Below are 144,179 nucleotides of genomic sequence, written 5' to 3'. Positions count from 1 at the left end.
AGTCGCCCGGATCCACTATGACTTCATTTATTTGTACGCAATTGTATTTGAACGAATATATTCTCATTGTTACAGCAGCGGCACATGCCTACACAGCAGTGAATTAATGATGCAATCCCTGACCGTGTAATATCTAGAGATCTGCAAGACTTGCCACCCTGCCTGGCATCGCGATCGGGTTGGAAACGAGTGGTCGACTCAGAGTCTGTGAGGTGCAATTATGTTTAAATGCTGCCAAGTATTGCGATGATTTAGCGCTACAGAGCCGGCTTTAGTCCCAATTAGGACACGAACGAACGCACGAACGCACTCGTCGCTGTACAAGTAAGACGTGTTTCTGTACGTGACGTCAAACCCCATGTTACCTCACCTTTTCCGGTATGGAAGGCAATCACGAAAGGTTTTCAGAACGTCTGCACAGGTTACTCCTTGCAGGAATCATGGCGATTCTTAGATTCTAAACAAAACCTGATGGGCGAGGTTACAGGAGCCAGACTAGCGGCAGCAGTGCCAGATGGATGCCTGCAGGATGAGACACTCAACCATCCCGGAATTCTGGTTAACGTCACATGAGGGCCACATGATCGGTTTCACCTCTGGAAATGCTTTTATGAACATCTTAAAATATGGAGCAATTAGCTAGAGCGTTGGTTCGTCCCCAATCTAAAGATTATCTCCTCAAGGTGGAACGACCGTCAATATGCCGCTGGTAATCGTTTTACAAAAAACACCAAATGAGCCTTTAATCTGTGACCAGCAAAGACTCCATAGCACTGCCGCCATGTGTTCTTCTTACAGCCGTAGGGGCTGCTTTCAAGCATGGGGTCGCTATTGTCACCACCAGGAATCCTGGCTGTCGTTTTTACCAAAGAGATGTTTTACCACCCACCACGAATCGTTCAATCTGCTTTTCAAACCCAATTTGGATGATGGAGCCGAATGGCCAGAAGCAATGGTGTCCTTTGAAGCTACGTTTGTAAGCCTTACACCCGTATCCGTTACACTGACCATGACGCCTGTGATAGAAGCAAGGAAACTGTGCCATGTTGATAGCCTCGATACGTAACTGTGTCAGGTCAAGTAATCATCGTTTCAGTCTTGACGAATATAGACTAACAAACAATTAATAATTGATCCCAAAGGTTTTTCAAAATGATTTGAGACAGGTTCATTATTTGCTGAACTATCAGCTCGGAAATCGGTTCCACAATGGCACCGGGTTGCGTGTCCAGGGAGTCATGCAGATACCGGAATTAATAAACTGGATTAATAGATGGGTATCAATTCCGTAACGTGGCTTGAAGACGATTCAGAAATTTGATTTGTTTTGGCAGACAGATTTTCTATTTATTTTGTTTTATCTAAAAAAGTTAATTCAACGCAAATGATGAGGCTGTATATATTTGTTTTTATTGAAATAGATTGTTTGACACGCATCATTAGATAAAGGAAGAATAATGGCAGTCACTTTGATGAAAAAAAATTCCGAGACTATGCAAATTGTTGGGTGAAAATATAATGTTAGGTTTAGATGCGATTTTAATGTTGTTTTAAGCGACGAAAGCCATTCCAAGAAAGCGTTACCGTAAGAAGTTGAACAAGAGTCTCCAGTAACACTAAGAGCTGGGGTTTGGGGGTTGTGGATTGTGCTCTTTGGAACTCTTGGCGACAGTGGACCGACATGATGCGCCAGTGATTTGTCTTAAAAGGGCAACGGTGGATGATGCGTACGTAAAATGCAATATCTTAGCTTGAATACTTACAGGCGAGTGCAAATGGAAATCATACACGAGACAAAATCAGTGAGGTGAGGTGAGGTGAAATTTGGTTTAACGTCGTGCTTGAGAATATTTCGCTCATATGACGACGTGCATGCGTGTGTATGTGTATGTGCGGCTGCTTGTACTAGCCCAGACTTAAGCTGGTTTTATAGTGCTAGCCCACTGAGATACTTTGCCGCAGTGAAGCATGAATACCCCACTCAGACACATTATACTGACTCCGAGCCGACCAGTCCTTGTTGTACCCATTAATGCTGAGCGCCAGGCAGGGACCAACAAGTACCATATTTTAACGTCTTTTGGTATGACGCGGTCGGGGATCGAACCGCGACCTTCCGCTCTCCAGGCGGACGCTCTAACCACTACACCACGGAGGCGGTCTCAAAATCAGTGACTCTAAGCATGAGCTATAATGTAAGTCATACAGGTAGATAAGACGCAATCACCCCATCTGAAGGAACTGATCAACCCATCTACTTAGGTGGACCAACGTAAGGTACTGGTATCCGACCGTTCACCAAAACCAGCCACACTGGGATTATGGTTATGACAAAGTGTTGATGTAGTTAAACATTAAAGCGACGCTGTTGCATTGAAGTAGCATAATTCAACCTGTAACGTGAAAACAATCCTGTCACTACATGACAGGTCGACATGATTCACATGATCGGCTTGTTAGACCGATAGTTGATAGACTTACCACTGTATACTGGCCCTCATGTCGTTGATAGACTTACCACTGTATACTGGCCCTTATGTCGTTGATAGACTTACCACTGTATACTGGCCCTTATGTCGTTGATAGACTTACCACTGTATACTGGCCCTTATGTCGTTGATAGACTTACCACTGTATACTGGCCCTTATTCCGTTGATAGACTTACCACTGTATACTGGCCCTTATGTCGTTGATAGACCTACCACTGTATACTGGCCCTTATGTCGTTGATAGACTTACTACTGTATACTGGCCCTTATGCCGTTGATAGACTTACCACTGTATACTGACCATTATGTCGTTGATAGACTTACCACTGTATACTGGCCCTTATGTCGTTGATAGACTTACGACTGTATAGTGACCCTTATGTCGTTGATAGACTTACCACTGTACACTGGCCATTATGTCGTTGATAGACTTACCACTGTATACTGGCCCTTATGTCGTTGATAGACTTACCACTGTATACTGACCCTTATGTGGTTGATAGACTTACCACTGTACACTAGCCCTTATGTCGTTGATAGACTTACCACTGTATACTGGCCATTATGTCGTTGATAGACCTACCACTGTATACTGGCCCTTATTTCGTTGATAGACTTACCACTGTATACTGTCCCTTATGTCGTTGATAGACTTACTACTGTATACTGACCCTTATGTCGTTGATAGACTTACCACTGTATACTCGCCCTTATGTCGTTGATAGACTTACCACTGTAAACTGGCCCTTATGTCGTTAATAGACTTACCACTGTATACTGACCCTTTTGTCGTTGATAGACTTACCACTGTATACTGGCCCTTATGTCGTTGATAGACTTACCACTGTATACTGGCCCTTTTGTCGTTGATAGACTTACCACTGTATACTGGCCCTTATGTCGTTGATAGACTTACCACTGTATACTGGCCCTTATGTCGTTGATAGACTTACCACTGTATACTGACCCTTATGTCGTTGATAGACTTACCACTGTATACTGGCCCTTATGTCGTTGATAGACTTACCACTGTATACTGGGCCCTTATGTCGTTGATAGACTTACCACTGTATACTGGCCCTTATGTCGTTGATAGACTTACCACTGTATACTGGCCCTTATGTCGTTGATAGACTTACCACTGTATACTGGCCCTTATGTCGTTGATAGACTTACCACTGTATACTGGCCCTTATGTCGTTGATAGACTTACCACTGTATACTGGCCCTTATGTCGTTGATAGACTTACCACTGTATACTCGGCCCTTATGTCGTTGACAGACTTACCACTGTATACTGACCCTTATGTCGTTGATAGGCTTACCACTGTATACTGGCCCTTATGTCGTTGATAGACTTACCACTGTATACTGGCCCTTATGTCGTTGATAGACTTACCACTGTATACTCGGCCCTTATGTCGTTGATAGACTTACCACTGTATACTGGCCCTTATGTCGTTGATAGACTTACCACTGTATACTGGCCCTTATGTCGTTGATAGACTTACCACTGTATACTGGCCCTTATGTCGTTGATAGACTTACCACTGTATACTGACCCTTATGTCGTTGATAGGCTTACCACTGTATACTGGCCCTTATGTCGTTGATAGACTTACCACTGTATACTGGCCCTTATGTCGTTGATAGACTTACTACTGTATACTGACCCTTATGTCGTTGATAGACTTACCACTGTATACTGGCCATTATGTCGTTGATAGGCTTACCACTGTACACTGGCCCTTATGTCGTTGATAGACTTACCACTGTATACTGGCCCTTATGTCGTTGATAGACTTACTACTGTATACTGACCCTTATGTCGTTGATAGACTTACCACTGTATACTGGCCCTTATGTCGTTGATAGACCTACCACTGTACACTGACCATTATGTCGTTGATAGACTTACCACTGTATACTGACCCTTATGTCGTTGATAGACTTACCACTGTATACTGGCCCTTATGTCGTTGATAGACTTACCACTGTATACTGGCCCTTATGTCGTTGATAGACTTACCACTGTATACTGGCCCTTATGTCGTTGATAGACTTACCACTGTATACTGGCCCTTATGTCGTTGATAGACTTACCACTGTATACTGACCCTTATGTCGTTGATAGACTTACCACTGTATACTGGCCCTTATGTCGTTGATAGACTTACCACTGTATACTGGCCCTTATGTCGTTGATAGACTTACCACTGTATACTCGGCCCTTATGTCGTTGATAGACTTACCACTGTATACTGGCCCTTATGTCGTTGATAGACTTACCACTGTATACTGGCCCTTATGTCGTTGATAGACTTACCACTGTATACTGGCCCTTATGTCGTTGATAGACTTACCACTGTATACTCGGCCCTTATGTCGTTGATAGACTTACCACTGTATACTGGCCCTTATGTCGTTGATAGACTTACCACTGTATACTGGCCCTTATGTCGTTGATAGACTTACCACTGTATACTGGCCCTTATGTCGTTGATAGACTTACCACTGTATACTGGCCCTTATGTCGTTGATAGACTTACCACTGTATACTGGCCCTTATGTCGTTGATAGACTTACCACTGTATACTGGCCCTTATGTCGTTGATAGACTTACCACTGTATACTGGCCCTTATGTCGTTGATAGACTTACCACTGTATACTGGCCCTTATGTCGTTGATAGACTTACCACTGTATACTGGCCCTTATGTCGTTGATAGACTTACCACTGTATACTGGCCCTTATGTCGTTGATAGACTTACCACTGTATACTGACCCTTATGTCGTTGATAGACTTACCACTGTATACTGGCCCTTATGTCGTTGATAGACTTACCACTGTATACTGGCCCTTATGTCGTTGATAGACTTACCACTGTATACTGGCCCTTATGTCGTTGATAGACTTACCACTGTATACTGGCCCTTATGTCGTTGATAGACTTACCACCTGTATACTGGCCCTTATGTCGTTGATAGACTTACCACTGTATACTGGCCCTTATGTCGTTGATAGACTTACCACTGTATACTGGCCCTTATGTCGTTGATAGACTTACCACTGTATACTGGCCCTTATGTCGTTGATAGACTTACCACTGTATACTGGCCCTTATGTCGTTGATAGACTTACCACTGTATACTGGCCCTTATGTCGTTGATAGACTTACCACTGTATACTGGCCCCTTATGTCGTTGATAGACTTACCACTGTATACCGACCCTTATGTCGTTGATAGACTTACCACTGTATACTGGCCCTTATGTCGTTGATAGACTTACCACTGTATACCGGCCCTTATGTCGTTGATGATAGACTTACCACTGTATACTGGCCCTTATGTCGTTGATAGACTTACCACTGTATACTGGCCCTTATGTCGTTGATAGACTTACCACTGTATACTGGCCCTTATGTCGTTGATAGACTTACCACTGTATACTGACCCTTATGTCGTTGATAGACTTACCACTGTATACTGGCCCTTATGTCGTTGATAGACTTACCACTGTATACTGGCCCTTATGTCGTTGATAGACTTACCACTGTATACTGGCCCTTATGTCGTTGATAGACTTACCACTGTATACTCGGCCCTTATGTCGTTGATAGACTTACCACTGTATACTGGCCCTTATGTCGTTGATAGACTTACCACTGTATACTCGGCCCTTATGTCGTTGATAGACTTACCACTGTATACTGGCCCTTATGTCGTTGATAGACTTACCACTGTATACTGGCCCTTATGTCGTTGATAGACTTACCACTGTATACTGGCCCTTATGTCGTTGATAGACTTACCACTGTATATACTGGCCCTTATGTCGTTGATAGACTTACCACTGTATACTGGCCCTTATGTCGTTGATAGACTTACCACTGTATACTGGCCCTTATGTCGTTGATAGACTTACCACTGTACACTGGCCCTTATGTCGTTGATAGACTTACCACTGTATACTGACCCTTATGTCGTTGATAGACTTACCACTGTATACTGGCCATTATGTCGTTGATAGGCTTACCACTGTATACTGGCCCTTATGTCGTTGATAGACTTACCACTGTATACTGGCCCTTATGTCGTTGATAGACTTACCACTGTATACTGACCCTTATGTCGTTGATAGACTTACCACTGTATCATGGCCCTTATGTCGTTGATAGACTTACCACTGTATACTGACCCTTATGTCGTTGATAGACTTACCACTGTATACTGACACTTATGTCGTTGATAGACTTACCACTGTAACCTGGCCCAAATGTCGTTGATAGACTTACCACTGTATACTCGGCCCTTATGTCGTTGATAGACTTACTACTGTATACTGGCCCTTATGTCGTTGATAGACTTACCACTGTATAATGGCCCTTATGTCGTTGATAGACTTATCACTGTATACTGGGCCCTCATGTCGTTGATAGACTTACCACTGTATACTGGCCCTTATGTCGTTGATAGACTTACCACTGTATACTGGCCCTTATGTCGTTGATAGACTTATCACTGTATACTGGGCCCTCATGTCGTTGATAGACTTACCACTGTATACTCGGCCCTTATGTCGTTGATAGACTTACCACTGTATACTGGCCCTTATGTCGTTGATAGACTGTATACCACTGACTTACCACTATACTCGGCCCTTATGTCGTTGATAGACTTACCACTGTATACTGGCCCTTATGTCGTTGATAGACTTACCACTGTATACTGGCCCTTATGTCGTTGATAGACTTACCACTGTATACTGGCCCTTATGTCGTTGATAGACTTACCACTGTATACTGGCCCTTATGTCGTTGATAGACTTACCACTGTATACTGGCCCTTATGTCGTTGATAGACTTACCACTGTATACTGGCCCCTTATGTCGTTGATAGACTTACCACTGTATACTGGCCCTTATGTCGTTGATAGACTTACCACTGTATACCGGCCCTTATGTCGTGATTGATAGACTTACCACTGTATACTGGTATACTGGCCCTTATGTCGTTGATAGACTTACCACTGTATACTGGCCCTTATGTCGTTGATAGACTTACCACTATATACTGGCCCTTATGTCGTTGATAGACTTACCACTGTATACTGGCCCTTATGTCGTTGATAGACTTACCACTGTATACTGGCCCTTATGTCGTTGATAGACTTACCACTGTATACTGGCCCTTATGTCGTTGATAGACTTACCACTGTATACTGGCCCTTATGTCGTTGATAGACTTACCACTGTATACTGGCCCTTATGTCGTTGATAGACTTACCACTGTATACTGGCCCTTATGTCGTTGATAGACTTACCACTGTATACTGGCCCTTATGTCGTTGATAGACTTACCACTGTATACTGGCCCTTATGTCGTTGATAGACTTACCACTGTATACTGGCCCTTATGTCGTTGATAGACTTACCACTGTATACTGGCCCTTATGTCGTTGATAGACTTACCACTGTATACTGGCCCTTATGTCGTTGATAGACTTACCACTGTATACTGGCCCTTATGTCGTTGATAGACTTACCACTGTATACTGGCCCTTATGTCGTTGATAGACTTACCACTGTATACTGGCCCTTATGTCGTTGATAGACTTACCACTGTATACTGGCCCTTATGTCGTTGATAGACTTACCACTGTATACTGGCCCTTATGTCGTTGATAGACTTACCACTGTATACTGGCCCTTATGTCGTTGATAGACTTACCACTGTATACTGGCCCTTATGTCGTTGATAGACTTACCACTGTATACTGGCCCTTATGTCGTTGATAGACTTACCACTGTATACTGGCCCTTATGTCGTTGATAGACTTACCACTGTATACTGGCCCTTATGTCGTTGATAGACTTACCACTGTATACTGGCCCTTATGTCGTTGATAGACTTACCACCTGTATACTGGCCCTTATGTCGTTGATAGACTTACCACTGTATACTGGCCCTTATGTCGTTGATAGACTTACCACTGTATACTCGGCCCTTATGTCGTTGATAGACTTACCACTGTATACTGGCCCTTATGTCGTTGATAGACTTACCACTGTATACTGGCCCTTATGTCGTTGATAGACTTACCACTGTATACTGGCCCTTATGTCGTTGATAGACTTACCACTGTATACTGGCCCTTATGTCGTTGATAGACTTACCACTGTATACTGGCCCTTATGTCGTTGATAGACTTACCACTGTATACTGGCCCTTATGTCGTTGATAGACTTACCACTGTATACTGGCCCTTATGTCGTTGATAGACTTACCACTGTATACTGGCCCTTATGTCGTTGATAGACTTACCACTGTATACTGGCCCTTATGTCGTTGATAGACTTACCACTGTATACTGGCCCTTATGTCGTTGATAGACTTACCACTGTATACTGGCCCTTATGTCGTTGATAGACTTACCACTGTATACTGGCCCTTATGTCGTTGATAGACTTACCACTGTATACTGGCCCTTATGTCGTTGATAGACTTACCACTGTATACTGGCCCTTATGTCGTTGATAGACTTACCACTGTATACTGGCCCTTATGTCGTTGATAGACTTACCACTGTATACTGGCCCTTATGTCGTTGATAGACTTACCACTGTATACCGGCCCTTATGTCGTTGATAGACTTACCACTGTATACTCGGCCCTTATGTCGTTGATAGACTTACCACTGTATACTGGCCCTTATGTCGTTGATAGACTTACCACTGTATACTGGCCCTTATGTCGTTGATAGACTTACCACTGTATACTGGCCCTTATGTCGTTGATAGACTTACCACTGTATACTGGCCCTTATGTCGTTGATAGACTTACCACTGTATACTGGCCCTTATGTCGTTGATAGACTTACCACTGTATACTGGCCCTTATGTCGTTGATAGACTTACCACTGTATACTGGCCCTTATGTCGTTGATAGACTTACCACTGTATACTGGCCCTTATGTCGTTGATAGACTTACCACTGTATACTGGCCCTTATGTCGTTGATAGACTTACCACTGTATACTGGCCCTTATGTCGTTGATAGACTTACCACTGTATACTGGCCCTTATGTCGTTGATAGACTTACCACTGTATACTGGCCCTTATGTCGTTGATAGACTTACCACTGTATACTCGGCCCTTATGTCGTTGATAGACTTACCACCGTATACTGGCCCTTATGTCGTTGATAGACTTACCACTGTATACTGGCCCTTATGTCGTTGATAGACTTACCACTGTATACTCGGCCCTTATGTCGTTGATAGACTTACCACTGTATACTGGCCCTTATGTCGTTGATAGACTTACCACTGTATACTGGCCCTTATGTCGTTGATAGACTTACCACTGTATACTGGCCCTTATGTCGTTGATAGACTTACCACTGTATACTGACCCTTATGTCGTTGATAGACTTACCACTGTATACTGGCCCTTATGTCGTTGATAGGCTTACCACTGTATACTGGCCCTTATGTCGTTGATAGACTTACCACTGTATACTGGCCCTTATGTCGTTGATAGACTTACCACTGTATACTGGCCCTTATGTCGTTGATAGACTTACCACTGTATCACTGGCCCTTATGTCGTTGATAGACTTACCACTGTATACTGACCCTTATGTCGTTGATAGACTTACCACTGTATACTGGCCCTTATGTCGTTGATAGACTTACCACTGTATACTGGCCTTATGTCGTTGATAGACTTACCACTGTATACTCGGCCCTTATGTCGTTGATAGACTTACCACTGTATACTGGCCCTTATGTCGTTGATAGACTTACCACTGTATATGGCCCTTATGTCGTTGATAGACTTACCACTGTATACTGGCCCTTATGTCGTTGATAGACTTACCACTGTATACTGGCCCTTATGTCGTTGATAGACTTACCACTGTATACTGGCCCTTATGTCGTTGATAGACTTACCACTGTATACTCGGCCCTTATGTCGTTGATAGACTTACCACTGTATACTGGCCCTTATGTCGTTGATAGACTTACCACTGTATACTGGCCCTTATGTCGTTGATAGACTTACCACTGTATACTGGCCCTTATGTCGTTGATAGACTTACCACTGTATACTGGCCCTTATGTCGTTGATAGACTTACCACTGTATACTGGCCTGGCCCTTATGTCGTTGATAGACTTACCACTGTATACTGGCCCTTATGTCGTTGATAGACTTACCACTGTATACTGGCCCTTATGTCGTTGATAGACTTACCACTGTATACTGGCCCTTATGTCGTTGATAGACTTACCACTGTATACTGGCCCTTATGTCGTTGATAGACTTACCACTGTATACTGGCCCTTATGTCGTTGATAGACTTACCACTGTATACTGACCCTTATGTCGTTGATAGACTTACCACTGTATACTGGCCCTTATGTCGTTGATAGACTTACCACTGTATACTGGCCCTTATGTCGTTGATAGACTTACCACTGTATACTGGCCCTTATGTCGTTGATAGACTTACCACTGTATACTGGCCCTTATGTCGTTGATAGACTTACCACTGTATACTCGGCCCTTATGTCGTTGATAGACTTACCACTGTATACTGGCCCTTATGTCGTTGATAGACTTACCACTGTATACTGGCCCTTATGTCGTTGATAGACTTACCACTGTATACTCGGCCCTTATGTCGTTGATAGACTTACCACTGTATACTGGCCCTTATGTCGTTGATAGACTTACCACTGTATACTGGCCCTTATGTCGTTGATAGACTTACCACTGTATACTGGCCCTTATGTCGTTGATAGACTTACCACTGTATACTGGCCCTTATGTCGTTGATAGACTTACCACTGTATACTGGCCCTTATGTCGTTGATAGACTTACCACTGTATACTCGGCCCTTATGTCGTTGATAGACTTACCACTGTATACTGGCCCTTATGTCGTTGATAGACTTACCACTGTATACTGGCCCTTATGTCGTTGATAGACTTACCACTGTATACTGGCCCTTATGTCGTTGATAGACTTACCACTGTATACTGGCCCTTATGTCGTTGATAGACTTACCACTGTATACTGGCCCTTATGTCGTTGATAGACTTACCACTGTATACTGGCCCTTATGTCGTTGATAGACTTACCACTGTATACTGGCCCTTATGTCGTTGATAGACTTACCACTGTATACTGGCCCTTATGTCGTTGATAGACTTACCACTGTATACTGGCCCTTATGTCGTTGATAGACTTTACCACTGTATACTGGCCCTTATGTCGTTGATAGACTTACCACTGTATACTGGCCCTTATGTCGTTGATAGACTTACCACTGTATACTGGCCCTTATGTCGTTGATAGACTTACCACTGTATACTGACCATTATGTCGTTGATAGACTTACCACTGTATACTGACCCTTATGTCGTTGATAGACTTACCACTGTATACTGGCCCTTATGTCGTTGATAGACTTACCACTGTATACTGGCCCTTATGTCGTTGATAGACTTACCACTGTATACTGACCCTTATGTCGTTGATAGACTTACCACTGTAACCTGGCCCAAATGTCGTTGATAGACTTACCACTGTATACTCGGCCCTTATGTCGTTGATAGACTTACTACTGTATACTGGCCCTTATGTCGTTGATAGACTTACCACTGTATAATGGCCCTTATGTCGTTGATAGACTTATCACTGTATACTGGGCCCTCATGTCGTTGATAGACTTACCACTGTATACTCGGCCCTTATGTCGTTGATAGACTTACCACTGTATACTGGCCCTTATGTCGTTGATAGACTTATCACTGTATACTCGGCCCTCATGTCGTTGATAGACTTACCACTGTATACTCGGCCCTTATGTCGTTGATAGACTTACCACTGTATACTGGCCCTTATGTCGTTGATAGACTTACCACTGTATACTCGGCCCTTATGTCGTTGACAGACTTACCACTGTATACTGGCCCTTATGTCGTTGATAGACATACCACTGTATACTGGCCCTTATGTCGTTGATAGACTTACCACTGTATACTGGCCCTTATGTCGTTGATAGACTTACCACTGTATACTGGCCCTTATGTCGTTGATAGACTTACCACTGTATACTGGCCCTTATGTCGTTGATAGACTTACCACTGTATACTGGCCCTTATGTCGTTGATAGACTTACCACTGTATACTGGCCCTTATGTCGTTGATAGACTTACCACTGTATACTGGCCCTTATGTCGTTGATAGACTTACCACTGTATACTGGCCCTTTATGTCGTTGATGTCGTTGATAGCCCTTATGTCACTGATAGACTTACCACTGTGGCCCTTATGTCGTTGATAGACTTACCACTGTATACTGGCCCTTATGTCGTTGATAGACTTACCACTGTATACTGGCCCTTATGTCGTTGATAGACTTACCATTGCATACTCTGGCCCTTATGTCGTTGATAGACTTACCACTGTATACTGACCCTTATGTCGTTGATAGGCTTACCACTGTATACTGGCCCTTATGTCGTTGATAGACTTACCACTGTATACTGGCCCTTATGTCGTTGATAGACTTACCACTGTATACTCGGCCCTTATGTCGTTGATAGACTTACCACTGTATACTGGCCCTTATGTCGTTGATAGACTTACCACTGTATACACTGGCCCTTATGTCGTTGATAGACTTACCACTGTATACTGACCCTTATGTCGTTGATAGACTTACCACTGTATACTGGCCATTATGTCGTTGATAGACTTACCACTGTATACTGGCCCTTATGTCGTTGATAGACTTACCACTGTATACTGGCCCTTATGTCGTTGATAGACTTACCACTGTATACTGACCCTTATGTCGTTGATAGACTTACCACTGTATACTGGCCCTTATGTCGTTGATAGACCTTACCACTGTATACTGACCCTTATGTCGTTGATAGACTTACCACTGTATACTGACCCTTATGTCGTTGATAGACTTACCACTGTATACTGGCCCTTATGTCGTTGATAGACTTACCACTGTATACTGGCCCTTATGTCGTTGATAGACTTACCACTTATACTGTATACTGGCCCTTATGTCGTTGATAGACTTACCACTGTATACTGGCCCTTATGTCGTTGATAGACTTACCACTGTATACTGGGCCCTTATGTCGTTGATAGACTTACCACTGTATATACTCGGCCCTTATGTCGTTGATAGACTTACCACTGTATACTGGCCCTTATGTCGTTGATAGACTTACCACTGTATACTGGCCCTTATGTCGTTGATAGACTTACCACTGTATACTGACCCTTATGTCGTTGATAGACTTACCACTGTATACTGGCCCTTATGTCGTTGATAGACTTACCACTGTATACTGGCCCTTATGTCGTTGATAGACTTACCACTGTATACTCGGCCCTTATGTCGTTGATAGACTTACCACTGTATACTGGCCCTTATGTCGTTGATAGACTTACCACTGTACACTGGCCCTTATGTCGTTGATAGACTTACCACTGTATACTGGCCCTTATGTCGTTGATAGACTTACCACTGTATACTCGGCCCTTATGTCGTTGATAGACTTACCACTGTATACTGGCCCTTATGTCGTTGATAGACTTACCACTGTACACTGGCCCTTATGTCGTTGATAGACTTACCACTGTATACTGGCCCTTATGTCGTTGATAGACTTACTACCACTGTATACTGGCCATTATGTCGTTGATAGGCTTACCACTGTATACTGGCCCTTATGTCGTTGATAGACTTACCACTGTATCACTGGCCCTTATGTCGTTGATAGACTTACCACTGTATACTGACCCTTATGTCGTTGATAGACTTACCACTGTATCATGGCCCTTATGTCGTTGATAGACTTACCACTGTATACTGTTGATGACCCTTATGTCGTTGATAGACTTACCACTGTATACTGACACTTATGTCGTTGATAGACTTACCACTGTAACCTGGCCCAAATGTCGTTGATAGACTTACCACTGTATACTCGGCCCTTATGTCGTTGATAGACTTACTACTGTATACTGGCCCTTATGTCGTTGATAGACTTACCACTGTATAATGGCCCTTATGTCGTTGATAGACTTATCACTGTATACTGGGCCCTCATGTCGTTGATAGACTTACCACTGTATACTCGGCCCTTATGTCGTTGATAGACTTACCACTGTATACTGGCCCTTATGTCGTTGATAGACTTATCACTGTATACTCGACCCCTCATGTCGTTGATAGACTTACCACTGTATACTCGGCCCTTATGTCGTTGATAGACTTACCACTGGCCCTTATGTCGTTGATAGACTTACCACTGTATACTGGCCCTTATGTCGTTGATAGACTTACCACTGTATACTGGCCCTTATGTCGTTGATAGACTTACCACTGTATACTGGCCCTTATGTCGTTGATAGACTTACCACTGTATACTGGCCCTTATGTCGTTGATAGACTTACCACTGTATACTCGGCCCTTATGTCGTTGATAGACTTACCACTGTATACTGGCCCTTATGTCGTTGATAGACTTACCACTGTATACTGGCCCTTATGTCGTTGATAGACTTACCACTGTATACTGGCCCTTATGTCGTTGATAGACTTACCACTGTATACTGGCCCTTATGTCGTTGATAGACTTACCACTGTATACTGGCCCTTATGTCGTTGATAGACTTACCACTGTATACTGGCCCTTATGTCGTTGATAGACTTACCACTGTATACTGGCCCTTATGTCGTTGATAGACTTACCACTGTATACTGGCCCTTATGTCGTTGATAGACTTACCACTGTATACTGGCCCTTATGTCGTTGATAGACTTACCACTGTATACTGGCCCTTATGTCGTTGATAGACTTACCACTGTATACTGGCCCTTATGTCGTTGATAGACTTACCACTGTATACTCGGCCCTTATGTCGTTGACAGACTTACCACTGTATACTGGCCCTTATGTCGTTGATAGACTTACCACTGTATACTGGCCCTTATGTCGTTGATAGACTTACCACTGTATACTGGCCCTTATGTCGTTGATAGACTTACCACTGTATACTGGCCCTTATGTCGTTGATAGACTTACCACTGTATACTGGCCCTTATGTCGTTGATAGACTTACCACTGTATACTGGCCCTTATGTCGTTGATAGACTTACCACTGTATACTGACCCTTATGTCGTTGATAGACTTACCACTGTATACTGGCCCATTATGTCGTTGATAGACTTACCACTGTATACTGACCCTTATGTCGTTGATAGACTTACCACTGTATCATGGCCCTTATGTCGTTGATAGACTTACCACTGTATACTGACCCTTATGTCGTTGATAGACTTACCACTGTATACTGACCCTTATGTCGTTGATAGACTTACCACTGTATACCTGGCCCAAATGTCGTTGATAGACTTTACCACTGTATACTCGGCCCTTATGTCGTTGATAGACTTACTACTGTATACTGGGCCCTTATGTCGTTGATAGACTTACCACTGTATAATGGCCCTTATGTCGTTGATAGACTTATCACTGTATACTGGGCCCTCATGTCGTTGATAGACTTACCACTGTATACTGGCCCTTATGTCGTTGATAGACTTACCACTGTATACTGGCCCTTATGTCGTTGATAGACTTATCACTGTATACTCGGCCCTCATGTCGTTGATAGACTTACCACTGTATACTCGGCCCTTATGTCGTTGATAGACTTACCACTGTATACTGGCCCTTATGTCGTTGATAGACTTACCACTGTATACTCGGCCCTTATGTCGTTGATAGACTTACCACTGTATACTGGCCCTTATGTCGTTGATAGACTTACCACTGTATACTGGCCCTTATGTCGTTGATAGACTTACCACTGTATACTGGCCCTTATGTCGTTGATAGACTTACCACTGTATACTGGCCCTTATGTCGTTGATAGACTTACCACTGTATACTGGCCCTTATGTCGTTGATAGACTTACCACTGTATACTGGCCCTTATGTCGTTGATAGACTTACCACTGTATACTGGCCCTTATGTCGTTGATAGACTTACCACTGTATACTGACCCTTATGTCGTTGATAGACTTACCACTGTATACTGGCCCTTATGTCGTTGATAGACTTACCACTGTATACTGACCCTTATGTCGTTGATAGACTTACCACTGTATACTGGCCCCTTATGTCGTTGATAGACTTACCACTGTATACTGGCCCTTATGTCGTTGATAGACTTACCACTGTATACTGGCCCTTATGTCGTTGATAGACTTACCACTGTATACTGGCCCTTATGTCGGTTGATAGACTTACCACTGTATACTGGCCCTTATGTCGTTGATAGACTTACCACTGTATACTGGCCCTTATGTCGTTGATAGACTTACCACTGTATACTCGGCCCTTATGTCGTTGATAGACTTACCACTGTATACTGGCCCTTATGTCGTTGATAGACTTACCACTGTATACTGGCCCTTATGTCGTTGATAGACTTACCACTGTATACTGGCCCTTTATGTCGTTGATAGACTTACCACTGTATACTGGCCCTTATGTCGTTGATAAACTTACCACTGTATACTGGCCCTTATGTCGTTGATAGACTTACCACTGTACACTCGCCCCTATCGGATGTCTTGATATAAGCGTTGTTGCATACTCGACTTTATTGACATGAAACAGTACATTCGCCTCAGTATTATATTGTAATTTGTGCTGATAAATTCCATAGTTACTTACTGGTGTTGTTTCTTGTTAAACGCAGTGGCGGTCTGTAAAAAATCGAGCCTGGACCAGACAATCAAGTGATTGACATATGACCATCGATCATCAATTGGGATACGATGACATGTGTCAACTAAGTCAGCGAGCCTGACCACTCAATCCTGTTAGTGACCTCGTACGACAAGCATGGGTTGCTGACCCGGATCGTCACGGGCATTTTGACTGGTAGTCTGAAGTCGTTGCGCGTCCGTATCATCATGGTTCCAGTGGTAAACGTTATCTCCGGAATCTCGGCGTCCTTGGAAATAAACAGTTCATCGCGGTATTGATTCCCCCTGGCCATGCCGACAGCGATAGGGACGAGTGACCGGACATGAAGTGAATGTGCAGAGTTACTAAGCAGACAACGATCATATTTATGAGGAAATCATGATGGGTAAAACACCGCGATTATCAGGAGACGCCAAGGGCTTGTCCAGGGGCTTCAGGGAAATATGAAAGCTGATGTTCGGGGATATATGAACTGCTGTTGCAGGCTCGTTGTCGGTGAAAAAACGCAATAGGTAATGAGAGAATAATGAAGTAGTTCAACTAGAAATATAGGCTATTTATCAGAGAAAATTTATAGTACATAATTCGAAACATGGTGTAAGAGAGACGTGAAGAACCTCGTACTTGTACAGTCAAGGGATATTAACGGTTTTTGTAAGAGAGTCGTCCTGTTGATAGAAACTTAGTTGTTTATCACCCACCCACGGACGGTTCCAAGAACCTGAACCCCTTTGAAGATCCGGCTTCCATGCTTGTTCCAAGAGAAGACGGATGGGATCGGGTGCTTGACTGGTTCATATCCCACAATCGTAGCTCGAAGCTTATAATGTCAACCAGGGGATTGTGTGGTCAGACACGATAATGTGCAGACCGCCGTCTCGTAGCTAGAATGTTCCTGAGTTTTGCGTTCAACCAACGACCGATCGTATGACGAATGAACAAACCCCCGGAAAAGATGCCAGAACCAACTTCATCACCCACCACAATTCAGTGCCAAAACCTTTATTTCAGATTGCAGCAAGTTGCAGTTTCTGACTAACTACTGACTGGGCAGATTTATCCCATGTGCACCGCTGACATATAAGGTTATTTCATGCTTCCCCTCTGGGAAATGTCGAGGTTTTTACCTTTGTGTAAACAATGTTATGATCTAGTTATGAAACTACACACCTATGACATGCATGCTAGCGAACTTAACTGAGCATGTCCGATTGTAATGCACGGATGAAAACTCTTGCTGTGCTGTCATCGTCTGTTAGTCGCCAACATGTCAATAACGAAACGGGCCATTCTAATGAAGCCATTTTATATAAACAGGAGCTAGTTACGGCGGTAAGAAAAATTCATCGTCAAACAAATGTGTTGTGATGTTTGCGAGCATTAACCCGAGTAGGCACACAGTATCATGCTATTAACCGGATCTTGGTACAGGGGCCAGTAACCAGGGTACATGACATCTTATCTAACCTTGCACAACATTCACATTCTGACTGGCAGCGACTTATTCAAACAATGTACAGTGCTTACACGTGAGATGTTTCTTATACTGCCCCGAAGAATTGCATTGTTGCGCATCAACCACAGTGTGTCGAGTTAATCATGTAAGACCCCATTCTCCGGCTATTTACAGTATTTTCAGGTAAAGATGAATTCATTGCCTGTCGGTCCCTTGATCCATCTGTGTTAGTTTATGTTCCCCTGGCAAGAGGGAAAATCAAATAACATAGAGGATGCATCACCCCATGAGACCGCTGGACAAGTTAATATATATTCCGAGGGACGGCTAAGCCCTCAAGCTTCGAAAGTAAACAAAGGAGTTTTCAAACCATTCCTCGAAATACTCAAAAGGAGAAACCAATTTATTGTTTTGATCCCGCCTAGATCGAATCAACACGACGATGCTAGAATATGATACTTTGTTCGATCTTGTAGTTTGGGTTGATTATCACAAAGCCGGGAGTGTTTCTTGACGGAGACACTACTTAACCAATTCTGGTGGAACTGTTTCTGTCACAGACTGTAGTGTCATCTTGAAGGGCAGTGGCGTTCTTCATGAGACATGAGTTTTAGGACAAAAGGATTCTATTTGCTCCGGGGACAACAGTAACATTGATGGTCCATCAATCCATGTCACAGGAGGGACCTGTGCACAGCTTATAGTAGACCCGAGGGACAGTGGTCAACTGAGAACATTTCTCTACTCCGTCCACGGTACAAACCATAATCACTATTACAGGACAACACGCATTCGCCAGTATTTTTTGATAGTATATAATGGGACTGGCAGTGGGACCTTTTTTGTCAAACACCGAACGCGGTTTTACATTTACTTTGTGAAAAACTTCACTTTTTGCTTCTAAGAAAATTGCTGTTAATGACCAGACACCAAGAGCAAATTACTTCGAAATAGTTACGCCACAATGTGACTGGCCATTATCCTGGTGTTCAAAAGTGCTGTCAGTGGTTTACGCTCAGGTCAGACACTTGCCACATCAAAGGACTGCGAATATTTGGAGAACAATTTCAGTTGTAATTCACTTTCAACGTTCGTTTCTAGTGTGGTCCAACTTTAGCAGCGGTTGTCTTTTTATAGAGAGAATTTGTGAAGAATAAAAACTAATTCAAAAGCAAATAGCCTAAACATTCCATATTTACTGCAGATGTTAAACTTAATATTATCGATAACAGAATTAGGATTGCATGTAGGACAGCTGTAACATATACACTATTTAGTAAAAGCTGCATAAAGAAAGAGAATCATGTTATTTCCTTTTGAAGCATAATCAATTTCATATTCAGTTACAACGTTACTGCAAGACGACTAGCGCCATTTGGAGAAGCAACTCCATGCATATTACTACAATCGATCTTCACGACATTTAAAAGAATCTAACTTCAAGTTCAATTCAATACAAGATCATAAAAACACTTTACGATTTTAGAAAATAATATGTTCTTTTCCCGAAAACGCTGGAAAAATAATTTCAAGAACCTACCATGACAATGTAAGCATTTATTAAGGCAAGCATAACCACTTGTGGTCGTTTTACTTTGACACAAGTTTGGTTGCCATGACAATGGAGTCTCGATGAGGAAGACACATCACATCCGTTCTCGGGTTTTCACAGAAATGAGTCAATTAAGTATATTTACTACACGGTCTGGTCCTTTAGTTCAAATGTTTTAGAAAAGTCACAGAAATGGACTATTTACTGTCTAGAAACTAAAACAATACTCTTACAGTCGATCCACAAAGGTATCCTTGTGAAAATGTTCCGCCCTATACGCTCTACGCTCTACGAATGGCGTCGTTTACTGTCTCCCTTTTCCCTCATTGAATGTCGTCAATATATTTTCATTTCTTCACAAGGGATCAAGTCAAAACACTCTTGTAAAGCTTCCAAGCTCCAATCAAATCAAACAAGTCTTCAGACCATCCCACACGATACTGTAGAAAAAGAATCCAATTCAATATTTTGATCCTGACTAGATTGAATCAACAAGCCTGATGCAAGAATATGATGCTGTGTTCGATCCTTTAGTTTAGTTTGATTACCACAAAGCCGGGAGTGTTTCTTGATGGCAACACTATTTAACAGATGGCTTGTAGAATTGGTTCTCACTGTGACTGTTGCCCCTCCTGATGGTTGGAATGCGGTGATGTCCTTTCATGAAACATGAGGACAAACGATACTGTTTACGTATCACCAGCTGTCCCAGTATACATATTTAATTCAGCATCCCTATCCCTCATGTGGTGAAATCTGAAGTAAAACAATGACAATCGTGTAGATAATGGAAGCGTTATGTATGCAGATGTTCAAGGAATATATGTTTAGCATGACCACGTGATACATAGTGCGGTTATAAGCGTGTTATCTACTTTCGCAGGTCATTGCCTGTCATATAAACCGCCCTTGTATACAGCCATGTTTGATGGTGTTTAAAAAAAAAGAAAGAAGCTATGATGGGGTACGTATTTAACACGGGTATCCTGTATATTTTCTGACATCGCTAACATCGACAGTGACATAACTGACCGACTTTCCAAAACACCTTTTTTAAACCACTCACTCACTCAAATATTGTGTGTGCAGTGGGAGGCTAGTGGAAAGACGTAGTTCGTATTAGTTGTGAAGGTGGGTGACATTGAAACTAATAACAAAGGGTTTTCGAAGGTTATGTATTTGACGAGGGTATAACAGTTGTGTTTTCGACCTAAATTTAAAGTGTTTCGACTAGTCACGTTTTGATGACTTTTGTTATTGTTCAATAATAGCCAATTTTCGAGTACACTGTATACACATTTGTTTTGCCTGTTTGATTTCCTTTGCTTAAAATAGCTACAGTATGTTTTTATTGTGCAGTGACTGTTAGGCTTCCACACACACTCTGTACCACATACTGCTCACTAATGCCTTCAGTGTTACAGCAGGTTCGCTGTATTTGATTTGACAAGAGCATTTGCAGTGTTTTCACAACAAATATGGGTGGAGTTTGAAAAGGAGATGGAACGGAAGCCTACAAATATTGTTCTATATCTTCGCTTCTCTTCTTTTGCTTCTCCAGTCATTTCATTGAAATTAAGAATCAAGTGGCATGAAGTTTGGTCAGAAATTTTGTTTCTTTTACTCAAAGCGGAGGAGGTAATGTAAAGTTATGTTTGTTCTGGAGCTCTTGGTTTAAAGCAAACAAAGTGGAACTCATGACGTCGTATGTTGTCAGCCAGTCTTCTTACCGATTCCTCAACCGGCGACTGACTCTGGAAATGTATACAGGAAGACTGCTGGAGCAAGTGTACCATAGCTTGTATAGGACCAGTCTCCGCACATCCACCCACCAGAACAAAAGGTTGCATTGAAGATAGACAGTGGTGACAAGATCCAGTAACAGAAATAACCATTCATATAATCCCGCCCTCTCCGCCCACTATTTTACAATTTTCGTCCAATGGATTCTGTTTCTACAGTATTCGAGACTGGTCATTCCCCGCCGTAAGATAATATATTCAATATCACATCCCCTTCAATAGCCATGTCAATATGCGGACCATGGTGTATGGTTGACTTTATGTTTTATACGATATTGTCACTGTGAATCATGAGGCAGTGTAGATTACGCTCTGGGACTGATACTGTGTTATATGTTGCCTTGTTTCAATCACCGTGTGTACATCTAACTGCGCTTCGTAACGTTTCGACCAACGGATGACAGGCCACGCAAAATCCAAACAAACCTGACGTCTCATAGATTAGGGTTGGAGAAAGGTCTCTCTGATAAAGGACAGCTACTCTGACGGGCGGATGGATAGATTGCCGCGAAAGGCAAATAAAACAGAGTTTTTCAAGAACAAACATTGCATAACTTTACATTACCTTCTCCGCTTTGGGTAAAACAAACAAAATTTCTGACCAAACTTCATATATATGTTTCCAGGACAACGTGCCGTGCAAAGTGTCATGACATTCGACGTTTGTCCTCGACAGAATTTAAGAAGCACAGTATATACCTAAATGCTAGCGAAGGCCCGATAAATAGCGTGTTTATTGTTATTACAAAACATTTGCCATGCAAAACACCCTCACTTTCAGACTAAGAAGAACAGAAAAATATTGACATGCACATACGACCTTGGCATTTGTGTCGCTTGACGGCAAGAGCATGATTCGTGTATAAACAGAAAAATCAGTGTCAAATAAGTGATAAAATGTTAAGCTTAGCAAATACAATGAGGATTTCAGGTTAATGTTTTGCCTCCTACACGCGGACAAACCAGCCACATCAAGGACGGCTTCTGTCTAGCTGGTGAGGGGGCAGGGGATTGGTGAGACACCCATGCTCAGCTGCATGTGTTCGTAAGTGGCTTCTTTGATCAGCTGGCACTGTCAACAGTTCGGGGACAAGTTCCTTCACCAAATAGATCCTCGTGCTTGTTGGTGCACTGTTCAGCTAATGACAGCGATCTCATACAAATGTACGGCCAGATCCACTGGTGTGATCTTTTCAAATGTTTAAATGGATATTTTGATACGCAATGGCGTTAACTACGTGCCTGTATTCCATGTCTAATTTGGAGAAAGACGGATGCATAGTAGACAGTTTCATTCTTCAAACGGTTAAGTAATCTGATACCGGAAGTAACAACAGTTTGAAAGCTGTTTTAGTCGTATCGCTGTATGATGACTCATGAATAATTAATCTATCATAAAGTTATTGGCTCGATTGTCCCGCATTTCCATAAATGTAGAAATGAGCAGAAGAACGGTCAGAAAATGATAAGAGATGTCACTGAACAACTATCAACAACAGAAAAAACTACGACTGCTTGACAATCATCATCCAAGACATTCATCGGGTAGAAGGCAAAGATGGCGACCAGATGGTTCACAGAAATGACGCGAGATCTCATTCTTAGTAACAATGTTTGTTTGTTGTTAAGCCCCAGCTCAGCAATGTTCCAGCTATATGGCAGTGGTCTGTAAATAATGGAGTCTGGACCAGACAATCAACTGATTCACATCATCAGCATCGATCTACGCAATTGGGAATACGATGACATTATTTATGACATTTATTGCTATCATTTTCCATGATGTCCTCTCGGTATAACATGATGGACCTCTGAGTCAAAACCACAAGCATTGTGAAGACAGTCAAAAATGATCTTGCCTCGCCATCATGTTGCTGTGTTTGTGCCAACTCTGGGAATCATGTAACGAGGTGTTGGATAGACTCATGAAATTCATTGCATAATGTATATATTACATTTTGATGCAAAATCCCACTGTGACGGTTTACGAGTCGGAAGTGACATATCCCGAGCAGGAAACAGAAAGCATTCTGTTTGAATTTTCAAACCAGTATTTTTATTGGACAGATTGTAAAGAAGTACATTCATCAAAGACGATTCGGGCGATCCTGACGCAGTCAGATTTGTAAGGCTTATTATTATTACTACGCATGTTTATATATGTTCTAGATATTTTCACCATCAGATTGTTGATAACCCGTGAAGCTCCGGGTTTGAATACTGGCCTTCAGTAACCCATGGTTGTAAGAGGCGACTAACCGGATCGGGTGATCAGGCTCGCTGGCTTGGTTGACACATGTCATCGGTTCCTAATTGCGCAGATCGATGCTCATGTTGTTGATCACTGGATTGTCTGGTCCAGACTCGATTATATACACACCGCCGCCATATAGCTGGAATATTGCTGAGTGCGGCGTACAACTAAACTCACTCACTCACTCAGATTGTTGATTTGCTGACAGATGAATCAAACACCACAAATTCACATATGAACAATGAAAGAAGAATCTCTGACAAACAATTCTACAAGCCATCGGTTCAGTTGCCATCACGAAACACTCCCGGTTTTGTGGTAATCAAACTAAACGAAAGGATCGAACACAGCATCATATTCTTGCATCAGGCTTGTTGATTTAATCTAGGCAGGATCAAAATATTGAATTGGATTCTTCTTCTACAGTATCGTGTGGGATGGTCTGAAGACTTGTTTGATTTGATTGGTGCTTGGAAGCTTTACAAGAGTGTTTTGACTTGATCCCTTGTGAAGAAATGAAAATATATTGACGACATTCGATGAGGGAAAAGGGAGACAGTAAACGACGCCATTCGTAGAGCGTAGAGCGTATAGGGCGGAACATTTTCACAAGGATACCTTTGTGGATCGACTGTAAGAGTGTTGTTTTAGTTTCTAGACAGTAAATAGTCCATTTCTGTGACTTTACTAAAACATTTGAACTAAAGGACCAGACCGTGTAGTAAATATACTTAATTGACTCATTTCTGTGAAAACCTGAAGACGGACGTGATGTGTCTGTCTCATCGACACTCCATTGTCATGAAAACCATGACTAGTTGTGTTTAAGTGAGACCGTCTCAAGGAAAAGTAGAAGTGATATCAGTTTCCGGAACAGGTATCCCAGGAACATTGTTGGAGGGAATCTGGTATTCAAATTTAAGAACGTTTATGTTTTGTTGTTCGATTTGGGATTACAGTATGGAAGTCGCGGTAGCTGTGCGGGTTTGGCGGCTGACTTTGTGTGCTGGCAATTAGGTGCCTGACTCCGAGGGTGTGGGTTCGAATCCCGGATGGGACTCAACCAAAGAAAAGTATTGGAATCTGTACTTTACTAAGAAAGTGTAATCCCAAATATAACATATGTTTTATGCAGACGTGTCTTTACAAATCGCGGTTGTTGTATTGTAATATGTTTTTCTTTCCTGAATCATTGGTTATTTTATAGTTTTGTACAAATGTCACATGGATGTGTCTATTATTGATTCAGCCTGTGCTAAATACAAGAGGTGTTAGACCTGGACCTTTGTTTTGAAGACTGATTATTTCCTTATGAACATTAAGAATAAAATTGTTGTCATTTATATTCATGTATCATGGTCTCAGATAACCCTCCCTATACTACTGACTGTCCAAACACATTGTGTACTGTTCTGTGAGTGTTGTGTGAAGAGTGGGTACCACTGTCTCCAAAGATATGATAATAATATGTCCATTTATATAGCGTCAAACTCCACACCAGGTATGCTCATAGAGTTAATAATGAACAGCACAGCACATTATTACCTCGGATAACCCAAGCAGTCTTAGGCGCTTGAAGGTTATAGTCGCATGATTTATGCCACCGGGTATCCATTTTCTGCTGGGCGAACAGAGGTAATTTTGAACAAACTCACTTGCCTAAGGCGAGACCACATGTATCGCATGTGCTTCGTTGTGTAAGCAGGACTGAGAGTACGAAAACTCTCAGCTGTCAAGCTGTCACCCATCCAAGAACTTTCCGCGCCCAACTTTGCTTAACTTCACCTGATTTGTGACCTGAGCTTCATGCACAGGACCACACAGCACCACATATAGATCTAGCTCAAGAAGTGGCATCAACGTTTGATTGGAGCTTTGTTGTTGACTAGAGCTTGTTCGTATGATCGATTAAAACGGGATTGAAGGCAAGCGGTATCGACAATGATATCTCCCATGGTCTATTGGTTATAAGCTATTATATCCACTTTCACCACTATGATCCACGAGGGATCTCTCTGTCTATAGATCCACCTATAATGCTGCAATGATCAGCAAAATAATCTGTAGCGATGGCATGCTAAAGGTTCCCGTGGGCTCTTGACCACCCACCGATATGACGTCTCTCGGAAAATAGTCGACTGTCCAGCTGGAACCTAATTAAACACCGCTTACACTATCTGTGTATGTGGCAATTTTCAACATCTGAAGTTTTATGCCTTAACTTCGGTTTACTACAGTCAAATTCATTTTGACTTCCATTGTCCACCAACATGTATCATTGTATTTCCTGTTGTATTGCTATTGTATGAATCATCCAAGCAACAGTTTACATTTGTCAGTATATACATCTGTATCTGCTTTGACCGTGGACAGATATATATATATATATATATATATATATATATATATATACACACAGACACACACACATATATATATATATATATATATATATATATATATATATATATATACACATATATATGCTTTAAGACTGAAGCAACTGAAGTTACTTCCGATGCATCAACAAACATTGACAAGAAAACAAAATTTAGAAAATTATAATCAAGAAGATTTTTTGCTCGAACTTTTCGTCTATCCAATTTGATATCGTTCATGTATCCATATATATATATATATATATATATATATATATATTACCAGTTTCGTTGGATATTCAGATAATGTTTTGCTCGAACTTTTCTTCCATCCAATTTGATATCGTTCATGTATCCATATATATATATTACCAGTTTCGTTGGATATTCAGATAATGTTTTGCTCGAACTTTTCGTCCATCCAATTTGATATCGTTCATGTATCCATCTTGCAGAGGGATTTCACTAGTTCTAAAGGTCATCATATTTGTTATCTCATTAGTTGTGACTGGGCTCACCAAAACGAACTCTTCTTGATTATAATTTTCTAAATTTTGTTTTCTTGTCAATGTTCGTTGATGCAGCGGAAGTAACTTCAGTTGCTTCAGTCTTAAAGCATTGACATTTGTAATGCTTTTAGGTGTTGCTGTAGCTTTGCTAGTGTCGCTCAGAGTGGTAATGTAACTGGTTCTCCTCTTGAGAAGTTTGACAGTTATGGAGAAGAAGTAAGTGTCTACGTCTGCGCTCACCCATTTGTTTTCTGTGTTTTGCTTCCTATCGTCGCTTTCTCCACCGAAATGTTCCCTTCAATGTCCTGTAGTCACGACAACTACTTGACTGAATGCAACAAATACATGTTTCTTAATCCCTCTCACAACCTTTCGTCGTTGTTTTGTATACAACTGGCTTCCCTCTACTGCAGCGTATAGCTACGACCCCCTACCCCCATCTCCCTCCAATATTGGTTCTGCATGACTATGTTGAGAAGCTTCACTCCCTCTCTTTGTAGAATACCGTATTACCTGAAAAGGAGGCATTTGGATTGCAAATGTGGCATTTTCTGACCAACTGAGTTGATTGCTACCGTGACGAATGTTTCTCATGCTTCAATGTCATGATGTAACAACTATTTCACACAAAAAGCTTTTGTTGTTTCATGTCTTAAATTGAAAGGAAATTGTTTCCTTTGGAAAATAGCTAAAGTAAATTTCTTGCAAACGTTTTGCTTCAAATCTATGTCTTCTTTGATGTCGTAAGATGTAGACAAGAACCATCACCGGCATCAGACAAAGCCACCATATAAAGTGTACTCAGTATGTCGTGCAACTGTTACAGGATGTACAACTCCATGTGTCAGGGGCATGTAATGAAGATTTACTTGACAAATGAAGAAGGAGTGTGTTATAGTGTCATGGAAGTATGTATGCCATTGGGCTGTATCAGATAATATATATATTTATTACCTACGAGGGCGAACATATCGGGGTTCATATTTTTCATACGATGCCCTAGGGCAAAATATCACTTTGTCAATATGGTGACGTGACGTCATGAACAATGCTATGACGTTACGTTTCTTCTGTGACGTTGCGTTCTACGGCGACGGCGGGTAGCCAGCCTTTGTTTGAAAGTAGATTTGGGTTCATTTTCCTCAATTTGACGACTTCGGTAATAAATAACATTTAGGCACTCGTGTCGCAAACATAGTATGACATGGGCACTCATATAATATCCTCTATATATCTGATAATACGGTATCGAGCAACAGTGAATTGTGATGACTGTGTGATGTTGTGTATAGTCAGTGATGTAGGGCACAGTTACATCATGCTGTGACAATGGTGTGTGACTGACTTCGTTGTTTGTTACTGGATGTTGGTATACTCGATTCAATCTGAGTTGACAGAAAGCACTATCGACAATGTTTTCTCTTAGGATGCATGGGTTGCCGAAAAGATGGAAAACCCCAGTGATCCCAAAAGATTTATTGTTTCCGTGCCCTTTTCCTGGACGTCGTTGTACGAACGCCTTAGTTGCTAAGATGATTGTAGCTGCCTTACATTAGCATAGACTTATGACAGTAGCAAAAGGGACTTACGACAGACGTAGTGCTAAGGTTATTTTCTTTAACGTTCGTTACGTGGCTGAAAACAGTCGCCGAGATACTGCTTTGATCACCGTATAAAATACATCGTCAGTGAATAACAATTTCTTTTCCCCTTTTGCTACTGTGAAACAAAGGCGGATACTTTCTTTTGTACGGCTGTACTGTAATCATTTACGTGAGGGTGGCAGAACATTTCTGGTGAATGGAGACCTTACGTTTTATGATATACATCTATTACGTTAAATCAGCTTCTGAATTTAAAAGGGGCGGTGGGGTAGCCTAGTGGTTAAAGCGTTGGCTCGTCACGCCGAAGACCCGGGTTCGATTCCCCACATGGGCACAATGTGTTAAGCCCATTTCTGGTGTCCCCTGCCGTGATAGACACATGAAACATATCAAACACGGGATTTTATGGTACTACGTATGACAAAACAAGACATCGCATCGAACATCATTTTGGTAATTTTACATTAAATTTTGAAATGACATCCACGTTCACCATAAAACTTAGTTTAGTTTTACGCCCCTTTTAGCAATATTCCAGCAATATCACGTCGGGAGACACCAGAAATGGGCTTCACACATTGTGCTCATGTGGGGAATAGAACCCGGCTCACCCTGAGTTAATGACTCTCGTCAGACAACCAAAGACTCTTGCCCACAAGTAGTTTGACCATAGTTAAGCGTCCGCGGCCTCAGTGCAGAGTTTCATGGTGAACGTGGATGTCATTTCAAAATTTAATGCAAAATTACCAAATTGATGTTCGATGCGATGTCTTGTTTTGACATATGTAGTACCATAAAATCCCGTGTTTGATATGTTTCATGTGTCTGTGACGGTACCACCGATTGGGTAGAATACATCACCATGCACCTGGTATCATTACTATTTGATAGTATTTCATAAACACATGCTTAAGTGAGAACAGATCAAAAGCGTAACTTCAGTTTAGGCTTCTAATCAATTAATATTGTGTCCTACCACGCAGTCTTTCATTGAGGTCAGAGTTGAGTTCTTTATTGACGACTGTTTTAGTCACGTGCTTCTTTGAGGACGGTCGTTAGGATTGATTACAATCTCTTGACATCTTCAGATCTGTCGTCGATTGGAAGCATATCCTCTCGTGGCCATTCTGTGGACCATTAAATTTCCGAAATGGGAAACACCATACATGGCCATTACAGAAACCGAAGGCCCTGAAGACAGGAAGTTACTATGCTCAGTAAAGCGTTAATGTTCAATACTGTACAAAGTTATTCATATACGTTTTTCAGTATGTCAAATAAGTCACTTCTGTTAGTGGCATTTAGACTGACTGACTGACAGAATTTGGTTTTACGCCGCTTTTAGCAATATTCCAGCAACATCACGGCGGGGGACACCAGAAATGGGCTTCACAAATTGTACCCATGTGGGGATTCGAACCCGGATCTTCGGCGTGACGATCCAACGCTTTAACCACTAGGCTACCCCACCGGCCCAGTGGCATTTAGAAGCTGGTATGATGAAGAGGAACACTTTTTATGGATTGACAACTTCTTTATTGCAATATATGCGACATTTCGGTGTAGATCCTAACACCGTTATCAAGCACATGATAGGTGTTTGTTAGTTTGACGCCGCGCTCTGAAATATTCGTATGACGACGACCGGTAAATGAATGAGTCTGGACAGAACAATCCAGTGACACGCCATCAACCCATTCACCAGTCTTGACGAACCGACCCATTAAATATCCTGTTACGACCATCCCAGGATGCTTGGGACCAACTCTAACCCAGAATCACTTCAGCAAATAATTTCAGAAACATTTAATTTCTTTGCACAAACCTGAAGGATCAAAATCAGAGCGTTTAGAAATTAGAACCAACTCACAACAAACTTCCAGTGAGAGATAAGCAAAAAAGTCGAAATGTGCTTCTAGAAATATTAAACTGACCAATATCATCGTAAACAGGCATGACATAACGTTAAGGTTGATGGCCAGATTACGACAACCATGGCATCTCACTACGAACACACAGTCCAATAATCATGTACAGTCGACATTGGTGGAGGACATGCAGACATATTCACATTATCAACGTAATCATATAGGGATAGCAACTTATTACAATCGACCGGGGGTAAAACAATACCCTTGGCTGATCACCTCGTGTCAGATGGAGACAGTGTAGATGGATTAATCCGCTCTCTTCTGACATGCTCATCACTGGCGCAAGCCAATTATAGCTGTGACTGACGCTCTTCTAGACGAGTCTTCAACAAATCCGGTTCAGATTGACTTGGTTAGATAATGGTTCTGACTAGCGGAGCTGGGTGTAGATAATCTGTACACGTATTGTGGACGCCGAAAATGTGTTGTGGTCAGTTCTATTCATGATTGTTCTTCTTAATTTGTTAAGGACTCATTTTAGACACTGTAACCAGCGCGATGATAGACTGATTTTGATCAATGCCCGTACGAAGGTTAAATGGGGTTTATTTAAGATTATTGCGCTTACCTTGAAATGTGCGAGCACGTGTGATTTGTCGCTCGTGTTTAATTTGATAATACTGGGTTCAAACCCGATATTCTAATGCTTCTTGCTTCTTGAACAGACCTACCCAACAAGCGGTCTTCACAAAGTAGTAAAGATATAGCCTTCCAGCAGTTTACTGTGCCCGACTGAAAGACATTCCCTTGCGTCCCTAGATAACAACTCGATGGATTACCTTGGTACCATTAAACATTCACGTCAAAAGTGAAAAAAAAAAAATTGTTGGTTGAAAAAAAGAATACTTTAGAAAATGGAATAAAATTTCGGTTTAGTGTTTAGTTTTTAAGACTTGATTGCAACGTGACGTCAAAATGCTGATAGCATTAATGGGTTGAAATGATTACGTATTGTGGGATCAATGGCCACTTAGCATGAAATCCTCCTTAGCCCTCCATCTGGCAGAAACTGGTGGTCCTCCCAGATATAAATCCTACTCCTGTTAGGACATTTCTACTATTCATATCTCCCAGTGCCTCGTTCCGGCAGGCATCGCTAGATGGCAGTGTTTGGGAGAGTAATTCTAGAACAAATATGGCGGGAAGACGAGACCCTTACACGGCGCGAAAATGAGCCTGGCTTTTAGCAAAATTTGAAAATGACAATAAATCTACCAGAAGGAACACTGAGTGTATTTTCAGGAAAACAAATGAGTTTTTCATTGATATGATGAGACGTTTTGACACGGATATTGTGAAATATGTTGACTGAGGAACTCATCGATGGGTTAATTATGCCATTGACACGAAAAACGTTTTACTACTACTTAGGTCAGCAATGGCCGGTTCACATTAATGGTCTGATGGAGTCTGGGAACAATCTGCTTTAGAATAAAGAAAACACGAAGCCACGCGATGTGTCAATATCCTGCTTCAGGGTCAGAATGATAATGGTTTTGTAAAATCTCTTTTGAAATAAAAATGTAATATCGAAACCGTGGTGACCTTTACGGAATATATTATTGTCGGCGTACTCTTGGCTCTAATTGGTGTCTCATGCTTGTGAGATGTAGCCCGGCATGGTAGCTCTTAAAGAGGAAAATGTTTGGTGAAAAAGGAAAGCAAGAAAATATATGCACAGGTCACTCTTAATAGAAACAGAGTCTGACTAAATTCACTCTGTCATGACGCACAGCAACCCAGAATTAACTACATTAAACACAGTCACACAGGATTAACAGACAGTACGTAAAACACAGTCACACAGGATTAACAGACAGTACGTAAAACACAGTCACAAAGGATTAACAGTACGTAAAACACAGTCACACAGGGTTAACTGTACGTAAAACACAGTCACACAGGGTTAACTGTACGTAAAACAGAGCAGAATTCACTGTACGGGAAAGACAATTACGCGGAAGTAACTATATTGCGAAACACAGTCACACCGAATTCACTCTATGATGAAACACAATCACACCGAATTCACTCTATGGCGAAACACAATCACAGTGAATTCACTCTATGATGAAACACAATCACACCGAATTCACTCTATGGCGAAACACAATCACAATGAATTCACTCTGTGATGAAACACAGTCACACCGAATTGACTCTGTGATGAAACACAGTCACACCGAATTCACTCTGTGATGAAACACAATCACACCGAATTGACTCTGTGATGAAACACAATCACACCGAATTCACTCTACGATGAAACACAGTCACATCGAATTCACTCTACGATGAAACACAATCACATCGAATTCACTCTATGATGAAACACAGTCACAACGAATTGACTCTGTGATGAAACACAGTCACACCGAATTGACTCTGTGATGAAACACAGTTCACTCTGTGATGAAACACACCACCGAATTGACTCTGTGATGAAACACAGTCACACCGAATTCACTCTGTGATGAAACACAATCAAACCGAATTGACACAAACACAAACACACCGAATTCACTCTATGAAATGAAACACAAACACACCGAAACACACTCTATGATGAAACACAGTCACACCGAATTGACACTGTGATGAAACACAATCACACCGAATTCACTCTATGATGAAACACAATTCACTCTGTGACAACACACACCGAATTTACTCTGTGATGAAACACAGTCACATAATTCACTCTATGATGAAACACAATCACACCGAATTGACTCTGTGATGAAACACAGTCACATAATTCACTCTATGATGAAACACAAACACACCGAATTGACTCTATGATGAAACACAATCACACCGAATTGACTCTGTGATGAAACACAGTCACATAATTCACTCTCTGTGAAACACAAACACACCGATGATGAAACACAAACACACCGAATTCACTCTATGATGAAACACAAACACACCGATTTGACTCTATGATGAAACACAGTCACACCGAATTGACACTGTGATGAAACACAATCACACCGAATTCACTCTATGATGAAACACAGTCACACCGAATTTACTCTGTGATGAAACACAGTCACATAATTCACTCTATGATGAAACACAGTCACACCGAACTGACTCTATGATGAAACACAGTCACACCGAATTGACTCTATGATGAAACACAGTCACACCGAATTGACTCTGTGATGAAACACAATCACACCGAATTGACTCTGTGATGAAACACAATCACATCGAATTTACTCTATGATGAAACACAGTCACACCGAATTGACTCTGTGATGAAACACAGTCACACCGAACTGACTCTGTGATGAAACACAAACACATAATTCACTCTATGATGAAACACAGTCACATAATTCACTCTATGATGAAACACAGTCACATAATTCACTCTGTGATGAAACACAGTCACACCGATTTCACTCTATGATGAAACACAGTCACACCGAACTGACTCTGTGATGAAACACAAACACACCGAATTGACTCTGTGATGAAACACAATCACACCGAATTCACTCTATGGCGAAACACAATCACAATGAATGCACTCTGTGATGAAACACAATCACACCGAATTTACTCTGCGATGAAACACAGTCACATAATTCACTCTATGATGAAACACAGTCACATAATTCACTCTGTGATGAAACACAGTCACACCGAATTCACTCTATGATGAAACACAATCACACCGAATTGACTCTGTGATGAAACACAGTCACACCGAATTCACTCTATGATGAAACACAGTCACACCGAATTGACTCTGTGATGAAACACAGTCACACCGAATTGACTCTGTGATGAAACACAGTCACACCGAATTGACTCTGTGATGAAACACAAACACACCGAACTGACTCTGTGATGAAACACAATCACACCGAATTCACTCTATGATGAAACACAATCACATCGAATTCCCTCTGTAGTGAATTAGATCGAAACAGAATTCATTCGCTACAATATTATTCGCTACAATATTATGAATTCTTGTCAGAGTGTAACACAAATATTACCATCACTGAGGCTTCACTAACACCATACAAATAAAGAATCTATGTAATTTTAAAGATTAATGTCAGCAGTCAATGAAGTTAGTTTTCTTGACTAATGAGGTACATTCATAAAACCCCATGTGCATCTTCTATACACACGGTACTCTAACATATTTGTAAATATTACAATAAATTATACGGTATAATTTAAGAAAAATATATGATACCATATAACCAGTCATATATTGCCTTCAATTGATTGAAATCTTGATTGGTTGACCGCCCGATAGGAAAGGCCAAGTGCCTATTACCGACTGGTCAGTGTTAATGAAGGCTCTAATAAGAGTTTCATTACCTTAGCGCTAACATCATGCATGGGCACTGATGAGGGCAGCGGCACCTGTATTCAATAACAGCTCTAATTTATGCATATGAGAGAGTGTTTATTTCGCAAAATGGCCTCATGGCCCAGAGTACAAACAATTCATGTTTGTTTGTTTGTGCGCATACAATACATATACATAAATATAATGCATCAATATATAGCAGTCAGACAGGTAGGTTTCTCTTCAGATAGATTGCTAGGCTTTCAGTAACATTCTTACGTTTATGCTTAAACTTAAATACAGATGGATTTATATGATAATACCCAGGAATAAGCTGCATCCTACTTGTATGGTAGTAAGGACATACTAATAGAAAGTGGTATTCATCTTCTACGACATCTAAATGACACTTGATACATATTGCTATAGTATCGTCTACATTGTCTTTATTGAAACGCAACTGTTGGACACTCAGTTTGTGCGATAAGCAACGAAATTTACATAAAATGCGCTTCATGTCTCTATCAGTGTACAACGCAGTTATATACACTTCTGTTTCCAAAACTGACTTGTACGATGAATAAACTTAAATAAGGAACTACTCCAAGTTTGGAAACAGATATCCTTGCAGCGTTGCTTAAACGTTGCCATAAACACATCTACGTCGCCAAAGTCTTGTGTAATCCACACAAAAGAGAATTTAAATTTAAACAATAGTGAACGAACATGAGAGACCAAGATGACATTTCCATTTTCATCAAGGACTTTAAGCATTTCATAACAAGCTCGATGATACCTATGGCTACTCATTCTGACTAGTCTACACCAGTACCTGATACAACGACTAAAATAATTAACAGACATTTGATATCTGCCCAACTCCCCTAAAACAGCTTTTGTAGACACCAATTTTCCTAAACCTAAATACTTCTTGAAGAACAAGCCCTGAAGCCTTCCAGTATCTGCTCTGTATGTATATGTATAGGGACTCAGAGAAAGGAGTTTGGGACACTGAAACAACCCGTCCTACTGTATCCCAGAAACGCATGTGCTGAGTGAGTGAGTGGAACTTCACGGCATGAGATTGCAGGGATTGCGTAATGTAGATGGATCGCTCTAATTTAAAGTTACCACATACCTCTTGCTGTCAAATAATCTCTTCGTGAGCAAACAAATGTGTCTGGAAATGAAATAAAACACAATTGAGGTCAAATTCAGACGGAACATGTTCCTGGAATAAACAAATGCAACATGTTGCATAAACACCGACAACTTAACTAATCATTGTCATAACATATATCGTCTATTACAAATCGATTTGAATAAACCAGTCAAAAATTAATGCACAATTTCAAAATGCAATTATCATCATGAGGAAAGACACTGCGTCATACAGCCCGGGTTATGAAGCACTGAACAACTTCACGGCTTGTGTACAATAATTCCCCTTCCTGATCAGACTCCAGAGTGCAAGCAGCAACCAAATTAGGAATCGTGTTGAGCCCTCTCAATAAGACAGGTCGTAGAATTAATGAGACTTAAATGAAGTGTAATTATTGGAGGGGGCTGTATTAATGCTATATTAGTCCAACCATGATCACACTTTCAGTTGGTTATTGCGGACACCCCATATATTGGCATATTGATTGGAAGGAATATATCTATATTCCATTACCCACTGTGATGGTTCCTGCAACGAAAATGTGTAATTTGGATGTGTTCAGTGCCTTCGTATGTATAAGTACTTAGCCTCTTGTGGGTAATAGCGAGGGGAAGATGATTGGTAGGTTCCTTTACAAGCCGAGGGCTTGATCGCTTCCCAACACTGCTGAAATTGAACAAAAGCGTTTCTTAAAAGATTATTTGGTGCTTCAACATTCCTTACTTTGTTAACTTGAGCATCCATTGTTTTCAATTGTGGTGGGATATTTACATAGCATTTCAGTTTGGTAGTGAATAAACTGTTTTCACTTGTTGTTTGATGGTTGAGGTCCTCAGTCTTCTGGCAAAACACATAACAATTATGGGATGCATGATGAAAAATGTATGTTATCCTGAAAGGATACAGGCCACGTGGAGGTCGTTCTGTAATGAACAGTTCAAGGAGAGGTCTGTTGTTGTGAACAGATCTAGGAGCGACCTGCTGGTGTGAACAGATCTAGGAGAGTCAGCTTGGAGGGTGACCATGTGGCCCTTGATTATGAACAGTTCTAGATGAGGCCTGCTGTTGTGACCAGATCTAGGAGATGTCTGCTGTTGTGAACAGATCAAGGGAAGCCAGCTTGGAGGGTGATCCTTGTGCCCCTGGATATGAACAGTTCTAGACGAGGCCTGCTTTTGTGAACAGGTCTAAGAGAGCTGTTGTGAACAGTTCTAGACGAGGCCTGCTGTTGTGAATAGGTTTGAGAGAGACCTGGTGTTGTGAACAGTTCTAGACGAGGCCTGCTGTTGTGAACAGGTCTGAGAGAGACCTGCTGTTGTAAACAGTTCTAGACGAGGCCTGCTGTTGTGAACAGGTGTAAGGGAGACCTGCTGTTGTGAACAGTTCTACATGAGGCCTACTGTTGTGAACAGGTGTAAGAGCGACCTGCTATTGTGAACAGTTCTAGACGAGGCCTGCTGTTGTGAACAGGTGTAAGAGAGACCTGCTGGTGTGAACAAATCAGTGCTGTGAGTGGCAACATCTACATCCCGGTTCATCTGGGCATTCCTGCAAAGATATCCTGATATACCATATATTTGGTGATATAACTGACATATTGCTCAGTGCGGCCTAATCTCACCCCATCCCTTTACAGAGTATGAACAACCGGACCATGATCGCCAACACGTTAGTAATAACCAAAACAGGCACAATTCAATTCACGGTGCTTCAATAATAGAATGCTTCCCAAAACCAATGTAACAAAGATACAGTTATCCACGTTAATATTTTTCTCTTGGGTATACTAAGCTTTCTCTCCTCTAGAAGGTCGGATGGTCAGCCCACGACTCTTACCGCGTACTGAAATATACCATTGTCCCCCATCGTCATTTAGTCAGATTTCATTTCGAGAAACTAGTTTAGGTTACACTAGCAACGGTCAAGTGAGGCATCCTGTATGAAAGTACCAGGAAAGGATGACAGAATCACATTACCAAAGATCTGTTTCTTTACACTGAGATTCCCTCAGTAGGTTTTGCTGTCACTAAGTGAATCCGAATAGGATTTCTTTTCAAATGATGCAGAACCCTTTCATCTGCGAGGCATATTCTTCATCACTTTTTATTCCGTAATAGGAGTGTCAACACGGTGTCTCTGTTACACTTCACTCCATGTGAGATTGTATCAGCTTTCTTCTGTTGTAAAGGGTATTGATGAATAACAGAAAGCTCATGCTATGGCATTGACGTTTCCACATGACGAAATTTCATTTGATTTACAGATAACTTTGTATTGGAAGACTCCTAAAGCTGTCCGTACGCTCAAACAACACTCTGCAATTAAATGAAAATCGATTTTAAATTAATACAGGAGAAAATAATCAGCAATGTGTTTTGATTTAAAAAGAGTTGGAACCTAAAATGTTTGAAATTTACCGTTTTGTGGGTTGAGTAAATTCCATTTAGTGTTAGAACTGAAAAATGGTACATTTGATGACATTGTATTGTACCAAAAGAACAAGCAAGGATATGTCACACACAACTGTTAAGAAGCAGCACATTTCACAGGAATAACCTCAATTATTTTCGTTCAGCTTTGTCCGACGAAATACGCTTTGATACTGTTTTCTCCATTAGATCACCCGACAAAAGTAAGAAACAGCATGGAATTCTCATTAAGTTAATCTTAGTTACTCGGAAACAAGCCTTCCAAAAATGTTTCCAGTTTATGACATTAATATGATGAAGAGGAATATTTCAGGACACATTATTTATGATCATAGTATTAATGTTTGTCGGTCCTTCTTTAATGTTGCTTTATAACTGGAATAAAACAGTCGCTGCATTGAGTTCTGTCTCATGAAACGATGCCCATGTCCAACTTACATCTGTTTTAAAACCATGAAACCAAGGAAGTTTTGTTTTTGTATCCTTAAACTGACACGCGGTTAAACACTCTAAACGCATTTTCGTTTCCGTGTAACCTGAATCTTGAGAATTTTTCATTAACGCAGATTGTAATCTTGTTGATACAATAATAATATGTACAATACTTTTCAAAGATTCTAATGTCACGACCTTAAATTTGTTCTGATAGTTTACAACTAAAACACTAAAAAGCAATGTCAGTTAATTGAAAATCTCCTGACCTTTTATTTATTGCTACTTTTATGAGATTGGCAGAAACATCTTTTAACCCACATATATAGCCATATATAGGCGGTAATAACCGACTCACACTCTCAAATAGTGTTGCCATATACGACTTCCCCTTAAACGCGATATTTATTTAAAGTGTAATCAAAATATTGTGCCCCTAAAAAATCAAAGCGTAAAAATATTGATATTTTGAAAGAAAATTATTTATATGTTCTGGTTATTGTCCCTTTATCCTTACCATAACTTGATTGCGGGCATAAAAGAACATATTGTGCTTTCATGTGTAAATACACAGTAAAATGTGCTGTATGAAAATACAATGGATGGTGATAATATCATAAAAATATAACATTGTAACTAGCGATGAGAAATTGAAACTGTACATAAAGTGTGAGCAGACGTCCAAGCTGAATTGTACTGACTATAAACATTATGCTATAAACATTTGGACCAGTAAAGGACAGTCAGATGGATTATCTCTGACCAATTGACCAGTACAGCTCAGTACTTCAGCAAGGAAGACGTAAACAGTTCACTGAAATCATTTATTTATTAAAGTTGCTATTCCACAAGGAGTAAGTGTTAATGGAACACCCTGACCGTGGAAGTGATCTGCGGTGGGTTCATTTGGTACAATTATGTAAATGAGTAGACGCTATTATTGGGTAGGTGAACGTCAACCGTGTCCAACGAAGAGGCAATGTGGGCACAATGGCGCATAGTCATCCAAATCCCCACCATCAGATGACTATTATATATTTTCTAACGAGTATAACCTACCTTGGTAAGGGCCCCCTTCTGCTGGGGTTGTATTGTACATGAATAATATAATATAGAACATCAAGACCAGAAAATAACCAGTCTCAATTATCCACCTACACAGACTAGTGGCTTCATTAGGAAAATAGTTTGAATGGACCACAAAAATAGGGAGTAAATGGAAAGTTCTTTTCATATATACTAACGGGCCTGCGGAAAGTCGTGTGACTTTATCTGAGAAGGGTCAAACATGCATTATTCTACTTTGATGGGAGTTCCATTATTCAATTAATTGTATCAACTATGACCCCTTTTTGAGAATACAGACAAATTCGCAAAAATGGAAATATTTATGTCCACTTTTAGATACAGAAAGGATGAGAAGATACATGTGATTATATATTAAGATACGCAAACATTGAAAGTCGTTTAGCGGCACCTCTGCATTAACGGAGTTAATACATCTATTCTCAATTAGCCTAATATTAGGATTATTCAATATTTCCAATGTTTTTAAAAAGAAATGCTGCATATTATCTGCTTCCTTTCATTGTGTGCGCTAGGTGGAGCTTACAAAATAGTGCTAACTTTCTACAAGTAACATGACAGGCACGTCTACTGGACACCTTTGGCGTCCTCTGGTTCCCAAAATGTCTCACGTTTTACTCATAAGAACCTTGGACATCATGGGTAGGAATGTAGGTTCCCACCAACCAATGTTTGTTGTGACAGGCAATTAAATGGATCGATTGGTCAGGTTTGATGACTTGGTTGACTGCAAGTCGTCGTATCCAGCTTGCTGGGGTCAGGTGTGATGACGTCAGATGGAGTCAGGCGTCATGACGTCAGATGGAGTCAGGCCAGACTGACTGACTGTGACATGACGCCAGAAATATTCCAGCAATCAAGGCGGGGGACACAGAATGACGTCAGATGGAATCAGGCGTCATTTAACCACGACTACCCCACCGCCCCCAGGCGTCATGACGTCAGGTGGGGGTCAGGTGTCATGACGTCAGATGGAGTCAGTGTTCATGACGTCAACCTCAATCTGTCAATATCAGCTCATAGATTATACTATCCAAGATTAGAGCTACACCTTGTGATTGTTGCGGTTGAAGAGAACAATGTGTAATTCAAGGTGTGCTAGTGAGTTATATATGATATTTGATTTGCAAGGTTATATAGTCGTTTATGCTACATATCAGTGTTGTGCCTATGGAACAGCTAACTCCACGCTCGTCTCAAGAATAATCTGTTATTAACAAGGCTGAAGGATTCATATTTGTTGAGCTTTAAGTGTTGTGTAATTTTAAAACATCGTCAGCTTCAACATTCTTGAATTTGGAAATGGTTAATCCCTAGGTGACTCCAAACACAACAGCGCTTATGAAACTCTCAACCGATTTAATGTTTGAACATCACAAAACAACCATTATAGCACGTCTAGGAAAACTCTTGTGAAAGGTTCATCCGATTAAAATATCAGAACATGATAACACAACCGTTATCGCACGCTTAGAAGACACACAAATCATTCATTATTTGTCCATATATACAGATTACACTTGACGTCCTGCCATCACCGAGCAATTGTGAAGGGTTCCTCCTATGAGGCATATCTTGCACGCATCCTTTAATGTTAAGTGGAACTGTCAACAAGCAGCTTAGAGACCAATCAGGACAACGTGTGGCTGATTATTGAGATGTCGTGCCGTACAGCATCATACAACCAACAAATGTCCCTTGATAACCATATGATGGATGAGTCTCAACAATGGAGCATGGCACCAATCAATTCTATCAGCTGTGACAAACTTTAACCTGTCAACACCCCTAAGTATTGTTCCACCTTGTTGTCAGAGTTACAAGAATAATGGTAAATAAGAACACCAAGACGAGAGAAACAGTTATTGTATCTGACGAGATGCTTGCTCGACTCCATTTGAAACGCATTTGTTCTGAAACATGTCACAGACAAGTACAAAAATTCATAGATTGACATATTCAAGTAAACAGTTTTGAGATGCAAATTCAGTGAGTGAGTGAGTTTTCGTTTTACGTCGCTTTTAGCAATATTCCAGCAATATCACGGCGGGAGACTGCAAATACAGTACGTCTATACGTCACTGGTGTTTTATGAAAAATAGCAGTGATTATCGACTGTAGAGTAGACATTGCAGAGTGCAGTTGGCCAGTGCCACCGAATCTATAATAATATAAACATTACGCCAGATCGAAATGCCAATACACCCATAGGCTTTGCATTTATGTATTGGTTTAAACGAAGTTATATCTATTCTTTGAATAACTATATTTACTTCTTATACAGAACCCTTTTACATTTTCTTGACTATCGTAAATAATATCAAATATAGGCATGAAACCATCATTGTCCGCCCGATAAGAATACCAACATTTCTGTCTGACAAATGACTCCTCTCTCTATTACGGAGAGACAGATTACGTCTGTAATCGAATGTACTGAATGTTCTTTGTTTGATGTAACGGCCGTTCAAGTCATGTATCACAGGATCTTAAAATGGATAAAACATTACCCAGAGGTGTGGTATATGAGTTAGTACTGGTGATATAAGAGGTTGTTTGGAGACGTGTATTGCCACAGCGAGCCCCACAGGACACCATACAGTCTGTTCTTGGTCAGTTTATTTAGCTGTTATTTTGTTGTAAATGTTGTGCATAAGCATTCTTTTATATCTTGTAGGTTATCATTTTCTTACCATGGTAAATTAAATGCAATACTTGCAATTTGCCTTGTGTTCAGATATGACAATACACTATCTTTACAATCAATTGACTTGATTGTCTTTAAAATTTTCATTCTTTCGTGAGGCAGAAATGTAGCCTTGCGGTTAAAGAGGTTACTCGTCCCATCGAGGTCCGGGTTCGGTGCACCACACGGGCACCATGAGCGAAAACCACATCTGGTGTTTCAAGAACTTGTATTTAGAATAAAGCAGATTGTTTGAGAAACTTGACAAAATATGATGTACTGACTTAAAAGTTTAACATACCGAGATAGGTAAGATAAGAGATATCAGGTTCTGTGCCTAATAATAATCATTTTCGTGACCGTAACAAGTGCTCACTGTGGCCACTGACAGGTGGTTTCCACCCGTTACATCTCAATGCTAAATAATTGAGTTGGCCTGAAAAACGTTTAGAGATGGGTTATAGTTCTTGGACAGTGGCTGGGATTCCGTGTGAGTGAGTTTAGTTTTACGCCGCTTTTAGCAATATTCCAGCAATATCACGGCGGGGGACACCAGAAATGGGCTTCACACATTGTACCCATGTGGGGAATCGAACCCGGGTCTTCGGCGTGACGAGCGAATGCTTTAACCAGTAGGCTACCCCACCAACCCGGTAGGGATTCCGGGTTACAGTGGGTTACAGCCAGCAATACTAGAGGCCAGAAAAGACCAGGTGTTCAGGCTCGGCGCCTCGGCTGATTGTGTTGTCGTACACTCCATGGCGTGTATCGGTGCTCGGAATATCAACCATTGGGTCGTCCATTTCAGACCTGTCATGCAGCTGGAATATTTCCTAATAAAAAACTATCAACCAAATAATCATCCAATCAACGAAAATCCCCAAATCGACTGACACTAGAAATAGTTCCAACCCTGATACAAAACTATAAACATAAAAAATAGAACAATCTCCTTAACTCACGCCACGTATCAAGGTGACAGACATATTGACGACACACGTACTCTGACAAATCTAACATGGACGGGTACCTCGCGTCTGTGAACATGTCCAAAAGACCGTTCGTATTTCTAAAAAATGACAGAATTATTGATTTGAATGAAATCTTCAGTAACCAATTTATGACTGAAGCCAACCTTGATGGCAGATTTACGTCACAATGACAGATTTGGACATGGAATTCGGCAGCTCAGGAGATAATGCTAGTTGAACTGACGAGGCGTGGCCACCAAACACATTTCAATGTAATTGACTGTTTCAGCTTGTGCTGGGTGGTGTAATTGGAAGTCCATATATTGACAAATTAGTGTATATCACCTCGGAATCATGTTTATACCTACCGAAATCTTCTTGTTAACAGGGCGAGTTAATATGCTCAAATTTAGACATTATGTATGTGTCAAGCTCAAAGGTGGCGACAATCTGGTAATTCGATTTGTGCGGCTTAAGAAACCTTACTTGTCCTTAATGACCGCTGTATCTGGGAACAGTTGAAACGCTTCAAAATGAAACTGACATTGGTATTGATTTGTTTAAATTTCTTACATGAAAAGACAAAAATCCAACAGTGATGTAGTTTCGATGTGATTGAAGGATGGTGTGAAACATTGCTAAATCACTTTAATGACTTTTTAGGCCGCAATCTCTGTAAATGTCTTCAGATGAAAATAACGCATGTGAAATATCCGAATTTCATTAAACTAAATTGATTAACACAGAAAACGAAGTCAACTGCATTACGGATCTTAAGTTTGAAAGATTCCTTCCTTCAAACACGGGGTGTAAAGTGTAAAGACCCGTTGTTGATAGTGTGATATAATACAGCTTTAGTCTGACGTTAACATAAAGCAGAAACTGGGAAAAGGGTGTATGGAAGTTTGGGAAAACCTTATGGCACGTATATTAGTGGATTGGATTGGATTAGATGGGAAAGCAGTGTGTTGAACTGGATTGGAGTTGAATTGATTTGAGTAGATTTGAGCAGCTTGGGTTTTAGTGAAGCGGGGCGGATGTTGAATAGGTTGAACTGGAGCGGAATGAAGTGGAGCGGAGCGGAGCGGAGGAGTGCGGAGTGGAGTGGAGCGGAGGAGTGCGGAGCGGAGAGAAGCGGTACACAGCTGGGCCGAGCTTAGCAGAGTTAAATGGAGTATATACCCCCAAATAAAACAACCAAAACAAAACAAAACAACAACAAAATAAAACAAAACCAAAAACAAAACAATCAAAAACAAACCCCAACAACAACAAAACAAAGAATCCAAACAGGACCAAAAACCCAATAAAACAGACAAACAAAAAACCCAAAGAAAAATCCGCAAAGAGGTCTTCAGATTCTGCTTTGTGTGATACATTGTTTACATTTGACACAAGTCATTGTTCCTGACCGAGGTTCATGATGGCACGCATGAAACAATCGAATATCAAGGTGAAGGTCATCTGTTTCCAATATCTCGTAGTCCCCATGCGAGTCCAGAACTTCCTTACATCGTCGCCCCAGCTAACTAGTCAGACTATGAATTGTGGCCTGTGGAATGTTCACCCACTCTTCCCGCAGTGCTTGTGCCAACTGTTGGCGGTCTTGTGGTTTTGCTGGCATGATCGCAGACGTTCATCAATAGCATCCCATATATGTTCGGTGGGGTTTAAACCTAGAGACCATGGTAGTACTTGGATGCTCCTCAAAATGGCCGTAGTCAATCTCACCATGAGAGGTCGGCCGTTGTGTTGAAAAATGACGTTTTCTTGTTGCATTATGAGAAGGACGTGTGGCCGAAGGAGTTGTTGCGTTGTGCTTGTGTCATGTCATGGCATGTCATGTTTTGTTTTAACTTTCCACTTGCTGTGCAATTGTGATGACGTCATGTTGGTGATTTTGGCCGCTGCGCTCCCACATGGTTGCGTTTTAGCGTTTCCCCTAGTTTTTCGATATCGTTTTTTTTACTGTGCTTTATTCTCCCGATCTACACAGACATGAGAAATTCACATTTAGTATGAATTTTGCATCAGCAAAACTCGAGATATTTCCATTGTTCTACTTTTGCGTGTATTTTTTGCAGAGTATATAATGACTACAGCAATAACATTATGTATAGAAGACGCTGACCACCTTTGAGAACAGTATTGAAGCGCACTAGTGCCACAGTCTGAAAAGGTAATATCTCAACTGATGTTACTGTGATCTATGTATACAGGATATTTCAAGTGTATAGTGAAATATGATGTATTTCTCACCGAGTGACTGACGAACGTGATATTTTCATGAGTAGTATAGATGACAGATACATCATATTTCAATAATTACCGATACATCATATTTCAATAAGTACAAAGTGTGGATGTTATTCTATTTTCCGCGATTCTGATTGTCTAACATTGAATCAAAATTGAATGTTATTTTTCAATAACTGCAGGAAATCGGACAGGGACGGGACCACTTATCCTAGGTGTGTTTCCTTGTGACCTTGACAAGAGTTTATATATAAAATCTAAAACTACAACATTATACGGAACTCCTCACGGTTTGCCACATAACATTTTCTGTGTTGCCACATAACATTTTCTGTGGCAACACATTTGTGTTTCTTGTTGTATTTCCCATTAACAAAGGAAACATCTTACCTAGCTGAACCAGATATTGCTGAAGCCCTTATGGTGGAAAATGTGGTTTCACTTGGCCATTCATTATACGAGCAGGAACCCTGAATTTCACTATAATCTGTGTGTGAATTCCTTTGAATTTTTTACACATGATGACGAATATACACATTTATCCCGTGCGTGTGTGCGTGAGTGAGTGCGTGGGCATATGCCAGGAGTTACACAAGAGGTACATCAGAGATTGCCCCAAAAATCAGAAAGCTACGTAAGCGACGCGTTAGCTGCACATCAAGACACTAACACTATTGGACAAGACTCCTGCCTGCGCATCTGTTATTGTCAAGCCGTTACCTGGTTCCCCGTGATAACATCCAGATTCCTAAACTGAATATTACATTAAGCACTCCCTTCTCTGCCTCCCAGGGAAGTTTCGAAAAATTCAAACATTGACAACTGTTTCCTGTCAACATTGCCTGCGAATAAGCTATGAGTGGCGCTGGCCCTCTTAGTCGTTCAAAATTGAATACGATACCTATAAGGTGAAGGTTATGTGACGTGATAAAAATAGTTCCAAACAATCTATCAAGTCATTAGATAATATGTGTACAGGTGAACTTATCTGATGTACAGAGTTTGCGTCGTGTCTGTTAGGTAATCAGATAAATTGAATTGCTAAATAACATCAGAGGGTTTGTCTTTGTCATTTGTAAACATCCGGTGGAGTTACACATGATATATATGCACATGTGTAAATGGATTCGTTACGATAAGTTTAACAACAATAACCAAATTAGGATTATTACTCGTTAATTGGTAATTATAAGGATTGTTTTACGTGCATTTATCAAAGGGTAACAGTCACAAATTTCTTATAAGTGAAGAAGACACTCGCGGAGAAGGTACTATTCACATCAACACAGAAGATACTACCTACATCTACGTAGAAGGTACCACTCTCGTCACCAAGAAGATACTTTCGTGTACATGTGTTATAATTTACGTAAAAGAAAATATCCTTTCCTGTAGAATTATAGACTTTGACGGCTATACTTTCTCGAGTTATTAGTGTTTGGGGTAAATCTTAGGGCTAACTTAATAGCTTAATCAATAATGACCGTTGTTTTTGTCTTTCAACCCTGACATGTCTTCTGTTAAAACATTGAATAAACTTACATTTATATTGATTAACAGTACGCATTGATCAGCTTTATTTAATATGTACAAATTATACCCACCTGTGGCCGCAGCTTTCCAGACCACATTACTGTCTGAGTGACGATATGATTGATTACAATATCATCTGTTAGGATTACAGTGCCACTTGAATGATTCTTGTTAGAATATGGCACTAATACGCTTCTATAGAAACCTACGAGTATGGTAGACAATGAATTTGAAATTACTGGACGTGGAAAGCAAAAATAATTTTAAAGCTTTATAATATTTTTATCTCCGCTGAAGTCATATTGCAGCACGTCAGTAAACCATTAAGGGACAATTCCACCTCTATTATTGCTTAAACTAACATCTTGTTCGTTGTTACATAAGGGCGCGGACTCGGATGACCTGTCGATCAATCACGTACGACTACAGATTAATGCACTGTTTCCGGAAGTGCCAACCTGTTATACCGCAGTCTGAAACCTTTCTGTCCACGCGCTGGAGTTGCGGCAGTTGTCCATGTTCAGGACTAATAGTTTGAGGACAAGAAAAGAGATACATGTAATTCCTTTGTTGAATTATTACTAAATGTGCAGCAGTGTTTTGCCATCGGTTTTCCAATCGGTTTCGCCATTCCGCTCTTAAAGTAAAATTGGATATCAGAACTACTGGCATGGTTCCCTTCAAATGAACATTTCATCATTTCGTGCGGAAGCTGATCTATTTTCTGCTTGGGTTGTTCCTGGGGTAATGCATCTAAATTTCAATCTGGCCGTCCAACGAAGTAAATGTTATATACAGAGATCACCATTATGTTTAATCAGAGGAATAATTTGCAGCTGTTATGCCCGAAACAAACATATACCCAACAAAACATGTTAGGGATCATGTGATATTTATATATACAACATACATTGAAAGGCAGTCAGTCTTCTTTACCGAAACAACCCGTAAAGATCCGGGTTAGAATTGATCTTCAGTAACCCATGCTTGTCGTAAGAGACGACTAACGGGATTGGGTGGTCAGACTCGCTGACTTGGTTGACACCTCATATTCCAATTGCGTAGATCGATACGCATGCTGTTGACCACTTGTCTAGACTAGATTATTTACAGACCACTGTCATAGAGATGGAATATTGGTGAGTGTAATACAAACAAACAGACAGACAGACAGACAGACAAAAATGTTTACCGAAGCATATCCCCCAAAGTATTTATGATCCATAACCGTTTTGTTCAATGTACAAACCAGAACGGTTTAGTGAAGTATATTCAAGTCGTCACATCGATATTGGTTTTCTACATGATCACAGATATAGCACCGACATGTTTGTGAACGACATGCCATGACACTTCTCTACAGATATACGAGTGACGATCTCCCTACCAATAGTATGATAGGTTGCATATAAGTGGTTGTAGCACTTCATTCAAGTGATTTCAATTATAACTAGCATATGCTTGTCAGCACTGCTACACAGAATTATCATCAATTTCTTTCTTATCGACTTTGAATACAGTCTTCCATGACGCTTACATCAATGGATTTGATAGTGGATGAGTGAGTTGTCTTTAACGAATCTTTGGTAACTATTTCAGTTAATCAGTTACGGTAAAGCAAGCTTGATTTCAATAGATTCCTTCTTGTGGCACCATTTTTGATTGTGTCGAACAATGGATAACTGGAAGTCCCTTCAACTTCGACAAAACAGTGTTTGACTGTATACTGATATGGTGGTGGGGGGGGCACAATGATTCAGATCTTAACCGTTTACTATTTAGGGACACTAACGCCACCTGCATAGTGCTGACTATACGAATATGACATTCGAACCCACGATTACCTGTAAAAAATGCAACAGGGGGGTTGGTAGCTTCGTTCGATATGGAGTTTGATATCCCAAACAATCTCTGAAGCTGTTGGAAGCTTCACTTTATGACGATTATTCCAAAGGTGTCACAGAGGAAGTACGCTATGTTTACATTTGATCAGATTTAAGCCACTGTGTCAATATATCATATGCCGTTCACGTACCATTTTAGGAAGAATGTTTAACTTTTGAGAATTTAGCGGATATTGAAGAAATATTGATTCCATACCGCCAGGCACCCACTGTAGAAATCAAACAAAGGGATAAGGAAGTACTTGATTCATTTAACCACAACTAAGTGAACCGGGAGGTCATTCAGTCTCGAATTATTATAATTTGTTAAAAGGGTATTATTTAATATTTTCCAGCATGTGATTTACCTTTTATTCGTCTGTGTTGTGAAACACTGTTAAAACGCCACGGGAGTTGGTATGACAAATCCAGCCTGTACCCCACCCCCTGCCATCATGGAAAGTACATTCTCTATAGACTACCACAAACCACTGGATAAGGCGTAGACATCACAAACACCTATGTAACATATGTTATATTTCGGTCTAATTTTCTCAGTAAAGTAGAGTCTAGCACACTGAGGGTTGACTCCTATCCGGGACTCGAATCCGCACCTTCAGAGTGAGGCAGCAAATCGCCATCACACAAATTCAACGATCTAGCCCACTCAGCCATCACCCACATCAGCTGCTGTTATCAATAATCCAGTAATTTGCAGAGAAACGGGGTTCACATATATACCCATCTCAGGAAAGGAATAGGGATAGCACCAATATATTAGAGATAGTACCTTGATATGGGAGATAATGAAGACAAACAACCATTCTACTTCTCCGCTGTCGCCGATCATTGTTTTATGTACTGTTTCAAAACGTTTTTGTTTCTGTGTTGTCTATTTAGTAATTGCACTGCACAGCGCAACACATTACAATATCATAGCCAAGCTGAGTTCGAGCCCAGCCTAGCATGACAAATAGTATTTGGTGTAATGGAGAAAGCTGAGTTGAAGAAACTGGCATTCAAATTGTTTTTCAAGAATTTATAAATGTTATTTAGAATAAGTTTTCAAACTTTTTCACATGTAGAATTCTGTTCAGGTTCTTGTCTTTGCACACGCTACAAGGTGCTATAGTAACACTTCAGTAGATTCCCTGGAGCTAGCTATGTAATACGTTGGATTATGTCTCATTAGAAATACCAAGATTAAAAAGGCCATAGATCCCATTTTATAAGTGTGTATTAAATTATTAAGCAAAAACGCCATTGTCAGTTTGGTTATTTCTATTCTGTTCAATTAGTTATATTCGTCTTTTGTAATTGTTTTAAAGTTAACATTAAAAGTTAAACAACTAAAAATGAAAGAAAATGTTTCTTTATAAATATCTTGAACTGCATGGTAAGATAATGTCTTGAGTTGAAATGAAGTCCCGATACCAATGGCAGATCGTGCATGCATATTCATTCAGCAAAAGAAACTTTCCAAAAAAGTTTCCCAAAAGCAATTTCAACATACGTAAAATTCCCCCTGGACATTTGGAAGCACGGCTCTATCTTGCACAGACATGAAAGGCTACAGTTGCTGTATGACTTAATAACAACATTTCAAACACAAAAACAAAATAACTGTCAGTTGAAATAGCTATCTGACTACAGTTCTATTTCTTCCTCTGTTTGTAGTTTCTGGTAAAGAAAGAAAGCAATGGGCTACGCAAGGTTATGTTGTCATGATTAATGCAATAGATTATGCAGACAAAGGTTAGATCTGTAGATGGAAAAACTGATATTCAATGTGGTAGATGATAACATGTAAAAACTATCAGAGGAAATCATTCTCGCTTCAGGAAAAACGTTATCTCCAGATCTCGGTCTGTCCAAATCCTGCTCAGAAACGACATGTTGGTGACGCGCGTGTTGCACTGAATCTAATGTGGGCATGAGAAAATATCTCGTGCCATCCAAGCTCGCAAAAACCCACAGCTTTGATTTTGAAGAAGTGATGGAATTATTGATTTAAGTGAAATACTCAGTAGCCAATTTAAGATCAAGTCCGTCCATGATTGCAGATTTACCTTTCAATGACAGATTTTGAAATGGAATTTGACCCAACGGGATATAATTCCCGTAGAAGCTCGGTCATTCATTTACATTTCAATCTTATTGAGTAGCGGAATTCTGTTGATCGGGGATGTATTTGTCTTGAACCGTGTTTTGCTCATACCTTGTGATGTAGATTGCTCCCAACAAAGATGTGATTAATGGACAGGGAGATGGGCACGTAATGGGTGGAAGAGGGGAACCTTTGGTTATAGATACAGACAAATTGATACTGAATGTGAGATAAGAACAACCACCAGTTTCTGAAGATTTATTACATTGCTACGTCTGAACGGTGACGCTTGCCTAAACGATACAGGGTTACGAGTGAGTTTGGTTTAACGCCCCTTTCAGCAATATTCCAGCAATATCACGGCGGGGAACGCAAGAAATGGGCTTAACACATTGTAGCCATGTGGGGAAACGAATCCAGGTCTTCGGCGTGACGAGCGAACGCTTTAACCACTAGGCAAACTAGCAAATTTAGCCACTGCGGCTTCCACATAAACATTTAAGTCCAGCAACAATAGTCCAGATCACGTACTTTGTGTAGCCCTCTAACAAGCGTAACTTGGCACGGCTCCCATGGCTGTAGAAAGTCTCGATGGCTAATCAAGTCAGCTCGCTTACTCCGTGTGCTGGCGATTTGAACTCAGGACTTAAAACGTTCCAAACATTTACTTTACTATGACAGTGTGATCCCGAATATAACATGTTACATTTGACCAGTTTCTAAACAACACTATTCACGATATTACCATACTACGTCAAACAGAAGGCCCTTGCCGCATGTAACGTAATGATCGTCACGGTATGGCTGAAATATTGACGCTAAATATTATCTCACTCACTCACTAAAACTAAATGTCAACAATTGAACATGACCAAAATGCCACAGCAAACTGTGGTCCCCATATATTTGGGGGTATACTTGGTACACAGGACATTGTTGTTACGATAAGTCTGCCTGGAAATCAATCATGGCTGTGAGAAAGTGTGGCATGGTTGTCAAGAGTAAATCGATAACTCTGCCCAATTCTGTCAATCATCGATATTTTATTAGTTATACCAACCTGTATCGATAAAAGTCAATTTATATTCACATTTCAGCCACGGCATGGAATATTGGATCATATAAGGTTTCCGTTGTGTCAGTAATCCCCTACAGAGGAGGCATGTTCTCTTAATTCCCTAGACAACCTGGCAGTGCACAAATTGCATAAAAAAGTCAATGAAGAATAAAGCGCCATTTAACTGCTGAACAAGACGTGTCTTCTAAAAAACAGATACCATAATTGACATCAGGTCAGATTTGTGGAGCATAGCAGTGGAAGAACTGTCATTCACATACATCAATAATCCATAGAACATGATATCTGACAACTGCTGGAGAATTTTTCCCTTCACCTCAGCGCCAAATGAAATTGACATTTTCATTGATTTTGCTGTTTAATTTGAAGGAATGAAAAACTAACAAGTGTGATTTCGTTAGAAAACGATTGTAGGACGTGTTAACGAAAAAAGTGTTTCCACTTCATTTTAATAGTTTTTAAGTCTGTTATCTCTCTAAATGTCTTCAGGTTGAAAATGAAACATTGAAAATATCTGCGATTCTATCAAACTAAGATAATTAACGAGGTGTTATCCCGAAACAAGGAGCAGGCAGTTCTTGTGGATACAAAACAATTATTTCAATAGCTCCTCCTGGTTCCATGGTATGATTTAGGGAAGGTCGAAGACAAGAAATATCCAGTGTTAAAGCTTGATGCACCTGCATAAACAATCTTGAAAGCCAAGAATAAGCAAAATGATAAACGGTTTGTCTTTGATCGAAGCTGCTTGGTTTTGGTTCCTAAATTACGTCATGTCTCTGTTGGGTCGATATCAGTATTTGGTACAGTTAATACCTGGTCCTCTCACAAGTATCGTAACTGAACACACAGTCCTCTCACAAGTACTGTTATACAGAGATGTTAATGCAGCACCTAGTCCTCTCACAAGTCCTGTTACAGAAATGTTAATGCAGCACCAAGTCCTCTCACAAGTAATGTTACAGAGATGTTAATGCAGCACCAAGTCCTCTCACGGGTACTGATGCAGAGATGTTAGCAGCAAAGTGATACAGACAGCACCAAGTCCTCTCACAAGTACTGTTACAGAGATGTTAATGCAGCACCAAGTCCTCTCACAAGTACTGTTACAGAGATGTTAATGCAGCACCAAGTCCTCTCACAAGTACTGTTACAGAGATGTTAATGCAGCACCAAGTCCTCCTGTTAAGAGATGTTAATGCAGCACCAAGTCCTCTCACAAGTACTGTCTGTTAATGCTCCTCACAAGTACTGTTACAGAGATGTTAATGCAGATAGTCCTCTCACAAGTACTGTTACAGAGATGTTAATGCAGCACCAAGTCCTCTCACAGTTGTTACAGAGATGTTACCAGCACCAAGTCCTCTACTGTTACAGAGTCCTCTCCTCTCACAAGTAGAGATGTTAATGCAGCACCAAGTCCTCTCACAAGTACTGTTACAGAGATGTTAATGCAGCACCAAGTCCTCTCACAAGTACTGTTACAGAGATGTTAATGCAGCACCAAGTCCTCTCACAGGTACTGTTACAGAGATGTTAATGCAGCACCAAGTCCTCTCACAAGTACTGTTACAGAGAAGTTAATGCAGCACCTAGTCCTCTCACAAGTACTGCTGTTACAGTTTGGGTCACTATAGCACCTTTAGCGTGTAACAAGGACAATAACATGAACAGAATGGTAGATATGAAAAACGCTTAATCACATTTCAAATACCAGTTTCTTCAACTTGTGGAAACTGCCATCTGCTTTAATTTAGCTTTCTAATTTCATCACGCCAAATACTATATTACATGCTAGGCTAGGCAAGACTATGCTTGGCTATGTTGTTGTTTGTGATACGGAAAAAATTATAAACTGTTCAATCATCGGTGTCAGCGAAGAGATACACTTACTGTTTCTCTTCATTATCTGCAATATCAAGGTACAATCTTTCTTATCTGGGTACTGTCGAGTAGCTGAATGATGAGGTCGTTTTGTCCGTCAGTTGAAATACCATTATTCCTTAGATGGGTACATAGGTGAACCCAAGTCCTGATTATTGGATTATTGCTAGTAGCTGGTTTTTGTGGGAGCTGCGTTGGCTGATAGGGATAGATGGCTGACTTTGTGTGTTGGGGGTCTGAGACTGTGAGTAGCCATCGCGAGCAATGGGTAGTGAGGGCCACTACGCCCCACAGTCTCGTTCCCTCTGCCAGTTCTTATAGTTTCAGTTCGAAGGTGTACTCTGTGAGTACCTAGGGATTCGCCTGTAAGACTGCTAAGATTGTTGAGTAAGTAACTTGAACAGGAACTTGATCTCGACATTTTAACATAGACACATACAACTCTCTATGGCATTTATAGTTTAAATCATAATTCCTAGATGATTTCTTTGAGAAACATTTTAGAAGTTGTAAAGATGAAGGAAAACTAAGCTATTTGGACAGTCAAAATCTTTATTGCAAAAAAATGCAATACAGAAGTTGACTTTCCACAGAACTTGGTTTTCCTTCATTCCAAGATGATAAAAATAATAACATGTTTCAATGAAAGACTGTCGTCTCGCTAATCCAGATGTGTCTCTCATAAGGATAACATTGCTACCCAGTCATTGACTTATTTTTCAGCACAGCCTTGAAGAAAGGCGAACATGTTTTACACAATGTCAGTTGTTAAACATGGATAACAGTGTCTGCTAGTTTTCTTGTCTGTAAAAATGGAGTGATTTAAACTGACGTGTTGATGCCCTCAAAGCAGACCTTTTAGACTAATGCAATTTGAATCAGCAGACAGAATGAGGTTGGAGTGCAAACTGGCTGGATCCAAGGATCCCTTAACTGTTAGAAGACAAGGCTTCATCATTCTGTTGTGCTACAACTGGCGTAGTTGACACATGCAAATGTCTCGTGGGTTGGAATTGACCCTATAAATGTGAAAAGTAAGTGAGTGTGAATACCTTTGACGTTTCAGTCTCTCTCAGACACATTCACAACCCACAGATGTGAATATTGATTTCATCATTAAATAAATCATTGTTTCAAACCTCGAACAACTAAGATGTATGTTCCAAATATCTGCTCATCCTTAGTATTCATAATAACACGTTTTCCTGAAATCAATGACAGAATTCAGGCAATTTTTTCCCTTTTTCATCTGTTGATCTGTGCACTCATCTGTAAGGCATGGCGAATTGACTTGCCCACAAATTGAATAAGAGCTATTGACATGACGAAGGACTTATTCATACAGCGTGGAGACGTGACTCGCTGAACAGCTCACTACCACGCAGTCAGCAGCAAAAAATGATGTCCGATTATGTTTTTATCCCTGATGATTTCATATCGTATTACACCGTAAACAAATTAGGGCTTATTTTACACGCCATATTGATATTTTTCATTGATTGCTCGGCCTTCGTTATGTAATAATGCCGGGACTTATGGGCCCTCGTGATCAATCACAAGGATCATCATCAGATTTAATGCATTTGGCCTCCGGAATCAATACTTCATTGTTACCAGTATTGTACTCTATGAAAGATGCTTCTGTTATGTCTAGAGTTTCGGCGGTTGTGTTTTCTCATGAAGGAAATGAAAGCAATGGACGGAGAAAGAAATTTCTTTTTGTGTTGGAAATGTTTCTCCGTCTGATGGAGGATAGAAGCTCGGCTTCAGAAAAGGCGATATCGTGTTTCTCTTTAGCATCAAAATGACGCTAGTGTTGCGTTGAGCATATTATCTTGCATGCTTAAAATGCCATTTATGTCTCTCAAAAACGCCATTTAAAATAGATGAACCGTTGGAGCTGAGGCATCGCCTTTCCTGATTCTGTCTTGTGGCTCTCCATGCAGGAGCTGATGTGATGTTCTTGTTGTCAGCTGTCTTTTCTTTGACAAAGAAATATTCGTGAATAATACATTTTAAGATATAAGTCTAATTTCCTCACGCTGATATTTGATGTGTGAACTACTACAGGCATGAACAAGATGTGTACACTGGTAAAACGTTTGAATGAATATGGCAGAATGCATAAATAGAATTATGCTAAATGCATTGGTGACATTCATATGACACCGTTTATGTTCAGATGTGCAAATAATGCATACACCATAACACTATAACTGAACTAAAACGCTTACTTTGTTAGTAGATCATTTATCAAACCTTGTATATAAACAATTGTTTTCTCAGACATAGCATTATTCGGGAGGGCATACAGTTTGGTCTGGGTCTAACACTAGTAACATAATGGATTATTATGCGTCATATTATCTTGCTTCTTGGTGCACACACACACATATGCCCAAACTGCTTCATACGTACATCTACAGATATGCCTGAATGTAAGAGTGACCCCAAAACGCTACCTCAACTGTTTCATACGTAGATCCACATAAATGCATAAATAGTGTAATAGAATCTAAATAAATGTAGTAAAAGTATTAATAACATCATGTAAACTTTGTCAATCATAAGTGTCACCTATTTTCGTTATATCACGATCTATCTGCAAATGTCCATCCATATTTTAACATTAAAGTAAATAATAACCTAACAACATCATAGACAGTTACCTGGTTCTGAAGTTCACAGATCTGAGTCATCTTTAAGGGGGCATATTCACTGTTGATAGCTATGTTTTATCAAGCACTGAACGTTCGCGGTAGCAGCACTTGTCAGACATGACTTAATTACGACTGTGTGTCACTACGCTATTTACATCCATGAAGTATTCTACTACTGATGTCATTGTGTACTATTATTGTACAGACTTATGTATTTCATGTCTCCAAATGATGTATTTATTCACTGTCTTGAATCATTGTGTATTTTGAGTGATAACACCGATGTTTTCAGGGACTATTTCTTGTGTACACTCCTGCTTCGTGGCTTTTTATAGAAAGTAAGTGTGAATTTTGACCCAGATAAACAATGGCTTATTACACTTGTTAATGACGATTTTCTGATAACTTTCTTGCTCAGAAGTGCTTTAAAGTGTATTCCATGAAGAAAACTAATGGAAATTACACTTGATTACACGAATAACGAATTTGATCTGTTTGACATTTCTCAGGTTACGGTGACCTGTCAACAACATTTACGTTTGGCTGAGTGACTAATTATAAACTGGATGTCCGTTTTTATATCAAAGCCACATATTCATTATCTGGTATTTTCCTGCGTTCTATGGTAGAAATGCATTATTTCAAAACATAAAGGGCAATATATAACTTCCTGTATTTCCTACATTTGTACCTGCAATATGACAGTCGTTCCGTGTTTTGACATTTGTTGCCGACAGTCATTCAAGGCACTAACTGACAGTCTGCTGTCCGTTTTCTCTGTTTGCATTTACCAATTATTTTAGCAATCTTGTGAATTATTAAAGGACACATAGGACAACATCAATTCCTGGATACAGGGCAAATTGATGCTACACTGGGCCAAAGTTGTTAATGGTCTTAGCATACATTTGACGTCTGTCAAAATGTCGCCCCGTCGCTTGGCCTGAATATATCGTTGTCCTTATTCTTGTTATATCACATGTTAGCACAAATCTCACTTGTCCATCATGTTCGATCTTTTCGGACACTTTATGTCACATAAGGACAATACCATATGATAAAGGAAAGTGATGCTTTTGTAAATTTCACTTGTCATAGAGCCGACCACCAACCAAGATGGCGGCCACTGACGCTACGTTGACGGAAAGATATTGTCCGTTTAATTATAACAAATTGTCTCGATGTCCTGATTATTTCTACTGTGTCCTAATTGTATTCGGACAAAAAGGACAACATAAGGACAATTAGTAATCACTTACTTGTGTTAGAAATAACACTGCCTATGCAGTGTTTCTTGTATGAAAGCCATCAAACCTGTGTTCTGATTGGTTGGGAAAGGTCACATGACCTCCTGATGATGCCAATAAATACGATCACTGGTCAAGGCCTAGGAATTCGATTCGGATTCTGACTCGATTCCGATTCATTCGATTCACTCGGGTCACTCGATTTAGATACAATAAGACATTCAGTCTGACTAAAGGCTCCTGCTCTTATTTTTACCTGGCACCGATACTGACTTAGATTTATCATCATAACTGCTTCTAGGTATATATTTTAAGTCAAATTACAATCAATTTGATAACTATATTACATACACAGTATCATTTCTGCAAGATATTCAAGTTGAAATAAACAAATAACTATTTCCTTGGAGACTGAGCCTTGTCATTAGATCTATATATATAGGCCGAGTAGTGTTTGATATTTATTGGCATCATTTATTTTATTGCATTGCTATCAAAGTCCCATCTACATTCTTGCCATTGAAACAAAATTAAACAAGTTTGCATACATCACGGCAAACCTTGCTTCTCTACTTCATCATCTCCTTGTGTCATTTGTTTTCCCACGTGCACCCCAAGGGTGTTACAATATTCAGACGGACAACAGATGGGTGACTTCAGTTTTCAAAAGTGCACTTTCCCTTCATGTCAAGCAGTATTTCCCCTGCCCCAGCCTTGTATGTGTTTGTGACAGGTGCCCCGGTGGGCAGGATACTCACCTATTCGCGAACACGTGATATCGTTTACTTAGTATTTGCGATTATGTTTTAGCTGGTGCAATGGACGTTTCGTAGAGATTTCGTTTGAAGCTTGAAACAGTTTTGTCACAATGAAGTTAAAGGTAAAAAAACCCCGACTGACTGACTGAAAGAATAAAAAATGTTTTAATACAATCAGAGTTAGGATGTTAGCGTGGTGATAAGTGCCGACTCGTACTTAAATGCCAGGCGCTAGGTCATCTGTTGGAACTATCTACCTATAACGTCTCTCGTTGCAAGACCATAATCATATTACAACACACGAAAACCCTTTCTCACTTACTTCTTATTTGAGGAGGTTAAGCTACAATTCCCCCCTTATCCTTTATACGTACATACTCGGCATACAGTAGATATCTATTGGACACGCCACAAACCTACCGATGCTTTAGAAACTTGATGGCATGTGGGCCGTAACTATTCTAAGCGTTGATTAATCTATCACTCCATGTGAGTGGTCATGAAAATAACATAACCCATAGATTGCGGGGTAGTTGACGTGACTTGCCATATCACTGTTCGTATGTAAAGTAGGCTCGATCGATGAAAGTGCGAAGAATTAGCAGCTGCGTTATTTTCAGCTCAAGTATCTTTCTGCTTCACAAATGTGTATGATTTCTGAGACAACATGTCGTTGCAATGTTTGCAAAGTGCTAAATGGGTTGTCTCTGTTGGAATCAATGCTGTAAAGCTCAACCAATAAATCATCCAACGACATGCTCTCCGATAAATGTGCGTACCTGAAATATTGACTGGTTGTTTACTTGCGCTGCGCTGATCCCACCGTGTTACCTAATGACGTATTCATTAGCGGAACGAGGCTGAAGGGCTGATTGGGATAATCACTGAAATGCATGCTCGGAACTTGATATAACTTACATGTTAACGCTTTGAGCATGCGGAATGCGATAACATTTTATGTTCATGTTGGAATAGTTTTGTGATATTTCTGTACTTACGATATAATAGCGTGACATATTCGTCACCCGTGGGGATCCGGATTCAAAAAGGTCCCCACCCATCTTTGACTGCAGTAGCGACCACATGAAGTGAGTGGTCAAACTCGGTGACTTGGTTGATTGAGTGGCGTCATACAATTGGTATATTGTTGAGTCGTTACAGACCAAAACAAACAAACAAACAAACAAACAAAACAAGAACAAACCCCAAACACTTACGGTAACTAAGGGAGAAAGCTCGGTTTGCCCACGTGGCTGTAATACCTCTAATACCTGTATGTTTTCCACCGTGAAATAATTTGACTACAGCTAAAACCGGCCCAAAACACAACCGGACAACGTTGAATGTAACTGTGAGAGACAAGTTGAGGTGAACAGCGTTTGACGCAGCGTTCAATATTCGTCATGTGTTTTCACGTGAGTGGGCGTTTGTTCCAGGTTTGTAGGGCCAGCCAAATGAGTTGCCATACCGCGATTTAACATGGACACCCCCCAACCCTACTATAATGAACCCAGCTCTTGTTTTCCCAGTTTATGCTGAGCGTCAGGCAGGGGAAGAACAAGAACCATCTTTTAATGTCTTTTGGTATTACGTGTGGGAGCGAACCAACCATCGCTCCTCGGGAAGATGGTCCATCCACTTTACCACGTTGTGAGATGTATGAATGAGTGAGTTTAGTTTTACGCCGCACTCAGCAATATTCCAGCTATATGGCGGCGGTTTGTAAATAATCGAGTCTGGACCAGACAATCTTGTGACAAAACAGCTTGAGCATCGATGTGTGTAATTTGGAACCGATGACATGTGTTAGTTAAGTCAGCGAGCCTGGTCACCCGATCCCCTTTAGTCGCCCTTTACGACAAGCATGGGTTACTGAAGATCAATATTCTAACCCGGATCTTCATGGTATTAGATGTATGAGGGTACACCTTGCTCCTGTATTCGCCGTGTTCGCTGTGTTCGCTGTTAATAATGTGTTCCCTATATTGAATCTGGGTCAAACAAAACAACCTAGTTTTAACAACGTTGCATCTTCCATGAAGCACACACCATTGGCCTGCGCACATACGAGTTCATCATACTGGTTTTGTATGTTGTAACATTTATACAATACAGGAGATGCTAAGCAATTGTTTTAAGTTGCCTTTATTATTTATGGCCAGAGTACAAAGTTACTTTTTTGTGGGTATATATTGTGTATATTTTATGAAAGAAACGCATGTGTAGTTATCTTCTTCCAATGAACAGATGAAGGTCAAGAGGCTCAACGTCGGATTCCGCCTCAGCGAAGAACTATATCCACGCCACAAACAGAGATACTCCCCTTTACTGTTCTTGTGAACATTATTTACTCAAGTCATGAACAGAGGCTTATGCGTCTTTGAGCTCTAAGTAAGGACATGGATGCCTCAGTGTGCGTTTGAAATCCCAAATATCCTTCTTTCAAACAGATTTAGTGCGATATTATTCTGCGTTTCAACCGCAGAAAAACGGTCTCCTTTAATTCAGTTCTCGTTTACATAACCGACGGCGCTTAAAAATCGTCCATTTGAAAACACCTTGGCCAATTACCGGAACGTAACGATTTACCGGAACGGTGTTAAAAACAACGCCAGCTAGCGTTGGTTAATTTGAGCAGCTCGGCTAGATCTGAAGTAGCAAATTAAACCAATTTCGTCGACCCCGAAATAATGCCAAGTGCAATAATCCATTAGTCTGAGAAACTGAACTGCTTGCTCCCCTAATCTATAGCTCTTGTAAGTGGCACTCCGGCACTCATCAAGTGATGCTGTCGTGTGATGCTGGCCTGAAATTGTACCTAAACCAAAACGTAAGCAGTGCAGACAAGGTAGAGTATTACAGCTCGATGTGGCGGTTATATAAGCCTTGTCCAGAAGATTTAGCAACGTCTGTGGATACCAAGCAGAGATTATGTCTAGCAATGTAATTCTGTCAATGAGATATTTTCTTACTGTTTCGACCAAAACAAGGTTCGTGCGGTTGAAATGCACTTTGGACCAAACATCAATGTATGGATGACTTACTAATTCCGCTAAGGCACAGACGAAGTAAATAATGACATGATATTGCTAGTGCTACGTCTTGAGGTTCTAGTGCAGTTTATATGTCTGACTGAAGGTGATGTATTGATAAACACCTTTTTATGCTCTCAGATATGCCAAAATGGTTTTATTAGGATTTGATCAAGAAACTTTCTGCATTTTTAATATGCGCGGGTTTACGTTTGAATCTATGAAACGTTTTTTTCCACATCAATCTGATTGGTATTGATTGTCTCGTGAAATTAAACTGAATTATTTGAAGATAAAGTGGTACACTGTGTCTGTAGAGGTTTTAGGACAGACATCTCAAATCGTTAAAAATATCACATAATTGTACGGTCGGTGAGGTGGTCTAATTGTTAAAGGGTTCGGTGGTCACGTCGAAGGTGTGGGTTTGATTCTCATAATGTGTGAAACCAGTATAATGTGTGAAGCCCATATCTTGTCACCCTTGCCGATATATTGTTGATATATGTCTAAAAACTGCGGGAAAGACTTTCATTCACCGAGACCATTTTACCACCATTATCTCAGGTGATCAATACGATGGCACACTCCAGTTCCGACAAAATCGCATTTCACGTCGACGTGAAGATCTTCAAGGCCGTCCTTATCAGTGTTAATTTACAAACACGCGGCCAACTGTTTCGTTCATTCTACGCCCTGTGATCTGGCGATCCGTTGAAATTGATATCAAATTAACAGGAAACGGTTAAACATTCTTCTCGATTCTTGCTGATTTTATGTCGTTAGTCGGTACAGCGCATTACATTTACTTACCACACTAACACTTTCAGTGATAGATAAAAGTCACAAAACATTTTTGTAATCAAGAATTCAAAATCAATGTTCACGGTAAGATTGCGACGACAGCATGCATACCCACCCTTCCCCCTCTCAAACAGTGATCATATAAAGTGTTCGCAATAACATGATTTGATAATAATAACCAGATTATCATCAACATCAATATCAGTATGGAGCGCTAGAACTACAATATTCTGATAAGCTAAGTTCAACTCCTTTCGATATCTCCTCACGTAAAGCGATGCCCCAGTTAGGTATACGGGCCAGTTTGTGTTACATATTATCATGTCCTTAATTTGAAAGAATGTTTCTATATTGATCAGAGTTGTTAGATCGAGACTAAAATCGGGATGTTGAATTTCATTGGCTGAATAACTGTCGCAGGCCTATCAGAAGTGACATTAAGCTAATCCGGTTGTAAGTGCAAAACAAACAGATCGATCAAGCAGTAACATGATGTCCGTTGTATTCCATTTGTAGCATTAACGCCTAACAAACGAGGCGAGACACCCAAAGAGTGATGGTAGATTTGAAACACTGAAGACATAGTTCATTAAGATGGATTTCTAAGGAATAGGTTTAAATTAATGTATTTCCTACTTTCATACTTCTCTAATCCGACCGACATGGCAAAGACGAACAATCCGAAGACAAAGCAAGGATATTGCAGGCACGGCAACAGATAAATGATTGTCTATGACAGCACGTGACGAAACCAATAACCGGCACGTGCAGGGTCGGGATGTGGCTGATTAACCTCAGTGCCAAGAGACAGCAACAAGTCATGGAGCTCCGTCCATAGCCCTCTATTGACTGACTACACAATGCTGTAGACCCCGTGCTGCCAAACATTTCTACAATTCTTCCAACTTCCCAACTGACTTCTCTATGGCGCAAACCTCTTGAAAACACGGAGGAGCAACGTTCCTGTTCTTACAATGGCCACTAATTGGCAGTAAACTCCACTAATTAATTCTCTGACCACATAAACATTCTAACAACCCTCCAAAGCGTTTCATGCGACGATTTCCGAGCCTCTTCATACCACAGAGGACTTTATCGATCTTCCACCAGTCGAAGGAAAGGTTCGCTTGCATTGCCAGTGTTCCCATACAAGTCATCGAAAATGTGACGAGCCCTTTCACAGGAATAAATGAACTTTCTGCCGCCCCTACCTTCTCTTGAAGTAAAACCAGGAATGGTTCCGTACTTCTTGTTGTGGTGAGCACGGTAATGCTTCACGCTCAAGGGACATCTTTTAAGGAATGGACGGCCTTCTAAGACATTTAACAGTGAGTAATGTTTTGTTTCGATAGATTGTTACAACTTTACTTTAATCACTTGCATTTTACGAGCCATAGGGTTCAAATGTTGCATGTAAACCTCTCAAGCTAAATAGATCATGTTTTATGGTGTTTTCCGTTTAGTTCTTTTGCTTGTTGGGATGTCTACTATTGTTTTGTGAAATGTAGAATATTATGTTGTGGCATATCAACTCCGTTAATATTGTCTTTGATGATGCCCATATCATCTCTGGCATATTTTACACATTTCGATATAGAGAATTATAAATCAGCCGTGACTAATGCTTACGGGATAATAGAAGACATCAAGGTTGGAGAGTGGATATTATGTCATAAATATTGAACTAAAGATCGGGTGTGATGAAAAATATTTCCTTTGGTTCTGGTAATTGATTTAGATTCCCTTTAGCCCGTCAAATACCTAGTCATGCGCTACAATCTGTCTTGAAATGAAGCATGTTCAATCTTCTCGGCACTCAGTGTTTCCCTGATCATCGACTTCAGAGACACTGTGTAAATTTGATAGAGTTATCATGTCAGCAGTGTTCCCTGACAATTTCCCGTTTCTGGAGAGTGTCAAGGACCAGTTTCGATATTTATTTTCACCCCCTACGAGTAAGTGATTTTTTATAGCTTCAGGAACCGGACTTTCTGCAATGCATGTTATATTAATAGAATATGACTGACATTGCCTGTGAAAGTAGGGCTTCGCCTTGTGTTACTTTTAGGCTTTAGTGATTTAAACGGATAGGTATTAGTTTAGGGAAGATATGCATAAACTTTTAATATTGGATATCAACGTCGAACGTATTGTAGTTTAGTAGTTTTAGTACGTATTGTAGTATGATCAGCAACTTGATGACACGTAGTATTTATGAGTACAACCGTATGACCAACATTTACAGAAATGGGTCGTAAATCCTAAATTACACCTAAATTTTTAGTGGAAATATAACGTAAAGGCTTGCGAATAACAAGTCTGCCGAAACTGTTTTCATAGCGAATGCTAATACAAATGTTGAATAGTGATACAATATACATAAATGAGTCACAGAAAATAAGCACCGACATCAGGTGTCTTTGAAATGAGCGAGCATGTCCTGCTTCACAGGTAGCACTGTTCAATCACACAACCACTAAACTATAGCACAAATAATGCTCGCTTTTAGCCTAACGCTTCACCCAGTTATCTTCCTGCCATATAACGGCCAGAATGAACAATCGAACCAATGACATCCAGTGATAGGTGTTCTGGACCAGATAATTTTGTGACACGAGAGAGCGTTCACTTATAAATTGCATTCTTGCAGCGTACAGGTGCAGAATTTCTGTGTTTTCTGATAATCATTTAAAAACTATGTTCGGTTTGCTACAGCAGTTTTACGTTTTCGCCCACATATTTTATTTGTTAATGCAAAATGCCATAAAATGTGAAAGGTCAGCGCCTGAGAATGGCAAATTATGGCAAATACTGAAGTCACTGTTGACATCAGATGATATAGGCAGAACAGTAGGAATCATAACAATGTGACCAGGTGGAGCGATGTGCTGGTTTGGTGTGAACGCTAAATATTCATACAACCTTATGTATTGATGGAATGATTATTTTGGGTGTGTTCGTTGTTCACAAAGAGATCACCAGCTTAACGAAATACATGAGTCACATGTCGGTATAGCCATTTACTGTGTACTTAACCTGTACAAATAAACCGATCAGCATGTGTGATGGGCTCTGCTATTTGCTCAGAAAACTTCCACACAACATAACTCATATCTTGCCAGTTTATCCTGTCAATATAATCGTCATACGTTCATTTTTGTGAAGGAAACGCCGCTATTCCTGACTGTAATGTCTCTTGTGGAGCTGTCCATATTAACTGTTCGGGTTTACCAACAAAGGATGCATAGTAATTACCCTTAACATATTTCCCTACATTCGACTGTATTTGTTGTTGAGTCCAATGTTTGGTAGTTAAAGCTTGTGTCTCTTTATCTCAACATGATACCCGTACCCGTTGAAGTTGCGTCTGCCTTTGTACAAAATAACCTTATCGCTAAACTGTCGTACGACTGTCGTAAGTCTATGCTAAGGTATGTGAGTTACGATTACCGTAGCGCTAAGATCACATTATACAACTACACCCTGTTCTATAAAGTAGAACTGCGACTGTCGTAAGTCTATGCTAAGGTATGTGAGTTACGATTACCGTAGCGCTAAGATCACATTATACAACCCACCCTGTTCTATAAAGTAGAACTGCGACTGTCGTACGTCTATGCTAAGGTATGAAGGTTACGATTACCGTAGCGCTACGATCACATTATACAAATGCACCCTGTTCTATAAAGTAGAACTGCGACTGTCGTACGTCTATGCTAAGGTATGAAGGTTACGATTACCGTAGCGCTACGATCACATTATACAACTGCACCCTGTTCTACAAAGTGATGTGACTGTCGTACGTCTATGCTAAGGTATGAAGGTTACGATTACCGTAGACGCTAAGATCACATTATACAACTACACCCTGTTCTATAAAGTAGAACTGCGACTGTCGTAAGTCTATGTTAAGGTATGTGAGTTACGATTACCGTAGCGCTAAGATCACATTATACAACTGCACCCTGTTCTATAAAGTAGAACTTCGACTGTCGTAAGTCTATGTTAAGGTATGTTAGTTACTATTACGGTAGCGCTAAGATCACATTATACAACCTACCCTGTTCTATAAAGTAGAACTGCGATTGTCGTGCGTATATGTTAAGGTATGTGAGTTACGATTACCGTAACGCTTAGATCACATTATACAACTACACCCTGTTCTATAAAGTAGAACTGCCACTGTCGTAAGTCTATGTTAAGGTATGTGAGTTACGATTACCGTAGCGCTTAGATCACATTATACAACTACACCCTGTTCTATAAAGTGATGTGACTGTCATAAGTCTACGTTAGAGTATAGGAGTCGTATCGCTGAGGTCACAAGACCCTACGTGCCGTTGTTCAAAGCAATCTCAGCGCTAAAGTGATCGCAACTTCGACAGCTTAACATAGACTTACGACAGTCTTAGTTGTACACTAGGCAACATTCCACAAAGCAATCTTAGTGCAACGACTACCTTAAGCCAAATTGAATGTTAAAGTATGGTAGTTAAGATCACCTTAGCTCTTAGATCGCTCTGTCGGACGGGGCATTTTAAAGCACCATTAAGAAGTGATACACATTAAGGAGAGAATTTTTAGGATGGCAACTTTTAGATTTCACCTATTCTAAGGGAAAAACACCACAACAAGTATATGATTTCTCCTGCTTCGCCACCTGATGAAGTCTCCATGGCAATGGACGCTGAAAATATGCTTACTTATTCATCGGGTAATGTAGCTGTCCTTTGTCAGTATACGGTGAATATACGCTGATTCCCCACTCGACTGATGAAGGAGTCAAGATGTACTCCGAAACGTTGTGCTCCTCGTAATATAGTAATTGATATCAATAAATCTCTCCCACATGGAACACTAGGTTCCGCCATCACTTGTAGTGACTACCGGGGGCCTACAGCGCTACGCTCTAACAGGGAACCCGGAACATTCTCCAGAGCCGTGAGCGTTCCTCTACAACATTGATCTTGCAGAACAAATGAATATTGTACTTGCCCGACCGGCGGACGTTTTTGTACTGTTTCATTAACCGTACGTTCATTCCTGTAATGTTGTAGAGGTACATTGACTATATTCACATAAGTTAGACGCTTTTACACTAATGGGAATGGGTATATTTTACACTGTGTTGTAAGTACAATTGGGAACATTTTGGGAGGATTTGTTTAACAGTGGCAAAACGAAAGACATCTCCAACATAGTTATAAAAAGGAGTTGGGAGAAAACACAAAATCGAAATGTCTACCACGGCGCCAACTAAATCTATAATTGCTAAGTAGGTTTAACATGACAAAAACTCTCTTTGACGAGGTCAACATTTTCACAATTCAGTTGAAAACGTAAGGAGTTCACCTACATTGAACCTCTTCCACTGACAGAAGATTAAGGTTAAGGTCATGTGAAGGTTCGCGGCTAATGCAATATGCATATCTTACACATCATAAACCACTTCAGGTATGATATATTGTCGGAATGCCTTTTCAGCGTGAAAGTACACGTTTTTGTCTTCACCCACTCTAAAATGAACTAACATTGATATGCATCAGACAGTGCAGGCTTGGGCTGGTTGGTTTGTTGTTTAACACCACACTCAGCAATATTCCAGCTATATGGCGGCGGTCTGTAAATAATCGAGTCTGGACCAGACAATCCAGTGATCAGCAGCATGAGCATCAAAGTATGCATTTGGGAACCGATGACATGTGTCAACCAAATCAACAAGCCTGACCACTCGATCCTGTTAGTCGCCTCTTACGACAAGCATGGGTTACTGAGGATACGTTTTAAACCCAATCTTCACGGGTAAACAGTGCAGGAGCACACCACACATCGTGTGGTTCCAATCACCGCAACGACTCTAAACATCAGACTTTAGAAAACAGTGGAGCACACTCAAGTGTCCAAAACATTGTCACAGTGCGAATGTCTTATAGCGAGATAATTCTACCATGAAGACGTGTTTGATGGGGGGATTTATCACGGATTCATAACTAAGTGCTCCTGGCAGGGAAAATGAGAATGAACTAATTTTTGGCATAATCTTAAGCTCTTATGTTCTCTGCCATTAGGGAGTATTTAAACAAACTAAGTATAATAGTCTTTTTGATAAATTTTGTTGAGACATTAGCTGCAAACTTTGGCATATGCCTCAGAGGAGTTCCAGATAAATCCACTGCTGTGTTTTCTACTGAAACCTACAAGAGGCTTATGGATATTTTCAGTTTAACCGATTCATGTTTGATGAATGCTCCCGATTGATATCCAGATATCCCTTTTGATGGAACACGCTTGCTAAGTCGTAACTATGAAATGGGGGAGGGGGGCGATTTCGACGTTACAGACGCCGCAGTTCGATGTTCAGTATTACAGTAGTTGCGTGCCTTGATGACATGGTTTCACCGTGGTGATACACGTGCTAGATCTGCCTCACTTCGTGATTGCCACCACAGACCATCCCGACACGTCGTGATGTAGCTCAAATACTGTGTGGGTTACACATAAGGCAGCCTCTCATTAATTAGTATGGCATTCCTTTAATAATGATACATCCGTGGAGAAAAGGGTTAGATTTGGTCATCAGGAACTAACGGGATCGGGTGAGAAGACTCGCTGACTTGGTTGACACATGTCATCGTATCGCAATTGCGTAGATCGATGCTCATGCTGTCGATCACTGGATTGTCTGGTCCAGACTCCATTATATACAGACCGCCGCCATAGAGCTGGAATATTGATAGTCCGGCATTAAACACAAAAAAACCCAACAAAACAGCCCCAAACATTTCAAACACTGTATCGTGTATCATGTCCTGACTCTCAGTAAGACATATATGGGCTCGGTTGTTCTTTTCGTCCCTGGCCTCGCAGTTCGCACGCCAGAAACTTACATTCACGTGGTTCGAATGTTTCGTATGTTTCTAGGCTTGTCAGAAGAATACCCGTGCTCATGGCTTTAACGAGAGTATCACTTCGGATTTTCTTCCACCTTTGGACATACATTGATATACATGGATAATGTTCAAAGAGGCGTTAAACAAGCTGACAAAGATATGTACCGTTATCACCCTACAAATCACGGCCCATTATAAACATTGATTAAGACCGTTCGGACACCGTTACATTGTAGAACAGTAGCTCACACAGAACTACACATGAAAGACCTTCTTTCGTGGTTGTACACACTTCATCCAGCAGGCTTACTGAGACGTCAACCTTAAGGTATTGACTCACACCCCAGACGTGTCTATTGCAGTTAAAACGTTTCAGACTAATCTGGTTCTGAGGCCAGGGATGAGTGAAACACACAGATGTTTAATAATGCATATAAGCGGGCGATAACACCCACTCCTCAAGGGCAGAGGGAGCACGGGGGAAACAAGCTACTTACTCAAGAGCGTTGCGTGCTGGGATTTTATGACGGAGAACATTAGTACAACGGTGATGATACGATTGGGGTCAGACAGGGTCGGAAGACTACACTATTACCGCCTTTATTAGAAATATTTGCTGACACGTACTATCAACTGGCAGTTTATCTACACACTGCCGAAACAGACTAGCGCTTAACACATCGTTGACTTTAAAGACTATGGTTAATTGCACACAGTAAATCTGACATCCCCTATGCAAGATATTTTTAAGGTTGCAATCGGAATGTAATAGGTATATATCTGATTTGGTGGATCATATTAACTGTACCCTAGGGAGGATGCAAGCAGAGTGTTTTTTATGCTCTGGTGTATTTGAGACAGGGTATTATCAGTGTTATTTGAAGACGTTGGCAAAACGTAATTTGGATCGGAATGTAATTCTCCTTTTAGGACATGGTAAGGTAATTTACGTAGGAATCGTGTTGCTATAAGAACAGAAGAACAGTCAGTCATGTGATATATTTATGTAAGCCGACAGGGCACAATCGTATATGGCGTTGTAATTAGCTGTACAGAGTTACGTCCCTTATGCATACCAGGAAACAATGATCGTGGTTGCGGCTTCCAGATTCATCGAGATTATGATTATAGGTTTTCAAACAACATACCCATGATTGTAGGTATTCCCAACGTCAAAGTTCTCCATCTCATTCTCACACATGAAACAGATAAGGTCTGATATTACTGAAAATCTTCTAAAGCGGCCTTTGAAACCTCACTCACTCACTCAAATTAGGTATTATAGATGTGTTTTGACCTTTTCACTACTATTCGGGTTTTCAGCAAAGTAACGTTTTATTAACGTTTTCAATTTTCAATTTTTTAATCATCAGATTTTCTTGGATATAGTTTCTATTGCTAGCCAGTTCATGATATATCTTCTCAAACATTCAAATACAAGGACATTATTTGCTTATCAGTTTCAATATCAATGCATTCCCCTCTTTCAAGTGAGCCCGAAGAAAGTGTTATGCCCTTGTTTGAAAACAAATCAAATACATTTATACGAATATGTTAAAATAGACTACTGCGTGTACAGCAGACGTGATCAACACTACTTCTCCACTCCCTTTACAATATCTGAATATACCTGTTAGTACACTCAAGTGGAGGAAAAAGTAAGTCCACCCCGTCCTTGAAAATAGCCTCTTTTGTCTGACAGCTGAGTTTGAAAACCACACAACAAATACCACAGTTTATGCTTTAAAAACTGAGACATAGTCTAAAAAGGGTTTGTTTGATAACTTAAAATATACTTACCCAAGACTGTCGTGGTAAGGACACCGGGTGTTGGAGACTACATATCAACTAAGTTAACACTAATACGGTAAGGACACCAGTTGTTATGGAATTTGTAGCTTTATATTAAGGACACCAGGTGCTAGAGAATATTTTAATAAGAGGGACATTGTGGTTGTGTTGTTTTCCAGTGCATACATAACATGTATGAATCATTTAACGAAGTCTTCAGCGCCGTGCGCCCTAAGGGAATTGGCCTATTATTATTATCATTTTTATTATAGGATATTTATATAGCGCACGTATCCACGCAACTAGTGCATGCTCAAGGCGCTATTATTTTTCCCTTCGATCATTGGATGTCAATCTCAACGGCACATCGTATTATCGATCTCAACTCCCTGGGGAGTATACAACTCTTGCTGCCACTAGGCGCACCGAGTTATTGTGACTTTCTCATCCTAACGAGGTCTACAAAACAATGTACCCAAATCAGTCAAATCATTGCATAATACAGCGAGATAAAGTAATTATTTGTATAATGCAAGTGATCATTTAATTTCAGTTAGTTTTGACGTACAATTAAGATGAATTATTTTCATAACGCGTTCTTCACTGGCACTGACACGGTAAAGAACAAGATTCACATAATAATTAAGATATGTGACTTAAAACTAGCACAGACCTAACGTGTCACAGAGGCAGCCTCTACGTTGCTGGCACGTGGTCCTAGTACCGTGTTAGTGGTCAACGTGGTGGTGTTGGATGTCCAATGTGTACTGGTTCGGGTCCAGCTCCCTGGGGAATCCTTCTCCTGCCGGATTGTTCACGTCACCTCGTCATCAGCCACTAAAGTATTCAGTTGTTCTCACGGTGTAGGACGGAATAATCGTATTTTGTATTTATGACACATTTCGTTCACAAGTCGATATTCTATGTGGGCGTGTTGTAAATCGATTCTCAAGTACCACGTTTTTGTTGGATAAACGAAATAAACGATGATTTTGCTCATGGAGTCAGAAGGTATTATTACACATAACGTAAGTTTTTGTTTAACGTGGCTCTCGGGAATACTTCAGCTGTGTAGTTTATACATGAACAGGTAGGACAACCCAGTGACAGATCTGAGCAACAATACACAACGAAGTACGAGCGCACATATAAAGACACGCAAATGTTGACACCAGGTGTTCAAGTTATGGAAGACGATCTTCCATATTCGTAACTCACATGTTCAACCCATCAAGGTTGTTCGGGTACGTCATGTTGACGTGTGTGCCGTGTACTGCAGAAAGACGTCGTCAGCGACAACTCCACAGCATCTGTGCCTAACATAATCTGGGACAGTAAGGGGATACGGTCGGTCAAAACGCTACTGTACCACGGGAATGTATCATGCCTGCGTTATGGTCACTTCGGTGCCGACTGTATAACACCTAGTTCTGGTTTGGTTAATATGGAAAGGATTGTATTTCAGTGATACGTTTGGTTTATTCAATCCAACTGTCGGCATACCACACGCTTTTACAACTGTTGTTATTTTCTTACGGTGTCGAACATTTTAAGATATTTAAGAACTTTGAGCCCTCGCAATAATGTCACGACGTATATTAGGCTGGCTGGGGACACTCGCGTTAATTAGGCAACTCATGACTTACAGTACAAATGTTAAGCCTTGGTGTAATATATTTTTTCTCTCCCTTTCCCCGTCTCTCTCTCCCTACCTCCGTCTCTCTCTCTCTTTCTCTCTTCAACCAGATATCTCTGTGTTTCAGATGCAGTTTTTCTCGATGCATATAGTTTGTGCGTTAGTGTGAACGGATCCTTGTCAATTGAGTCAATGTGTCATCACGCTTTCCTAACGTGTTTGTAAATACGTATCTTGCTTTTGAATATTTGTAATACTTGAAACATTATACTTCACATACCACAAGCTGAGAAGGTTTTGGTTCCTCTACAGTTTCAATTAATGTATCTGCACCATTCACGTGAACAATTCATCACATTTACATGTAACTAGGGAGATGATGACACTTTAGCATTACACACAGGGAAATATCACACCGACATTATATGGCATACGCAACAACGACTGAAGGGATATTGAACGAATGCACTAACTATAATAATCACTATGTCAAAGTTGAGTACAAACCGGGGCGGTGGGGTAGCCTAGTGGTTAAAGCGTTCGCTCGTCACGCCGAAGACCCGGTTTCGAATACCCACATGGGTACATTGTGTGAAGCTCATTTCTGGTGTCCCCCGCCGTGATATTGCCGGAATATTGCTAAAAGCAGCGTAAAACCAAACTCACTCACTCACTCACTGAGTACAAACCATTTCAGTTTCCTTGAAACAGAGCCTTGTATTTGATAGGAGTGGGTGAGTCAGTATGGTTTTACGCCGCTTTTATCAATATTCCAGCTATGTCAAGGCGGGGTACAAAGGAAATGGGCTTCACACATTGTACCCATGTGTGGAATCGAACCCGGGTCTTCAGAGTTAGGAGCAGAAGCTTTAACCATTATTTTAACCCCTTTATTTGATAGGAAAAGGTTGCGGAAGACTTTCTTTGATTTACGACAAGAAACGTCCAGGTTGGTAGGTCGAACGAAATACGTATGCATGTAAAATGTCTGATATTTCTACAATTTCCGTACGATAAAGTTTCAATCGTTTCTAATTATGTTGTTACAATAATTTATTTCTATTGAAAGCGAAAATAAATGTGTTTTTCGATACGGCAGAATACAGACTACGTTTAAATATACTGAAGTGAGCGTATTTGTAAACCAAGTTTAGACAAAATCTGGCCTGACGACACAGTACATCCACAGCAAAATCAACAACCAGAATTAATTTATTGTCCACGAAATGTATACATAGAGCTGTTTCTTCAAAGCCTCGTGACTGACAGAGAAATCTCCCTGACAACAACACACAATCACTCTGGAAGCAACTGGGATTGCTGATTGTGAAAAAACAAACATTTCCCAATCTTTGAAAAAATACATACGTTTTTTTCTTCAGCATGTTAGTTTGTTTCTAACTCATATTTCATCTTCTAAAGAAAACTTATGAGTTATGATTGTATTTTGTTTGTTGAACCTTATGACATGATATTTTTCTTTGCAGCTTGCCATGGCAAGACGACATGGAGCTATAGTGACCTATTTTGTATTGAGGTGAGTGCTGTTGTGGAGTAGAGCATGATTATGTATACACCGACTGCTAAATTCTAAGGTGTGTTTTATTCTCAAGCGAGGCTTGTATTTCTTCGTATTTGGCTCACGTTTCTGGTAGTTATGTCATTGGACACTGGTTTTTCCATAACGGGAAAACACGCGTGACCTCTTAAGTCACGTATTTTTTTTGTCTGCAAGCCATTGGGTGTCGATCGATGGTATTCTTTACTTGTTAAACGTCAACTTTTACTGCTTCCACATGTGGGAGATATGGAATTTTTTACTACGTGTCTTCCTCAAACAGCGTTCTATTCGGGAAATTCCTGCTGTCAAAACTAAAAAATTAATGCGGACTGCGCGAGCTGTAGATGTCTTCAAAGTAGATGGAGGGGAGGACGTCCCTGGGAGGAGGTCATTTCCTGTTTCCCCATGTCTTTCTTTTATTGACAATGCGTGACAAAGCAGTGTACCTTAGATCCTGGAATTAGCTCCGGAAATTTATTTATTTCAGAAGGTCCGCAAATCGAGGCAAACGTTTGTTTTATTTCAGAGTGGTGTTGCATCACGTGTTTTATTATTATTATTATATTATTTCACAGTATTTCGAATGTCAACATTTACTTACGAAATTTTTGGCGATACGATATCTCTGCGGAATTACCGACGGCGTCTATTTTGTAAGGTATACACAAATGAGATATGTAACATCAAGAAGGTTTAGATGCATACAGTTTGGGAAGTAGAGTCAAGCTTTCCAAGGTGTTGTTACCGCGTTATCGCAGCCGTTTGGGAAGGGAACCGCGAATAGGTAGTCTGGTAAAGGTTTGGTTGTTACATCCGTGAGTATTGCACTGACAATCCAAGGATCATAATCACTACAGATGTAACCCTGGCTAGAGGATGGAGCATGTTTGACTATACATGGTCAGGGGACTAGTACGCGCCTTCAACGTCCTCTTGCGGTTTTCTGTTTTGTCGTATGGAGGCTCTCACGTACGGGCAGCACCGTTCTGTCGAACCTACGATTGTCTCGAAGTAAAAGGTAATTCTATATTTAATCCCTTTTTGTGCGATTATGTCGAACATCGGATAACTCGAAGTATATAAGTAGATCCCGTTAACGTCTGCGCAACGGTGTCGAACATCGGATAACTCGAAGTATATAAGTAGATCCCGTTAACGTCTACATAATGGTGTCGAACATCGGATAACTTGAAGTATATAAGTTGGCCCGTTTACGTCTACATAATGGTGTCGAACATCGGATAACTCGAAGTATATAAGTAGGCCCGTTAACTTGTACATAATGGTGTCGAACATCGGATAACTCGAAGCATAATAAGTAGGCACGTTAACTTCTACACAACGGTGTCGACTTTCGGATACCTCGAAGTATATAAGTAGGCACGTTAACAACTTCACAACGATGTGGAACCTCAGATAACTCGAAGTATGGAAGTAGATCTCGTTAACTTCTACACATCGGTGTTTGACTTAATATGTCTATAAGTATTCATATGATATCGAAGATACTCCATACAACCGTTACCACTATAAATCGTTTAATGCAATTATGTAAGAAAATGAAAACGTGTGTATGTTTTTAGCGATATGAAATATCTTTTATTGAGAAACGTTCATCTTGTTTTTGATAACCAAATGCTTTGACACAACGCAGCCCTGCTTTTTAATACGAAACACGTTAATAAATAACGGCATAACACTCAGCAGATGGCTATCTCGGGGGGACTCCGGGAAATTAATTCGTTATTCTGTTATACCATTGTCGCCGAAAACAATTTCCAAGCTGAATTCTTACGTAAACAAATATTTTAGAATTTTAAAATAGGTTTATTATTCAACGGTTTATAACATCTGAAGAATATTGCATCTAAAAATTACACCCGAACTCGTTAATAACTGATGCCTGTGTTACAAACATACTTCCTCCTTGCCTCAGATGGCTTTCTGCTGGGTCGAGTTGCTGCTGATGTATGGAGCGTTCTTCTGTCATGCATTATGTTTTAATGAAGAATGACACTTAAGGAATACTTGCGTCGGTCATTGCACACCGGGTCTGTCCATCGGGGTTCTTGATTCCGTTTTGCTTTCTGCCTTCATGCTAATACGGACACTCCTATTATCAATACTTAACACTTCATTAAATCATTGCAGATGTTCCTGGAATGTTTAATTATCTACAGTTCGTGACATGTTCTCTATTTAAGTAAGAGAAACTCAACACGGCTATCAAATTAAAGCTCTATCGATTTGGACATCTATCTCAGGCAATAGGTTATGTCACAGAAAATTGGCAACATTTGGTCTAAATATCGTCAATTTGGGAAGACCTTATGAGATAGCCGATGACATATAGTGAAGTCTGAGTGTTGCTGAATGATGCCGAGAGTTCTAGATAGATTCCAGCCATGTTTCAAGAGGGAGGGGGCCTCACGTTATAAACCACTTGAGTGTACCGGGGGAATATTCAGACATGTTTACAGGAGCGGCTCCAACTAGTCAGTCACGTTATCTGAACACGAACCATGTTTTTTTAAACATGCATGTACACTATTAATTTGTTTTGTCTCTTAAATACGAACATGAAACGTCTTTCGGAACCGTTTGAATGAATGGGAAATGAGGTGATTTTAGTACAAATATGTTCTTTTGAAGGTTGAATTTGTTTAGTTCCTGTGGTATATTAGAACACAACAATGTTCTTGTATCTGTCTGGACGATTGTTCATGTAAGGGGGATAGAGTAATCGATACCAGAACACCAAACCGATAAATTCGGTATCACGATCCGATAAATACCAAACGAGGTCATATACGAAATACGTTCAAGCTCTATACGTCGATGCAATGCCTGCTTGTTGAACAAACTATTGACTAACGTTGAGATAGGGTTCCTGAGCTGTCGGTGATGCTGTAGACAAACATTGCTACAAATTATTTTTCACGACACGCTATAGTATATGATAAATGGAACGGTTCACTAGACGTACGTCGTACACGTTATGTTGCTGCTGTTTAACACCGCTCTCGGCAATATTCCAGCTATATTGTGGCGGTCTGTAATTAATCGAGTCTGGACCAGACATTCCAGTGATCAACAGCATGAGCATCGAGCTACGCAAATGGGATAACATGACATGCAGTCAGCGAGCCTGACCACCCGATCCCGTTAGTCGCCTCTTACAACATGCATGGGATACCAGTTCAAACCCGGATTTTCAGGGGTAGAACATTGTGTGATGTTGAACGGGTTTAAGTATAGTAAATGTTATACATAAGGTATGCGCACTTTGCTAGGATCAAATCATGGATTCAACAGAAAACTATGATGTGGGGTTAAATTGGATTGAAATATCTAAGCTTAGTGTAAGCATGGATCCTAGGTTTCAGTGTGTTATTTCATCTTGTGGATCCCATACCTACTATTTACAGGCGTTGTGTACTTGTCAATGAATCGTTCCATGATTTGTAAAATGGTTGATTGGTGCCATGAAAACCGTTAGTGTTTTTATGGTTACTCATGTAACAAGTGCATAAGGTTAGACTGAAGTGGCTGTTTGCCTAAAGAGGGGTTGCCATATTATTATTTATCCAGTTTAAATGGATACAATTTCAATTTATGAATCTACGTTTAAGTAAAGCTGTGAATTTTTGTGATCCTTAGCAAAGTGTGAGTAGTATATATATGATGTCAAAGTCTCGTTTGATGTTATTATATAATATTCATGATACTGAAAAACACTCACCTAAAAATAATTATACACGTAACGTAGTATGTGTAAACAAATGCAGACGAAATTAAAGCAACATGTTGAAAATAAGAATATCGTAAATTGTATTTTAGTAGACCAAATAAGTTTATGTTTACGGAACACCGGATGGTTAATGGGGTATCTGTGTGATACAACGCGCAGATTCACCTGAATTGCAAATAGAGACTCTGTCCCACAATGAGACGTCAGCGGCACGACTGTCAACGTTTATGTACAACGATACGACAACCGTGACGCTACCATCGCCTTACCAAACCTGATCGGAAACAGAGCGGTGGCTGAACCCATTGAAATGATGGTGAGGTTGGGGATTTAATGTCACTTAAGGGAGCATTTCAGTCATGTAATGTTATATTGTCCATACAACGATCATGTGCATTACTAGAACAAGGTCACGTCTCCCGAGATGTATGTAGGTTGGTTTCCTTGGAGGAGATCCGGGGCAAGACTAGACGTTACAGCCTGGGACATAGATCAAGGAGGGTATGGATGGCGTTGATGACATATAAAGTTTAGGGACCAGTGGAATGAACAAATTGTTCCCCAGTAGATATTTGCTGTAGCTGAAATGACATGACATATGCAAGACAACCGCATTTTATGAACGTATTGTTGTTAAAATTCAGTGAGTTGTTTGGGTTGTTTTAATCAGAATTCATGTATTTCACAACGTGACATTTTCTTATGGTAACAAACCTCAAGTAATGCAGCTCGTACGTGCTGAGGGGCGGTGGGGTAGCCTAGTGGTTAAAGCGTTGGCTCGTCACGCCGAAGACCCAGGTTCGATTCCCCACATGGGCACAATGTGTTAAGCCCATTTCTGGTGTCCCCCGTCGTGATATTGCTGGAATATTGCTAAAAGCGGCGTAAAACTAAACTCAGTCAGTCAGTCAGTCGTACGTGCTGACCATTTTGGTGAAACCCATGAGTGGTAGGTGTGGTGCTGGCACTCCTGGAAACAAATCAAGGTCTATGCAGGATACGTACTGACGGTCTTATCATTCTTGGATTCGTAAGAGACCAAACTCTGCACAGCAAAGTGTGGCACCTTAGACTACGGAAATGCGGGGGCAGTCTTCATTTCTTCATAAAAATGCAAGCTAAGCATGTAACTTTGAAACTGTTTTTATGGGTGACTTTCAGGCTGAAATTAATTTTCAGATGGAAATTTATTCCCCTCACAATTATGTGTTCATTTACATATATTTATATCAATTCATCTACGTGCAAAACTGGATTCCCCCCTCAACAAGGAGATCAATGCATAAGACATAATCTTCCCCTGAGAACTGTACTCTTTGGTTCACGATGACAGAAAGTTCACCACCTCACATTTGACGAGCTGACTGTTATTGAGATTAGTGTTGAATCCGTGACGACAGCCTTTCATTTTGTGCCCCTCACATACCCTACCACACACGTCCTCAGACACCACCCCATCTACCCATCCATCTGACCACCCACCTATTAACTCCTTCATTCACTGTCTCTTTCATCCACACACGCATCCATCCATCCATCCATCCATCATCTATTCTCTCACTCATGCTCCAACCAAATCACTAACCCATATAAAAACCAGTCAGCGATTTAGATCTATATCTCGTTATGATGTTTCACGTGACTTTCAGAATTTCAATGAAGAGGCACATATCGAGTATTAGTATTAGTGGCAGAGTCGAGAGTCGATGGTTTTGAATTAGAAGATAAAGCTACTCTGTTTTCAATTTTGCGGTCCTTTATCGTTGATTTAAGACCGCTAAATGTAATTTAAAAAACCGAACGCTGCCGAGATAGAAATTGCCGATGTGCGACATGCTTGTTTACAAACAATAGGGTCAACGAGTTCGTTGTATTCATACGCGGTGAATCGGTCACTTTAATTAGCGGTCCTTAAACTGTCATTTAAGTACGGTTTTGATGAGCTTTCAGCCAATCAGAATCGAGTATCACACATTGTCGTGCTAGAATTCAGAAATTCAAAAGGATAACGTAATAAATATCGTCACTATCTCCACTACAGGTTATCAGATGCAATGATACAGCATCGTTGCACGAATGCAATGAGGGGCCATCAGATCAGCTGATCTGTAAATATATGTTACATTTAGTTGATAAGAGCCAGAGTTGACAGGCAGCAACACTTGATCTATCCATTTACATGTGTCATAAGAATTCCCCGTGTTTTCTGCTGCGTGGGGATACAACTTGGGGGGCTAGAAATCTCAAAGGTGTTCAGTGATGGGAATAAGATTTGATTATGGATGAGAAAGAGAACAACCAACCCGAAATGCTTGATCTTTTTACTTGGGTAAATAATGTAACAGATGAATCGTCAGTTACGGTTATTCGAGCAACATGACGTTAATTCGCTCGGGAAACTATACCGTAATTCCTCGTAGCTCGTCAGTTGTTCCCCTGGCTATATCAGTTGACATACACACTGTAGTCGCTTTGTCACTATTACTGGTGTGGACACTCACTCACTGTGCGGTTCTACAACACACAGACACACACACGAACACACGGGCAACATGACTATGTAAGTGTTAACAACACACGCAGTGCCAGTTTCTGGACACAATGTATTGTAAGCATAAAGTAATTTCTTGACGAGAGATAGAGCGATATAATTGTTAACAACACGTGTATATAAGTATATTTACACATTTAGGGTATACAGTAAATGCTTGACGAGCACAAGAACGATATAATTGTTAACAACACGTGTATGTCAGTATGTCTACACACTGTATGTATACAATAAATACTTGACGAGCGAAAGAACGATAGATATGTTGACTACACACACATTGTGTCTGTACGTCTGCATGTGTAGTCTATATGCTTGACGAACGAAAGAACAAAGTAAGACTTTACAACACACCCCTATTTCAGAATGTATATACAGTGCATGAATATAGTCAATGTCACAGAATGGCAAAACGTGTTCAAAACACATAGTGTCAGTAGGTCAGTATATATACATTATTTGCTTGACAAGCAAAATGACGATGTGTTCCCAACATATACTTTGGGATAATATGAATAAATGCAACCATGAAATATACATGAATGTTTTTTTTGTGGTTTTGAAAGTTTAGGAACTGTTTCTACGAACTCATGTTACAGGCATTTTGCATATTTGCGTAACAAAAATGTTTTCTCCTTAATCCAGTACAGCCAGTGCAACAACTTTTGTGATAAATGAGGATAACATTTTATCACATACTCAAAAGAGATGACATAATTTCGATATCAAAATTACCCTTGCTCCAGCCATAGTAACAACTCGCATATCGATAAGTGAGCTAATATTCAAGCGGATTTGTGTATATGACGCTCATTAATCAGCTGTTTGTCTTCCTTAGAGGAAGGATAATTCTTATTGATGCTTCATAAGCACGGAACAAGAGATTATGTTCTCTGAAAGGTTCGTGTCTCCTATTTGTCATCGATAACGAGGACGTCATTGTCAGCACGATTGTTTTGTCGCCATTTTATTACCAGTACATGTTATTTGTGACGAAATGATCTGACGTGTTTTTGTTCGAGAATACTGCTGCATTTAGCCATGTCTAAACATTTGTGACACATGCCATGGTGATTATTTATCCAATTTGACACATCAGCGCTATTTTGTATCGGTAGCTTTGTCAAGTTGTTAATTTCCTTTCAGATTCTTGCTGATTTTTATGATAAAATGTCAACATCCATTCTTTGAGTACAGAACAGACATTTGTTGGTGTGACCCAACCCTATTTAGGTTTTGGAAAAAAATAAAACGTTAAACCAAAACAGCCGTAAAAGTATGTGAATGGATCAAGGAAAATCAGTGATGACACCATCACCAGGTGTTCCTGAAAGGATAAACGTGCTCTGTTCTGCCTGTAGCACATGGTACTCCAACATGTTTATTTATTCATTAAAGGACAAGTGTTTGGTTGTTGCCTGACGTGACTCTGCAGAGCTCATGTCATGCGACAACACGCCAGTCTTGAGATGATGGGCGAAGCAATCGAGTGAAACGATATGTTGCTTTGAACCACATTTACTGTGTGCAAGTGAAAAGAACAATACTTTTGCAACCTTTGCTTAAAGGCAAGCTGTCCTAGCATTGCCCAATATCTGACAGTTAACGTATATCAGCTGAAACAGAAAAGTAAAGTACTTGCATCCTGACGGTTACTCAGGGTATCTTTTTCAGTTTCAACAACACATTCACAAGTGCATTCTGGCTGTTTGGTGCTAACCATTGGTGTTTCGCAAGACACAGTATCGGAGAAAGAGCTGCGCCAAGCACATATATGAATAGCCAACATTCCCCGCCGTTTTAGCATTTGCACTAACAGAAGCACAACTATCTCGAATATATATGCATATGGCCACATCATTCCTGCTTTCTCATGTCTGTGTTGGAGCAATTATCACCAGTTGTCGATGATTTGTTATTTAAATCTTATACCATTCCCCGCTATATGTACTGAAAGCCACACGTTAATTGTGAGAGTTTTTCATTACGCCAACAAGGCATTCAGCCAGTGTAGAGGCCAGTCTATTAAAAAGAGTTACAAGCACTCATAATTTTTTACAAGCCCATAACACTGCCGATTAACTACGAAAGGAAAACAAAATGAAAACAGACTTTATCTGAAGCATAACCTGACTTTGTGATTGGTAGAAACATATATTTATTGACATGAGTTTTCAGCAAGACAGTCAGGTAGTTTTTACGGAAATGTTACTATCTCAATCTAAAAGTCACTGGCATTTGGCCAGCGGGCAGGCAGCTATTTCGCACACCGCGTGCAGGTAATAGACTACTCAACTCTAATGAACTAGCCCACTTTTTAATATGTCTTTTGCCTCTTCAACTCAGCACACCAACTTTTTGTTCAAGTTATTGATGGAATAGAGTTAATTCCTTATCTTCTGGAAATCTCCAAAAAAGGTTTGACTCCTTTATATCTATCTAATTGGCACGCTACAGCCTGGCGTTTTCTTCATGTCTACTCCTGAAATGATTGATCCTAGGTACTGGAGGAGTCAGGTCAAAGACAGTAGTATCAGCTACAGTTATGTGTTGTATTGTAAAGCAAGCAGAGAGTGTAATTAATCAGGGTTGTTTGAAGATTGACCATCACGGGAGGACCAAGTAGCACCATGTTATCAGGGTTTCCGCATCAGTCCCAGCATCGCGTGTCGTGCCACATGCCTGACGCTGCGGCACAACAGGTTTAAGCTAAATGTCTGAATAATTTAGTATGATACTCCCGAGAGAGTTCAAAGCATCAGCATTGTCTGTTTTTTACAATCTGATACCACTACTGTGAATAGAATTTGTTAGTTTGTTAACTCCAAAGAATATTAAATGTGCCTTCATTTCCCATGTGTATATTCCATGTGGTATGCGCGTCATTGGCCGTAGCTTCGCTTTTTGAGTGGGTTGGGTGAGTAAGTGAGTGAGTGAGTGAGTGAGTGGGTGAATGCGTGAATGAGTGAGTGAGTGATTGAGTTAAAGAACGAACCTTGAAATTCCAATTTCCCAATATTCTAAAGACTGAAACATAAAATGTATTTATGATATGCAAGTAATGAACAACTTGAGATCATAATTTCTAGATCATATTTCATAAAGCATTTGCAAATTATCTTGATGTTTATCATACATTCATCGTGTTAAACGAAGCACGAACAGATCAATGGCTGTGTCCGTATTAAATGCTAATATGTTTCAAGCGCAGAGCCGGACGGGATCTTCCGACCTTTAACGATTGTCTGTCAGTCAATTCATATCCTGCAGAATACGTGTTTGTGTGAAAAAAGAACCATCACATTTTCACATCAATACTGGGAACCATGATGATTTCAATTGTCGTGTATCGACTTCACGCAGAGGAGTGGAGACCGAATAATTAACATACACGCCGGATCCTGACAGGAATCGAACTCAACAAACTCCGAATGGGCAGCTTGTTATTTCAGACTTTGACCTCTCACTGAAACTATCTAGGTGACACCTCACATTGGAATCGTTGTGGGTCTCAATAATCTTTAAGAATATGGTGTTGCGTCCTTTGTAGCATTTCTCCAGCAATATTCAGGCTGAGAACACCAGAAATGAGCTTCATACGTTGTGACGTTTGTGTGACTGGCAAACGCCTCTCGAAAGAAGAACGAGAACGAAATCATCGCAGCAAATAGAGGAATCTAAGTAATACTGTCTTTCACATTTTCTGGAAAATATATGCCAGGAGGCATTACGTCATGAATATGGAAGATGTTGAAACTTGACTTGATATGAATAATAAACCTTCAAATTGCCTACAATTTTTTAATGTTTAATTCAGGTTATATATATATAGTTCAAGACAGATAATAATACTTGCCTAAATGACCTTTATAGTTTATTTCAGTAATTAATTAAATAGGACAAGACACAAACATACACCTATGCTAAAGAACCACGATGGATGAGCTACTGTATTAATTAAGATAAAACTTAACGTGGCTTCGTGATTATTCAGCCATGTAGGGACTCAGCTACCATAAATATAAATAGATAATGATGAACACGGAAGGACATGAATACTGTATGCTGTTGGAGACAACCATATTGACAATATTTGCCCGAGAGCATGGCATATTGACCTTTGACGTTCTTTATGAATACCCCTTTGGCTTTGGCGTTTTCAATTACCACATGACATAAAACTTACAGAATAATTCCCAAGATGTCTTCTGAACTGTAGATTCCAAAGTCTGGTGTACTCTCAACTTCAAGCCGATCATTTTCTTATTCCATTAGACACTTCTATTGCATAGCAAATCCGTGTAATGGATAGTTTCTCACTCTAGATGGATAGTCGAAACCAGAGAAGGAATTAACGGTATTGGGAAACATGGCGATGGTGGAAACGGCTGGTGTTATCAAATGGACGACACTTCTGTCAATAACACTATTACCGCCGTGAAAAAATAATAAATCAATGCACTGACCAAGAAATTAAATAACTTGAGCCCCGTTTCATTTCCTCGCGTCTCCCGTTGTTCACCGGGATAAGGTTAATTCACTGACCAAAATCAGATTAGTTAGCCCCGTCAAAGATCGAGTTCAGATAAGCGAAACCCACAGAACGTTCAGTGTGTGTTTAGGGAAGCCGTACCCCCGACAAGTCAAATTTGTTTTTGACACATGAGATATTTTTGTTGGAAGCAGTATTTTTGCTCTTCCGCTTCCTGGATAATGTGTGGATCGTGTAATGTCTATTTCATCAACACGACCCTTGACTTAGGATATTGTGTTTTACTGCGATGATGTCAAATTATTGAACGCTTGTGTGTCTGTAAAGGGATGAGGCTAAAATGCATGAGAAAATAATTGTAAAACAACACACAGAGCAAATTACTTTAGAGAAACAATACAATTTATAGAACCGTTTAAGACGTGCCAAAATTTAATTTACGTATTAAAGAATAAATAAATAATGAGTCTTATTTTCTTGAAAATAATTCATATTTTAATGTTTATCTCAGAATAACCAACTCATATCGCTCTTATCACTGTTTGTGCAGCTGAAATGTGACGAAATGGAATGCGAATTTTGAAAAGCGTAATGTATTTACATTGTGCAATATATTATTGAATGCGTTACCATTTATCTCCAATACTCCAGAAGTATATACATGCAGAATAACACCACTGACATTTGTGAAGTGGATTAGAGCTTGAATTATTTCACCTAAATCTACGTATTCATTAAAATTGCGTGTTAAAATTGTGTGAAATATTCTCTTCGACTTTTGTAAGTGAGTGGTGACTGCTTCCGCAAGGGCTGATCACGTTTAGTACCCTCTTCGTTAACGTTTCGAATCACCAATACGTTTAGCAAAACATTTATTGTATTTAATCGAAGATCTGCAAGGAGGTAGAGTTATAACCTCAACTGCAAAATATAGAATAATTTACTTTGGTGAATTCGTTTCCTACTCACTTTTTTGCAAAGTTCACAATTCGCATTGTCATGAAATGGTGTACATAACGATTCATAAAAACACACTTTAATGGTATAGACACACATTTTCTCAGGAATATTCATTTTTTGCTATTACTGTCCATATGACAGAAGTGTGTTCAGTATCAAACGTGGATTGCTGAGTCATTTTGGTCCACCTGATGTGCAGATTTAAAATTTGAGCAAAGTTTTAGAAACTGGTTTGAAAATAATCAGATATCTTCATTAATTCAGAACATTACTTATAATTTCATATCAACAAAGACATATCTGACGACAGGTAATGGAAAAACAAGGAAAAAAACCGTATAAATAAATGTCTGATTTTTGTTTTTTGGAAAGTGTTTACTAATACTTAAACACACGCAAGGATGATTTTCATGTGATGTAGTTAAAAACATATGATAACGGCATGAGTCATGGGTTACTATATTCATCGACGTTAGAAAATAGCCTTTTCCACTCATCTTACTCATATTGATATGTTTAATTATTTCAAGAAGAAAACAAAAACAGAATTTTCATACTAGTTTTCCACAAAAAAGGGTCGATAGAGACTAAAAAATGATGATGTTACATTGTTCACGAAGGGGAATGGGTAGGTGAAATATGGTTTTGACTGATGTATTCAAAGCAACGTACTTTGCATACCATGTAGTGAGTTTAGTTTTACGCCGCTTTTAGCAATATTCCAGCAATAACACGGCGGGGAACACCAGAAATGGGCTTCACACATTGTACCCATGTGGGGAATCGAACACGGGTCTTGGGCGTGACGAGCGAATGTCTTAACCACTGGGCTACCCCACCGCCCCTATATATATGGAACCCTTCTGTAAAATGTGCCTTTACTCATCAATTAGTTAAGTTGTAGATTAAATGTTTGTGTTTGTGTTTTCCCATGAAATGGATTAGCACTAAGTATTATGCTATAATATAATAAGAGATACATGACGCTGTTATAATAAATATAATACATAGATAGAACCCTTTGTTTCTCTGCTCCCATGACATCTTCTCGTTCAATACAAAACATCCAAATGCACTAGTATGACATTCTATATTTATTATATACCCTCTTATCTTGCATTAATCTGTTACTTTAAAAAACAAATCATAGCGTAGCGATACATATTTTCACGCCTCTCGATACTTCCGTATTCAGGTTAGTTTGACGTTAAGTAATACTCCTCGCGTGGGCGGATCACGCAACTGATCTAGATCATACATTCCTCCGCATGACGTCATGAATCAAATCCCACTTTCACAACTTACCATAGGCAAAATAATGACACCATTCTAATGAAATTCATTCAAATTTTAATACATACAAAACGTATATGAAGGAACGAACAACCTATTTGACTTTTAAATCCAAGCCGAGCTCGGAGAAAGTAGAACCGTATGGGGTTCAATACGGAATCCGGGGTACAATACGGAATTTGACCACGTCATCCGTATTGCACCCCTGTATTACTATCCTAAGTTTACATGGGTATAAAATAAGATATGAAGACATATAGCGACGAATTAAAACAAATAGGCATGCTTTACATTCCATTTAACGATTTAAATTATAATTATTTATGTGTGATCTAATGTGAAGCCGATATCACTGATGTTGGACAATAATTAATCTCCAGATGTACTTATTGTCCTGCCCCAGATGTACTTATTGTCATGCCCCAGATGTACTTACTGTTCTGCTCCAGATGTACTTATTGTCCTGCACCAGAAGTACTTATTGTCATGTTCCAGATGTACTTACTGTTCTGCTCCAGATGTACTTATTGTCCTGCCACAGCAGATGTACTTATTGCTCTGCTGCAGATGTACTTATTGTTTTGCCCCAGATGTACTTACTGTTCTGCTCCAGATGTACTTACTGTTCTTCTCCAGATGTACTTACTGTTCTCCTCCAGATATACCTATTGCTCTGCTCCAGATGTACTTATTGTTCTCCTCCAGTTGTACTTATTGTTCTCCTCCAGATGTACCTATTGTCCTACTCCAGCATATGTACCTATTGCTCTACCCCAGATGTACTTATTGTTTTGACCCAGATGTACTTATTGTCCTACTCCATATGTACTTATTGTCATGCTCCAGATGTACTTATTCCTCAGTTCCAGATGTACTTAATGTTCTCCTCGAGTTGTACTTAGATGTACTCATTGTTCTACTCCAGATGTTCTTATTGTTCTGTTCCAGATGTACTTATTGTTCTCCTCCGGATGTACTTATCGTCTTGCTCCAGATGTACTCATTGTTCTGTTCCAGATGTACTTATTGTTCAGCTCCAGATGTACTTATTGTCCTGCCCCAGATGTACTTATTGTCCTGCTCCAGATTGACTAATTGTGCTGTCCCAGATGTACTTATTGTCACGCTCCAGATGTACTTATTGTTCTGCTCCATATGTACTTATTGTTCTGCTCCAGATGTACTTATTGCTCTGCTCCAGAGGTTCTTATTGTTCTGCTCCAGATGTACTTACTGTTCTCCTCCAGATGTACTTATTGTTCTGCTCCAGATGTTCTTATTGTTCTGCTCCAGATGTACTTACTTGTTCTCCTCTCCAGATGTACTTATTGTTCTCGTCCAGATGTACTTATTGTTCTGCTCCAGATGTACTTATTGTTCTGCTCCAGATGTACTTATTATTGTTCTCCTCCACAGATGTTCTTATTATTCTGCTCCAGATGTACTTATTGTTCTGCTCCAGATGTACCTTATTGTTCTGCTCCAGATGTACTTATTGTTCTGCTCCAGATGTACTTATTGTTCTTCTCCCTGCTCAGATGTACTTATTGTTGTTTTGCTCCTCAGGTGTTCTAGATGTACTTATTGTTCTGCTCCAGATGTTCTTATTGTTCTGCTCCAGATGTTCTTATTGTTCTCCTCCAGATGTTCTTATTGTTCTGCTCCAGATGTACTTATTGTTCTGCTCCAGATGTTACTTATTGTTCTGCTCCAGATGTTCTTATTGTTCTCCTCCAGATGTTCTTATTGTTCTGCTCCAGGTGTTCTTATTGTTCTCCTCCAGATGTACTTATTGTTCTGCTCCAGATGTTCTTATTGTTCTGCTCCAGATGTTCTTATTGTTCTGCTCCAGATGTTCTTATTGTTCTGCTCCAGATGTTCTTATTGTTCTGCTCCAGATGTTCTTATTGTTCTGCTCCAGATGTTCTTATTGTTCTGCTCCAGATGTTCTTATTGTTCTGCTCCAGATGTTCTTATTGTTCTGCTCCAGATGTTCTTATTGTTCTGCTCCAGATGTACTTATTGTTCTGCTCCAGATGTTCTTATTGTTCTGCTCCAGATGTTCTTATTGTTCTCCTCCAGATGTACTTATTGTTCTGCTCCAGATGTACTTATTGTTCAGCTCCAGATGTTCTTATTGTTCTGCTCCAGATGTTCTTATTGTTCTGCTCCAGATGTTCTTATTGTTCTGCTCCAGATGTTCTTATTGTTCTGCTCCAGATGTTCTTATTGTTCTGCTCCAGATGTTCTTATTGTTCTGCTCCAGATGTTCTTATTGTTCTGCTCAGATGTTCTTTTTGTTCTGCCCAGTTCTGCTTCAGATGTTCTTATTGTTCTCCTCCAGATGTACTTATTGTTCTGCTCCAGATGTACTTATTGTTCTGCTCCAGATGTTCTTATTGTTCTGCTCCAGATGTACTTATTGTTCTGCTCCAGATGTACTTATTGTTCTACTCCAGATGTTCTTATTGTTCTCCTCCAGATGTACTTATTGTTCTGCTCCAGATGTACTTATTGCTCTGCTCCAGATGTACTTATTGCGCTGCTCCAGATGTACTTATTGCTCTGCTCCAGATGTACTTATTGCCTTGCTCCTGATGTAGCTATTGGTATCATGTCATCGGATGGTACTGGCTGCACGTGCTGCTATCAGTTCATGATATTGTAATGTAATTTGTTTGTTTGTTGTTGAACTTCAAACACAGCAATATTCAAGCTCTATTACCGCGGCCCGTAAATATTCCAATTTTGATCAAACAATCCAATGATGAATATTTTGAGCAACGATCCGTAAATCGCCTTCGTGATGTTCATCGCACAAACAAACAAACAAACAAACAAACAGTAGTCACTGTTTAGATTCATAAACTCCTACATATGATAAATATGGAATGGTACAGTGGACTGTGCTTCAGAGGTTTTCTGTGATTATATGAAATGCTTTCAACAGTATGTTGTTGCTTTTATTTACTATTAATTACAGTTTATCACACATAACCCTTGCGCCCTTCCTCATGGAAATACTCCTCATACAAAAGCCCCGTTGTAACTTTGTAAACTAGTTTGATACACATGGACGTAAACTCTGCGTAGTCTATCCATGCATTCCCAATCAAGTCGTGGCAATAAACGCTCGACCCCACGGTGTAATCAACGCCGTTCAAACACGATAAGCTAACACTGACACACATCAACACCGGTCTTAGAAATTAACAGATATTTGCTGTATAGAAACGTCTTGCCATTTTTTGTGACTTCGTTCCGCACTGTTATCAACTTAGGTAAGGTATTTTTTATACACACGCACATATTGATGATGATGTACACTGAATTAACAAGGATTTGGTGTGACAGTTATTGCCGCCAGCCATCTCGTGGCGCCCGAGCGTTGAGAGAGACATTATTCCGTGTTGGGAGGCTACCAGACTTGAGGGCAGCGAGGGACAATACTCAACTGCTTTCCAAAAAAGACTTCATCCTTTTATGTTCCACCAATGCTTGTTGATAATCCCGTGAATCGATGGTCCGGTCGTTCTTCTATTCTGTATGCTTGACTCGTGTTGATAATGCTTCTGAAGACGCTGCTGCAGGGACCCAATATCTTGAGTGTCACTAACGTTGTTCTGGTCGCTAACCGTCAAAGCTGACCAGTGCCATTAGCCAATCGCTATCATTGGCAAGAGGGACGTCGTTTGAGGGGGAAATTGAAAATTTGCATGTCTGTGTACTCAATCCAAATTTATCACCTATTATATAATAGGAATATATACATATGGATGAACGTCTCGGTGATAAAGCGACGCTAATGTATACAAGCTACAGGGTGTAGACACTTTTATGTTGTTTTTCTTTGCATTAATGTCGTGATGTATGTAATGTGGGCATGGTTTTCTACAGGATGGAAATGAACTATTTGAGAATCCAAACACAAAAGGGGATGCTTTGGATACCATTAGTAAAGGTAATCACTTTATGAAGTCACCTCTCATTTCATATATACTTGGCAGTTAGGCTAACTGAAGTGTGTGAGGCTAACTAAAGCGTGTACGGATATTTGGTTTTACACCACTTTTAGGCATATCTGGCGATATTATGGCGGAGGTTACAAGAATTTTGTTCATACAGTTTACCCATGATGGGAATCGAACCAGGACCTTCGGTGTTAACACCTCATCCACTAAGCTAGACATCTGCCTCCTCATTGTATAGTCTGGATAGATCTGACTCACTGGAACCCATCAACTATTCATTCAAAATCGGAAAAAAGACTGATGGCGGATATGTTTTTTAGAAAGATTTGGAATGAACTTCCTAGTTTATTTGAACGTTCAACAGTTTAATCAGGACTCAAAAGGTCAGACACAGCTTGTTCTTATTTCTGTGATTGTTGCATCTGAATGAGGTGAGAATATTTGAATGACATTAAACATTGTTCCCTCTCAAAAGAAGCTGTCCGTATCATACAATTTTACACACAGTTTCTAGTGCACATATCATCTATTTATATCTTCATGCAGTATATTTACCTTCATTCCCTTCCTTATGTGGTAGGAATCAGCCTACCGTATCTTGCAGTTGGTAACGTACCCCGTACAAGGCGACATGTCAGTTTCGCGGTTAACTACCCGTGTAGATGAAGAATTAATGTTTTATGTTTTCGAATTTCTAATAATTGAATATCCTATTGACCGTGACACAACCTGGACATTAACAAGGAATATGCTATCAATACAGTATTTAGGTTTATCGGCGTGCCAGCTTGAAGTCTGAAGAAACGTTTTACCACTTTCATGTCCCACATTTACGTACATGGTGACATACGAGAAACACGATCAAGGCTAACTGCGATTCGAAATCTCACCCATTGTATTCTCGAACACTTCGAACGCGAATTATGGAGCCTTAGACAACAACCTCACATGTGCACGCAAGACACCTGTGTTGCAGGTCATTAGCAAATACACCCTCTTCAATGCACCGTCGCTGAATACAGCGTGACTATGGAATAGACATCTTCACTCCCAGACCACTTTTCATGATACATGGACGTGTCAGGTACTAATTTCTCAGGAATCATGAACATGTTATATTAATCTGACGACTGGGACTGCATGAAGAAACCGTTAAACAGTTATATCAACAGTGTCTGGGAATTGCCATGGATATATAGCTTGTAGTGCCACCTATAGATATATTTGGAATATAAGATTAATTGGGATGTTTGCTTATTTACAGAGTGACTGATCCTACTACTGTGATTACCATGAGAATGTTTTGTTTGCGACTGGTGCATATTTCATCCTGTATAAGTACAGAAATTAACTTACATGATGAACTCATTTACCTGTAATACAATCGGTAATTATCAACGTCTGACTTTGTCCTGACCTCGACCTTGTGTACGATAGTGCTGCCAGTTGGTTCATCAATAAATTGCGTCAACTCAAGTGTCACACATCCCACTAACCGTGACTGAACCGATGATCAGCATTCTACTATTGAACTCTTTCAAATAATATTTACAAACTACAGATACTGAGTATTTGACGAACCTTGGATTTCGAGCTTTGACCTAAGGAACTTTGCTCGTTGTCATCAGCAACTGCCTACAATAGTGCACGTTTTCGTTTTTGGCCAGATGTAGGCAAACTACCCTCAGCTGTTATATATTTAATGTGACTTTAAAACAATATGGATGGAAATTTTACTACTGTAACTTGTTAGTGTTAGTTTCTTTCAGATGTCTGACGCCTGTTCCCAACGGAGCTAGTCGTCCCAACTGCTGTATTCAAACTGTTGGTTTTGAGCACATAAAGGACACACATGCATCAAACCATGTCTCCACTTCATACACTTTTAAAGCCAGTTGAAACACAAAGAGTAAAGGTTTTGGCTACCCTGCCTTTGGTATGGTTTATTGGTTGTTCTCGAGGATGCCAAATTGGTCTACTGAGATGTTTCTCTAAAGTACAGTCTATGCATGTAACACGGGCCAGGGAAAGGCCAACACGGAGACCACTGACAACACAGACAATGGGGTCGATCGCTGGAGGGCAGGCGAGAAAAGTCAAGGGTAACTTCACAGTGTACCTTTTGTCTTACCAACAAGAACCACACGATTTCCCGACAGGAACCGACCGTCGGCCATATATTTCGCAATCTCTGGTAAACTGAGATGTGTGTTCTGGCGAAACACAGACGCACTCTTGTCACAAATCAGGAAAATGTTCCTGCAACGAGGAGACACACTCTCTTCAATACCGAGGGAGATAAATACTCCGGGACATTTAACATCCCAAATACAATTATTGCACCTCTGACTTACCGTCTCCCCTGCCCCTCTACAGCACAGTGTGCCCGTGATTTGATATCAACGCCAATTTCTTCCCCTCGGCCTTATTAATGGCAGCGTTGTCTGGTTGTGTGACATCCTGTTGGTAATTCATCATCTGTGTTTTATTGTCCGAAACACGAAATTGAACTGATTGTTTTGCTTAAAGACAGTACAATAGGTGTTATTGTACACATGTATTCTGAAATATACTATTAATATATTAAGTTGAAAGGTGACCTTTGTCAACGACTGTTTGAGTAGTGAGCAAATGACTACCTGTTGTTGGGCACTTGCTGCTACACCACTGCTGTCTCTCTCTATCAACACTGCCGGCTGTAGTCAGCAGTGTCATTGTTAGGTCGCAGATGACTAATCAGCAACGTTGGACGATTCTGCTTGTTACAATACGTACTAAATATTATTCTGATGCGGTCATGTTTTAGTCCTCTGCTTGAGTGAGAGCTGTTGCCAGGTCGAGTACAAGAAACACTGTATTTTGTCTGGTCCGTAATTCCGCCCCCATAGCAATCTGCGTCATAATTTCTCGAGGACATCTGATTTCATCACTGCCAATCTGGCGTTATTATAACCAAGTGCTTAATGTAACTGTTCTTCTCTTGAGAAATGGTAAATGCCATTGGGAACAAAAATTACAAACGTTAGAACTACCTGTTGCATACATTATCATATATATCAATAACTTTGTTCTGTTTGCCAACTAATCGACTGAGCCACGTTTACAGTGTTCAGGGTGGATGTAATATATGTGATGTATCACAAGAAGCAACTGATGTTAGTGGTTACTCAACTAACGTGTTCTCATCAACTCTGTTACACATATAGGTGAGTGGTGATTTCGGTATAACGCTGCGTTGGACAGTGTTTCAGTTATATGATGGCAGGTCTGCTTGACGTGGGAGGGGAGCCCGAAGTATATATCCTGTTCATTTAAAACATTGGGATTGCCAGGCTATGACAGTTGTCTGCATGGGAGTAGGAGCTAGGGTTAGGAATGCTATGAATATGGAAAGGGATCCAAGTCTGAGATTTTCACTAACCTTGACACAATTACAGCGGACCCTGATTTGAACCTACCATCACCCGATTCTGGAACGCCTTAGAACTCTGTTTTGCGAATTGCAGCGCTTTCGTCGATGTCTCCACTCTTGATTCTGTTTTCAACAATGATAGCAGAGAAAACCTAAACCAGTACATAATTTCTTGTCTCGAATGTTTAATCTGGTCTATTTCATTCAGCTGTGACGGACCTAATTCTGTATGTTTTACATTTTTTTCTCATTTAAGAGACAAAACAATACACGTCTGAGCAAATTTGAAATTACCATGGCGCCTAGCGGTTTTGTTATCCCATACACACGCACTGGAGAAATGGTTCTCTCACTTCCACTTAGCCAGACACGGATCGGAGAGGACGAGGACATTAAAAGGAGTGACTTCGTCTTTGTCACCTACATTCATTCAGCAAATTGACAAGTGGCGTGTTGTGTAGGCAGGGATACGCCAATCTGTTCAGCACGTTTGTTCAAAGTGATTAGTGATTTTCCTATATGAAATATATTTAATCCCCTTTTCTGACAGAAAACAAGAACAGCTACGTCATGGGATGCTAAATATCTCCTGCCGTTAGGGTCAAGTATCTGCCTACCTGGTTTATCGGTTTCAGTCGATAGGTGGCGCAACGTATCAATGTCTGACAATAAGTAAAAGTCTCCTGGCAGATTTAATAACACTTCGTGGTCCCAGGTGACATAGAACAAAGCCCTTTAAATAGATGTAAAGTGTGATATCAATGAGAGCTTGTATTCCTTACCGAGACGTTTTCCCCAAGAAGATATTATTACAGATAAACGAACTACATCTGTTTCTCCTACAATCCCAGCAGAATATAGTTTTGGAGAGAAGGATGACGATAAAGTGATTTCCACGAATATATATGAATTGTCATTGCGTTTTACCGCTGTAAGAAGAATTTCTAATAAATCATTGATGCCTGTAAATAAGACACAATTAGAAGTAGCAAGAAGGAAATCATTGTAATGAGTTTTCATTGCTCTGACAAACCCATGGCCAATTTCACGGACAGGTTAACATCAGTGAACGCAATCTGAGAATGCGTCTGTATTTCCATGGCTAATTACGTGCTGAGCTATTGTTGTGAACGACTGCAGAAACAGTTGCCAAATGTAATGAGACACTTGTGTGCAATTGTTCAGTGACCTACTTCCATCTCGAGATCTATGTGTTGGGATATAGCCATGAAAGTATTGCAGCGACAAGATGCCAAGAACAAGAACCCAACAAACATGGGGAGGTTTGAACTTAGTGCCATCGATTTAGAGAACATTCATGTCAGCAGCAAGAAAAGAGAGAATCGCACTCTTTTCTAATTAATAGCGACTAAACGCTTTTTCAGGTCCTTAAAGGTCACATGCAACGTAAAACACAACTTTGCAGATTCGGATACCTTTCGGTATGGACTTGCAGTAACAAATGATAAAAAAATGCAAACTGAACTTATAAAGTTGAAAACTAACGCGATGAAACACCCCCCTCGAAATCGAATTCAAACGATTCACTACATTCTCCCCAGTTGGGGTGAAAAGTGGTTTCAACAGCTGTGCTGCGCTGCACTGAGCTCATGGCGCATGCGCAGTGAATAGGTTCTCGCAGCTTGGAAGCGGGATGTCCGGATTATGAGGTCGTTAGCAGGAGTAGTCTAACCTTGGTTGTGTACACAAACAACATATAGTAAATATCTACTCGTTACATAAATGAACCTTGTTAAGGATCTAGATCTACTCAGCTATGTGTCAACCAGTGAGGCGTTCGACATTTCAAGACGGAAAATATGCGCTGGCGGTGAGTACCCGGAGTAGGATTTGATGTGAGCTATTTTTCTAATGTTTTGTTGATATTTCACAGTCGCGAGCTTTTTATATGTTATGACAGGAGATTACCGATTTAACTGTTTATATAGTTTCATTTGACGATTTCACCACACGTTCTTCTTACTTTCTCAGTTCGATACTTAACATCAACGTCATTATTTAGCATTGTCAGAATTTCTAACTGTGATATAGATTTGAATGTCACAGACAAAACTCAATGTCTGTTTTATTCACACCTATGTGTCTGCCAGCCTGTCTGCTAATGACAATATGCAATACACAACTTCGATCACTGACCACATGCAATTTGAACTTAACACCTATCGGGCTATACACCATAAACAAAACGCATTGGTTTATGGCTCGTGCACCCGAGCTCTGTCTCTGTCACATTATGTAATTACACAGACAGGCAGGTGTGACACTTGTACACATGACATGTTATGGTGTCTGTTGATTGCAAAATGTTATACACAAAAAATGAGCATGTATTTACAAAACCGAACATCTCTATACACACACAAAGAGTGCATCGGTACATGAACCAGCCAATGAAAGACCTCGTTACACTTAAGTGCACGCCCACCCGCTCTGACCGGCTTCGGTATCCCGGGTGCTTCGTTTCGAGGGAAATAAATCCAAGTATAAATTACTGCAATTTTTTTGTTGCGAATTTACGCTTATAATCTTTTTACATTTTTTTTCATAATCAGCAATGTATATTTTATATGAATAAGTGATCATTGTGATTTAAGTATGTTTGTTTGCTCGGTTGCATGTGACCTTTAAGCAATCTCTGCTATTGTTTAGTTCTCACTATATCATGATGCAAATCAGTATCAAATAGTGATGAAACAAGGTGTCCGCGAAAAGGTGAGCGTATTCTGTCCCACCAGTGGCACCCGTCCTAAACAAATATAGTCACTTGTTCACTCCAAGGAAAAGAAATATCCCAAAAAGAACGAAAAGGAAAAACAGATTTAGAAATCTTGAAACCTTTACAAAGACCTTGAATAACTTCTGAACAAGAATCATATATCACGGTCTTCGAAGTCTTGATAAAAGAGCATGCTCGACTATACCTCAAAAGTTGTGAAACAATAAAGCCTGAAGTTGTTGGAATATTGCTAGTCATGATGGGAAAGTTGACTTCTGGAAAGTTAAAGTCATCCTTTTTGTCATGAAACCTTGGACCCGTAAAGATCCGGGGTAGAATAGGTCTTCAGCAACCCATGCTTGCCACAAAAGGCGACTATGCTTGTCGTAAGAGGCGACTTACGGGATCGGGTGGTCAGGCTCAATGACTTGGTTGACACATGTCATCGGTTCCCAATTGCACAGATCGATGCTCATGCTGTTGATCACTGGATTGTCTGGTCCAGACTCGATTATTTACAGACAGCCGCCATATAGCTGGAATATTGCTGAGTGCGGCGTAAAACTAAACTCACTCACTCACTCATTAAACCTTGCATGGTTTGTCACTCTGAATCTTTATGCATAGATCTAAATATGGAACACATGACGCGGTCTCATTGGTCTCCTTTATTCCAATGAGTAAAGGAATTTGTCTGTTTGATTGTCATTCAACGATAACAGATAATCGATTTACCTGAAATTTAAGTTCCAAGTTCCATGATTTGATTTTCGCTAACCAGACTCAGATGCATAACGAAACATATCAGCAATGGTAGAGGGCAGTTGCGTGTCCTAAATCTTGTTTAACATTTAACCCCCAAATGTTACACAGATGTTATCAATGAGGAAGCCCAGCATTTCACAAACTTTGATTCAAACCCACACGCCGTAGTGTTCTCGAAAGCTGAAGGGACACAAGTCCACAAAGCGAAATGTGGAGCCTAAGAAAACAGCCTTACATGTGCACGCAAGACACCTGTGTGACAGGTCATTAGCAAATACACCCTCTTCAATGCACCGTCGCTGAATACAGCGTGACCATGGAATAAACCTCTTCGCCCCCAGACCACTTTACTTGATACATGGACGTGTCAGGTACTAATTTCCCAGGAATCATGAACATGTTATATTAATCTGACGACTGGGACTGCATGAAGAAACCGTTAAATCTAAGTTACAGTTATATCAACAGTGTCTGGGAATTGTCATGGATATATAGCTGGTAGTGCCACCTATAGATATAGTTTGGAATATAAGATTAATTGGGGTGTTTGCTTATTTACAGAGTAACTGATCCTACTACCGTGATTACCCTGAGAGTGGTTTGTTTGCGACTGGTGCATATTTCATCCTGTATAAGTACAGAAATTAACTTACATGATGAACTCATTTACCTGTAATACAATCCAGGTGGTAATTATCAACGTCTGACTTTGTCCTGACCTCGACCTTGTGTACGATAGTGCTGCCAGTTGGTTCATCAATAAATTGCGTCCACTCAAGTCTCACACACCCCACTAACCGTGACTGAACCGATGATCAGCATTCTACTATTGCACTCTTTCAAATAATGTTCTAAAACTACAGATACTCAGTATGGGTATCAGGAATTAATTTCGAGCTATGATCAAGGGAACTGCTCACTGTGATGTCATCAGCAACTGCCTACAGTATTGCACGTTTCAGTGTCAGAAATAGGCAAACTACCCCGTTTGATACTTCATGTGACTTTAAAACAATAACGATGGAAATTTTGCTACTGATACTTGTTACAATTAGTTTCTGTTAGATGTCTGACGCCTGTTTCCAACTAGATGGAGCTACTCGTCCCAACTGCTGTATTCAAACAGTTGTCTTTCAGCACACATAGAACAAAAATGCACCAACCATGTCTCCACTTCATACACTTTTAAAGCCAGTTGAAACACAACGAGTAAAAGTTTTGGCTACACTGTCTTTGGTGTGGTTTATTGGTTGTTCTCGAGGATGCCAAATTTGTCCACCGAGATGTTTCTCTAAAGTACAGTCTATGCATGTAACACCGGCCAGGGAAAGGCCAACACGGAGACCACTGACAACACAGACAATGGGGTCGATCGCTGGAGGGCAGGCGAGAAAAGTCAAGGGTAACTTCACAGTGTACCTTTTGTCTTACCAACAAGAACCACACGATTTCCCGACAGGAACCGACCGTCGGCCATATATTTCGCAATCTCTGGTAAACTGAGATGTGTGTTCTGGCGAAACACAGACGCACTCTTGTCACAAATCAGGAAAATGTTCCTGCAGCGAGGAGACACACTCTCTTCAATACCGAGGGAGATAAATACTCCGGGACATTTAACATCCCAAATACAATTATTGCACCTCTGACTTACCGTCTCCCCTGCCCCTCTACAGCTCAGTGTGTCCGTGCTTTGATATCAACACCTCATTTTCCCTTCGGCCTTGTTAATGGCAGCGTTGTCTGGTTGTGTGACATCCTGGTTGGTAATTCATCATCTGTGTCTCATTGTCCAAAACGAAATTGAACTGATTGTTTTGCTTAAAGACAATACAATAGGCGTCATTGTCCACACGTATTCTGAAAAGGACTATTGACATAAGTTAACCATTGTTAAAGACTGTTTGAGTAGTGAGTGAATGACTATTTGTTGTTGAAGTTGAAGTCATCATCTGATGGATTTTCTTGACCGGGTTGTTGGGCCACTGAACCAGTTGCGTCCAAAGTATCCCGTTCACGTGATCCATAGCGATCGTAGCGGCATGACAGTCATAAGCATGTGAGTTCGTGCTTGTACTTGAAATGCTAGGAAGGATGAAAGGGATCCACGACTCCGATGTCCCTTCACGTTGGTTAGTCCCACTATTTGCTACGAGACTGTCTAACCTTCAACCAGTTACATCGAACCGGGATTCGAACGTACCATTTCAAATTCTGGTACGCCTTAGGTACGAATTTTGTGAATTGCAGTGCGTACACGACTTGGCCACTCGTGATCCTGTTTTAGATAGCAATAACGGACAAAACCTTAATCCATACATTAAGTACATAAATTAATGTCTCGAATATTTAAACTGGTATATTTGATTCGGCTGTGACTGGTTAATTTAATTATGTTTATTTTACATTTTTTGTCATTTAAGTGATATACAACAATATACGCCTAAGCTGGAGATAAGGCACTAGACAAATGGTTCTATCACTTCAACGTAACGAGGCACGAGGTGAAGCACGGGTGACTTTGCCTTTTTCACTTACTTCTATTCAACAATTTTACAAGTGGCGTGTTGTGTAGGCAGGGATTAGCAAATCTGTTCAGCACGTGTATTTAAAGTGATTAGTAAGTTTCAGCCAGAAAACAGAAAAACCTACGTCATCTGTGTATAAATACCACCTGCCCGTTAGGGTCAAGTATCTGTCTACCTGGTTTATTGGTTTCAGTCGATAGGTGGCGCAACGTATCAATGACTGACAATAAGTAAAAGTCTCCTGGCAGATTTAATAACAATCCATGGTCCCAGGTGACATAGAACAAAGCCCTTTAAATAGATATAGTCTGTGATAATAATGAGAGCTTGTATTTCTTACCAAGACGTTTTCCCTAAGGAGCTATCATTAAAGATAAACCAACTACATCTGTCTCTCATACAATCCCAGCAACATATCGCTTTGGAGAGAACGATGACGATAAAGTGATTTCTACGAACAAATAAAAGTTGTCATTGCGTTTTACGACTGTACGCAAAATTTCTAATAAATCATTGATGCCTGTAAATAAGACACAATTAGAAGTAACAAGAAGGAAATCATTGTAATGAGTTTTCATTGCTCTGACAAACCCATGGCCAATTTCACGGACAGGTTAACATCAGTGAACGCTATCTGAGAATGCGTCTGCATTTCCATGGCTAATTACGTGCTGAGCTATTGTTGTGAACGACTGCAGAAACAGTTGCCAAATGTAATGAGACAGTTGTGTGCAATTGTTCAGTGACCTACTTCCATCTTGAGATCTATGTGTTGGGATGGAGCCATGAAAGTTTTGCAACGACAAGATGAACTCGTCAATACGCGCACGTCCTGGGATGTTTGAGATGGGAGAAGATGCCACCCATGATTCATTATGTGTTTGGTGAGAGACAACGAGTAGGCGGGCATTTTGTTAAAAATATAACAGATGAAAAGACTCCCTCTTTGCAAACATGTACGAACCAAATTTTGAAATATGTTTCGTTATAGAGTTACATGCTCTAAGAACCCTAAAGACAATGGAAGGGTTTGAACATAGTGTCATCGATTTAGAGAACGTTTTTGTCAGCAGCAATAATTAATAGCGACAAAACGCTTTTCAGATCCATGAGAAATCTCTGCTATAAGTCGACTGTATAGTTCCGACTATATCATGAGTCGTTTTGAATCAGTATCAAATCGCGTTGAAACAAGGTATCAGGGAAATGGTGAGCCTATTCTGCCCCACCAGTGGCACCCGTCATAAACCAATCTAGTCAGTCGTTCACTTGAAGGAAACGAAATACCACCAAACAACGAGAAGTCAAAACAGAATCTGGGAGCGAGAAAGAAAAGAACCTAATTAATAGCAACAAAACGATTTTTTCAATTCCTTAAGAAACCTCAGCTATAAGTCGATACCATGAGCAAATGTTTATGAATCAGTATCAAATAGTGATAAAACAAGGTGTTCACGAAGGAGGAGAGTTTCCTGCTCCTCTGTTGCACCTGTTATGAACATAGGTAATGCACTTGTCATTTGCAGAAAAAGAAACCGGAAAGATCGATATACCATGATTTGATATCGTGAACCCAAACACAGATTCTGACTAATAGCCATAAGAAACAGATCTGCAAGGAGGGGAGCACATGTGCATGTCCGATTTCTTCTGCGAATGTTGAACGCCAAGTTTAACGTAGATGTTATCGACGTAGAAACAGCCTTTCACACATTATTTTCTCAATGACAATTGTCTTTATTTTGTAAAATGTCCTCGCAACACATGTAACTATATCTATGCTCAACACGTTTATAAATAAATGCTCAATGGATCAAGGAATGGGTTTTTTCGTCAGGTTTGTCCATAGTGGTCCATCTCGGAGCATCATTCCAGTCTGCCTACAAGACATCTCATAGCGCAGAGACAGCCCTAGTTAGAATCCACAATGGCACCTGGTTAATGTGGAACTGCGGCCTAAAATGGATAAAATCTTACTTGTGTGGTCGAACCCTATCTGTGAGGATTTGTGATGTATATTCAACCAAGTCTACACTGTTACATCGTGTCCTGCAAGGTTCTGTTCTTGGCCCTTTTCTCTTCATGACTTACATTGTCCCTGTCGGTGACATTATCAGAAAACATTTCAAAATTTTCACGTATACGCAAATGACTGCAAACTTTACATCACTTTCAAATCTACTGACTTATCTCTCAGTATCAGCAAACTCGAACATTGCATTCATGAAATCAGAGTATGGATGAACTGAAACTACCTTATGCTCAATGATGTCTAAGTCTAAGTTCGTGCTCATTGGCTTCAAGCACCAACTGAAACAGATTCAGAGCCAGTCTACAACACTTCGTATTGCTGGTGCAAAAATGATACCCTTTGAGTGTGCTCAGAATCTTGGTGTTGTTTTTCACTCAACTATGTGATAGTGTGTATCACAGCATTATATGTGATACACATAGCTCATATCAGTCATCAAAGCTTGCTACTGCATCATCTCCGAGAACAACAAAGTTCGTCACTTCCTTGATATGCAGACCAGCAAACTGTTAATGCACAGCCTTATCGCCTCGAAACTGACTACTGCAACACTCTTATAAAATGCAAGCATTACTACCAAATCCATTCAAAACCTTCAGAGAATTAAACAATCACCTGTCAAGTGTGTCTTCCGTGACTCTATATGATGACATCACTCCCTATCTCCGCTTGAATCAGCTTCAAGATTATCACCTTTACCCTTGGCTGCCTTTACAATGAACGTTTCCTCTTATGTCTATCAATAATCCTCAGCGAAGTCACCGATCCTCCAGTGATAACGCAACGAAAATCGCTAAAAGGACTATATGACCGTGCTTTCTGTTTCCGTAGAGCTAAGCTTTGAAGATCACTACCTAAAACAATCAGAAACACAGTTTCATGTCCCTCCAAATATCTCATGTCTTTGTGTCTGTACTTAAGTGCAATTGTCCGAGCCACCTGCCGTTATACCATACAACGGTTCAAACCATTTTAATCTTTTCATAGACCCACTGAGCCTATTTGAGGTGGATATTAGGCGCTGTTCAAATGTATTAATATTTTTATGATTTGTACAAAGTTTAAAAATCAAATCAAAGCTAAAATGAATGAATGATCCGGTGTGTTTGTACTAAAATGCATTTAAATATCAGAAAGAAGTGCACGTTCTTCAGTAAAACTGTTTTAGAAGTTCTCTATATTGCGTCATAACACGAAAGCGTCGAAATTTCCGCATATAGTTATTTGTAAAAACGACGGAAAATAAAAGTTGATTAATTGGTGAGTTTCTAGAAAGCGGAGAAAATCTGTCGTTAATTTCAAGCTTATAACGTAGGTTTCGTGTACACTAAATGCTGAATACACCTGTTATTAAATAAAAGTTATTTTCATAGTCTAGGTACTGCTGTGCGTTTAGATGATCTGAATCTCTGTGTTAGGAGAGTTTAATATCGCATTGTATCCTTCGGCGCCTACAGTCTCACATTTAATGCAAAAACCTGATTATAAAACCATTATTAGAAACCATCATTGTTTGATCGATAGCACTTGGAGTTTTATTGAAAACATTTAATCATTCAAAATGTCACGATCATTATGACTGAAAATTTCATAACAGCATTAAGCTCCAACCCCTTTGATCATTACATAACACATGATAGTGATTCAATTCACTTGCTTATTCTTTGTAGCTGACGTTTTGAACTTACATTAATAAAAAATGTATATTTCATATCGCCAAACACGTTTTGATGAGTGTTGTCAAGGATATCCTGTTTGAAGTTCTTTGGTGAAACTAATAAATAAACACGCCCTACTAAAAAAATACGGTTGCTTTATGAAGAATCTTCAAGGTTCTTTATCAGAGTTTGTTACATTTCCTTAATTTACCCTTTGCTAGCAAATTTTCTAATTTCGTCTTAAAAATCAGTGGGAACAAGATGGGGAGAGAAAATCAAAGAAACCCATCGGCTTTGAACTAGATTGCAACCCCAGTACCTCACACCATCATTTAACTTGTACACAAAACGCCACGACAGAACTAAAGGTATTTATCTGAGGCTATTAGTGCCAGATAGGTGGCACAAAGTGCTGGCCTTGAGCGTCTGTTGCAAGTGTTTTTGACTGTGAATCAAAGGAAGGACTTCGTGATTGATAGCCCTACAACCTCAAGTCTTGGCGAATCTTTTCACGACTCATCTTCACAAACAAATCCAATAAAGGAAAATAAGGCAAGTTTATAAGATTACCCCCAAGTATTACGTGGGGTGAAGGAATCAATGCATGACACGTGTGTAAAGTGATTACCAATATTATTCAAATAACGCATGTTTAAGGAAAAAGCCAATGTATGCTTTCAAGCACTTTGGTCTTCAAAACTAATACTGGATTCCTTTTAAGCTTTATGACAGCATTACTAGACAAGCAATAAGAGCATTGAAATAACTCCTTATCATTTGCCGAACTGTAAGTAGCGGTTGTGGGGGAATTAAGTCAAATATTTGATTACCTTACGTTTGTACTCCAAACCATCAAACATTTGATTATTCTCTAACGTGCTTATATATGGGCTTGCTTGCTTAGAGATTTTGCAGAGACAGTTCTGTTTCGTATCGATGTCATCGGGTACAATAGGTGATGTATCGATTCCAAATTTAATTGGATGATTTCCCCCTACGACAATAAAGTCTGTATTAGTCCAATACATTCGTCATACAGAGTTGATACAATCAGGACATACATGGTTATGTCGGACATGGGTCTGGGCACCTTTCTTAACATGCGACTGCCATTATTGCTGCGTGGGGTTATTCAGCAGCGTCGTGAATGAATACCATGTCTAGACGCAGAATGAAATATTCTTGATATAAAAATACCTTGGCATTACTGAAGGATATTTGTATTATGCCATGAAAAATTGGACGCATTTATCAGCCACGTTCTGTGTATATTCACGCGACTGATATATTAATCAGTCCATCAGTCATCGTTTGCTGCTTCTCTCGGATTCTTAGTTACAACATTTGTGTTCACGAACACATTTGTGCATTGATAACTAAAATGTTATGTTTGTTGAATTCAGTTACATTCATCTGTGTGTCTGTATATGCGTGTAACGTGGTGAGGGAGTGATGAGATAATCTACATTATTTCATTCGTTGATGATGACATCCCTCTGTACAACAAATTGCGGTGCCTAACACATTGGTGTGTACCCCTGCTTGCAATGTATAACTACATCTGGATGCCTTCAATAGAACCCGAAGTGATACAAGTCCTCGATGTTTGTTATGTGAAACCCATAGGGGCTTGTAAGGGCAAAATCAGGCATCAATGTATATACTGTCACTGACGGGGCCTTAGCACTATATAAAAGGGTCATTTTATTTTTATATCGTGCTAAGACCCCGTCAGTGATAGTATATACCTTGATGCCTGACTTTTTGCCTTACAAGTCCCTGTGGTGAAACCAGCAACTACGAATAAGGTGCTGACAAACTTAGAAACATATTTAGGTCGATCTGGGATTGGAACCCATGCAGCTGAGGGTCTTAATTCTGTAAAGCGAAGGGCAATGCCTAACCGAGACACCCTGCCCACATTCATGCTTGAACTTTGAATATCGTGTAGCAATACAGCTGTTGTGTCTGTTTCAGTGCCTTGCCCTTGAGTATGTCCCTAGCAGAGGTCAAGATGTACAATGCGTCTCAGCTACTGGAGAACATGCTAGTGGGTTACGACAAGCGGCTGAGACCTGGATTCGGTGGTACGTGTCTGCTGAACATTTTGTTTGTTTGATGACGAATCTCCCGGTAGAAATTAGACATATGCATGTAGGCTTTGGTTGACCTGACAGTGGTTGAAACGTTCAATGCTCCCCATATAATTACATGTCGTTATGCCATTTATTGTTTGGTATTGGTGGCTTATTGGAAAAGCAGCAAAAACCAAACTCATTCGGTTGACTCGAGTTGACCTCGAATGATGTCGTTTCGTACAAGTTGTGGCGTCGGTGTTCTTACGAGCATTCGTTGCGTTTTAGTAATTATTAAGAAAGGTTTGTCCCAATTTCTTCAGAACTCTTCATTCAAACTTTAATTTATTGTTTGAAATTTGTTAATGTGTTTCACAAATAAACAAATATTAATACCCACAGGAGATTCAATTTTTTACAAGGATATGAAAAGGACTAGCTTCATGGATCTTTATCGCACCACGTATGCTGGACTCTTAAATATCTTTATTCCGGAGTGTGAAGTACTTCCAAATCTCTTTGCTCGGTTAATATTGATAAAAGCGGAGATGTGTTGACGAGGCCATGTATGCCGCAATTAAATTAATGTCAATAAAAGGACAAATATTTATGCAAGGAAATAATTTTCCTCGACAGAACACGACTGGCACATTACCGAGGCTGCCTTTATCTATACAGAAGCAATTTGAAACCACATCAATCAGAACAATGTAACAATATACCACGATTAATATTATCGATAACACTTTATAGAATCATACATTACGATTGTAGAAGATGGACATTTATTAGTATTATCACAGTGAACTGAAGTGTCCCTAACCAGAGCAGTGAAGGCAAAACGGCCGGTTTCACTTGTTATCCAAATGTGAAGGAGATAAGGCATAAACTTTGAAGTTTTACTTTCAGTTTAACAAAGATATCGATCCCAAACTTGTTTTTTGAAAACGTGAATCGAACAAAACTTTGAAGCGAAGAGGATAAATACCCAAAAAACTATTTTAGATCGCCAGTTCTGTGGAATAACCTTCCCCGTATTGTCCAAAAGCTTTTCCATTAACCAACCTGCTTGCTGGCGATCCCTTCGCCAATGTTTTCCCTGGTTGAAAGGAAAATATTATTGCCCGGAATTCAAAATATTTCGACTCGACAGACTTTTGTTCCCGCGAATCCACTTAAAAGCACAGACTTCATTCGCTGGAAAATCAAACACATTGACTGCCTTAAGATACTGGGTTGGGATACTATAGAATCAATATGGCTTTGGAGAAACTATCTGGGTTCGTTTCCAGTCTGACAGGTTTCCGAACACTAAGAGTAGTCGTGCTTCGCTCAATGGAATTGTTACATGATCGCAATGAATATCGAAAATAAAGCCAGGATCTGTGACTGCATTCCAGCTTTCAAGTCTGGTCCAGGAGATGCTATTATGCACGACTAATCAACGTTTAACTCAATTATGAATTTAATGATGGAGAAAGCGAAGGCCATGGCAGTTACTGGAACATCATGAATAACATCAATATTAGTTATATCACAGTGTCCTTCAGAGCGGCAACAGATTTCACAGACGCATGTAGGCATAAGAAGCACTGGATAAACTCAGCTCAACGACAGTTACGCTGTCTCGTTTCAATGTGTATATGTGAATGTTTAGCCCTAGTCAATAAATATCAAGGCGGGGGACACTAATTATAGCCTCCACGTATCATTATTTTACCATGTACTGTAGTTTTCAGACTGACAAACAAATAGTTTAACTGTAGGAGTTAAGAACAAAGTAGGAAAAAATATGAAAAATATGAAACCTTCATTATATATTTCTGACAAATGTATGTTTGGGTCATGAACAGGCCTGTCCGGATTGACTGTGGAAGTAAATGTATGTATAGAATAGATTTCGACTGATTAACTTTTAAATAAAGTGAATGGGGAATACTTATCAAAAGGTTTTGTAGCATGATAAATACTTTTATATAAATTCTAGATGTGTTTCGTGTTTCATAGTGGTTCGAAAAAATGGTAATTTAGCTGAATGTATAAAGGTTTAAGAATGCAATGGGTAGAAATATGACTATTTGGTCCATAATGAAATTCGAACATAAATACATCAAGGACATTGCTATCGTTAGTTTTGTGTCCTCAAAGATTTACACGCACACGAATAAACAAGAAAGCAGTTAGTATATTGATAATCCCAATATGCAAAGTATCCCTATTCAAGTATTCCAGACAAGAATTACCCAATTAGCCTCGATAAAGAAAACCGGAAATGAGAATTTCGAGAAAACACGTTTTATGTGTTATCCAGCTGATTGGTCAGTTGAGACGGTCATTTTATGTGTTGACCATTACCAGTGGGTGCCCTTCAATGACAATCAAATGGTAAATGACCGCTATACTGAAGCCTTGAAAGGAGCGTTTGATGACCAGCATCTAATCTCATCAGTTCTAAGAGCTATGTTTGACCATGAACACGTCACATGGCTCGTCGTATAGCTATTTGGACCAGGCCACAGAGTCAACATGGTCTCTTCTGTGTTTACATAACATGACCCCTGACCTTGATCGATAGCCAATCGCGGGAGACAGTTATAAATAACTCCGGCTAGACTTCGACGACATCTAATGGTATGATTCACCAAATGTGACTTATAATTACACTACCAAATTTTATTCCTAATGGATACAATAATTAGATGTTCGTAACTGCAAAATGATGTGAGGTGTTTTCTAATACGTTCTGCAAAATATGCTCTCAGTTGTCCTAAGTTCGCATTATACACATTTTAAACTGCACACGATATGTCTGTGTCCTATTTTCACGTTTTATTATTAAAATTAGTATTAAAAGTCAGCAGTAAAGTACAACAATATGTAACACACCGATGTTATATTGAAAGGATGCGGTTGGGTTAGTTTGGGAGGGCATCAATGCACTGGACGAAAGTCCAATGTTCACAACTGGTTTTCCTATGGGACTATTTGGGCACATATCGCCTGACAGGAATAAATATAAGTGAGGAGTTTAAGTGTGCTTCTTTCGGTGACTTTTTAGAAATGGGTATGCATAAGAGGAACACATTCTTTATTGCAGTGTATGCGACGTTTCGGTGTAGGTGTTAATAGCGTTATCAAGCAAGTGATGCACTGCATTATACTGACTGACTGACTGAGTTTAGTTTTACACCGCTTTTAGAAATATTCCAGCAATATCACGGGGACACCAGAAATGCGCTTCACACATTGTGCCCATGTGGGGAATCGAACACGGGTCTTCGGCGTGACGAGCCAACGCTTTAACCACTATGCTACCCCACCGCCCCCTGCATTATACAGAAAGAAATATATACATGAAGGATAATTGACAGGTCGATGTGCAGTGGGATGACATAACTAATGTCTCAGTGCGTGAGTGAGTGAGTTTAGTTTTGAGCTGCTTTTTAGCAATATTCCAGCAATATCACGGCGGGGGACACCAGAAATGGCCTTCACACATTCTACCCATGTTGGGAATCGAACCCGGGTCTTCGGCGTTTCGAGCGAACGCTTTAACCACTAGGCTACCCCACCGCCCCTTATTACTAATGATGTTGTGTTTATAGATAATGGTTATGAAGCCAGGTGGACAAAGGGTACTGTTGATTGGCTTTGATTAGATGATGGTGGTGGTGGTGGTGGAATTGGGTTTAACGTCGTGCTTGAGATTATTTCGCTCATATGACGACGTGCATGCGTGTGTATGTGTATGTGCGGGTGCTTGTATTAGCCCAGACTGAAGCTGGTTTTATAGTGCTAGCCCACTGAGATACCATGCCGCAGTGAAGCATGAATACCCCACTCAGACACATTATACTGACTCCGAGCCGACCAGTCCTTGTTGTACCCATTAATTCCGAGCGTCAGGCAGGGACCAACAAGTACCATATTTTAACGTCTTTTGGAATGACGTGGTCGGGGATCGAACCCGCGACCTTCCGCTCTCCCGGCGCAAGCTCTAACCACTACATCACGGAGGCGGTCAGATGATGGTACGTGTAGGGATGTAATAGCTTTGAAGTGCTGTGATACACCAGTTGTCCTAATCTTCATTTGGTGTTGAAGACCACTTTCGACCACTGATGTCTAGTTTGGAATGTCCTCCACATGTCCACCACAGTATTTTAAAGACATTAAGAACCCAAACACCTTTCATACGAGAGTCGTATAACTGGCTTTCAAATCTTAGAAGAAACGGTGTCCTTGATTGTAGGGGGTTTACACTGTAAGTTATCGAAACAGGTTTTCCTTGTAATCGAGTGAGAGTATGAAAAGCATTTCTGACCTTAACGCGGAAAGACACAAGAGTCAGAGAGGCGTGATAAGTATCACAAGGTAGGACTGACACTGATCCAGTAGGATCATCTCGTCACTATATCTGCTCACGTGATCATACATGCGTAAGAATACACAATTCGCCTGACCTCGGGGTCATGTCGCTGCAAAGGAAGACGCCTCTGGGAGGATGCAGGAAAGATTATGAGATTCTAGCAACCACTTTGTCCAATTAGTTGCAAATATCAAGAATAACATCTTAACAATGGCTTCATCTGTTTGTTATATGATCTAATCTGGTTTGTCTTTTATTGCAGGGAAGCCGTTAGCGGTGATGATCTATATCAATCTACGATCGATGGGGCCTATATCGGAATTAGACATGGTAAATGATACTGGATTTAACCTATCTGAGATCAATACTGTAATGACAGAGCATCGCGAGGGATGCTGTTCCCTTTTATCCTGTCACCAGGAAGCTGGAAAGGATGACGCTGACACATCTCAGCTGCTAATACCATGAGGACGGCGATGAAAATGCCTAATATCAAAGAAAATTGAAATCGAAAACTGTTCTTTTTTCCTTTACAAATTCCAAATGATTATTACAAGGGTATTATTATTTCTAAAGTGTGATGCTTAAAGCCTTGTTGCCATTGACAACCCAGTGTGAAAATATCTCTTGAAATCGTTTAGACAAATTTGTTGGTTAAATTTCATTGTCATTTTCAAATAGTCATGTTTCCGATAACTGGCACGACTTAGATACAGATCGATGGAGATGAAGGCTTGTTGCAAATCATCCGACATAACTCTGTATATTTTTATTTGGCGAGATTGCAAAGTTTTGAAAGATATATTTGTGTTGAAGGATTAACATTCTGTCCGGATGTTTTACTTCATTGAAACCGTGGAAACTTAAAAGAGATTGAAATCTTCGGAAATAGAGAATTAGGGCCTTTAGTAATCTTTCACATGCAGCTGATTACCATTTCGAATATCAAGAAGAATGTTATCATCGATTGCCCACAGAATTCCTTTTGTACAGCGAAACAAAATGTATGCCTAATATGTGAATATTGGAAAGGAAAATATGATTATGTCTTTTCCTTCTTTAAGATCAGACAGATTATGAAAAATGAACACACTTTACTAAACTTTGAAAAAGGTTGTTTGTACTATCTATGGACGGTTTATGATCTTGGTTTTGTATGGGTTCCGCATGTCTTACTAATGTTGGTGTTGTATGGGCGGCAAATGCCTTAGTGATGTTGGTGTTGTCTTGGCAGCGTATGCCTTACTGATGTTGGTGTTGTATGGGCAGCGTATGACTTACTGATGTTGGTGTTGTCTTGGCAGCGTATGCCTTACTGATTTTGATGTTGTATGATCGGTGTATGCCTTACTGATGTTGGTGTTGTATGGGCAGCGTATGCCTTACTGATGTTGGTGTTGTCTTGGCAGCGTATGACTTACTGATGTTGGTGTTGTATGGGCAGCGTATGACTTACTGATGTTGGTGTTGTATGGGCAGCGTATGACTTACTTATGTTGGTGTTGTATGGGCGGCGTACGTCTTACTGATGTTGGTGTTGTATGGGCGGCGTATGACTTACTGATGTTGGTGTTGTCTTGGCAGCGTATGCCTTACTGATGTTGGTGTTGTATGGGCAGCGTATGACTTACTGATGTTGGTGTTGTCTTGGCAGCGTATGCCTTACTGATGTTGGTGTTGTATGGGCAGCGTATGACTTACTGATGTTGGTGTTGTATGGGCAGCGTATGACTTACTGATGTTCGTGTTGTATGGGCAGCGTATGCCTTACTGATGTTGGTGTTGTCTTGGCAGCGTATGCCTTACTGATGTTGGTGTTGTATGGGTAACGTATGCCTTACTGATGTTGGTGTTGTCTTGGCAGCGTATGCCTTACTGATGTTGGTGTTGTATGAGCAGCGTATGACTTACTGATGTTGGTGTTGTATGGGCGGCGTATGACTTACTGATGTTGGTGTTGTCTTGGCAGCATATGCCTTACTGATGTTGGTGTTGTATGGGCAGCGTATGCCTTACTGATGTTGGTGTTGTCTTGGCAGCGTATGCCTTACTGATGTTGGTGTTGTATGGGAAGCGTATGCCTTACTAATGTTGGTGTTGTATGGGCGGCGTATGACATACTGATGTTGGTGTTGTCTTACGCCGTAAATTGAATGAACTGACAAGGCAGTTAGACATTTAGTTACGGGATACATTATATAACCTATATCTCCGTAACTCGTGTAACAATACTCACCATACGAAAGATAAGGCAATCATTCCTTCCTTGCATTCAGCCTGAACAAGCCACATCACTTTAAAAAATTAGAGCCTATTACCCAAGGGGGTTTCCTCATGAATGCGTCAATAAGAAGCAATGAAGTAATAAACTCTTAAGTTAGAGGGAAGAGGTTTGCCCGACGCCGATGAGTGATGAGCGATGGGGTAAACAGGGCTCTTGGGGATGCTGCAATGTATTATCAACAAACAGTCATTATAGGCAAGGCTGATGACACGTGAGAACTATCACTTACACAAAGTGCCTACCGTCATTTCAGTATAACTTAGCCGACTTACCGTATGGTTGTGGTGCCTCCTATCCTACAACTCCCCGTAAACATTTCCCTGGCGTTTGTTTTGTTTTACTTGTTTGTTTGTTGTTTTACGCCGCACTCAGCAATATTCCAGACATATGATGACGGTTTATAAATAATCGAGTCTGGACCAGACAATCCAGTGATTACCTGACCACCCGATCCCGTTAGTCGCCTCTAACGACAAACATGGATTGCTGAAGACCAATTCTCACCCGGCTCTTCACGGGTACCATCCTCAAGTGATAAAAACATCGACACATAGTATTTCTCCACTGAATATAGTTGTCGACAATTATACATGAACTGGGCCTATTTACTAACATAGTTTCCGATTCACAATAGTCGTGGAATCGATTACAATGACCTAAACTATCACTGGAGAGAGAAATCTTGTTCGTAGCTGGACATAGACACACTGGTGATAGTCACACATGTTACATGTGGGCTTACATCTTTTCAGTAAATCAGTAATGTACACATTTTAATACTTTTGTTGGGTTGAGTCCCATCCAGGATTCGAACCCACACTCTCAGAATCAGGCACCTTATCGCCACTTTGGAGATGAAACTATGGTGGCCAATGGGCGCAGAGTATTGATATAAGTAGAAACACTTTTCAAAATCGTTTTCCACACACTGATGGATATGTACTTAGTGTCATATGCCGTAAGCTGGTGGTTGTTAGTTCTCCAGTTCTGTTGTAGTTCACACCTTATATCTTGTCACCGAGCCATCCCATACAACCACCTGCATATCCAGGCGCTAAATCAACACCCTTACCAACTTCTCACCACTCTTACAACTACCCACACAGTTTACATTTACGCACACCTCAACCATTCACCCAACAATCCACTCATCCGTCCAACGGACCGATGTTACAAAATCCCCACAAACACACACTTAGTTACCCAACTGATTTACATCGACTTATATAGCCCTTCTACACATTGTTTTACCCATTTCAAAAGGGGATTGCTGGCTTGAGTAGCCTTTACTCTGCCCGTTCCAACCTGGGCCAGTCTTTCTCGAGATATGTTTACAGAAGAAACCATGCACGTCGTCAGTTGTCACAAGTTGATGTTTACGTAAATGAGCTTTTACGCTGCTTCCGCTCCAAACGCTCTGCCTCTCTCCTGAAGCTACCACTAAGATGGCCTCCCCAACTGTTTCAGGTTTACACTCTGGACTGCTACTTCCGGCAAACCTGGTATGATAAACGCTTGTCCATGAACATATCGCTGGAACACCTCCCTCTGGGTATCACCATTCTAGAACGGATTTGGCATCCTGACACCGTCTTCTACAACGGCCAGAACTCCTACCTCCACACCATCACGACGCCCAACAAATTTGTCAGGATCAGTCCTAATGGGAACGTCCTCTACTCACAAAGGTAATTCCGAAGGCTAATGACAAATCTTGATCTTGATATGATCATGACAAGATGTATTACTTCTATTCAAAGTAAGGACATGACAAATGGATAGACTTTGAGCCTTCGAGGAAACAGCATAAATATCACCCAATCAACACGATTAAATACTAGTTCTCTTGATAAATGATACACATCTTGAGGCAGGGGGTGGCCCAATCATTGAAATCGTAATTTGTTTTGCAAGGTTGCGTCCCTTAGGCGAGACAATTATGGTCGTGAGTTCGAATCCTGGTTGTTCCAATCCTTTTGTTTGTGTTTATATATAAACGCGTGAGAGTTCCATCTCTTCAGGCTCCCCCACACCAAGCTGCTATAACTGCTATAATGTTTCAAACAGCCGTAAACTAAACCCAGTTATTGCCAAGAGACCCAATACAATAAAGAAACAAAATATTAGATTATCAAACGAGTAGGTGCTACTTTAGGCGCGCCTCTGTGCCTTGATTTTAAATCGAATATGTCTGTCTGGCTGCGACCTTCCTAACATATAATGTCCAATTATTGATTATATGTACAATTTACAAGATGTAAATGGTTATAAACATCCCTTGGAATCAATTGCAATTAAGGCTACAACATTCTTGCCTATTTCTGGCAAGCCCATTTACGGAATTAGAACCATTTTCTTATTGGAAAGTAACTACCCCTGAGGAGGTCGATCACAGAGAGTCGTTCACATTATGCCTTCGTCATGGTTGCTGTCGAGCCATGTACTTTTCTAGGTTTGTGTTTCGGATATTAGTATACATCCTGATAATAGGTCAATGCAAAAATAGATACACAGATAATTACAACAACGGAGTCTTGGTGATCTGTTTGGTTTGGTCACATTCTTAAAGGCAAAATAGCGGTGACACCCTTATGAATACTAGAAGTCAGATATAAGTCAAATGTTCTAGACGATAAGTAAGTCCAAACTTATCGGAAGTGACTACGTATGAAAAAATAAAAATGGGTAGGCTGGTGTGTCCAACCCTGTTGTGGATATTCCTGTCGAAATGGCATCCGATATTCGAAATAACTTCAAACTATAACTAAATGCACATAAATGTAGAGGACTTAAAGAATATTAACGATGGGAATATATGAATGATTGCATTATTTAATGTTAGATCAATCAATCTATGAAAAGGGTAATTAACCAACAAAGAGAAAAAGAAAGCGGAACTATCAATAGAGGAGGAATAGTCGAACACACGACAGATAATTTGATATACACACGGTCGAAAGATCTATATACTGTGACAATTGTATTGATTAATTGTTTGATCGATATATGAACTGAGGTCAGGACCAAAGAACGTACAGGTGCATAACAGATGGATACCAGCACATTAATAGATATCAGCAGGCCAGTAGACACTTTCTATTACAGCGTCGGTGATGCCTCGCGGTGTGCCATTATCCGTCCGTCATGAAGGAACTAGTTTAGTTGGACTTGAGGGACTTGGAATTATTATACACATGATTTCTTCTTGCGTGCTTCCAAAGATTAAACAACATCAACTCCGTTTAGGATGAAGCCTAATGGTATGGAGAATGAGATTCTAAACAGGGGGATCAGTTAACAAAACAGACACGTTTGCTTTGGGACCTCGAGAAAGAAGTCTTCATTTTTCAGAATGTAATTTTCAGTTTGTCACTTATTTTGAAGGTTACTGACATGCTGTCTGGCACTGGTGGCGTAAATGGACGTCATGCCACGTGTGATGTACAAATCACCCAATTCCATATATCACAAAGCATTTTGGTATGCGTTCCTTGGCAAACAAGTGGTGTAAATTGTGGAAGTTAGAACAGAACGCCATCCGCCTTTCAGCTACATTCATGTAGCATATGCCTTTCATGTCAAACGGTCAAGACTTTGATTTACTCGACCTCGAGTCTTCACGGGCCAACCTAAGGTGACTCAGACGGTTTGGTTCCCAAGGCTGTTTGTATTTGTGTCGGGTTTGAAACCTTACTACATGTAGTTGTTGTTCGGGTGGCGGTAGTGAAAACATAGTATTGTATTGCACAGCATCACTGAATGGAGAATACCCCTGTTCTGTGGTGGTGCTGGGATGATATTACAAGTCTATGTATTATTCACCCAGTACTATAACATTTATATCAATACTGTCTTTAGGAACTCGACTCTTGGTCCATCAAACCAGTGGTCAATAGTATGAGCAGCCCATTTGTGACACGCAACCAGCAAGCCACGGAGCCTAATCGACAAATGTCTAGTGCTTCGACATATTGTACCTTTGGTTGGCACAAAACAACCTTCAAAGAAATTGATGTTAAGTGGCAACACTCAACGGTGATAACACTTTGTTAAAGGTTTTTTGTTGACACTCTACTAAACGGAATCAAAATATATTAATAACAGTGTTAAACATAGTTATTGTAACTGCCACCTGAAAGGGACTGGTTGCTTGTTTCTGTACAGGCTGACGATCCGGGCAAGCTGTGTGATGGATCTGAAGACGTTCCCTTTGGATATTCAGAGCTGTCCGCTTTTCTTCGGTAGCTGTAAGTATATATCACCTGACTGGCACTGCATGCTACAACTGTGGTGTTGGAAGCATGCAGTTCTAGTGACCTTTCATTTCAAATTTGAAAGTCTATAACCTGTAACTTGCGTTCGTCTTGTTATGTTATGCTTTCCGTCATATGTGAAAATATGAGACTTCAGTTGTCTCTCGTGTTCAGCTGTTACATGTTTCAATGTGTAAACCTTCAGCTCGCCTTCGCGTTTGACTGTTATGTGTATAAATTAGTAAATACTAGTATTCAGCTATCCCTCGTGTTCGACTGTGACGACTGTGACGAACCTCAGTATGTAAACCTACAGCTGTCCCTAGTGTTCAGCTGTAACGCGTGTAGTATGTAAGCCTACAGCTGTCCCTAGTGTTCAGCTGTAACGCGTGTAGTATGTAAGCCTTCAGCTGTTCCTAGTGTTCAGCTGTAACGCGTGTAGTATGTAAGCCTTCAGCTGTCCCTAGTGTTCAGCTGTAACGCGTGTAGTATGTAAGCCTACAGCTGTCCCTAGTGTTCAGCTGTAACGCGTGTAGTATGTAAGCCTTCAGCTGTCCCCCGTGTTCAGCTGTAACGCGTGTAGTATGTAAGCCTTCAGCTGTCCCCGGTGTTCAGCTGTAACGCGTGTAGTATGTAAGCCTTCAGCTGTCCCCGTGTTCAGCTGTAACGCGTGTAGTATGTCAAGCCTTCAGCTGTCCCTAGTGTTCAGCTGTAACGCGTGTAGTATGTAAGCCTTCAGCTGTCCCTAGTGTTCAGCTGTAACGCGTGAAGTATGTAAGCCTTCAGCTGTCCCCCGTGTTCAGCTGTAACGCGTGTAGTATGTAAGCCTACAGCTGTCCCTAGTGTTCAGCTGTAACGCGTGTAGTATGTAAGCCTTCAGCTGTCCCCCGCGTTCAGCTGTAACGCGTGTAGTATGTAAGCCTACAGCTGTCCCCCGTGTTCAGCTGTAACGCGTGTAGTATGTAAGCCTTCAGCTGTCCCCGGTGTTCAGCTGTAACGCGTGTAGTATGTAAGCCTTCTGCTGTCCCTAGTGTTCAGCTGTTACGCGTGTAGTATGTAAACCTACAGCTGTCCCTAGTGTTCAGCTGTAACGCGTGTAGTATGTAAGCCTACAGCTGTCCCTAGTGTTCAGCTGTAACGCGTGTAGTATGTAAGCCTTCAGCTGTCCCCGGTGTTCAGCTGTAACGCGTGTAGTATGTAAGCCTTCTGCTGTCCCTAGTGTTCAGCTGTTACGCGTGTAGTATGTAAACCTACAGCTGTCCCTAGTGTTCAGCTGTAACGCGTGTAGTATGTAAAGCCTAAAGCTGTCCCTAGTGTTCAGTTGTAACGCGTAGTATGTATGTAAACCTACAGCTGTCCCCGTGTTCGCGTTCAGCTGAACGCGTGTAGTATGTAAGCCTACAGCTGTCCCTAGTGTTCAGCTGTAACGCGTGTAGTATGTAAGCCTTCAGCTGTCCCTAGTGTTCAGCTGTAACGCGTGTAGTATGTAAGCCTACAGCTGTCCCTAGTGTTCAGCTGTAACGCGTGTAGTATGTAAGCCTTCAGCTGTCCCCCGTGTTCAGCTGTAACGCGTGTAGTATGTAAGCCTTCAGCTGTCCCCGGTGTTCAGCTGTAACGCGTGTAGTATGTAAACCTACAGGTGTCCCCCGTGTTCAGCTGTAACGCGTGTAGTATGTAAACCTACAGCTGTCCCTAGTGTTCAGCGGGGTGGTGGAATAGCCAAGTGGTTAAAGAGTTCGCTCGACACGTCGAAGACCCGGGTTTGATTCCCCACATAGGTACAATGTGTGAAGACCGCTTCTGGTGTCCCCCGCCGTGATATTACTGAAATATTGCTGAAAGCAGCGTAAAACCAAACTCACACGCACACTAGATTCATTCACTGAAACAAAGCCTTCAGCTGTGACATCTTACAGTATGTAAGCCTTCAACAGTCGCCCGTGTCCAGGTGTTACATCTAACAGTATGTAAGCCATCAACTGTTTCTCGCCCCCTACTGCTAAAGTGTGAATGACACTGGACCGCCAGCTACACGTCTACCGTTATGCCTACAGGAGATATCACATCCTAAAGCTGTCACTGGTAATTTACAGAACGGTGAGAGCACATGACCGTGTTCGTGTAAGGAGTATCGAAAATGTTTTATGCATCTGACGTAAAGGGTATCTTTTCGCTTTTACGTTCTCTGCCTTCAGTAACAAAGGACCATGAATTATATATGCTCATTTTGTCAAGGCCGATCGTAGCTGAAACCACTAGCATTTTACGACGATTGCCTATTATATACGCTGCAATATAACATTTTATGAATACAACTGAATGTTCGAATATATCATATCGTACATAAACCTATTCTCACTACGCGTCTCCTATTAATTCGAACCTCCACACCTTACGACTATAACCAGTTGTGATACAATCAGTGTCTTCAAGAGGATTGTTCGATTTTCACTTAAGGTGCCCAAAGCATGGCAATTTCACTCACAGGAAACTCAGGGTGATGATTTATGACCGTTTGGTTTTATTTGTGAGGGTATATACTGACCTCCAAAAGAAACGAGAATCTCATAAAACTTTTATTCAAAACACAAATGAGGCAACTTTCATTAGAATAAAGACATCAATCGAGTGCAAATAATTTTTAGTTTACATGAGATTAAATATCCCTTCTTAGATAAAACATTCCTGTTGTTACTCGCGTGTTAGCGGCGTCGTAAAAGGCGCTTTACTGGTACGAGTATTGGAGCCATTACTTCGGTTTATGAGCTGCTCTCGGGAATTCTTACAAGATGAAATCATGGCAAGTTGCGCTTATATTACATGTTGAAATGATACTTGATGTGTTTAAGCGTCTTATTGAAGTTGACACTCGGGTGCATCAGTTGCCCAAGATATGTGTCTCTCAGTTTTAACTATCTAACATCTACTCAGTGAGTGGTGGCACAATAAACTGCAAACACACGTTACTAGTACAGAGAGGGGGTTCTTGTTTGATTTTATAGAGAAAGGGCAAGTTCTTGTTTGATTTTATAGACAAGGAAAGAACTCATTTGACGCTATATGATAAATTAGTCACACACTTACACACACGCACGCACGCAGACACGCACTCACGCACGCACACAAGATTCATTTGAATGTTAATTCATTCAGGGAAATTACGACGGAAACATCAATTATTGTAAACATAACTTATATGATGATAAGATCAATCCCCGCTTGTGTTTTCGTCTTGTAATAACTTAAAGGATTAAAACACCTGCATTATGCTCACAAAGCGCTTCAATGTCTACTTTTATTCCTAACATATAATAATGAGAAACATTCAGCTAATAATCTCTATAGTCTTCATTTGAACTTACCTCTAATTTTAAACTGATATCTCGTGGTATAAATGTAATATAAAAGGCACAAAAAATATACAGGTAAAAAATATATAGGCAATTGAAAATTGAAAGGACTGTTGTGAAATTTGATCATGCCTATGTAACCATCAATCATTTTTTTACAACAGTGTGTAAAAAGATATCTATGGCTTTGTAAATCTGTTAAAAATAAATATTTTCGATGAACCTTGGGTAAAAACGGAATTCGTTTGAAATGTAAAAGTGGAAAGAAAAAGAAAATATATTGATTTGACATATAAAACATCTAAGATTCTCATCAGCGGCTGTGTATTTTGCGAACTGATGAAAGATCAAAAGTTAAAAAATGAAATTAATTAAAAAATATAACCATGTAGAAGTATTCTTTGAGTGCTGTCTAAGCACAAGTATATTTTTTATCATATCATATTGCTAACTTAAGTTATCTTTTTTTGAAAATCAAATAGATAAACTCAGTCAAGCGGTATAGTTTATTTTGTCCTCAGTTTTCAACTTCAATTTATTGAAAGTAAGTTGATATGTATAGATTATAACAATATACATGACTGTTTGGTAGTATGTTGGCATTTCGTTGTTATATTAGGCATTGTCATATTGTTGTGCACTGTTTTATATTTTCAGTTGCGTATTCTACTGAAGACGTTGTATATCAGTGGCGTTACGGTAAAGATGGAAAGTCAGTGGAATTTGGGAAAGATATCTGGTTGTCTCAGTTTGATCTTATTGGGAGTCCACTGTCGAACTATACAGGCAACATCAAAGGAGGTATGTACATACTGTATGTCTACTTTGAAAACATGTACCTACGTGCTTTACATGGTAGATCTGCATTCAGCAAAATTAAATGACATATATTTGTAAATTAACACCTTTTAAGAATTTGCTTTGAAAAGGAGAAGGTAGGATAAGGGTACCCTTGTGCCCACAATGATGAAGCTGTCATATGAAAGAGAAGCGGTCTTTCTTCTTTTCAACAAAGGTTTTGGGCAATGGTTGTAAGGATTTAACAAAAGGATCCTATTCAAATATATAATATTTTAACAAAGACATATCTTTGACCCATGCAAATTTGTATAGGAAATATAGATGGCACTATCAAAATCTTGACGTAAAAATTCATATTTGGTCTTGCTTAAATTTTCATTTAAAGATCGACGAAAAATCTTCGTCTTACCTTTGGAATCTTCATGTCAGAGGTCCATTAATAACGGAGTGGTATCCATTAAACCTCAATAGACCCAAACGAACAAAACAATCATCAAAAGATGTCCATAAAATATATTTCTTTTGCATTAACCGAATCAATGATCACTTAAAGATCCACTGTATGAAGTCAGATTCGTCTATTGATACCATTTATGTTTCCCCAATGCATCGTTTCGATTCGGGTGAAACAAGCAAGTCATAACTATCAGTGTACCCAAACGTCACATTAATAACATAAAGAAGTTACAAAACACCAGTCAAGTCATTATATATTGGCAGCTTCTAAACCTCACTGTCGATATGCTTCACTACATTATCAATACACACGGTCTGTTCCAGCTCCCCACACGATCCTGAACGTGAAGTTCCATCTGTACCGACACGCTGGCTACTTCATCATCCAGGTGTACGTGCCATGTGCCTTACTCGTTATCCTGTCCTGGGTGGCCTTCTGGATCAACAGGGAGGCCACGGCCGACAGAATCGCTCTAGGTGAGACAGGATCGACACAGCTGCATTTATCGCCTTAACACTCATTACCGTCGAAGCATATATAATCAGGAGTACTTCAACATAAAGGCAAACTTACCAGCTTGCATTGTCACTAGAAGCAATGTCATGTTGTGTGCACATCTTCCAATCAAACCTAGGTGCACTGTCATCATTGATATGTATCATTCCATAGCGGAATTATAGCTAGTTGCACTGTTTTCACGGACATGACAAGCCTTCACAGTACAATTAAGTGTACTGTCATGGGGAGGCAGCATTCCATAGTAATTTACAGTTAACTGACACAGATGCTTACACAGACTTCCATAGCCACAACGATAGACAGTAACACTAGGTGCACTTTCATCATGGGAAAAAATATCATGCTTTTGGAAAACAAGGTGCTTTCATTGTCAAACTAGATACATTACCACCTAGTTTGCACGCCTGTCAAGGTAGAACTAGTAGCACTTTCATCATGGCTTGCACACTTCTCACAGCAAAATTAGGTGTAGTGCCATCATTTATATGCATCATTCCATAGTAAAACTAGGTGTACTCTTATCACGGACACGACAAGTGTCCATAGCAATACCAGGCCATTATGGGCAAGGCAGCATTCCCAAATGTTGCATGGTACACTCTCATTACGCTTGCACAGGCTTCCATAGCAACAAAAGATGCATGTCATCAAAGGTTTCTCAGTCATCATGCTGCAAAACCAAGCGCGCGTCAAACATTAGTAGCACAGTCTTCCACTGGCAAATTGGATGCACTTTCATTTTTACTTGCACAGTCTTCGACAGCAGAAACAGTTGCACTATCGCCATGACTTGCACGTCATCTATAGCAAAAATGGCGCACTTTCATCATGGGTTGCACAGCCTGCCATTTGAAATATTTGGAACCTTTCACAGCACAACTGGTTGAACTGTCATCTGCCTTCCATAGCATTCCACAGCCCAACTGGTTGCACTGTCATCTGCCTTCCATAGCAATCATAGCACAACTGGTTGTACTGTACTGCATCCATAGCATACCATAGCACAACTGGTTGCACTGTCATCTGCCTTAAAAACCTTCCACAGTGTGTGTTCCTTCCGTCAGTAAATATTCCATACCAAAGTTTAATGAACACTAATCTACAAATCTAGAAGGGTGCTATTCGTTAGAATACACATGTATGTGCTATATGAATCAATCAAGACAACGAAGGAATGTAACAATTGTCACGACATACAACTGTTACATTAATTCACACATTATTATTATTTAAAGGTCACATAAAACCCTAGGGGTACAAATACATAAATCACTAACTGGCATCGTTATAAATGAAACCCCGTCATTAAAACTACTCATTTCGACCTTTAATTGACTTAAATCGACCTTTTGACAACAGTGCACAATTCTTACCCGCGAACGAAATTTCAACCAATCAGAGAGGCGCGTCTCTGTGACGTCATATGAGGAATAGCTTTGAGGGCCGATGCAGAATTCATCTACATTTTAGGGGTAAAATTATCTTGTTTTACAGGCTTGTATAAACCTGAAATCGTGACAATTGTTGTGGAAAATGAAAGCTATATGTTCTCACAATCTACTGTCATTTAATTTTGTCTCCTGCTTTGCCTAGTTTCCGAGTTACAACTTGTTTTCATAGACGATTCTGTCAAAATCGATCGGTGTCGTTAAGGCCCTGTTTGTATAATGACTGATCCAAATTGATCCCATTTCTGTGTTTTTACCTCGATATTTAATCATGTCATGTAAAAATCTGTTTGTATTCTCAAAGAGCATTGTCGGCCCATAAGTTTTCCACATGCAATACAGCAATTAATACTCCTTTGTTGTAACCCGTGTTAGGTGGTATAAACCTACATATGTTATTTGTCATCATTCACTTGATGGTCAGTTAATGAATTTATAACAGGTATATAATTAGTGGTAACACACTTAGATTACCTGACAAAGGTTCCCATTTGGCATTTCTTGTGTCTGGAGTAAATATTCAACATTATTAACATCGATCAAAGGATTAACCGATAACACGCTGATTGATTAATTACTTTTATCTTATACAGCGGAATTGTCAAAGGTAGTGTTTATGTATGTAGATTTACTAATCTATACTGAATACACTCTGTTGTTGTCGGTTCTGCGTAAAAACAACGTCCTTCTTTCTGGACTTGGTTGCCACACATGTCATTATTGGCTAACTAATTTACTGTTTTTAAAGAAAGGCGGACAGATCGATGGTCATACTGTTGATTACGACTCCAATTCCTTTTTATCACTTTCAAATATGAGAAGACACATATCAGTTTTGTGGATTGATGTTCCTCGAACAAGGTAATGGCCTGATATTGATAACTTTGATCTGTTTTAATTCCATTTGTCGTAATTCAACAGAATCATTGTTTTCGCCGTGAATGTAATGATTAGGGTGTGTGTGCGAATTATGATTCACATGGCAAAACTATAAAATGTCTAGATATTACAGGTTCTGTTATAAATTCACTATAAGTATCAGCAGATCGTCTGCTTTATATTTAGTTTCAAAATGATAAATATGATAACAAACTGGATTATAAGACCAAATATAAAGACGCACATTGACTAGTATCTACATACTGGTGAGTGGACATTAACCATGGGAATGTAGCAAGAAATGTTTGCGTATTGGACTTCGACCCCCACCTCGCTTCCGTGGAAGAAATCGTTATATGTTGTGTCATGCAAAAAATCCGTTTGGTTAGATCCAATACATATTTAACACGATAGAAAGTAGTTTTGATTTTCTATATATTTACGATTTTCAAAATGGCTTTGGAAGGTTTGTTTTCACCGAAAGTTAGCAAAACTACTTTTACTGGTATTAAAATATGTATTTGATTGATGGCTGTATGGTGGCAGCGAGGTAATGGAGTCAATATAATACCACTTACAATATTATTGTTCACTTCCGAGGAAGAAACGTTATGTTATTGTGTCATGGAAAATCTTTATGGTCATCAATCATATACATATTTTACTACAACTAGTAAGTAGTTTTGATTCTTTAACTTCCGTGAGGCGATCTGAACACAAGTAAGATATCGTTTCAGGCTTCCACAACGCTCGCTTCGCACTCACAAACATAACCCATTTAGCACGAACTGCGGGGTCCTGTGGAAATCTGTGCATGGTGACACCATCGCCATTACGACAAAGCAACGATTCGGCATGTCGTCGTTCATGTCGACATCAAAATGATGAGCGTGCTAACTTATACAACTAACTGAAAATCTTTCCTCATCAGTTGCTCTGAACGTAACCTGTCTGTGGTTTCGTTGGCGGGCGAGAGGGAAGCAGGCGACTTTTTGGCCACTTTTAATCGCTCGGTATTAATTAACCACAAGTTTTTAAAGAATAAATTTGGTGTTCCGCATAAGACTAACTACAAATCTTTCATATGTAATGGTTAAAAGAGTAACAAAAACAAAGTTTAGTGGTTCTTTAGGGACACCATCACCAAAGAAGACTCGCATTTAATGCCCATATACCATATATTCATATAATAATTCTATTTGGTATATTGACCCTTCAGACACCCTCATCATTATTTCTGATTTAATACCTTGAAATAATAACATTGACTTTAACGTTGTCTATAATCAGACGTGTTATGTACAGTAATGTCCTGTCAATGTTTTGAGAAGGCCCTAGGCTATCAAAATCGACTGTATACAGCTTTTGGTCATCACACTAAAGGGGTTTGATTCCTCCCATGGATGCATTTCTCGCTTTAGCCCAGCAACATAGTGCCCACCAATGTGATAATCTTGGTATCATCAAATATGCAAATCAGGTCACGAAGTAGGAACTATATTCAAGATCTATCACGACGAAGGAAATTATCTTCCTGATTGGAAGAAGCGTTTTTCTGTCTCTCAAACCCAAGCTTGACATTATTCCCTTTCACTATCAAATATGCTTTTGAGTTAGATAATGGTTGTCTATCCGTCACCTCTTCACCAGAAACACCACAGCCACACTGATGAGATCCCTAGTATTGTCACGGTTAGACTACTGCAATTGCCTCTTGATTGGTATTACCAACGACCAACTTCACAGACTGCAGAAGCTGCAGAACACCGCCACCAGGATTATCACACGCACAAAACTATCAAGTCATATCCAACCTGCATTGAAGTCCCTCCACTGGTCGAGAATCAGAGAAAGAATAGAGTTTAAGATTTTAACTCTAACTTACCAAGCACTAAATGGAACAGCATCACTCTATCTCCAAGCCCTTGTCTCACCCTACGTCCCACCGAGGAATCTCAGATCTGCCGATCAATCACTTCTTGTTGTGCCTCGATATAAACTCAAAACTTTCGGACATAGATCCTTCAAACATTCAGCTGCTTTCTTGTGGAATTTTCTCCCTACAGACAATAAATCTGCTCCAACTCTCTCAAGTTTTAAATCTCATCTAAAGACATTTCTTTTTCTTCGCTACTGACTGTCTTGTGTTTGCGCTTAGAGCATGGCCAAGTGTTTTCGAGTCAAGCGCATTACAAATGATCTATATTATTATTATTATGTGCAGTCACATGGGTAGATTGGCCGTATGGGTAGGCCAATACTTATATTAAGTAGCCTTCTGAGGCGCGTCCACTTCAGTGAGTATATTCGTTACCATAATGCGAGGGAAAAGTTCTGGAAATCCCACATTTATCGTTATGAAATAATGTTTTTATAATTGAAATCGTCACAGTTCACACAATATTAAAATGTCTTTAACAGAAATCTGTTTTAGGGTGGACTAAGTATAAATGTGGTTTACTAAATCTATGTTAACCAAACCGGCGTTGATTCACACTGTGTCCTCAATACATTGAGGTTGTTGTGGTGCATGCCGTGCAGAGTTCACTTGGACTTTGCTCACGGTATCCCACTGAACGACTGACTGGGACACCGAGACGACGTGGATATGAGGAGAAAGTGTTTGATCTAGACACAACAACATTCCAGGCAGCGGAACAACATGCACATATACACAGAATATGACAGCCATCCAGCAATGAGTAGACAGCCAGAACCGGAATAATTGAAAATACGACGCATGGGCGATTAGACATGATTTTCATTTAAATCGTTCAGATGAGTTACGAGACGGTGATAGCACAATATAAATACTAGACGCCAGATCTCATGCCGTACCGCATGGATCCATGATTGATGTCGCTACACTACAACCTTGAGCGTTTAACACAGAACGAGCAAGCACTTTTCTCCCGTTATGGTAAAGTCTTGTAGTTAAATTCTTCTTGGCAAATACAAATTATTGGAGTTGGATAATTTCTCCCGAAGCGGATATGGTTAAAGCTTGCCGCTTTGATTGCCTCCTGCAGGCTTAATATAACGTTTAATTTGGCTCGCTGGGTCGGGATAGGGGCAAAGGCATTGCAAGCAAGGAGGAGGATGTCACTTGTAAAGTGAGTGAAACATATTTCATGTAGCAACGTAGTGGCAGTATCTGATCTGGGGGACTTGCAGGAATTGGGTGGAAGGGATGAAGGTGATTTACGATGCCGGGGGCTGATGGTCAGACGATGGTGTCGCCCCGGCTATATAAATCAAGTCAATGATAAAAACTATACCGCTAAGGTGACACAGTATTGACTATAACGAAAAGAGAAAGCTTGTATACAATTGGACTCCGATTTAATCTTGCTATCATTCCGTTAATGGTAATAGTTTGTGGTGTTTGAGATCGCTGATTGACTGTGGATAATGGTTGTTAAACTCGTACCTACGTCTGTGTTTCATGGGAGTTGATTGCATGAGAGGGTCGACCAAGGTTGTATCAAGAATATCATTTAAAGGGGACCTGACACAGCAGCCCGATAGCCGTTTGCAGTTAAGGCGTTGATGCTGTAGCTAATGCCCTATGTGAAACTGAGACATTGTCTCTTAAACTGAAAATAATCACTAACTGTTAGGTTGATATAGATTAAGAGTAGTGAAATCAGACACACTGGTGGTGAACGACATATTTGACGATCCTAATTCGATACGATCAACGTATCAAAGTAAACATGTTAAAAGAATTCATCGTAACTGAATATGCACCGGTCCTCTCCTCCAACCAAGGACTAACTTATAATATTCACCTTTGAAACTATGCTGCTTTGTGGCGTATATGAATCAGATATATGAAACAATCAACATCTATAGCTATAAAAACAGTTCCACACACGTAATTCCCACAATATATAACGATAACACGACACACGACAATTGCAACTAGAAAATGCTCAAAAGATTCATTAGATAATGATCACAATATTAACAGTGCTAAATGAACACTGGAAAAATAGTTTTATCAGATATAATAAATATCCGGTTTACACTGATTACGCAAAACATGCATATGGAATCTCTCATGATAAGAATAAATGCACATCAGATGATCAAATATAAAAATGGACGAACACTGGGTGATAACTCATGGAAAAGAAATGAATGTTTTTAAACAATGATTAGAAGGAACGACTTAATGCACCCTATATGAAAAATAATGAACTATAAATGCAAAGTTCATAATTTTGCATAAATACTAAACAACTATATAAATAATTAATCCGTACTAGATTATAAAGATAGTTTAATGCTATGTATTCTCCAGAGAGGGGGAAACAACTTGATTACTATTCTGTTGTTTTATGTCTTGTGTTAAATGTTCTTGATCTGTTTGATGAAATGGTTTTGTTCAGCGGATGTCCGTACGTGTTACTGCCGTTGAGCCATACAAGCTGATGTGTTTCAGGCCACATGTTGTGCTGGTTATTAACGCATACGCATCTATACCGCAAATATTGCAAGTGAGCTTTCTAACGAAACTCTGTTGAGTATATCACTCATACAAATACTGCCAATATTGAAAGTGTGCTTTCTAGATGAAATCTGTTGGCTATTTCCCTCATACAAATACTTCCAATGTTGCAATGAGCTCTCTTTCAGATCGCTGTGTTGGTTATTTAACGAATACATATTTATATCGCCAGAGTTTCAATGTGCTTTCATACGGATCGTTGTTTTGGTGTACTACTAATACACATACCGACTATGTTGCAATGTGTTTTCAGGAACGCTAACCGTTTTGACCATGACGATTTGCGGGATTGAGAACAAGACAGATTTCCCTAAGATATCCTATATCACGGCCATTGACCTCTATATCGGCGTCTGTTTTGCCTTTGTTTTGGCCACCATACTTGAGTTCGCATTTGTCCATTACTTTACCAAATACGGCACCGGGGAACCTCTACTGTACGAGTCCAGCGATGAGGATGATGATGACAGTGTGTTCGAGGAGGTAATTATTGGAATACGTATTTATGTAAATACTGAACCAATATTATTATCAGCAAGGGGGTATGGAGTTAACACGTGTTGTAAATAACGTGTGGTTTCTCATTGTTGGTGAGGGTGTGGAGGAGCTTAGGGGTAAAAGTGTTCTCTTCTTATGCGAAACACCCGGGTTCGGTTTCCCATATGGGTTTATTTTTAAGCCTATTTATGGTGTTCCCCGCCATGCCACTACTGGGACATTGATAAACGGCGTAAAACCATTCTTAGATTTAAAGTTCCATCAAAATAACCTTCTGTTTATCATTTGGCAGATGCTTAATAGAAGTTGGAAATGCTTTAATGTACAATATCGATCACGCCTGTTCTACCTCATATATGCATGCACATTAAAATAACACATTGCAGCAATCTTTTGACCACTGCCGGGCTACCGTAGTAGTAACTAGTTGTAACTTGTAACGTCACTTGAAAGGCGTTTTCGTTATAGTGTAAGGCAGTTAAATCAGTGGTGTGTCTACAGTAATATAAAATATGAAAAGGCTTTTGAATACAACAATCTTTTAATTTAACGAGTGTGAATTGACAATACGTGAATAAGATGCAAAGGTAATTGAATACTGCAGTGTGATTATGCGTGTCTAATGTGATACAATGCTCTCTTGAGGCAGTTAGTTTTTTTAATCAACCTAAGTCTTTGGAAACCCCGCTCTAAGTCCACTTTGTCAATATTATCCCACGGTATAAGAAATAGATGCCTCAAAGAGACCATTTAGATTTGAAAGACCGCTATCAGACACGTCAAATTCAAGTACAATGCTCTTCGCGTTACGTATTGATTACTCATTAGGACCCATTCTCTATTCTGCAAAAGAGAAATGAAGGTTTTGTATCACTGTACATTTCATCAGTGCTGCAATTGGCAACACAAGGTTACTATTATGTGTAACGAATTAAGATGCCTTAGATTTGATTAAACATGTAAATAGTCTCAATGCCTGATATGTGGTCGAGACGATCTTAATGAAGTTGATATTAAAAAGCAATTCCACATTTCCCAAAGTGATTAAGCGTGATGTCGTTGACGTAACATGATTTGTATTTGTCCTTTAATTCTCGAATTTGTGGATAATAATTATGATTAATAATTTACTCAATACCAGTGGCGCCAACGGTTTCGTTTGCTTTATTCGTCTTGGTTAATAGACCGAGTCAGGTGAAATCTTACATTCTCAGAAAGAAAAAACCCAATCAGAATTTGGTGCAACAGAATCACAAGCTGGCATATAAAACAGGGTGGCTGTCTATTTGCTATAACATTCAAGTCAGAAATGACTCCTATTATGTCGAAACACTTGCTATATCAATCACCATTAAGTCGTATCCGGCAATTTGACATTCTTCAAATCTCCTTTTTTGATTTTAGGTCATAGTGACACGTTATATTTGCATAAAGTTTCAACAAGTAGAAAAAAGGGTAAAGCTATTTTGTCATCAGATTAGTAATGAAGCGCTGTTGAGCACATAATGAGTGAGTGAGTAAAGTTTTAAGCCGCTTTTAGCAATATTCCAGCAATATCACGGCGGGGGACACCAGAAATGGGTTTCACACATTGTAACCACCTGAAGAATCGAACCCGGTTTTCGGCATGACGATCAAAGGCTTTGACCACTAGGCTACTCCACCGCCCCTCAACACATAATAGAGGGGGCGGGGTGGTTGTAACCTGAATGACTATCGTAGATGCTTAAAATATCGGTATGATTAATCGATATTTGAGCATACTATCAAGGATTATTTCAATACAATTGCGATACAATATATCGAGGAAGGGGTTTTCAAATAACAATTTGTTAGGCATTGTCCTTCTCAACAATCAGTTTCAAAATATATTATAAAGTATTGAAACGTCTGTGGGCTTTACATTGTAACCTTGCTACTTTTGCAGACGGAGGAGCACCAAGATCTGGAGTCGAATGGTGTGGACGGAATGCACATACACAAGATAGTGCCTGACCGCAGTCTGAGGGCAACCATCGCGGCCAAGCTGTGTGATTGTATTCACTGTTTGACCCAAACAAAGCGATACTACGGCTTCAAGAAGAAGACGAATGATGGCTACATTAACAGTGTTAGTCAGATTGACAGAACATCTAGAGTGGTGTTTCCGGTGACGTTTTTCATCTTCAATGTGGTGTACTGGGTGTCCTACTCTCGTTGGAAGCTCTAACGTGTTGGAGAGATTTGTTCGTGTGATGTACCTGTATTAGTTTTGTTCACTGAAGATAAATAAGCAATGGAACAGATCCTACGTGGAGAGAGACCATAGAATGAAGCGGAGAATGTATTGCCTGACGTTTATAACAGACGAATTTAGACATTCACAGAGGTTCTATAAGGCTTGGAAAAAGGCAAATATGTACATGATATAAGGTGTATATATGTAAATACTGTGACTTGTATTATTTGGAATGGATGAATCTAGGAAGATGGTACGTGTAACTATAATGAATACATACTTTGTGTACAATTTGTCATCAAGGTTGTCATCACGTCGCTTTCACCTTGTAGAAGTAGATCATTCACCATTTACAAGGAATACCGACAAAATCAATTATGACGTATGATAACGAACACGAATAATACGACCGATTACTCAGACCTTTTTGCAGGTTAAGAGTAATTGTGTCTATCTACATGGCCACACGTATGTTCTTGATGTAAGGTAAGCCTTATGAAATCTATCAATACATGTACATCACATATCACACACACACACACACACACCAAACGCACGCGCACATACATTCACAGAAACATTCTCTCTCACACACACACACACACACACACACACACCACCACCACCCATCCCGCACGCACGCACACACACACACACACACACACACACACACACACACACACACACACACACAGACACAGACACAGACACACGAACACACACGAACACACAGTCCCGTAGTAATATTTCGTGAAAATGACTAACAGCTGGAGTTATTCAAATGATTGAATTTGCTATTTTCCGATTCCTTTCATGAAGGTCTTGAACAGGTGACTAAACAGTTTCCATATGTAATAATTAAGTTGGAACCCTTTCTATGAAAATGTCATTCTTACATTTTCATTCATGTTCATTAGCTTCATGAATGTTTGAATACATAAGAACTCATTTCTTTCACATTGAGTGAATACAATTTCACCTGTGTTCCAAACGCAAACCTTTAACCATTATGCCTGTTACAGTGGTTGTATACCCAACTTGTATCTATCTAACTGCCGGTATCATTGTTGGAGATTCTGTGGCAATGCAGTAGAGGTAATAAAAATGCATTAGCACTTGACAAATACCCTGATCCTGTGAATACAGCTGCTTGTTAAACGTAATCCACATCACCTGTGTTTGTAACGGCATAGAACTATGTATATACACTCACTGTATAATTGTTGGATGGAGTAAAGCATCCTTCATCTTGCAACCCTAATATGTAAAAAAGAATGGACTGTGTATTGTCTGCATACATATCTGTGTGTATAGTATGATGTGGTGGTGTCCTGGCCAATCTTACCACTTGGGATCGCGACCATGCGAAATACATCTGCATCATTTTCAATTAGTTTAATTTTTCATTTAAATGAAATGGCAACTGATGATCGTTAACGTTGTTATTATTCATTGGCTATTAATATATAAGGTATATCATTTGGAACCTTATATTGGTATTTTGGGACCAAGGATTTTAATTGAATGTTGAAGGATAAGAAGTATTATACGCAGTTTTGACAGGGGAGACCATGACTAACCGTTTCTCAAAAACCCGGTGTCATGAACGTACCTTTCCTCTAATGCTTGGAGTTTGGTACATGATTGGTTAGAGAAAATATATACCTATTTTACTCATATAGTTAACGATATTTTTACGGTATTCATGCATTAGGAATATTAATTTGTAATATTTGTAATTGGGCGCGTAAAGATAGATTTGTATCTCAATGTGTATTGAATCTTGTAAGACCTATGTTATGTTGCAATACTGTGTTTATATTGATTCTACACATACATGCAATGCTTCTTGATCGGTTATAGAATTTCTATAACAATTTATATAACAATCCTTATGTAATGAGTATACATATTTCATTTGTTACATAACCATGTCCGAAAATGTATTCAATATACAATCTTTTGATAATAAGATCTTTTATAGGACTAGAATATAAGTAATATGCTGGCTGCTTTGACATAGTTTCTACATATGAATGAAAACAATACACACAGTAGTGAGGTTAGTTTTACAATCTCAGACCAAACATCTGTCTCCAAACACAATGAAAGAGATGCCTCTGTGTTTTCTCCATCCGTAATGTGTTTGGCATGATGTGGACAACTGGATTAGGAGATTTTCATACACTGACTTCATTTTGCACTTCTTTTGGTAATCAGGAAGGACTGCTGTTCCCACCGTCTTTTGTCCGCATCTAACAGCAAATTACATTGAATAACCATGACTGTAACCAATTCCGTGGTTTGTTTTTCATGTGTTACTTGTTTCATGAGGGCTGAAACAACGAAAAAACGGAACAAATTCTTGAAACCAATCGGAATGTATTAGCTTATTTTCATTTGCTTTAAAATTAACTCGAACCAAATAAAATTATAACCGTGGATAAGGGAATGTTAACGAAAAGAATTACAGCAGTAATTGTGTGATATTGAATGTTATTTAATTACCATGACGAATAGTGTTTCACTGATTTTTAAACTTTTAAATGTGATATAATACTGCAAAGATTTGATTATTTTCGTCTGTGCGCTGTGGCAACATTCCTCGAAATCAAATTCTGTGGGAATCAAATCATGACTTGATTAAAACTTCAAACCATTGTAGTATGTCTATATGACCTATGTCTGTGTATTTAACTTTAGTTAAGAACCGGTGCTACTTTGAAGAGTGATATTATTCTTATGATCATGTGACCTTTTAAACCAAAAACATCTGTGTACCTCCAATATGTTTGAACAATTATTAAATCAATTCCAACTCACTAGAGCCCACAATATGATTACAAATATATTTGATTAGTGTGCGGCATCATTCACAAATGTTACGCTTCAGTGACAAAAATGATGTCCTGCGCAATTATTTTTTTTAAGACGGCTACCAAAAGTATGTTCCCGTGTCTTTTTCATTTGGACAATTGACTTACCTTTTCATGTGTTTGTGACCAGCGTTATAGGTGGGACAGGCTATGCCCACCCTTTCTCGAATGCCTGGTATCAGCTCATTTTGATAGTGATTCAAAAACTATCGTGATATACCGTATTTCCTCTAATAAGTGCCGTGAAGCTTAATAAATTAGCTCTCAGACCAGGTGCTTAAAAGGGGCCGGCGCTTGTTGGAGACACGGCGCTTAATAGAGAAAGTACTCTAGTCGGATAAGTAACTCTTCTTTTAGAAACGGTTTTATATGCATGTACATGTATATGGAAAGGGCTATGTTGCTTTGATTAATTGATAGTATAATGATGTGACAGTACATCTGAACTATCATTGTAGTTTCATATATTTTATGTTAATTGACATGTGTTAGGTTAAATCAAAGCGTATTAATGTGCATTCATTGCGAATATAACCTACGTATTTGCTTGCAATACGAATGAACGAAACTAATATTTGTGACTTGTGTTGAAAATGAACTGGACAATCATTGATTAGTCACTTAATAAACTTTCAGAATGAATGCTGTTGCTTGATTTTTTCGTACAAAAGACACGTCTACGTGACTCAGTTCAGAGTGCGGCGTAAAACTAAACTCACTCAGTTCAGTTATATCCGGAATGGTTATAAGCGAGTGGTATGACATGGGTTTGTATTCTAGCGCCCACGTCAACATATGCAGAATCCCCTTTCCTGTCTAACGTAAAAGTGGCTCAGATCTCATAGCCATGATTCGCAAGCATAAGAACACATGTCACCAAGTGAAATGTTGTTTAGCTAACATATAAGCCGCACATAAACATAAATCATACATTTCCCTCACAACAAGCAGCAAATACTCCACTAGTACTGCATAAATGGGATGGATCTGTTCCAGTGAACAATTGACTTGGTCGTGCATGTGTTTGTAACCGGTGTCACCGTTTGGACCGGATATGTTAATTTTTCGCGAGCACCTGTTGTCACTGTTCAGTAGTGATTCATAAGTACAAATGATGAATTCTATAGGGGTCTCTGTCTTTAAGCATGAGATGTTTCCTATGATAATGGAACGATGTTTTTTATTTCATTAAGGGTTTGGTGCTGATAAATATAGTTTTGTCGCTTTTGTTTACAAGCTGAGTAGTCTTCCTATCATGTACACAACTACCCGGATAAAAACGAAAGTAAAATTACCTTTGCAAAACTAATATGCGAGTACTTCTTTATTTTCAATGTCTTAAAACCCCTGTAAGTACACGTGGCTTCGTGTATGAGATAAGCTTAGGCCATTCTACAATGCGTTTAAAGTAGCTTTAATCAGGCAATTTAGCCGCTATTGTTTTTGTGAAATAACAAAATCGATGTGGGTATCTTTTGCATTACACGGATTATCTTCCAATTTTGGATAAACTAGATTCTTATCGATCTGTTGTTGAAAGATATCCTGGAATTGCCTCTCTTGTTTTAGTTATTCAAAGCGTTGATCTGTTTGGTTAAAAGTACTGGCAGTCTTTATTGCCACTTGGGAATGGAGAATAATCAAGCTGAGGAGTATTGTTCTGAACATTGTATTATTATTCCATAGTTATTGGTACTGGAACTATACCAGCAACTGCCAGTATGATACCGTTGTACAAAATCTCTGTATCCACTGTATTTCAAGTATACAGGAGATTGCAGTAAAATATTCCCTGATCTCATCATTGATGGAGTGCGCAATGAAAGAGGACGAACACCGGGTACCATACTGTTGTGTCAGTAGTGAGCAATGACAGTAAACGAACACCGGGTACCATACTGTTGTGTCAGGAGTGTGCAATGACGGTAGACGAACACCGGGTACCATACTGTTGTGTCAGTAGTGTGCAATGACAGTAGACGAACACCTGGTGCCATACTGTTGTGTCAGTAGTGTGCAATGACAGTAGACGAACACCTGGTGCCATACTGTTGTGTCAGTAGTGTGCAATGACAGTAGACGAACACCCGGTGCCATACTGTTGTGTCAGTAGTGTGCAATGACAGTAGACGAACACCTGGTACGATACTGAACACCTGGTACCATACTGTTGTGTCAGTAGTGTGCAATGACAGTAGACGAACACCTGGTGCCATACTGTTGTGTCAGTAGTGTGCAATGACAGTAGACGAACACCTGGTGCCATACTGTTGTGTCAGTAGTGTGCAATGACAGTAGACGAACACCTGGTACCATACTGTTGTGTCAGTAGTGTGCAATGACAGTAGACGAACACCTGGTGCCATACTGTTGTGTCATTAGTGTGCAATGACAGTAGACGAACACCTGGTACCATACTGTTGTGTCAGTAGTGTGCAATGACAGTAGACGAACACCTGGTACCATACTGTTGTGTCAGTAGTGTGCAATGACAGTAGACGAACACCTGGTACCATACTGTTGTGTCAGTAGTGTGCAATGACAGTAGACGAACACCTGGTACCATACTGTTGTGTCATTAGTGTGCAATGACAGTAGACGAACACCTGGTACCATACTGTTGTGTCAGTAGTGTGCAATGACAGTAGACGAACACCTGGTACCATACTGTTGTGTCAGTAGTGTGCAATGACAGTAGACGAACACCTGGTACCAGTACTGTTGTGTGGTACAGTTGTGTGTGCAATGACAGTAGACGAACCTGGTACCATACTGTTGTGTCAGTAGTGTGCAATGACAGTAGACGAACACCGGGTACCATACTGTTGTGTCAGCAGTGTGCAATGACAGTAGACGAACACCGGGTACCATACTGTTGTGTCAGTAGTGTGCAATGACAGAAGACGAACACCTGGTACCATACTGTTGTGTCAGTAGTGTGCAATGACAGTAGGCGAACACCTGGTACCATACGGTTAGTCAGCAGTGTGCAATGACAGAAGACGAACACCTGGTGCCATACTGTTGTGTCAGTAGTGTGCAATGACAGTAGACGAACACCTGGTACCATACTGTTGTGTCAGTAGTGTGCAATGACAGTAGACGAACACCTGGTGCCATACTGTTGTGTCAGTAGTGTGCAATGACAGTAGACGAACACCTGGTACCTTACTGTTGTGTAGTTTTAACTAAGACGGGTTACATAGAATATTATCTGGTACAGGGGTTCCTTGTCAATAAATCATTAGTATACACATTGGCCTTATTGCTCATCTTTTTTTTCCAGGAACAACAACTGTTTTGACCATGACGATTTGTGGAATCGAAAACAAGACAGATTTCCCTAAGATATCCTATATCACGGCCCTAGACATGTACGTGGCAGTGTGCTTTGCCTTTGTTTTGGCCACCATACTTGAGTTCGCATTTGTCCATTACTTTACCAAATACGGCACCGGGGAACCCCTACTGTACGAGTCCACCGATGACGAAGATGCTGACAGTGTGTTCGATGAGGTAATTATTGATATACGTATTTATAGCTATCCTGAGCCAAAATTTTATCAGTTGGTCTCACAGAGAAACGTGCCTCAAATATATACCTGAGGTCCACCATCCACAAAACATCACTCACCCAATAGCCATCATCCATAAGCCATTATCCACGCAATAGCCATTATCTATCCAATAAACATTCTCCACCAACCAGAATTCAATAAACCATTGTCCACCCAATAACCATCACCAATAAACCATTATCCACCAACCATCACCCACCCAATAGCCATCACCCATAAACCATTACCCACCCAATAGCCATCATCCATAAACCATTATCCACCAACCATCACCCATAAACCATTACCCACCCAATAGCCATCATCCATAAACCATTACCCACCAACCATCACCCATAAACCATTACCCACCAACCATCACCCATAAACCATTACCCACCCAATAGCCATCATCCATAAACCATTACCCACCCAATAGCCATCATCCATAAACCATTACCCACCCAATAGCCATCATCCATAAACCATTACCCACCCAATAGCCATCATCCATAAACCATTACCCACCCAATAGCCATCATCCATAAACCATTACCCACCAAATAGCCATCATCCATAAACCATTACCCACCCAATAGCCATCATCCATAAACCATTACCCACCCAATAGCCATCATCCATAAACCATTACCCACCCAATAGCCATCATCCATAAACCATTACCCACCCAATAGCCATCATCCATAAACCATTACCCACCCAATAGGCATCATCCATAAACCATTACCCACCCAATAGCCATCATCCATAAACCATTACCCACCAACCATCACCCATAAACCATTACCCACCCAATAGCCATCATCCATAAACCATTACCCACCCAATAGCCATCATCCATAAACCATTACCCACCCAATAGCCATCATCCATAAACCATTACCCACCCATTCATCCATAAACCATTACCCACCCAATAGCCATCATCCATTAATCATTACCCACCCAATAGCCATCATCCATAAACCATTACCCACCCAATAGCCATCATCCATAAACCATTACCCACCCAATAGCCATCATCCATAAACCATTACCCACCCAATAGCCATCATCCATAAACCATTACCCACCAAATAGCCATCATCCATAAACCATTATCCACCAAATAGCCATCATGCACCCAATAACCTTTATCCACCCGATAACGTTGATCCACCAAATAGCCATTACCTACCAATAACCTATATACACCCGATAATCGTTATCCTCTCAATAGCCACCACCAACCAACCACCACCATCCACTTCAATCCGACTTCTATTAATCCGCCCTATTATTATTCACGTTTCCACCGATAATCTATCCATCTATCCACATTACCGCCATTTACCATCCCTGATGCCATCATTATTCATCACTCATCTATCATTCATCGACAATTTTCCGCCCCTCCCCCTTTACGTTATATCACTGCTTTTACCATCTAAAGGTATATATCTACCGTCCCGCATTGTCTGTCACGAACACGTCATAAATGCTATCTGTACAGCATTGATATACACGTGTTTCCCCATTTTCAACTCAACACGTAATTCTGCATTTGAAGTAATTCTACTTTTTTGCGTTTTCCTCGGGTTTTGGATGTTTTGAATACCCTTGTCAGCCTGATCAATTGGCGTGACACATAAAATGTCCCATTGTCAGGTCTATCCATCCTTGTGTTTACATTTATGAACAAAGCCTCGTAAGCCTGAACGTTTTCATCGCAAATATCGATTGGGTGGATATTCTTCATATGATGTATCAGCTGTTTCCTGTAAGCGTTCCTTCATCTACAATGTGTGAAAAGTGTGTCTGACATTCGCCATAACGTAGCGGTGTTGTTTTCACCCTTCGCGAATGATACACTATTTTACGTTTGACAGGTTGATACAATCGTGTTTTTTCCCAAACATAAGTACCAATGAATTTACAAATAGGTCTCACTGACGAGCACGGTTTCTTTAAAACTAAAATCATGATTAAACTAATATTCATAGCCACAGCACTCAAATAAAGAGTTACAAACTGAAAAAGTAGTCTTGCTTTGATCAAATGTTATTACTTTATTCTTGGCATATAGAAACTAGAATTAAATTATATGGTCAAAAATATTGGAATGCCATGGGGATTCTGTTCACACCAATGACTCAAATGTACATATTAAGACGTCCTAACATCTCTTAAGGACTAGTGTTCTAATTATCCCAGTCTTGTTGTGCAGAATAATGCCCCTTGTTCGTGCCAGGATCCAATAATAGGTTCTAATCAGACGACCGTACATATCGTTTGCACCAGCGTTCTAAAGGTGTCCGGGCAACGACTCAAATACATATATTTTTTCTATATCAGTCCTTTTAGAGGAGAGAACTTTTACCTAAAGAGAGTCTTTTCAGGCAATACACAAAGGATAACTTTGGAAAACAATGATATCACAAATTTTCCTTGGGAGAACGGAAAATAAGCAGGACGTATACTCCAGAACCTCAGCAAAATCTTATGACCCTGTTTTATTTATATTATTACTGCTTTCAAAATTGTATATTGAGAAAACGATACATTGACCACTTTAACATTTCTGCACAGGAAATTCTTTAACAGATTAGATGAAAAGTTATAGGATTACATGAAGTCGATAATGGTTGGTAAATATACATAATTAACAAATCATAATTCGATTCTTCATGGGTACAATAGTAGAAATGTTCGAAATAAAAAAATATCATATCACACACACATACATACATACATACATACATACATACATACATACATACATACATACATACATACATACATACATACATACATACATACATACATACATGAAAGTCACCTTCCGTATGTATGTCTGTCTGTATGTATGGTGTATGTGTGTATGGTGTATGGTGTATGTGTGTATGTGTGTATGTGTGTATGGTGTATGTGTGTATGTGTGTATGGTGTATGTGTGTGTATGGTGTATGTGTGTATGTGTGTATGTGTGTATGGTGTATGTGTGTATGGTGTATGTGTGTGTAAACTAAATGGTATAACTTTAGTGGAGTATTTGCATCATCATTGGCCATACATACTCATACTATTCTTATGTATTACTCGCTTATCTCCTACTAGACTTTCGAAGAAGAACCAGAATGCCCTGACCTAGAATCTAATGGCCTGGATGGATCACACATGCCGAAGCCTGTGAAGGATGGTAACTTCGGGAGGAACGTGCTTGCCAAGGTGTGGGACTGCCTCCATTGTATCACCCACACAAAGGTGTACTATGGCTTTAAGAAAAAGGATATGACTGGTTTCATTAACAGTGTGAGCCAGATTGACAGGTCCTCAAGGGTCATATTTCCTGTGACGTTTTTGATCTTCAATGTGGTGTACTGGGTGTCTTATTGTCGATGGAAGGTGTAACGCGCAGAGACTCTTTAGCTGTGACGTTGTTGTCGAGATCACAGAAGACAAGCGGTGCATTCGGACAAAGCAGGAACGGATGGTTGATTAAATGTTTCTGACCCAATAAAGCCGCTGACGGGAACACGTGGCACATGAAGTGACTTCGCTAGAAGGAACAGGAAATTACCGGACCTGACCTACAAATGGTTTCATGTGGAAGCACCGAAAACCAACTGAGGAGGAGACAGACGTAGTTATATATAACATGGCAATGTACTTCGACAACAAACGTGTAAACGAAACAGAAAGTGCTCATAATCAAACACTAGCTGTGCAATAATAACTTCAAATATTTCCATGTTAAAAGAACGACGAATATGTGAAAATATGTTTTATAACCTACACGGCAATATAAAGTGAGCCCTCGAAAAAGTTTCCGTTGGGCGAAAAAAGAAATAAATGTGTCAAATATGTATGAATGAATCACTGGAAATCAGTGATGACACCAGGTGTTCAAACGGTCCTTTTTTCGGATTGAAGTAGCTGAGATGTATATACGAGTAAGTTGTACGTGTGTTTCAAGATTTATATTTCATATATTGTCCATGTCTCACATGCCTCGCAAATGGATATCAGTATATATCCTATTCCTATTTGCAAATTCCTAGTTGATGAACACATTTCAATATTGTATAATCTATAAACTCGTTTAATCTAATTCTTCCTTTTATAACCACATTGTTTCTTTCGGAGAATCCTCTATCATAAATATATGGCAGTCTTGAAAAGCAATATTTCATGTTTGTGATTGTGAGAGATGAATATATGGATATATTAATATTCTGGTTTCTTTTTTAGGATGACGAGTAGGTTTAGATTAGAATGTTCTTCATTGTGAATATGTAACATGTCCTGTTAGGCATTCCACTGTATTTGAACAACTGAGCGAGAAAATGTTTTAACATGATACGTTCATGCATGTTTTTGTGTATGTTAAGAATGCATCCGTGTATTTATTAAACATGCCACTGAAGAGTGTCTTCGTTATGGATTTCTAATATTTCTTTACACTTATTGTCAATGTTGAAGTATGATATAAATCCACATGCATAATTCAAATTTGGACTGTTTATCTTCGTCAGCTTCTCATGTTACCACTGTTTGTATGTACTTAAAACCAGTTGGACCACACCGATCGCGACTTGGTAATTTTTGAAAATCAATTGCACACTGGACGTTTTTAAGGGTTTTCGCATTAATTGATTGGCGTGTTTTAAAGAGTGTTTTCAACAATCTGATAGGTTGAAAAAACTTGATTAAGTGGGATTCGAAGTTCGGAAACCTCCTGGTCCATTCACTGCGTATGATTACGTTCTGGATAAGTAGTTTTTTTCTTCTTAATCCCAATTTTGAAACGCTTGGTCATTCGGCTTGGTTGATCAATATTTATCAGAAAAAAGCAATTTAGCAGTTTTTCCCAACATTCAGCCAACCAGGCGGGTTCGTCATCACAGACAATATCCCACTGTAT

The 144,179-nt window shown here is 40.0% G+C and overlaps 1 protein-coding gene across 2 annotated transcripts; it reads left to right on the top strand.

The window, feature by feature from the left end:
- Positions 1–63,656: 63,656 nt before the first annotated feature.
- On the top strand, positions 63,657–143,691 carry LOC124262925 (gamma-aminobutyric acid receptor alpha-like). 2 transcript variants are annotated; one of them, XM_046697526.1, is made up of 10 exons: positions 63,657–64,458; positions 74,935–74,984; positions 107,136–107,245; positions 111,865–111,932; positions 115,354–115,574; positions 118,051–118,133; positions 122,147–122,290; positions 123,071–123,223; positions 138,985–139,214; positions 142,373–143,691. In XM_046697526.1, exons 1-10 carry the CDS (start codon positions 64,432–64,434, stop codon positions 142,664–142,666), a joined length of 1,380 nt encoding a protein of 459 aa, XP_046553482.1. In that variant the 5' UTR covers positions 63,657–64,431; the 3' UTR covers positions 142,667–143,691. The 2 variants fall into 2 exon arrangements, with proteins under 2 accessions (XP_046553482.1, XP_046553483.1); XM_046697527.1 differs by lacking the exons at positions 138,985–139,214; positions 142,373–143,691 and adding exons at positions 130,360–130,589; positions 132,532–132,971.
- Positions 143,692–144,179: the final 488 nt, after the last annotated feature.

Source organism: Haliotis rubra, unplaced genomic scaffold (assembly GCF_003918875.1).
Source record: "Haliotis rubra isolate DU_JTF1 unplaced genomic scaffold, ASM391887v1 Scf86, whole genome shotgun sequence".
NCBI lineage: Eukaryota > Metazoa > Mollusca > Gastropoda > Lepetellida > Haliotidae > Haliotis > Haliotis rubra.
Note: the sequence above shows the minus strand (reverse complement) of the source record. Positions and strands in the feature narration are given on the sequence as shown.

What these genes read in the sequence shown, in the direction of transcription:
- LOC124262925 (XM_046697526.1), top strand. Translation starts at nt 64,432, where the DNA reads ATGGACGGCCTTCTAAGACATTTAACA. An exon ending in GCTGAGACCTGGATTCGGTG is followed by an intron (nt 107,246 to 111,864) that starts GTACGTGTCTGC and finishes CTTTTATTGCAG; the next exon opens with GGAAGCCGTTAGCGGTGATG. An exon ending in TCCGCTTTTCTTCGGTAGCT is followed by an intron (nt 118,134 to 122,146) that starts GTAAGTATATAT and finishes TTATATTTTCAG; the next exon opens with TTGCGTATTCTACTGAAGAC.